The 144,179-nt window shown below is 32.5% G+C and overlaps 2 protein-coding genes and 1 long non-coding RNA gene across 3 annotated transcripts in view; 1 reads left to right on the top strand and 2 right to left on the bottom strand.

The window, feature by feature from the left end:
• Positions 1-1,711, top strand: part of LOC122148123 — a 5,524-nt gene extending 3,813 nt beyond the window's left edge. Inside the window, exon 3 of the long non-coding RNA XR_006162094.1 lies at positions 1,475-1,711. This is a non-coding gene — a long non-coding RNA (uncharacterized LOC122148123). The remainder of the gene's footprint in view (positions 1-1,474) is intronic.
• A 42,091-nt stretch (positions 1,712-43,802) lies between these two features.
• Positions 43,803-73,031, bottom strand: tpo (thyroid peroxidase). The gene is made up of 11 exons (XM_042773461.1): positions 72,959-73,031; positions 72,706-72,860; positions 71,181-71,304; positions 68,854-68,983; positions 65,728-65,934; positions 61,217-61,717; positions 54,482-54,740; positions 52,542-52,712; positions 50,870-51,107; positions 49,624-49,832; positions 43,803-44,258 (listed from the first exon to the last, which is right to left on the bottom strand). The coding sequence occupies exons 1-11, from the start codon at positions 72,991-72,993 to the stop codon at positions 44,161-44,163; spliced, it is 2,127 nt and encodes a 708-aa protein (XP_042629395.1). The 5' UTR covers positions 72,994-73,031; the 3' UTR covers positions 43,803-44,160.
• A 7,042-nt stretch (positions 73,032-80,073) lies between these two features.
• LOC109108303 (gamma-2-syntrophin-like) lies at positions 80,074-142,602 on the bottom strand. The gene is made up of 17 exons (XM_042773467.1): positions 142,164-142,602; positions 126,666-126,803; positions 123,759-123,815; positions 123,433-123,490; positions 121,700-121,743; positions 120,281-120,322; positions 118,186-118,273; positions 116,590-116,681; positions 105,877-106,004; positions 102,451-102,580; positions 99,773-99,811; positions 99,350-99,466; positions 95,828-95,899; positions 94,580-94,789; positions 83,751-83,843; positions 81,766-81,876; positions 80,074-80,855 (listed from the first exon to the last, which is right to left on the bottom strand). The coding sequence occupies exons 1-17, from the start codon at positions 142,230-142,232 to the stop codon at positions 80,733-80,735; spliced, it is 1,611 nt and encodes a 536-aa protein (XP_042629401.1). The 5' UTR covers positions 142,233-142,602; the 3' UTR covers positions 80,074-80,732.
• Positions 142,603-144,179: the final 1,577 nt, after the last annotated feature.

Genomic DNA, 144,179 nt, shown 5'->3' with positions numbered 1-144,179 from the left:
ACTGCATGCGATTGATCAAAAATATAGTAAAACCATAATCATGTGAAATGTTATTGCAACAGTTTTCAACGTACTGTATAATAATAATCAGAAATATTTCTTGAGCAGCAAATCAGCATATTAGAATGATTTCTGAAGATCATGTGACACTGAAGACTGGAGTAATGATGCTTAAAATACAGCTGCGCATCACCGAAATAAATTACTGTTTAACAGATATTTATATAGAAAACACTTTTTGAAATTGTAATAATATTTCACAATATTACTGTTTTAACTGTATTTTTGATCAAATAAATGCAGCCTTGATCAACAGAAGATGCTTCTTTCCAAAATATTTTAATATCTTAATATATTTAGAAGATTATATAAAGAATTATGCACAAGCTCACTTTTCAACTTGACATGAAGTAGTTTGTTCAGTTTGAAATGATAAAACAATAGATCTAATGAAGGGAATGGATCCTGCAGCGTTTGAGACACAGACACTTCTCTAATGAAGGAACTTCACATGTTTAAAAGAGTCATGTCCATCTTTAAAACCAGTCTGTGTGTCTGATTTTCTGCAGTATCACACAAACCTTTGGCTTATGCAAAATGTAGAAGGGTATTTAGTTTACCCTAGTTTACCCGGTGGAAAGGTAATTTTTAACAGCACTTAACTTTCTCTCAGATATCATCACATATATGAAGATCCAGGATGGAGAGATTAATAATGATAAAATTGTAATGCTACGTACTGTACACATACTGTATACCACACAAGCTGAATGTTGTTTCCGTTTGCTTTTAGTGATGACAGTGAACTAAATACTTCTGTTTTCTGCATGTTGTGTATAAAATATGGAAAATATTATTTGTTTAAAATTTACATTTTATATTTTATACATAAATATTTTATATTTTATATAATTATGTTTTATGTATAAATAATTTATGTTTAAATAAAATAAAAATTGGATAGATTATTTATATAAATAATTTAAATATGTAGAATATATATATATATATATATATATATATATATATATATATATATATATTATATATATATATATATATATATATATATATGTAAATTGATAATTATAAATGTATAAATATAAATGTATAAATATAATAAAATCTGTTATATATATATAATTTTAAAAATATATTTATATAAAAAGTTTTTAAAAAATATTTGAGATATTTATATTTTTTATATATAAAAACTGATTAAAAAAAAAAACATTAAATAAAATAGAAAATGCATAAATAGTTACTGCATTTACACACAAACTACCTATTTATCACGCACTCCTCTCCACCCCACACACAATACTACATACTACATACTGCAGCAGTAGTTTGAGTGGTGTGGTAGGGAAGATAACCACTTGTTGCAAATATTTGTTACTAATAAATTGCAATCCTTCCAGCTGGTTTGTTTCTGATTAAAGCACACTTGTTTCATATTCATGTCTTTTAACAGAACGATGAAATCGAGCATGAGATCTTCACCTTTGACAAGTTCTACAGCCTCTCGCAGAAAAGAATTGCCCCAGAACTGATATTGAAGAACTGTTCAAAAACAACTTTTATTATTTGTTTAAATGAATTATGAGCAACAAATAATAAAGCCTTATTTAAAATGTGTGAATTCAGCAAGATATTCTGTGCTGATTGCTGTCAGCAAACACATACATTTTAAGTAACAGTTTGTGTTATATTTATTACGAAGTCAAATTAACCCTATTTTTCTTAATACATGTTCCTAGTCTTATTATTGAAGATTCATCCATGCATGTTATTCCTAAAAATATTAGTATTATATGATATTTAAAATATTATACAATATCTTTCACTGAAATGTAATAACTTCCATCTCCATAAATAGGCCGTTTTCTTTGGAAATAGGTCACATTATGTAATTAAAATGGCTTTTGAGTGCCGTTTCATGCTGAGTTTTGCAAACACCTTCTCATCAATGAACAACAATAGTTTACTCTCATATTTGGCCCTTTGCATGAATAAATATTGTTTTGGAAACATTTTCTAAGGAGTTGCACAACACTAAACAGTGTCATATTTAATCTGGCATTGCCTGAAGAGCTTGAATATTAAACCGTTAATCTAACTAGACTCAATGAGAAACAAAATTCGCTGAGTAACCTCCAGTCAACATGAAACATGAATGGAATAACATCACAGATGAATCATTCACAATAACACCAGAAACATTAATTAAAGGAATATTTCACACTAAAAATGAAAAATTGCTGAACATTTACTCACCCTCAGGTCATCAGAGATGTAGATGAGTGTGTCTCTTCATCAGATTTGGAGAAAAGTAGCATTGCATCAGTGTCTCAACAATGGATGTTCTGCAGTGAATGGGTGCCGTCAGAATGAAAGTCCAAACAGCTGATAAAAACATCACAATAATCCACAAGTAATCCACACCACTCCAGTCCATCAGTTAACATCTTGTGAAATGAAAAGCTGCGTGTTTGTAAGAAATCAATGTATCATTAAGACTTTTTTTTTTTTTTTTTTTACTTCAAACCGTTGCTAAAATACAGTCCCTAAATAACGCTTCCTCCAATGAAAAAGTGCATCTTTTGTTGTCTCTCACATTAAAATCCATCCACATATTTGTTTAGAGCTATTTTGGCTTGTAAACGGTGCTTGATTTCTCTCTGATTCTGATTCTGATTCAGCCCTGACCACGTTTTCAATGCAGGAAGCGTTATTATGGATTATTTTAGTTAGAAATGTCTTAATGTTGGATTTGTTTCAGCTTTTGTCTTCTCTGATGGACAAAATGGACTGATGGACTGGAGTGCTGTGGATTATTGTGATGTTTTTATCAGCTGTTTGGACTCTCATTCTGACGGCACCCATTCACTACAGAGCATCCATTGCTGAGACACTGATGCAATGCTACATTTCTCCAAATCTGATGAAGAGACACACTCATCTACATCTTGGATGGCCTGAGGTCATTTTTGGGTGAACTAAAGCTTTAAGAAAGTATGATCATTTCTGAGTTTAGATTGGTTTTGTGTGTCGTCTTTCATGCGCTGCTTTTCTTTTCAGCAGGGGAGACAAAAGCAATTATTTACGTAAGCGTGGTCCAGTTGGTCCACTTTTTGAATGAAGTAAGCAATGTTTTCCTTTTGATAAGTTTCAACATCCTGCATGTGAGCTGCTTTTTGCACTTTTCTCCTTCTTGAACAGCATGTTTATTTAGCAGAAGCGTATCTGTAATGTTCCTTCACGTCTGCATGCAGTGAAAACCGAATGTTAGTCTGAATGACAGAATGTCCCAGTTTGAATCATTAGATCAAGTATTATGAAGACTTTAGTGTCTGTTTTGGGTCTTTTCTTCTTTGAAGTCTTTAGTCTTCACTCTTTATTGTTTTAATTAACATTTCTCTTCTCTTCTACTTCAAAGACGCAGCTTTATTTAATAAGAGCGTTCTTTTTGTGTAAATTTCTGCGGATGTTTATTAAACAAAGATGCTTTTAACAAATTACTTGTGCACCTTGAACTAGTTAATGTAACCTGCAGGTTTCGTTCTCTTGCGTAGAATCAGAGAGATCCACGTCTGAATTAAATACTCTTCCCGCTCTTTGACTCTAAATGTGCTTTCCAAATCATACAGCGATATGAACCTGATGAGAAACTCAAGAGGAAAGGTGTGTCGCACATCGTTGTAACATTATATTTGTAAATATACACATACATATATATTTTCTATTTTAGATTTATATTTCTATACATATATTTCTATTCTATTTATATATAAAAACACATACAGTACACATATAAAAAGTTTGGAAACATTACTATTTTTAATGTTTTTGAAAGAAATATATATATATATATAGACAGATACAGTACAGGTCAAAAGTTTGGAAACATTACTATTTTTAATGTTTTTGAAAGAAGTTTTCTTCTGCTCATCAAGCCTGCATTTATTTGATCAAAAAATACAGAAAAAAAAAATTTTAATATTGTGATATATTATTACAATTTAAAATAATTGTTTTAAAATTTACTATACTTTAAATTATCATTTATTTCTGTGATGCAAGCTGAATTTTTAGGAAAAGTCATCATCACATGATATTTAGAAATCATTCTAATATGATGATCATTATCAAAAGTTGGAAACAAATATTTTTTCAGAACATGTGATACTTTTTAGGGATACTTTGATGAAGTAAAAAAAAAAAAAATAATAATAAAAAAAGAAGCTATGTTTTTAAAATATAAATATTTTGTAATAACAATAAACACTACTGGTCAGTAATTTTGGGTCAGTAATTTTTTTTTCTTTCTTTTTTTTAAAATAAAATCAATACTTTTATTCAGCAAGGATGTGTTAAATTGATAAAAAAAGTGATAGTAAAGAAAATATATTATTAGAATACATGTATTATTAGAATTTTTTTTTTAATTATTATTTTGAATAAATGCAGTTCTTTTTAACCTTTTATTCATCAAATATATTAGACAGCAGAACTGTTTCCAACACTCATAATAAATCAGAATATTAGAATGATTTCTAAATGATCATGTGATAGACTGGATGTTACATGTGACACTGAAGGCTGGAGTAATGATGCTGAAAATTCAGCTTTGCATCACAGGAATATTTTTTTTTCTTTTTTTTTTTAAGTATATTCAAATAGAAAACTATTATTTTAAGTTGTAATAATATTTCACAATATTACTGTTTTTTTCTGTATTTTTGATCAAATAAATGCAGGCTTGATGAGCAGAAGAGACTTCTTTCAAAAACATTAAAAATAGTAACTGTTTCCAAACTTTTGACCTGTACTGTATATATATATCTCTATATATATATATATATAATATATATATATATATATATATATATATATATATATATATATATATAGTTTTTACTAGACAGTAAATGAAAAGTATTATTGTTATGATTTAACAGCTTATTCATAGTTTGTTCAAATCCTTCATGCCTTAAGCTCACATTCATATTTTATTATGTAAATACAGTTTTGTAATGTTGGAGCATCACCTAGTGTAGAAGTACAGTAACGTTCATTTCAGCAGACAGATTTGGAAGAATAAAAGGACTGTCTTTAACATCTGGTTAATAAATGCATGAGTAATGAATGGATGGATGTCATGTGATGGATTCTGTCAGTATCTGATGTCTGATGAAAACGCTTCATCAACTCGTCTCACAGCTCGTATCTGACCGGCAGACAGTTTGGAGGGAAGTAGTCAGTGGAGATGTACAGACAGGTGCTGCTGACCAGCTGCAGGTACGAGCAGATGCAGAATATCATCCTCATGGGATTCAAATGACTGCAAACGTAAAAAAAAAAAAAAAAAAAAAAAATCTTTTGTATTTCCAATAATTTTTATTTATTTATTAATTCTTTCCCCATTCATTTGTTTGTTTGTTTATTTATTGTGCAACACTTATCTTCCGTTAATAACTTTCTTTAAAAACAAACATTTAATTGTATTATGATATTATCTGTTAACTAACTTTTTTAAACAAATTCCATAAATTAAAATTTAATCAAACTTCAAATTCAAATGTAAATCTACAAATATTAAAATACAAATAAGTATAATATACTAAAAAAAAAAATATTGATTTATTTTATTTTATTCTGAGCAGTACGCAGATGGTGTACGCTCTTCTGTGTCAGCCGCGCTGCGCTGATGCGCTGTTTGCTTTCAAACCAACGCATTAATACACGTAAAAAACATATCCTTGTGACACAGAAGAGCATTCGCCGCCTACGTACTGCTCAGAATTGGCAAAATGGTGCTACACTGATTTTGAGAGACACAGAGGATTGGAATTGTTGAATAAAGTCGTTATTTTAGTTTTCTTCGTGTACAAAAAGTATTCTCGTCTCTTCATAACATTACAGTTGAATCACTGATGGCAGATGGAGTATTCTGACGATGCTTTTCATACTTTCCTGGACCTTGACACTGTTATTTATTTGGCAGTCTATGGGACAGTCTCAAGCCTCCCGGTTTTCATCCAAAATATCTTGAATTGTGTTCAGAAGATGAACGAAGCTTTTACGGGTTTGGAACCACATGGGGATAAGTCATTAATGACAACATTTTCATTTTGTGGTGGAGTAACCCTTTACATGCAGGACATCATTCAGGGAATAAAAGAAATGGCCTTCATGACATCAGAGTATCCTGTGATTCTGTCCTACAAAAACCACTGCACGTACATGTATATATGTGCTCAGGTCAGGGAGATTATTTCCGTATTTCAGTTTCAGCATTGGATGCTCTGCAGTGAATGGGTGCCGTCAGAATGAGAGTCCAAACAGCTGATAAAAACATCACAATAATCCACAAGTAATCCACAGCACTCCAGTCCATCAGTTAACATCTGGAGAAGACAAAAGCTGAAACAAACACATCATTAAGGCGCTTTTAACTTTAATCTGTGTAGACTTCTCTCCTGATTCAGACCAGACCACTTTTTTTACTACAGGAAGCGTTATTATGGATTATAGACTCATATTTTAGTTCGAAACATTTAATGCATGAGAGCCGAGCATCTCCACAAACATGTCTGAAGATGAGAATGAGGAGGAGTCGTACACCGGTGAGGAAGAGTCGTTAAAATGCAAAGCACATCTATTAATTATTTGCTTGGAGGCATTACGTTTTGCACCCTATTTAAAACTAATTGTCTTATCTGTTTTCTTGCATACTGAGAACAAATAACTGTTTACAATTACATTTGTGCATTTGGCAGATGCTTTTATCCACAGCGTCTTACATTGCATTCCAGCTATTACTTTTTCAATTCATGCATTCCCATTATCTGTTTATATATAATGCTTTATGCATTAAATTATTATAAATGCTTCTAGTTACAGGCTGTAAAAGGGTCGTATTTTGCACGTTTGTCATAATTTAGATGTTCATGGTCATTTTCCAATCTCTCACAAAGCTGTGTTGTTATTGTTAACTGAAACTATTAAAAACATTTTTAATCAGTTGAAATTGAATTGAAAATGTTAGGTAAAATTTTGCCTTGGCAATTAACTGAACTGAAATTAAATAAGTTTGAGTACTAAAATAAAAATGCATTTGAGCTAAGTAGAAATATAAAAAATTAATAAAGCACATAAATTTCATAAACCTAAACTAAAATCAAAATGATAACTAAAAATATAAAAATACTAAAACTGAAATAAAATAAACAAATAAAAATGGAAATAACTGAACTGAAATTAAATAAATTTGAGTACTAAAATGACTAAAACTGAAATAAAAATTAATTTAAGCTAAATACAAATATAAAAAATGACTAAGCACATTAAAAATGTCCTAAAATTAAACTAAAATTAAAATGTAAAAATCTAAAAATATAAAAATACTAAAACTGAAATTATATATATATATATATATATATATATATATATATATATATATATATTATATATATATATATATACTTAGTCAATATTTCTCATTTTAATTTAGTTTAACTTGAAGTTCTAATATATAAATAAATTAACAAATTATTAATAAATAAAGCTGAAATAATAATGTATAAAAATTATATAGACATTTAAAAAAATAATAATAAACTAATACAACTAATACAAAAACAACAAAAATAACAAAAAATAAAAAAATAAAATAAAAAATTCAAAACTCAAATAAAAATATAAAATCTAATAAAAAAAAAAAAAAAAAAAAAAAAAAAATACATTAAAATAACACACATAATAAAATAACAGTCTCAAATTCTACAGATCCTACATTTGAAAATAATTTTGCTGCAGAGTATTGTTACTGTATGCAAATTATTTCCATTATGATTGGCTAACCTTTGCATAATGGCATAGAGAAATCCTGTATTGTTTCTACACTATATTTTGAAGTATTGCATTAGTTTTGCACATTCAGTCTTTTTTTTTTTTTTTTTTTTTTTGAGTAATGAAATGTATGTTATCTTTAGCAGAGCTGCTAAATGAAGCTCATCTCGACCGGATTCACGGATGTCTGATCACTGAGGAAGAGGATCGTGAGGAAGAGGCACTCCCACCCAGAAAGGTCCTTACATCACTCTTATATAATCACCATTACAGCCATAATTCACCCAGAAATCAAAATGCACTCATGTCATTCCAAACATGTTTGCTGTTGTTTGTTTCTGTGGGAAAGCAAGAATCTTAGTGCAGGACTTTCACATACAGTGACATACAAGCACATACACTATATTTATTTATTTTATTTATAATATTTTTTTTTACTGTCATTGAGATACTATTATAGTTTAAAAATATTTTGATCCTAAAAATGGTTTGCACTGTAATTAAAACATAAAGTAATAATAATAATAATAAATAAATAATAATTATAATTATTTATAATAATTTATAATAAATGTAAAATTATAATAATACAAATTAGCTTTTATGCTGCTTTTATAATTAGTGTTATATTGTTTTTATTAATATTTAGAATTAGTTTATATTTCCCCTTTTCATTTAAATTTTTAAGTTTTAGTCATTTTTTTTATTGTTTTCATCTTTTTTATGAATATATATAGCTTTTTATATCTTTTTTAAGTTTTCTTTTGAGTTTAGTTAGTTTTAGTTACAAAGACAGTTCTATACATATTTGCTTTTATGCCAATAAAACACTATTATAGTTTTTATTAATATTTTCTGATATATTTCCAATCAACACCACGAGTTTTTACATACATTTTTACATAAATTTACATTTTATAAAAATGTCAAGTTTTTAGAATGAATAATTTTATTTTTACATTTTTCATTTTGAATTTAAAGAATGAGTGATTTTTAGTAAATTAGTAATCTTTTTTATAAGTTTAATATGTTTATATAGTTTTTAGAAATTGTATTTCAGTTACATTTTTAGTTATTTAATCTAAAGGAAAATTAGAAGTGCTGGCAACTAGCTTTTTGTATATTTTTATTTTATTTATTTTTTTATTTTTTAAAATATTTCATTTTATTCTTAAGTAACAAAAATATTTATATGGTTTTAGTTTTAGTTAATGATAACTAGGGTTTAAAAAAAATGTTGTTTTCCACAGAAGAGATTGCGAGTAAACAATTGCTTTTATCTTTTAAAAAAAATTATCATTTCTATATTTTAAATGCATTTTTAAAACTGGCCCCAGTTTGCTTTATTAAAGTAACTTCTGACAGTTTTTTCTTCTTCAAAGATCAGAGGAGAAATGGAGACAATCATGAGTTTATGTTATTTGGTGAGGAGTGTCGTGACTTCACTCAAAGCCTTTTATCATGATAATGAGCTGAAGAAGCTTTTATACTTCTGCCAGATTTACCCATTACTGTCTTTTTTTTCTGATGAGGGGAATCTCGTAGACGTTTGCTGTCATCCACATTCATAAAGAAACGCTGTAGTGCTGCAAAGTTCAGAGTCTTGTTAGCGAAGCAAACTCTGGGTTAGAGATTTGAGCAAACACTGTTGAGCTGATGAGATTTGCTCAGATTCTCTTAATATTTGTATTATTTTATCACAGGCTGGTGAAACGAATGTGGCTGATGAACAAGCACTGATTCAGTCGTACACGTACTGTATGTGGCGGCCACCACTAACATCCACCCGTATCTGTCCAGTATCGTTAACTACACCCAGTCTTTGATGAAGCCGAGGGCAAGTGGCCTGAAACATGCTGTGCACAAGTATTGGCTGTGAAAGAGATGTGACCCAGTAGAACCCATATATATCACTACTATTATTTCTATATTATATTTTATAATGTTCTTTATATAGATATACTATATAATATATCTATATATCTATATATATATATATTATATATCTATATATCTATAATATATAATACTGTAAATACTGTCACTCTACAATTTTTTACTTTTTAGATACTAAAACAAATAAAATTAAAAATAGTAAATAGTATTAAGAAAATAGTAATATAAAAAATAATAATGATACAAAAGTAATAAATAATATAAAATTACAGTATTTAAAAATAATTAAATGACAAAACTTCATAGCAAAATTACTTATAAAAAGCTGTGCTTTTGCTATATTTTTTTTAAATATTACTATTAACATATAATATTAAATATAGTAAAAATAATGCTAATTCGTCATTTTATTATTATTATTACTTTTTATGTTAATATTTTCATTTTTCATTTTATTTTTTTATTTTTTTAGTAATTGTGTTGCACTTTTGTCATGTTGTTCAATTCAATTTAATTTCAAGTTTATGTGTATAGTGCTTTTCACAGTACAAATTGTTGCAAAGCAAATTAAAGTACATAATTAAGTTTCTACAATACTAAGTAATATCTAAAACAGTCATAAAAAACATTACAATTATTTATAATAATATTATTTTAACTATTACAACTCTGAAACAGTGCTTATCAATACTGCTATTTGGTATTTATTTATTTTGATTTCAGTTTTAATATTTATTCACTTTGGATTAGTAATTTTAGTGCTTCAACTTGAACTTATTTAAATTATTTGCCAAGGCAACAATTTCTATTTTTTTTAAGTATTTAATTTAATTTTTTCCTTGTTTTAATTTTAATTTAATTTTATCTTTAATTTTTATTTAATTTTAATTTTATTTTATTTATTTTATTGTATTTAATTTATTCTTCCATTTTAGCTTTTAATAGTTTACTTTTTAAATTTAATAGTGAACGACCCGAGTGAACACAGATTCTTCTACTAGACCAAATCCTGTTTATATCATACAGTAAAACACGTTTCTGTTTCAAGACTATTAGATGATGTTTTTGTGTTTGTCCACAGAAACAAATATCCATCACAACATGTCTTCCTTCAACGAGTCTGTTGGTTTGGGATATTTAAGGACAAATGCCATTGAATTTGTGAAGTATCCTTTCTCTTGCATGCTAAGTCATTTCTCACACACTTGCTTCTGGCCCTTAAAGCTAAATGTCAGTTTTATGGTTCTCATGCAGAAAATATTTATCTTGTAAAAGTGGTCTTGGACTGTAAGGATGCAACATCATGCATAAGTGTTTGGCTAACTATTGTAGAAATGCCTGCCTGGTGCATATTGATCATTTATTCTGCACTAAAAGTGTCTCGTATAACAGCGATTATGTATTTAGCTGACCATGTGACCGGTTCTGCTATGTAGCATAAAACAGTTTCTCATGTATGCTCACTTTAAAACACATTTCTTTAGATATAAACATTTTATAATGGAAAAAGTTACTTGGTGCACCTTTAACTTTAGTTTTATTGTATTAACATTTTGCTGTTAAAGTTGTAGTTTACATTTCTGTTCCCGGGGGGCGTGTGAGCGCAAAAAAATAAGACGCATAGTTGGATACAGTTTTTTTGCAAGTACAGTCTAAAGCCTTTTATTCATCTATTCACCTATATTTAAAATGTTTGAATAAAATCTAGAGGTAGTATCAGGTTTTTTATTTTACTTTACACGTTTTTATTTAGTAGAAAAAATAAATATAATCTTTGGAGTAAAATATATATATATATATATATTATATATATATATATATATATATATATATATATATATACATATATATATATGTGTGTGTGTGTATTCACATACATAATACAATACATATTTATTGAATGTATTGAATATTCCTAACCTTTTATTAGTTAGTATAAAAATATGCATATTTATTCCATTTATTTTATTCGATTTTAATTTTATTTATTAGCAAATTAAATTAAACATTTAATACGGAAGCCTAATGTTCTGAAAAATGTAATTATTTAATTATTTATTTTTTTATTTATGATTTAATTTTTTATTTATTAAATGTATAGAATTTTTGAAGTCTACATTTTTATTAGTGAATATTAAATATATGCATATATTTATTACATCTATTACATCTATTTATTAGATTTTTATTTATTAATAAATCTAATGTCAGATATTTAATATTGAAACCTAATGTTTACTATTATTTCTTTTTGTTTTGTTATTACATTTATTGTTACATATATTATTACATTTATAATTACATTTATTTTCATAATACATTTTTATTGGTAAACATAAAAATATATGCATACATATATTAGATTTATTTTATTCTATTTTATATACATAAATAAAACTAATTAATTAATTTAATTAATCAATCTATATAAAATAAAAACAACCAAAAAAAACTTAAATAAAACAAAATAAAGTCTATTTATATCTAACTGATTTTTAGCGGAGTGTGTGTGTCTGTATCTCAAAAGCGTTCCTTCTAACTAAGATGAAATCTTCTGAAGCACATGAGAAGAAAAGCCTGTCTGACTGAGAGGTTTGCAGTTTAATGAGAGATCCGTCACATCTCTGTTCTTTTTCAAAGTGTGTTTGTAGTGTGAAAGCAGCAGACCTACAGCACGAGGATGCCTTCCAGGATGGAGCTGAGTTAAAAGTGTGCAGATCTTAAAATAAGACCCAGAACTCCCTGAAACCTTTCTGTTTTAGCTTCCTTCAATGAGATGCGCAGATGAGTCGCATCTACCCCAAAGGAGGCTGAGTGGACTCCAGTAATTATATGCCACAGATCTTCTGGAACGCTGGCTGCCAGATGGTAGCCCTGAACTTCCAGACCCCAGGTGATGCAGACCTCACACACACTCACACTCACACTCACACACACACACACACACACACACACACACACACACACACACCTCTCTCACACACACACACACACACACACACACATGGACACACTCACACACACACACACTCACTCTCTCTCTCTCTCACTCACACACTCTCACACACACACACACACTGCAGCATCTCTGGACTCCATCTGTGCATCAGTCACTTCAACTTTTGGAGTTTCTCACAAGAACAAGTCACATTGTGCAATCTTTCGTAATAATTAAATGCGTTTTCCATTCGATGCAGTTTCAGTGTTCCCACACATCTTGGAAAACCTGGAAATTTTACGACTAATTTTCCAGTCCTGGAAAATGACAGAAAATGTTAAATGTTTTGTAAAATCTTGTTGTTGGCCTGAAAAATTATTACTTAAAAAATTGATGTTCAATGTTAGTAACAAATAATGTTAGAGCGGCCAAAACAACAACCGGCTCTTTTGTCTTCAGGAAGTTTAGATTGTATTTTCGTTTCGTCTTGCCTCTGTATAATGCATATTACACTACAGGACTGTTGAATGCTTGAATCTGATTGGCTGACGAACGTTTAAAGGTGTGCAGTTATTTTCAGGGAAACGCACAGCTAAAGTAGTTCCAGGCAGGTCTTGACCGCATTGATCCTTACAGCCTACAACAGCAAAAGAACCTAAACCCACAACAACACTGACCAAGCTAATACTAATCTAGTGAACAACAAGATAAAAATGACTAATTATGTTACCTCGAGTGTGCATTATTTTCTAGTAATTATGTATTGAATGCGTACAACAATACTGGCTTTTCTGCAGCACTGGTAGTACAGACTCAATTCAGTATATACTGAACTGAATTGAAATTCAATTAAATTCAAACGCTTCTGTGCAGTTTTATATGTGCAATGGCCAATCAGAGGTGTTTAAGATGCAAGGTGTAAAATATGCAAATATTTAAAAATATTATTCTCTTTAATAATATTATTATTTGCATTAAAAATTAACTGACTTACAATATCTTTATATTGAAAGTAATTATAATACCTCTTTGTTATAATACCTCTAATTATGCTATAAATCAAACGACTCAACGAACTTAGAGAGTTTTGGCTGAAAATTATGCCTTGTACTTGCTGTTAACCGTGTTTGAAGCTTTAGAGTTTCTGTGCTGGAAGAAAAAGTTACAGGAAATTGAAAATGTTTTACATCAAATTAAAAATAGAGGACGTTAGACAAGCTGGATGCGCTGAGCTTCCATTCATTATTACTCAAGGTTTTTGACAGCTATTGCAATAATGAACCATCATCAGCTCAGAAACGAAATTATAATACCTCTTTGTGAGAGCATTAAAATGAAAAATCATGGAAATTAATTTGGTCAGAGGTGTGAGAACTGTGTCTTTAAGCAAAATGGACAGTAATACTTATTTCTGTGTCTTGATTTTGTGGTTAAAGTCTCTTCTTCAGCCGATCTGATTCACCTGATACTCTGCTCAAATATTGAACAGGAACCTGCTTTGAGGAGCTTTGTGTGCTGTGAACACATGTGGAGACTCTGACAGGCTGTGTTTGCGCTGCGATGGCTCTTTGGTTTGTTCTCTCGCTGTCTGCTGGAGAGAGTTTGATGTGTCAGTCCGGATGTCAGACGAGACACGAATCTGACTTAAAGAGGAACAAACCTAAAAAAAAACCCGAAGAAAATCCAAAAAAAAAATAAAAAACTCCACATTCACAAACATAAACTACAGTTTTAATCATAATAAGACTCACCAGGCCTTCTGAGTGTGCTGTGACAGTACTATGGTACAGTACTGTATGATTACCATGATATTATGATGGTTCATTAAGGTACTTCTATACTATGGTATGATATTACGATGTAAAAAAAAATGCATGGTAATGTCATGTTTAATGTTTTTATAATTAGTTAATTTATTTTATTTATTACATTTATTTTATTACAGCAAATTAAATGTTAAAATCATAGAAAATCATTCATTAAAATATATTTAAAAAGCACAGTAATATCATAGATTTATTTATATAAAATATATAAAATTTATTTTTTAAGATTTGCATCATTTAATTTTTTGTTCGTGAATAGATTTTTGTCACATTTATTTTATTATATTTAATTGTTTTATTTATTATTGAATTAAATCTCACTGAAATGAAAAATGTCAGAATCCCATAAATTCATTGATTCAAATATAAAAAAGCTTGGTAGTATCATAATTACAGGATTTATTTATTATTATTATTATTATTATTATTATTATTATTATTATTATTAGTCCATTTATTTTAAATTTATAGTTTTTTTTATTCTATTTTCAACTTTTACCATTTTTATTATATTTAACTGTTTTATTGATTAGCAAATTAAAGTGAAAACTGTCAAAATCCTAGAAATTAATGTGTTAAAATATAAAAAAATGCATGGTAATATAATTATTTTTTTATTATTTTATTTCTTATTTTATTCTTTGTTTATTGTTATTATTATTACTTTATTAGTGAATTTATTATCAGTTAATTTAATTTATTTTATTGGATTTATTGTTTCATTTTTTTATTAGTGAATTTATTTTTATTTATTACATTTATATTATCATATTGTATTTTTAGTCTGTTGTTTTCTGCAGATTTGGCGATGCAGCTCGAGCAAGGGAAATTTGAATATAATGGCTCATGTGGGTAAGTTTAAATCATGTAATGGTACTAATTATGCTATAAATCAAACGACTCAACGAACTTAGAGAGTTTTGCCTGAAAATGATGCCTTTTACGGGCTGTTAATCGTTTTTGAAGCTTTAGAGTTTCTGTGCTGGAAGAAAAAGTTACAGGAAATTAAAAATAGAGGATGTTAGACAAGCTGGATGCGCTGAGCTTCCATTCATTATTACTCAAGGTTTTTGACAGCTATTGCAATAATGAACCATCATCAGCTCAGAAACTAATCAGATACTCTGACACAATTATCACTTGACAATATATCATTATGAGTTTCACTTACAGAGAAAACAACGTTTTCATAAAGCCTCAAAGAGCTGATGTCATAGTTTCCTTCATCAAAACATATATTGTTCAGAACACTTCTCTAAAACTTCTTCTTCAATTGCAACTAAACTTTAAAAAAAACAAACTGAACATCAACAGGTGACCATCCACATTTAACCTGCAGAAACTTGTTCTGAGAAAAAATGTGTTACTCATTTAATATGCAATGTGCATTTGCATAGAAAATCTTAACTGCATAGAAAAATCTAAATAAATAAAAATAAATAAAACTTCTTTAACTGTAATGGGTCAAAAATAAATAATTAAATAGTGGAAAAATCCAACCCATGTTTTGTTAACTAATGAAGTCCGTGATTTTTCATGACCTTTTCCAATTGTTTGTGCTTACTGGATAAGGTTTTTAAAAATATTAAATAATTAATTAAATAAATTATTTAAATAAATGCATTAGTATTTAAATATATACAGTCTTTTTAAATAAGTACGTGTAGATAGGTAGATATAAATAAATGGTATTTAAAATAAACATAAATACAGAAAATTAGATGTAAATTAAATGCATTTGTTCAAATACATTAGTCTAAAAATAAATGTAAATATAAATAAAAAACATTTTAAATAGATTGCAAAAATAAACTTGTTTCAAAAAATAAATCACTTTAATAAAATAAATTCATTTATATTAAAAATATAAAATAGAAATAGAACAATTAATAAATAATTTAACACATTAAATAAAATGTAAATATATATAAATACATTTAAATAGAGTGTACACAAATACATTTGTTTCAAACAAATACTTTCATTGTAAATAAAAAAATAATTTTAAATAACTACATCCTATAGACATAGATGTAATATAAATATATAAATATGTAAATAAAATACATTTAATTTTAAATTAATACAAAATCTAAATACAGAAATGTTAATCTATAAAAAATACATTGGAATAAATAAATAAAAGTGGGGAAAAAAACTAAAAATACTAAACTATGGCTGTAATAATAACTTTTTTTTGTACATAATTGCATCATATAAAGGAATAATTTGCCCACATAAAATAGAATTATACATAAGTTTTTGCCTAATTTCTTCTTTAGCAGCAGCAGCAGCAGTTGTCAGTGTTAATTCGCTCTCATCAAGTGCTGATGTGTGATCCACGCTGTGAGACACTTTGAAAACTCCAAAAATATTAATCAAACACATTAATCACGGCAAAGCAGGCGCGCGATCCATTGCATTATGTTTAGCGGTGTAAACTGAATACGGGACCAGAGAGACTTCATTAAATGGAATCATTGCTTTTAAGGTGGACTGCTGATAGATAGCTCTTGTAATGAGCGGCTCCGCTCTGCCGTACTGGACACGGTTCCAGCTGACTCTCACAGGTGTCTGCTGAAGCCTGTCTTCAGCGGCGGCCCCGATCGGATGTCTGACCCGTTCTCAGAGACGCCACCTGCAGCGTCCAAGGTGTGATTTACAGCGTTCCTGCGCTCATGGACAATCTTGCACATATTTACAAAACAATTTTTCCAGGCTAAAACAAAAAAGACATTTCCACAGTGCAATATACTGTATGGGTTCTAGTAAAACCTGCTTGCAATTTATGAGGTGAGTTGAGTTTTGAGTCGGTTTTTCAAGGGGGAATTTCTTTTTTCATAGAATTTTTTTCTGAAATTTTGGTCAGTGGTCTGAATTAATTTAAAAGTGAATCTCTCCTTTGTTTGTGTATTTTACTTATTTATTCATTTTAATTAAAATCTATTTAAAAGTATTTCTATATTTTTTCTTTAAATCATTTATGTAAATCTATATAAAATGTATTTATTATATCTATTCAAAGTTAGTATTTTAGATCTCATTTATTTAAATCTATTTAAGAAGTATGTGTCTAAAATTGTTTCTTTAATTTCTTTAAACCTTTTTATTTTCTCTTTCTATTTTAATATATTTAAATTATCTATGTTAATCTATATTATAACTGTATTTATGTATATTTATTCAAAAGATTATTTGGCTTCTAATTTTGTTAAAATGATTATTTTCTTTTTTTTCTTTTAAATCTGTTTTTTTAAATCTTATTATTTTAAATGTTTACAAAGTGTCTTTGCCTTTTTTTTTTGTTTTTTTTATTTTTCTTTCTTTCACATGTATAATAATACTTAAAGTGTTATTAAATCTACTTCTTTAAATATACACATTTTAATATATTTAAAATCTATTTTAATTTAAATATATTATAAAGGTATTTCTTTCATTTTGTTCCTTTTTAAATATATTTCTTTAAATCTATTTAAAAGTATTTCTCAAATGTGTTTCTTTAATTTCTTTTTTTTAATCTATTTATGTTAATCTTTGTAAATGTTATTTATTTAAATAATTGTTTTTATTTAATGGATTGATTTTTGAATCCTTATTCCAGTTAGTCATAAACAATTAGAAAGATTGCAGAAAAATTATGTACCCTTCATTAATTAAAATTGTAGGATTCTTCCTTTTGAAAACCAAGTGAAAAAGGACCATGTTCTCTTTTAGTTAGTTCAACTTTATAACATATAACCTGAATAATAACACTTCTGGTTTAATAACTGGTTAAATGAATCTCTATCATCTCTTTGAAGGTTTGTTAGCGCCACAGTAAGACAATAAAGCATGTTAATTATGTAAAATGTGACTGTAATAGGTGTACTGTGGGCTCACTTTGCATAAAGCGCTGCTAATTGTCTGTTGTTTGGAAAATGCTCTGGTGATTTTCTGTCAGATAAGAAGATCCCTTATGCTCTTATAATAAGAGGTGGACATGCACGTTTCGCACGAGGATGGTGATGAACAACGGGTTGAATCCGTTCGGAGAAGTGTTTGTCTTCAGGAAGGTGAGCTTTACTCCGCGACGGTCCTGACACCTTATGCTCTTATAATAACTCCACGTCATTATCTAGAAAGTATAAGAATTGAAACTGTATAGTGCACTTTAATTATATCTACGTGAGCTAAATGAAGTTACTATAGAGATCTGCATTATGAAAGCACTGAAACGTCTAATTATCCTGCACACTACCTTTACAATAAAACCCAAAAAGTACAGTATAAGTCTGCACGTCTCGGAGAGACTCAGTTTCACCATGGAATGTAAATTTTTAACCTAGAGTACATATAGTGACCGTAAGCTCGCCAAATAGGACAATGCACTTGCACATTAGCTTGTAAGTCTCTAGTAAAGTCCTAAAATGGTTTTGTGTGAGGAACAGACCCAGTTTAATTGAAGTATTAATACTAAATTGAACCTTCGGAAAGTGATTTATGCAGTAATACAGTTTTAATTGCTGCTAAAATCTTTAGAGAGGTCTTAGCTGGGATCCACGCTCTTTTGAAGCTATTTGTTTTTGTGTAAATTTAGCAGCAAACAAGCCTTCACCACTCTGCTTTTTGTGAATTATCAAAAAACTATTTAATTATTTTTATCTTAATATCATTTCTATTATTATTATTATTATTAGGATATTATTATTATTTCATTGTTCATTCTTATGTATTTTTCAATTTTCATTTACTATTATATTATCTTATTATTATTATTATTATTATTATATTATATTATTATTATTATTCTTATTATTATTATTATTTTCATTTGTTCTCCAAGTCTTTGCCAATTCTGTATAGTTTGAGTTTCTTTTTTATGCAGACATTTTTGATGCATTAGATGTGCTTTTTTTTCTTTTTTTTTTTTTTTTTTTTTTTTTTTTTTTTTAAATCTGGAACAGATTAAGATTTCATGTTTTTGGAGAAAAATCTCAAAAAATATCCTTGTGTGGAACAAATAATGTATAAATCCTAAATAAATGAATATATAAATAATGATAAAATAATAAATAAGCCAACCCCTACATGTAAAAAATGCACACAAACATGTTTGAGATGACATGAAAAAAAAGTCTTCAACAAGTAAGACTTGTTTATTTATTAATTAAACCAAAATTGTGCCAGTTTTTGTCATCAATCAATCAATCAAATCTGACTCAGAAATCATACATTAATAATGTATCCTTCGGTAACAGATTGTACTGAACACAAAAGCCCAGTGTCTGAATAAGACACATTACAATATGACATCCTGCATTAACATATTTTTGTAATTATTTGTAAATTTTATAATCAATAGAAGCTCGACATAAATCGCTAAACAAACAACACACAACATCAAAAAAAAAAACCCAGTTATGAAAATAAAAGAAATAAAAAAAGCAGCCTACTATGTATTAAACCTAAAAAAAAAATAATAAAAAAAAACCGTAAAAAAAGGAAAAACAATACTTAATCTTTTTTGGACAAAATTATTATATGAGTATTATTATTATTACTAATAATAATAATAATAAATTATTTTTTTTTTAGAATTCTACACAATAAAATGATTTTTTTTTAATGAAAATAAAGATTATTGGAGCACGTTTTACAAGAAAAATACTATTTTATCTTCTACTTCAAAATATATAATTTTTGTATATATATATATATATATATATTTTTTTTTTGGTATCTATCTATTTTATTTTTTTAATTTTTTTTGTGTATAATTCAGTGTGTAACTTGCCATACTTTGTAACTATTTCTTGAATTTTACTAACGGTTTCTGAGTGTTTTTTTTTTTTTTTTCAGTTGTAAAAGTAAAAAACACAAGCAGAATAAATAAGAGGGCAGGATCTCACAGGTGATCCTCCCAGAACCTGGCTGTGCTCTGCATGGCTGTGTACGATGAGCAGAAAGCTGATAGGACAGCGCATTCTCCCGCTGGATGGACTGCAGGCACATCTGCTACGAAACGAGTACAACAAACCTCTGTCCCTGACCACCGTCTTCTGCAGCATCATCCTCAAAACATACGTGCCCGGCGGCTACAGATCCTACATAAAAACAAGCATAACAATCCATCATAATCCTCTTAAGTCTCAGTGTTTTCATGCTGTGAGGTCTTCTCGTTTCAGCGATTGCAGATGCCCTGTCTGATCCCAAGAAGTTCTTATCGTCTGTGAGAAGAGAGAACTGACCAAATGAGAGCCATGGGCATTGAGATGGTGAGCGTCTGTATCATTAATGCACACAACCTTGAGAGCTCTCCATTTACTTTAATCAGCACTCGCTGAACTGTGTGAATCCACTGCTTTCATTAAAGTTTCAGCATTGAAGCGATTGGTTGGAATAGCGTTGCAGCTGCACAAAGACATTCCTGCAGCTTCTGAGGTTTGATCTTTTCAGGCTGTTCGCTAAAGCGCAGGTCCTTCTCTCTTGAGCATTTATTCTGCACACATTGTGGCTGCTTCGTTAAAATAGAAAAATGTTCATAAAATATTGCAAAACCCAGTTGGTTGGTTGGATGGATGGATGGATGGATGGATGGATGGATGGATGGATGGATGGATGGATAGATGGATGCAAAGATGAACAGAGATGTATAGATGGAGGGTTGGATGGATAGACAGATGATGAATGGAAAGGAAAATATTGTATATTTTATAATATTTTAAATATGAGGGAAGAACAAAACACTAAACCTGGTTAAGGTATCTGACAATATTATTTGGCCAAACAACAACAACAACAACAACAACAACAACAACAACAATAATAATAATAATAATAATAATAATAATACCATAATGAAAAATATATTAAATAAAAAGTTGTATATCAAATGGAAATATGTAAAATATTATTATTAATTATTACTATACTACAAAATACAAATAAATACCAATTGGTGTGTTCAGTTTATTGTCTGTGTGAAGATTATTTTTTGTATTGTTGCTTGTCACATTGTGATATGACTCCAGTGGGATTCTGGGTAAAAGCTCAGGCAGAATAAAGACTTTGACACTGACATCAAAAAGCAATCCAAGACTGTCCTACGGCGAAAAAGACATCTTTCACAAACCCTGAAATTCCCAAAGGCATAGTCATGGCTAAAATCATATATTATGCTTGCACTCAACACAAAGCACACGTCATATTTCTGAACCAGACAGTTTGATGATTTATTCACATTCTAACATATTTTGTGAACTTTATACATTAGTGCTCGCACCTCAACTGACCATCGACGACCTAAAGCAAATGAAGGGAACAAATTAACGAGGATAAAAAATCCAATTTGCATACGATCTTAAGCTGAACCTCTCCACAGACGTACTTGAAGCTCGTCAAGAAGCGCACAAAAGGACCCTTGAAACGCTTTGAAGCAAGAGCAGGCGAAGGGTGACCGAAGGCTTTTGTTTGCCTTAATTCATTGAATTGATTATGAAACCACTGGGTGTGTGTCGCACACACTGAAGCCTGTAGGGCAGGAAAACTGACGACACGGATACAAAGACAGAGGAAAAAAAACAATCCTGCGGTCTTATTTTCAGGCCCATATCGCACTGCGAGCTCCCACTGTGCACTCACCGTGGACGGAAACTGTTGCGCAACATGATAAAGGATAAACAATGCGCTGGAGAAGCAGCTCGAGAAGAGCATTTCTCATTCATATAAAAACAGAATCTACTAAAGGTCTTTACAGCAACCGTCAAAATAAAAGTTTAGTTTAACTTGAAGAAACTGTGACAGAAATATTACTTAATGTAATGATAGTACTACTACAAATAAAATTATTATTAAAACACTATTAAAAATTTTTAGGAATATCTACCAGGAAAAATAAGTTACCAGAAAAAATAAAAAAAAAAAAAGGGTTTTCGCCAAATTTGTTTATTAAAATTCAACAAAACCATTAAAAAAAAATCAATAAAATGAATAGAAAACACAGAATTAAATAAAAAAAAATTCTTTATTACAATTAAAAAAAAAAACAAAAAAGAATTTGAGAAGATTCATAAAGCCTTTCAAAATTAATTTTTTATTATACTTTTAATAAATTGCTATTAAATTGTCTAAGTTTCGTGATTTCTATTAATTAGAAATTCATAGGGCCCTACTTTTTTCTATTCAACAGTAAGGTTTCAGGTTAAAATTTATACAGTGGCACCAAAAATGTGTTTATTTCAGGTACATGTATATGAACGTGCATTATATTTCATTTTCCTACGTGAAGCTGGATAAACAAATAACTAAATGTGATTTCATACATCAGGAGTTATTATGTTTTACAGTTACATTTTTATGTAATTTTGCATATTCCTGAGTAAAACAAGATAGATAGATGGATGGATGGATGGATGGATGGAAAAAAAAAAATATTACAACAAATAATAAGACACAAAAAACAAAATACATCAACAATACTAAAATAAAATAAATATAAATTTTTTTTTTTTTAAATATACATGTATAATTAGAGCATTGACAAGCTCAGTTAAACCCATTACATGTGACTCACTGTAGATCTACATGCTATGAGTTTTATAAAAACCTAAAGACAAAGCCAAAACATTATAAATGAAGACTCAAAATCAAAAGTACTGAGTGCTTCATTCACTCCCAGCTACTTGTTTTACTCCAGCAGGATCTGAGTATTGAAACAGACGCACTGTCTTTTGTCGCTGTACGCATGTGAAGGACATGGCCATGGTGAAGCCACTGGTGGCCGCTCACATGCTGGAATGGACAGAAATGATCAAATGGCACTCGGTTGAAGAGCAGACTGTGAGAAAGCAGTACAGTGCGAGACACTCCGGAAACTCCTGCTGATGGAGCAGGAGCAGCAAATACAGCAGAGAGTGAGAGAGACACGCACAGGTCTGGGCTGAACTTAGACTGAATTTAGTCCTAGAAGGTTTGCAGCTGAGTGTGTTCCTCTGATCTCATGCCCCAGCCTAAAGACAACCACCAGCACCACAGAAAAAGGATGTCTCTACAAAGACTTTCATGTCTTTAAAGCTTTGTACTTTAAATAAATCAAATCATACATATAACCATTATAAAAAATATATAAATACACACAAAATAAAATCAAAAAATTAATAATATATATTATATTATACTGATTTTATTTTGGATGATTTATAAGTGCATTCTAAAGAAAATGTATATATTCATAATCTTTCATCAGAAATGGAGGGTTTATTAAATAATTGCACATGATATGTTTGTGCATTAAATATTTTATATGTTTATATTTGTATTAAATAAGTATTATATATATTTATATTATATTATATTATATTATATTATATTATTATTATATTATATTATATATAGGAGAGTATTAATTATTTATGTTATATTATATATATTATATGACTATTTTTCCTGGTTTTTATTGTGGATGAGGTAGTGACAGTCTAAATGAAAATGGAATATATTCATAATCTCTCATCAGAAATCGGAGGGTTTATTAATAATTGCACATGATATGTTTGTGCATTAAATATTTTATATATTTATATTTGTATTAAAATAATTATTATATTATATTATATTATATTATATTATATTATATTATATTATATTATATTATATTATATTATATTATATTATATTATATTATATTATATTACAATTATATTTTCCTGGTTTTATTGTGTGGATGAATTTATCATGTGCATTCTAAAGAAAATGTATATATTCATAATCTTCCATCATAAATGGGGAGCATATTAAGTAATTGCACAATATATTTCATATATTATTTATACTATATAATATATATTATATTTATATATGTTTATATTTACTATTTTATAAAAATATTATATATATTAGCATATATTATGTTACATTATGTTTGGTTCCTGGTTATATTGTGAATGATCTATTAGTGCATTCTAAAGAAAAAAAAATTACATTCATAATCTTTTATTTTACAAAAAAAACAATATATAGCACTATAATCATAACTGCCAACTAATTTAACTAGGCATAACACAAACCCCCTTCGTCTGCAAATGCCACTCGCAACAATTTAACTAGGCATTATATACGCTGCTATAGGATTGTGTCATGTGCATTTAAATTAAATCAGTGTCAGTGTTTTCCTGGCAAACGTGCTTCCTTTCAGTGCAAACAGTGAGTGCTGGATTCACAGAGGCATCACTATGTGCCTGATAATTGCAATTAACGTCTGTGTACGTTTCCTATCGATCATGTGAGCAGTGATTCATCACATGACAGAGGTATCAAGGCACATGCAATCACTCCATGCAAATCGTGATCGGCGCTGATTTTGTTGGCATGTTTATGGCGTGACCTGAACCTGATTTGCACAATGCTGCGTTTATTGGAACTCAGGGTACTGAAACAATTGCAATGCTAAAGCAGGAGCGATTCATTCACACTGAATTCATTGCACCTCATGGGACTTTGTTTTCATATGAAGAGTGTGTGTGATGTGTGTGTGTGTGTGTGTGTGTGTGTGTGTGTGTGTGTGTGTGGGTGGTGTGTGTGTGTGTGTGTGTGTGTGTGTGTGTGTGTGTGTGTGTGTGTTCTCACAACAACTGTTGTGTTCTCTGTGTTCTTATTGAATATTTTACATTAACTCTATTGGACTTTAGGCAGCATATATACTGTCTACTCTTGTCATGCACAGTAGCAAACCCCTAGATATTATATCTCACAGTATGAGTCATTTTATATTGCAGTAACAGTCTGTATCATATTAGTTATTGTTGCTGGAGATAAAATAAAAATGGTTTATGTATTTAATAACCATGTGGTAGTGCCTACTGCATTATATACTAATAAAAAGTGCTTCCAAACATCAGATTGCAAATAACAGTGACACTTTGTAACAAGGTTTCACTTGTTAACAATCAGTTGTCTATATTAATTTTCGTAACATGAATTAAGATTGAAAAACACATCTGAAGCATTTATTAATCTTTTATTAATCTTAGTAAATGTTAAATTCAAAACATTTACTACTACATAATTAAAATCTAAATTAGTATTTGTTAATATTATTTAATGGACCTGAAATAACATCAGTGTTATTTTAGCATCATTGTTAATAATTTTTGTTAATATCTTAAATTAGATTTTAATTTTTATATTTTCTGCTTTAATTTAAATTGTAAAGTTTTAGTCATTTTTTTGTGTTTTGTGGTTTTTAAGTTTTTTATTACTTTTTATATTTTTAAATGTGTCTATAATATTTTAGTTTTAGTTTATTTACTTTTTTTTTTAGTACTTAAACTTAAAATAAATTAAAATGAGAAATGTTGCATTGGAAACTAGCTGAAATAAAATGTTATTTTTTTTATATTTTAATTTAATATACATTTTATTTCAAAATAATTATTTGTATTTTATTTATTTATTTATTTATTTATTTATTTATTATTATTAGTTAACAATAATAACCTTGTCTAAAGTGAACTAACAATTTTTAAAAAACATTTTTTATTATATTAACTTTAACAAAGATTAATAAATATTGAAACAAATGCATTACTCATTGTTTGTTAATGTTACTTAATGGCATTACACTAAATGGCCGACTTAGCATATTAAAATGTTACCAAATAACAATGAGGAAGATCAGACATCTGTGCGACAATGCAACTCACATCTGTGAAACACCTGAGTTCATAAGAAAAATACTTAAAACTGTCAATTATTGTCTGTGTGTGTGTGTGTGTGTGTGTGTGTGGTTTGCGCTGTATACACATGTACACTATAGTTACACATGACTATCTCAAAACACATCTCTATTAGCTGACATCGTAGTTGGTTATGTTGCCGAATTGAAGTATTTTCCTGCTCCTCTTACAGACAGAGTAAACATATTACACACAAACAAAAGAAGAATTATCAAACACCTCCAATCTAACAAACATACTAAACACACTTACACACAAACAAAAGAAGATGTTGCGAAACCCAACCAGCGAAGACCTCTCTGGAGCAGCAACAGCCATCATCAAGACAAAAGCGTAAAGAACAAGGCTGAGAGTGGAACAGAGCTATAATAATACTTCACTTTAAGCTCATACGTACGACCCAGCAGTTACTTTGTAGTGTTGCAATTTCCTCTTGTGTGCTTTGCTTGTATTTTGAGGAGGCATAATAAAGCATTGAACCTCTTGTGCAATTTCATCCATCATAAATTTTGGACTTTTATTAGGCACCTACGGCACCACTCTAAATCTATTTATATTCTATTTTTTTGTGATGAGTGAACTCAATGCACTGGGTTTCCCGCCATTTACCGTTTTGTTAAACTACCACATTTCTTTTGAACTCAATTGGGTCAGATAGTTTTTTAGACCATGCTGAAAAGTTTAATATTTTTGATAATCAACAACTGTTTTGTGTCCGTCATCACGTTTGACCCTGAGAGAATTAAAACGGGGCCATCTCCAAAATGCAATTAAAAAACTTAAAAAATGACTAACTACATGGATTTAACCTTCTTCCGTTTGTCATCTCTAGTCCTAATACACAGACCAATGTTTTTAATTACTTCTATAAATTTCGTAATTTAGCCGCATCCGACCACCAATCAACAAACAATAATGCATTATTTTTCATAACTTGTTCTGATTGTTAAAACCTTAAACACTAAAACAATAAATTGTTGATCGCCCAAAGAGGAACTGAAGGTGTGTTGTTGGGAATGCTTGTGGTAATATTGTACCTGAAACTCTAGTAAGTTTTCAGTGTGTCATCCATCTCCATTATGAACTGAAATTAATTTAAGTGTCAGCACCACCACCTACTGGCAAAGTTTACAAGCAATTTATCTGACTCCACAAATGTGTTTCTGCAGGAGAGTGCGAGATCCAACAGCACAAACAAAAGGACGTGTTCTTACAGAAGAAAGAGGGTAATGATTATAATCCTGTTTTTTTTTTTTTTTTTTTTTTTTTCATCAAATGCATGTTTCTAATTATAGTAAATGTAACATGGGCGTTTGATTGACAGCTCGTCATGAAACAGTCCGAAAGAGTGCGAGCAACTCCAGTGCGCACACAGTCGGGAACTACCGAAGAAGCTGGAGAAACACAATGAGCAGGTAGTGCACCATCTACGGTGACCTTTGAAATGTTGGTTTTGGGGTTTTTTCTGCGTAGTCATTACCTATGTAGAACCTCTGTGTTAACCTCTACTACTGTATGAACAACTACCATGAGTAAGGATGTATTTCTGTAAAACGGTACCAAAGCAGACGGTTCAGAAATACGCTCTGGTCAGGCGACTCAACATACGATGTTTGTAAAGAGCTAAAGTCTGTGCTCATGTCAGACTGACAGTTTGGCATACATCAGTGATGTTTGTGCTGGGTAATATTCCCACCAAATTGATGTCACTTCTGGAAGATGAGTGTCATTAACATTAGACACACTTTATGCAGTTCCGCCAGAAACACCTTGCTTGTACATCCAAATGCAACTTCCATGCCAATCCAAGTAGCTAAAAATGTCCTTATTTTGTCTTGTACCTAATGTGTTGTTCCCTGGGAATCGAACCCACAACCGTATTGAGGCTGCTAATAGTCAAAGCGCGCGACCCCGAGCCACAGGAACACTCAAAAAGGAACATTTTTTTTTTTAAACTAAAATACAGATTAAAAAGTGATGTGAGGACACAGCAGGGTTATTAACTAAAAAAAAAAACCCCCCCTAAACGACCATTAAAAAGCCTTTACAAGTAAATGAGGAAATACTAAAGTTTTGCTATAATAATAAATACTGAAAAAGTATGTTTAAACACACCAAAATATTGTGTAAAATTGTCTACTTGAAACCAGTCTAAATTATCATTGTTGACTAAAACTAAAACCGTGAAAAAGTTACTAGAAATTAACATTAACTGAAATAAAATAAAATTAAATGTAACTAATTAAAGCTACATTTCTCGTTTTCATTTAGTTTAATTTAACTTGAAGAACTAAAACTAAATAAACTAAAACATATATAAATGACTATTTTTTTTACAAAAAAATGACAAAATTAGACTCAACAGCAAAAACAAAACTGACTAAAGTTTGTTAATGGAAATTAAAGTGACAACAGAAAATTCTAAAAATTAAAATCTAACTCAAATAGTAACACAAAATATACTAGTAATATAAATGATACTAAATAACACGGGGACACAGAAAAACAGATAACATTGACTAATCAATATTAGATAATTTGGTTTGAAACTGAAAGAAAAAAATAGAAAGATACTCAAGAATATTTCTGTAATAATCAATACATGATAGATTCTGTTCTTAAAAATATTGGTTAAAATATTATATAGATATATATACACTCATTAATAATTCTATACATAGTTTTTTTTTTTTTTTGTGTATTTTTTTTATATTTTTTTTAAAAATATATGAGGGTGTGGCTATGTACAGTAAATCTCGTGCTCATGGCAGGAACGACCCGTTGTTTGAAGCATGAACCTGTCATTGGATTTTGCATCATCACTACTCACCATTGGTATTTTATTTTGCTGGCTTCTTATTTAGTCTGTTACAACTCACTCATGCTAAGCAAAATCACAATGCCACAAGGCAGACCGTTCTTCTCACAAAGCAATTTTTACAGCGCCTCCCCTTCCCGATGATTCTTTCATTCTCCCACGTATGGAAGTAAAAGGAAAGCGGAGAGTCAACGAAGAGTTACGTCCATCACGGCTGTGAATTATTTAGTTCCTCCTCCACACCTTCACTGACTACTTGATCGAGCAAGTCGCGTCCTTCCTCATGGGGCTTCTGTGTATTATTTTGCCCATCAGGAAGTTGCAAATCATCTGGAGATGTCGTGCAGTACAACATCTGTAAACAACCTGTGCAAAGCAATGGATTGAAATACTGATTTTTTGCCTTTGTAACACAAAAGTGAAACTTTTCTCCTCAGTTACTCACCGTCATGTCATTCAAAACCCTATGACTGACTTACTTTCTTGCTTGAGAATTATTTAAGAGTGTTTAAGAGTGCAAAACTGATGAAATAACCTAAAATTTCCCCTTTTGGCTTCCACTGAAGAAAGTCCCATAGGTTTGGCACAACAGGCAGCCCCACCAGGACTCAGCGATTTTCTTTGTGGTTTTCTGACATCAGAATGATGTAATTTGGCGGTAGATTTGCCAGAAATTTGTGGAAATTAGCGTTGTTTATTTTTAGAATTGGTGATATTGCATTTACCATATTACTGCTTGGCACTACAATGTACAATAGTCATACATGGGGACAAAAGCAAAAAGCTTGTTTTTTGTGTCAATTTTGACACTTTTGAGACATGGTTTTGTTGTTTGGTTAAAATAGAACAAGAGAAGCCACATTACAAACAGCAGGGACAAAGTCTACAAATGAAATAAAGAAGTGCTCTTGAAGTGTTTGGAGGTTAGGTTATCTTCGGGTATAAAGCACTACAGAAATTCATAATCAAATATAAATTAAAATCGTATACGACGGTTGTTTTTATGTGGGTAGGATTAAAAAAATTAAAAAGGTAATAACGACTTTTTAATCTCAAATTTTGACTTTATTTCTTAGAATTGTGAGAAAACTCTGAGAATTGCGAGATATAAAAAATTTTCATGTAAAGTCAATGTTAAAAAACATTGAGTGTAAACAAATGTTTTTCTGAGTTTACATCATCGCACAAATTTTTTATATTTTTATTTTTTTTTTGCCAAAGTATAAAATGTAATTGCGACATTATATCATAATTCTGAGTTTGCAATCTCTAAATTCTAGATTTTTTTTTTAAGTCGTGACCTGTTTTATTGTAATTTTTATTTTTTTTGGGCAGAAACTAGGCTTCCATAACATCTGCTCAGGCTATAAACGGTATGAATGAAACAGAATTTTTACTTTTTTTTTTTTCTGGATGGAGTTTACATCTCGCATTTTCTTCCACCACATAATTACAAGAAAAAACATCTAACAACAACTCATAATCTCAAAAAAAAAACTATTAAATACAACTCAATATCTCACAATTATGACTAAAAACTCTCAGATTTATGCAGTACCCCTCACTGCAGAACACAAGATCCAGGGGCCGTGTTTAATCCCCCATCTAGGGTGGAGATTGGTAGGTTTAGGGGTGGAGACGGGTGAGGTTTTAAAGTTGGCGGTGGGTGGGTTATAGGGATCAGGGGGTGGAGACGGTAGGTTTAGGTATATGTAGAGTGGGAGGAGTGTGGATCTGGATCCAACCACTCCCCCTGGATCTTGTGTTCTGCAGTGAGGACCATCTCGATTTATGAGTTTATATCTTGCAATTTCTCAGAATTGTGAGGAAGAAAGTTGCAATTACCTTTTTATTATTATTATTATTATTATTATTATTATTATTATTATTATTATTATTATTATTATTATTATTATTATTATTATCCCGTGGCGTAAACAAGCTTCCACAATCGCTGAATAACAAAAAACTCCAGGGACTGCACATGAATGCAAATGATGACAGAATTTGTAATATTTGCATGAACTATTCCAATATATTTCACATCTGAGCTGTTCTCCACTCAAGACTTGCGTTGTGAATCCTAACTGTTTTTGTCCGCTGGAGGATTGTTTCACTTGCTGTTGATTTAAATGCTGTGCATAAATTAGTTTATTGTTCCAGCCACTTCATCTATCTGTCGACACAATCAGCAGAGGAAACACTGTACGTCACTCGCTTTTCCAACTGACGGCTCTCGCACAGAGCAGCTTAACACACGACCGTGACTCACTTCAAAATGTAGTTTGTGAGCCTGCAATATCCTCGCTGCAGAAAGTTAGTTCCCCACGCACCTCATGTTGAGATGCTTTCAGTAAAACAGGGATTTTGGAATCCAGGCTTTTTTTAATCTCGACTCTCTCTGGATAGCATTACCTGCTGGAGGCCGGCGATGTGATTTCTGAATGCACACTACATACTGTACATAAAACATGTTTTTAGTGAAATCTGTTTAGTATCTAATTGTGTTTTATGAATGTTGAAAGTTTTATGAATATGAGCATGCAGATGTTTTATGATTTGTCAACAAAGAGAGAAACCGATTCTTATTTTACAAGCCCAGCTACTTTAAAGTCGGCATGAAATTAAAATTAACTATGTAATGTTTTTTAAACATGTATCTGATCTTATTGTGAATTACGCATAAGTGCATATTATTCTAAAGAATAAATGTTTGTCTTTTTAAAAATATAATAACTTGACAAACGGCTTTCTTTTTCCAGTTGTTAACCAAGAATCGCTATTCTGGTATGAAACACCAACTTTGAACCATCTAATCAATTTATTTTTGCATATTTACTTAGATATGGAAATATACTTTGTAAAATGGATTGTAAATTTAATTTTGTGTTGACTTTGAATATAGCAGTAAAATATAAACACCAAAATCCAAACTCTGCATTTTGGAGTCTTATGCATTAATACTGTTTTTAATACTGATATTTTATAAAGAAGATCATGCACAAAAAAAGCATGTACACGTAAATGTGTTGAATTGATATAAAATCCAATTTAGTAGCCATAGTGTCATTTTATTGACTTGGTTTTCATCCAAGTGTTCTTTCGTCCTTGGTTCAAATCATACACATTGTGGAAATGCTTGTGATGTTTCTTATTTTTAAAAAGCTTTGGATGAAATCCATCTGCTCAATAACTAAATGTAAATGAAAGGACTGTTCAGGGTTCATTACAGGTGAAGCAGAGATACAAAAAACACTGCTTCAGTTCAGAAAGCAGAGAAAACTTGCACAGACAAGGTTAGTATGGAATTTTATCATGCAAGTCTTATCTTGAAGGAATAGTTTACCCAAAAATGAAAATTAGCTAAAAATGCACTCAGGCCATCTGTGTTTTTATCAGCTGTTTGGACTCTCATTCTGACGGCACCCATTCACTGCAGAGCATCCATTGCTGAGCAAGTGATGCAATGCTACATTTCTCCAAATCTGATGAAGAACTCATCTTGGATGTGTTTATGTGTACTTTATCATATTGCAGTGACTTTCCTCATATTCTTCTGTCTATTTTTTTAAGTGCATTGCTGCAAACATGATTCTGGTTTGTTTCTCAGAGTGAGGAATGATTTGAAATGATTGTCTGTGGGAATCAACAGCATGTCAGAGATGCTGTTCGTAATATTAAACCCAGAACATTATGCTTTAATATTACTGTGCAACCACTTTCTTGACCGTCAACACTTAAAATTAAACATTTTCACACTAACAGATTTGATTCAAAATCACAAGCTGTTGGTAATTATGAACCGTATCATCGCGGTTTGTTTATATCCTTTGCATTCCACATTCTGAATTCAATTACAGACACCACTGAAGGAAATTAACAGTCAAGACACATTCTCTGACTACAACAATGACCATCTAATCATGATCAGGACTATTGCTTCTTTAAAAGCGTCTGATTGCGGGCGGTTTCATCATTCACACGGGTTCAGATGTCTGCCGACCTCTTCACATAAAACACACTGAGCCAAATGATCTGAATAAAACAATGAAACATCCCTCCACAAAGGAAATCACACTTGTGCTGTGATGAACAGTGGAAGCATGCAGTGCTGTAAGAGTTTCATCAATCTGACACTCAAACCATCTTTCTGGTTCACACTGATAACCTGGCTGTGTTTGGTCACACTTTATTTTAAGGTCCAGTTCTCGCTCTTAACGAAGCATTAACTCCGACTTTTGCTTCAGTAAACTTCTAATTTGCTGCTTATTAATAGTTAGGAAGGTAGTTGTTAAAGGAGCCGTATGTAGGATTGTGGCCTAAACTGGTATTGCAATCACTATAAAAATACTGTAGAGCGGTGTATCCCCTCCCCCTACCCCCTGACTCCAGGTTGCCAGATGAGCTGCATCCAATGGCAAGTGACGAACAGACGTACACAGTAAGTTTTTTTTTTTTTCTGTTAATTGTTTAGTATGCTTCATGAGAGATATTTTGATAAGTAATTATGTATTTAAAAAAATGTAATAATTGTCATTAGTTAAATATAATCGTAAAGATGTATGCTCGTATGTGACAGTATAATCGTAAAGATTTATGCTCGTACGTGACAGACAGAACGGTAATTGTTAGTCTAGGCTACTGTCTCAATTACGTTTCAAATTGCCAAAATGGGCGTGCTAATGTTGTTTTCCTCAGCGTCTCAGCATAATGACAGAGAAACGGGCTCCTGTAATGCATCGCTAATGTTAGCATACGTCAATGTGAGCTAACGTTATGTTACTTTGCACAAACATGCATAACTTTGTTCGACTGTCATGAATATATGAAATGTCCATTGACATCAAGTACAAGTTAGCCAAGCATAGATGAATTTTACCTGTCCAGGAGAAAATTAGCAACGTTGGCGTCTGTGTTCAAATTCTTCTCCGTTTTCAGCCGTCTCCATCTTTCAAAAGCATCTCCAATACAAATTCTTTTATTTCGGAACGACTTTGTCACGACGAATTTCTGAATTATAACGAGGTCTTTTTGATTTAGTAACATTAGACATTTTTATACGACTGGAGTTAGGGTAGGTTACAGCAAAGCTGGCAACACGGATCCCGAAACACTACTGACTTCGTGATTGGTAGATAGGTGGAGGGGGAGGCGCGTCAGTGCCAAAACACAAAATGACAACATCAACATCAGTTGAGGGCTGCAAGTCCACTTTTTAAATGACAATATCCTGGCCGGACTACTGTTGTCAGTGATATGAGTATTTGAAATGAATATGATTTCTTAATGTCTAGCGACACATCAGGGCCATTTTATGATTAATTGAAATAGATTTCTTACATACAGCTCCTTTAAGTTTAGGTATTAGGTAGAATTAGGGATGTAGAATTTGGTCATGCAGAATATAAGCACTGAGAATTGGTCCCTATACTAAAGTGTTACCAAATGTTTTCTAAGAAAGCCTTGCTAACCTTGAAATTAAGTTTTGAAAATGTTAAGGAATGTTCAAAACATCCAGTTTGAGAAACATTTTTCCTTGGTTATGTGAACATTCCATCATTTTGCAAACATGTGAATGTTACATTCACTGAACATTCCGAAATAAGTAGTAACATTGTTTTTTTTTAAAAAGTCAGTTGAACATCCAGCTGAAACGTTTCAGAACAAAAACATTCCATGAACGATGTATGTTTTTTGTGCTAACGTTTTGAGAATGTTTTGAATGAACATTCTATTAACATTACTGGAACATTAGTTCGTGACTCTGAGAGAATCTTTCCAGAACATTCTGAGAACGCTCTCTGTTAGCTGGGAAGAGATCGATCATCTGAATAACATGCACGCACACAGCTAACAAGATTAAGTTCTAAAAAACGTTGTGGGAAAATTCATTTGAAATGTTTATATACTGTTCAAATATCCAGCTTTCTTGTGATTAGGCAACATTTGTATAACATTCTCCAAAACCTATTTGTACTCAAAATATAACTTTCTCTGAACATTCATTTTTAACAGTCTAAAAACGTTAAAAAGTCCAGTCTTCTTGTCATTATTAGAATGTTATTTACAATAATGTTACAATAAATGTTACAATGTTGTAACGTTTGTACAACATTCTCCTAACCTTATTTGTGCTCAAAAGTAACCTTCTCTGAACGTTCATTTGTAATATTCTAAAAAGGTTAAAAAGACCAGTTTTCTTATCGTTATTAGAATGTCGTTAAAGAGTTACAATAACAAACATGAATAACATCATAAGGATGTTCTGAGAATGATGTTCTAAGAACGATTTATCTTAATGATACCGATCATAAAGTAGAAATAACATCATTGAACGTTGTTCTAGGAAAGTTTTCTCTCAACATTACTAGTTTCAAAAGAAAATTCTTAAAACTTTTTTTAAAATAATGTTTTGTTCTGCCATTTACACAACCTTTGTAAAACGTTAGTGAAAGTTGCAGGAGCGTTCCCTGTTAGCTGGGTAAAGTGACCATGCAACGTTTTGCTCTTCTCAAATTTTCTGTATATATCCACAGAGTGGTTATGATATCTCAGTGTTTGAACAGCTGCTTTTATGATTCAAGTATATGTTTTTCCCTCCCACTGAAATGTGCATAAATACATGCGGCTGAAGAATTAACAGCTGTACTGTGCATGAAGCAATATTTCAGGTTATTTGTGATCTAATGTCTATGTAAAACTTGTCATTTCTGGCCAGTGTTATCATAATTTGCGCACCCTGGTTACGGGCTTGGTTTGCTGTATCTGCTGCATTTGCTTGGCTCTGCTAATATGCGTTGTGGCACTAAAGCGTGTGTTTTAGTGTGGTGTGCGGTTTGTCATCAGGCACAGCTGGATGTCAGACATGTATTGTATGAAATTCAGAGTTGTTTGTCAGCATCTCTTGTTTGCTCACTGTAATCAGGTTACACGTGCCTTCGGAGCTTCACAGAGAGAGAGCGTCCTGTTTTGATTGTGATTCCCACAAACGCTGTTTTCTGTTCACGTCCAGCTCGGTTAGGTTTCATAACACATGTTTTAGCCCCGGGTCATGCTAATAAATAATAGAGACGAGGATTGTTTCGCATCCTGACTCCTCGCGCTGATGAAACGCTGGGTATTTTCCCAGGAAATCTGGCTCAGGGAGATTTCTCCAGACATTTCTCTTCAGAATATTCAACAATTTGGGTTAAATATGGAGAATTAAGTGCGCCGGAGGTTAAACATCCCTCCGACTGCGGGGAATATTTCATAAGTCTGAAACATAATCACAGGCCGTGATAAAGAGGTGAGGGGAGAGGAGACTGTGTGACCCCGTCATGTTCACGCACTCAGCTGATCGGCTCCACAGCATTTAAAACATTTTAAAGCACTTCCTAAAGGAGGAAAGCATTTAATAAAACACCTTCATCTGGCAGCAACAGTGTTATTTTAGTATCATTGAGATATTATTCTATTGTTTTTGTTCATATTTTGTTTTAGATTTTATTCTTATATTTTCTGTTTGCACTTTATTTTTACACAGAATTCCAAAGTCATTTAGTTGTTTTAGTCTTTTGTATTAGCCTTCTTTAAATGTCTGTATAATTTGTATTTTTAATTATTAGTTTTAGAGTATTTAGTTTGTAATGTTTCATTGGCATCCAGACAAATTAAATATATATAATATTTATATATAGGGTTATCATAGTTAACTGAAACCTATTGCAGGATCATGAATTACTTTGAATTAAAATCAATCTCTAGATGTAACATTATTTTCTTGTCTTTAATTGATTGGAATGCTGCATGCATACTGCCTTCTATTTTTTAAATTATGCTGCATGTTTAATTGAGAATATGATGTCTACTTATCATATTAGTAATAAGTAGTTATTGTGCATTTTTCTTTTTTTGCTAGGGTACTCTGGGTGGTAGCTAGGCAGTTGCTAGGGTGTTATGGGTGGTTGCTAGGGTATTCTAGGTGGTTGCTAGGCAGTTGCAAGGGTGTTATGGGTGGTTGCTAGGGTACTCTGGGTGGTAGCTAGGCAGTTGCTAGGGTGTTATGGGTGGTTGCTAGGGTATTCTAGGTGGTTGCTAGGCAGTTGCTAGGGTGTTATGGGTGGTTGCTAGGGTATTCTAGGTGGTTGCTAGGCAGTTGCAAGGGTGTTATGGGTGGTTGCTAGGGTATTCTAGGGGATTGCTAGGCAGTTGCAAGGGTGTTATGGGTGGTTGCTAGGGTACTCTGGGTGGTAGCTAGGCAGTTGCTAGGGTGTTATGGGTGGTTGCTAGGATATTCTAGGTGGTTGCTAGGCAGTTGCTAGGGTGTTGCTATGCAGTTGCATGGGTGTTATGGGTGGTTGCTAGGGTACTCTGGGTGGTAGCTAGGAAGTTGCTAGGGTGTTATGGGTAGTTGCTAGGGTACACTAGGGGGTTGCTAGTCAGTTGCTAGGGTGTTATGGGTGGTTGCTCTCAGTTGTTGCTAAGGTATTCTGGGTGGTTGCTAGGGTGTTACTGTGCATTTGCGAGGGGGTAATGATATTAAATATTACAAATTACTTTTGGATTATTTGTTCATTTGTAACACTGGAAGCAGAAGATCATGTCGAGTGCATTGCATTTTGGGATCCAGCATTTCATGCTTTGTGCACATTTTAGCAAATGCAGAAAAAGTGCAATTATTTAATGCAAACATGCTATGCACAGTATTCATCCCACTGAAGTAGTACGAGCAAGAAGCTCTTATCTCTCTCTCTCTCTCTCTCTCTCTCTCTCTCTCTCTCTCTCGTACTCCAGGCATGGATTTGGAGAAAAACAGCCAGCGCTCGCTCGTCAGGGCAGTGAGGGGGCCGCCACGTGCCTAAAAATACAGCCGCACGCCAGTCACGAGCTGAAATTTCAATTAAGAGACGAGCTCTTCATCATTATTCCACTCGGCTGATGATTACCATCTGACATTTTAACACACGCAAACACGCTGATATATATTCTGCCACTTTCTCGGCGAGAGGAAGAAGGCAATCGTGCAATTATCACTTCAAGCCGTCGATCATTTAACCTTTTCTTTGATAGATTGGCACACTTTTGATGAGAGCGGGTCAGAAATGATACGCCCGCAAACCAAACAACATCACCCATGTGCCACTTAAATGAGAGATGAGGACTGTAAAACGCAGAGCGTGTCAGAAAATGGCCTTTATGCTGGGTTTTTAAGAGGATGAAAGCCTAAGGATAATTTCGCTGCTTCTCCTTCAGGTTAGACTCGCTTTGAACAGTTCTGGATGTCTGTTCCTCGGATATCAGGAGTGTAATGGTTGACATACTGCCGCCAATGGAGGTGAACCTCCTCTGATAAGACTGTGTGTGTGTGTGTGTGTGTGTGTGTGTGTGTGTGTGTGTGTGTGTGCTGTAAGCGGAGTGTATCTCCTGCACTGCAGCTGTAATGGGTCAGATAGATGCTACAGAGCTTTGCTTTGTGATATTGCTCAAGATGATTTCTAATCTGCAGCATGCCGATTGTTGATCAGTTTTCTCCATCAGTTTGTAAAAACAAACAACACTTAAGATTAATGTTTTGAGTTTTAAAGCAGAAAAACTCTTATATTTGTCCTTAACTGAAAAATTAACTGAAAAAAAAAAATGAAATAAAATGTTTTTATATATATATATATATTTCAGTTGCCAAGGCAAAAATTTTCCATTTCATTTAGTTTAACTTACTAAGTACAAAAATAACTAAAACTAATACAAATAATAAAATAAAATAAAAAATAAATAAAAAAATGGACATAAAAAAAACAATAAAACACTGTGATGCAAGGTGTGAAGACAAGATTTCAGCTGATGACAGATTTACAGGTAATTTGGCTAAATGTAAATGTAACAATCAAAACCATCAGATCATATTTGATGTTTAAAATGCAGTTATGTGAAGTGGGTACTTGGAAACACATCACATTGATAAAAAGTAACTAGGTTTAGATTTGTTTTATTTTCAATACTGTACTATAGTTTTGTATTTTAAACATTTGCAGTGCTACACTTTTGCCTGCTGCCAATATTTCAAACATTTCCATTTGTTTTACAAACTGAAGGAAAAACTGTATTGCCATGCAGTAGATATTATATGATACACATGCGGAACTTTAAAATTAAAAAAAAGGTCTGTTTCCTGAAATGTGATGGATGTATAATTGATATTTCTGTAACACAAAAAAGAGAAAATGTGCTTTTTGATATGAACAAGGAAGCATCAAAAGCAGCTCTATTGTAGCACTGCGCTCACAGTCACAGAATATCAGTGCACAGCCTGACTAATTTTTGGTTGGGTTATAATAATAATAATAATTAATATAATAATAATACTAATAATAATAATAATAATAATAATAATATTATATTATTATTTATTATTATTATTATTGTACCTTAATTACTAGTCTGTTGCAGAACTGAATATAAACGGCACCCATTTTACCCTCACAAGGGTTTGAGAAACATATATATATTTATTTATTTTTTTATTCAATTCAATTTAAACTAAACTGAAATCAAATCACTGTGGGTCAGTTTGATTCCCAGATTTTTATCCCAGCAGGCGCAGGACTCTTAAACACACTGTACAATAGAAAAACTGCAGATGTGTTTGTGTGTTCAGCAGGATCCTGTATGGAAGACTGAACTTAACAAGCTCGAGCAGACCTGCTGCAATGAAGTTTAATCCAATATTTGTGTTTCTCACAGCGGTACACAAATGAATATCAGTAACACCGGTGGAGAATATTAAACAGCCCAAGTCTGATCAAACACACACAGGAGTCGCTTCTAGCTTCTAGACCTGATTCACTTCATACAGTCTGTACATACCTATATATATATATATATATATATATATATATATATATATATATATATATATATATATACTATATATAAAAAAACTACAAAAAAAAATACAGAAACCAACTAAAATTAAAATGAAAAACCAAACCAAAAAATATATAAATACATGTTTGATTACATATATAAAAACTAAAATAGTATCTCAAAATGTCTAAAATATATTTGTTTTAATTACACTTTACATCCATTTAAATACATGTTTGATTACACTTTAAATAAATCTAAACAATATATGCAATTTGGTGCAGATGATGATATTTATATGGACAAAAAGATGAATTTCTGTTGCTTGTAATGCACATCAATGAGAGCTTTATAGCAGTAGAGCAGACACTGATATAATATGATATAAATATCAGTCTTGACTCTATATCTTCAATAATATCTCTTAGTAAGATGAGATTGAAATGCTCCAAACATATAATGCAGTGTAATCCAGTGCTGATTGAGAGATGAAGAAATAAAGCTGAGATGTTCTGGAGGCTTGTGAAGATCATTCCTCCGCTGAGGAACAGTCAAAGTAAAGCTTCTGTAAACAAACTCTCCTCAAAAGATCCTGATGATCAGATTTGAGACTCTAAAATATGATTGATGGAGAATCAAGTAAAGCTGAGCTGCTCCAGTCCAGTAAGAGTTCATCTGGAGATATTACTGCAGTTATTCTGACCTTTACTTGATCAAAATCAGTCAAGATTTGACAGCTCGAGAATTACACTAAAAGAGGTTTTACTGGATAAAACACTCTAAACTATCGATCAGAGACAGAAGACATGGAGGAGATTGTGTCCTTAAACAAGGCTTTATAGGGTTAAAAAGTAGTGGGTTGATCTGATGAACGCTTGTGAAAAAGGAGTCAGAGTTTTGTTTGTTGTGGTTGAGCTGTGTGTTCTGGATTCTTTCTCCTTCTGTCTGTGTGGGTGTGTTCGGTCAGAGCGTGGCTCTTCTCTATAGCATCATCATCGAGTGTTGCTTTGTTGCGATGAGTCAGCGGCGATCTTGAGCCGCGTTTGCTGCTCTGCTCCTCTCTCAGAAATTGTTTGGGAGCGTGTGGGAACCTGAGGGCGGATTCACTGCAGAAAACAGCCCTGAATATCCGAACGCAAAGGTCTGCATGCATTGATCTTCTGAGATGCATATACTGTAGAATTCTTTTAGAGTTTGACTCTCTTTAGCCTTTTTTAAATTCATGTTCATGGCCTTGATGTGAATGATTCATCTGTGCATGTTAATCAAATCAAAATGTTACTTGCTCGACTTCTGAAACTACTTTTGTTGTTGGGAAAGTCATCAATTACATCGCTCACTTTTTACTGTCTGCTAAAAAAAATCAATAAAAACTTAAACTTACTTTCAACTAGTTGCCAAGGCAACTAAAACTAATAAATAAAAATTATATAGACATTTTAAAAATAACTAATAAAAATGACAAAAACACAACAAAATCAAAATATCTAAAATTAGAAAACTATAAAATTCAAATGAAAAAAAGTCCAATACAAAATATTAACAAAACTATAAAAGTATATAAAAGATGTTGCTGCTGTATATATTTGATTTTTAATATGCAGTTATGTGATTTTTGTATGTTACGGTGTGTGAGTTACGTAATTAATAAAATAGACAATTAAAAAAAATAAAATAAAAATAAAAGGACAATAAATTTAAGGTAAAATTAATCAAAAAAGAGAAATATAAAAATAAAAGTCAAAATATTAAGAAAATATATAATAGTATATCAATGATAATAAAATAACACTGTATATATTTGATTTTTATATGCATATATCTAATCCGACTAAACTAAACCTAATAAGACTAACTAAAAAAACTAATAAAAAGTTAATAAAAATGTCAAAAACACACAACAAATGAACACTATCTAAAATTAGAAATAAAAAAAAAAACTCAAAGTGAAAACAGAAAAAAAAAATATTTAAAAAGTCAACTTCAAAATATTAAAAATGAACAATACTACTTTTATATATTTGATGTTTAATATGCAATTATGTGAAGTGGCTTCTTTATATATACAGTATATATTTACGTTAGCAAGTTCACATATAGTTATATTGCCAAAAAGTACAGTAAAATGTAACTTGTTCAACCCATCACCACTCAACAGCCAATTAATGAAACTGATCTGTATTATTATTATTATTATTTTAAAATGAATATCCTGGAGTTTTTTTTATTTTTATCACTTTTTTCTAGGAAGCATGTCAGACTGTGTGTACTTGTGTCAGAATGCAGCTCATAATTCAACACGATGTGAAATCGTGCTTGTGAAGCTTTTGCGTTTATGTTCGAAGCTTAAAAAACTAGACTCCATCGGGTAACTGATAAATATACTAACGTTTTACTGCTCAGATCAGGTAGAAAGATCCTTGAAGTAACTGCACATGTCATGTTTATAGTATATCACAAATGCTTTTTCTAAAGGCAAACGCTGTGCTGTTTTTCTAGTGAATCAGTGCAGACCCATTCATGGTGAAAGGCAGATCTGCTGTAATGAAGAGTGTGGAAACACTGAGACTGCCGTAAGAGCCTCGCGCTTTGAGAGATGTCAGCACATCAGAAACGTTTTATTTCATTCCAGCTGTCTCGTTTTCCAGAACTGATTGCTTTTGTATTCCATTAGCTAAAACAAAACCGGGACGAGATATGGCCGAATGCAAAATACTATTTGTGTCAGCCTGTCCTCGTCAAAGAGTTTAAATTCAGAATTCAGGTTTAAAATGTAAATGTGGCCTACATCTGTTTGAAAAGAATTGTGTTCATTAATTACCACGGAAGGGTCACTGGAATAAACACCATTGCATTGAATGATCGGTTCAGCCACAGATCATATGGTTTGGTTTATACTGGGGAGCAAATTAATGCTTGGGTGTTAGTTAGTTTGTGACTAGCTAGTTGCCAACTTAATTTGGTTGCACCATTTGTTTGCAATGCAAAATGTCATAAACACTGTGTTCAACTAAAATTATTACTTATTTGCTTATAACTGTATTAATGCAATAATCAGCCTTCAAATAAAGGTTTGTTTGCCTGTTTGTCAAAAGAAATAATTAACATTTCCATTTAATTAGCATATCAGTTTTTTAGTATCATTAAAATACTAATATAGTTTTATTAATAGTCAGATTTTTTTTTCACATTTTAATTTTAAAGTTTCAGTAGTGTGTTCTTTTGCCACTTAGTTTTTTTTAATGTCTATATAGTTTTCATTACTTTTTATTTCAGTTTTACTTTTTTACTACATTTTTTTTGGTTAATTTTTATAATTATAATTTATTTATTTATTCTGTTAAAGTCAGGTTTATTATATTAGCAGGGTTATTATAGTTAAGTAAAGCTAAAACTATTAAAAATATACACGTTAACTGAAATAATATATATATATATATATATATATATATAATATATATATATATATATATATATATATATATATATATATATATATATATATATTGTTTCATTTAGTTTCCATGGCAACATGTATCATTTTAATGTAGTTTAGTGTGATGTACTAAAATAACAAACTAAAACTGAAATAAAAATTACTAAAAACTATATATATATATATACATACATATATAAAATAAATAATAAATATTAACATTACCAAACCATTATAATTACAATGAAAACATAAATTATAAAAATAAAAACTGATTCAAAATATTAATATCCAAACGTTAATATTTTAACACTGTTACAAGCAAAAAAAAAAAAAAAACTTTATTTTTAAATGGTTTTATTTTGAATTAACTACAATAACCCTGATACATATGGGACATGAAATGATTATATAATGCAATATGTATATAATGAGATTAAATAGTAAATATGCATGGACTACATGTACTGTAAAAGTAATCAGGAGAATTTAAACCAAAACTGGTAAATGGACATTTATTGCATTTATATTTCAGTTTTTACAAGCAGATGTGACAGTGAACTAGTAAACCTGCATTACTCAACATACAGTGTTTTAATACACCTTCTATCAGTAAATGCATTTTACATGAAGCCACATGCAGCACAACTTGCTCTTTGCTTCAGCACTGAGCACATATTCATAACTAGTTGCTCTCAGATGGTACAGTACACTGATCATTGCTTCTGTGTGGTTGGAGAATGAGGCAGGTCTGACTAAAGAATATTAATCCATCACTAATTAGGGCCTGCGGCACTGTATTATATTCAACATAATGAGCCGGTCATGATTCATCAGACCTGTACGGCGTCCTGTTGTTCCTGCACATTGTTCAGCAGCTCTTTATTCTCTAACGGCGCGTCATTGTGCACTAACACCGTCAGTCTCACATCTGCAGAGAGAGAAAAAAAAAGTCAATTCATCAAACCAAAATACTGGGGTTAGATCAGAACTGATATATGAAATAATAGTCAGAATTTTTTTTTTTTTTAAATGAAACAGTTGATTGAAATTTTAGACAGAATATACAAAAAAAAAAAAAAGAAAAAAAAAATTCTAAAAAGGAAACTTTTTGCATACTTGCCTTTTTTTTTTTTTTGTCAAATTTCACTGCTTGAATTTGAAGATTTAGTCATTTGCATGATTCATGTAATTGAATGTGACTAGACAATGGCATTTTTCCGTTGTGGGTTTTCCATATTAGGCATATGAATAAGATTAAAAAAAAAAAAAAAAACTTTTTTTTTTTTCAGAGCGTTTTTGAAACAATTCTCTTCTGCTCTGCTTAAGGCTGCATCTATTATAATTTAAAGAACAGTTCTTTGTTTTAATATATGTTAAATGTAATTTATTCCTGTCATGCAAAGCTGAATTTTTTTCTCACAATTCTGCATTTATATTTCGCAATTCTACTTATATCTTGTAAATCAGTTTATATATCGCATTTCAGATTTTTTCCTGCAATTCTGAATTAATATCTTGCCATTCTGTTTTTTTAGTTTCTACCATGAAATAGGTAAATAAGGTAAATGTTGCAGTCGTTGCCTAATGGTTAGAGTGTTAGACTTGTAACCCCATCCTCCCCATTATCAATCCATAGTGCTCATCAATCCTTAGTGCATTGTATATTGTAAGTATAGTAGTAGAATTAGTAGTAGTATTATCTTTTAATTATAATTACTATCTATTTTTTACAGAAACCCTGAATTACCAACAATATCTTAAGCATCACCTCCAGTCCGAAGTTTAGTGAAAATGACACATATGCATTCATACATGGTTACCAAGATTTAGTTCTAATCACTAAAGTTCTATCATTAAATAGTGCTAATTTAATGTTAATTTAATTAAAATAATATAATATCATAATGTAATGCTTGATTGATTAAGTCAAAATGTTTATATCTTAAAATTCTGCATTTATATATCTCACAATTCTGTTTATATCTCGCAATTCTGTGTTTATATATCTGACAATTCTGTTTATATCTCGCAATTCGGTTTAAATATCTTACAATTCTGTTTATATCTTGAAATTCTTTGTTTATATATCTCACAATTCTGTTTATAGCTCACAATTCTGCGTTTATATATCTCGTAATTCTGCATTTATATCTTGCAATTCTGAGTTTGTTGTGCAGTTCTACATTTATATATATTGCAAATCTGTTCTTATCTTACAATTCTGCATTTATGTTGTGCAATTCTGTGTTTATATATCTCACAATTCTGCTTATATCTTGCAATTCTGTTTATATCTCACAATTCTGTGTTTATATATCTCGTAATTCTGCATTTATATCTTGCAATTCTGACTTTATGTTGTGCAATTCTGCATTTATATATCTCGCAATTCTGTTTATTCCACACAATTCTGCGTTTATATATCTCACAATTCTGTGTTTATATATCTCACAGTTCTGTTTATTCCTCGCAATTCTGCGTTTATATATCTCGCAATTCTGTGTTTATATATCTCGCAGTTTTGTGTTTATATATTTCACAATTCTGTTTATTCCACACAATTCTGCGTTTATATAGCTCACAGTTCTGTTTTTTCCTCGCAATTCTGCATTTATATATCTCGCAATTCTGTGTTTATATATCTCGCAATTCTGTGTTTATATATCTCGCAATTCTGCGTTTATATATCTCGCAATTCTGTGTTTATATATCTCACAATTCTGTTTATTCCTCGCAATTCTGCATTTATATATCTCGCAATTCTGTGTTTATATATCTTGCAATTCTGCGTTTATATATCTCGCAGTTTTGTGTTTATATATTTCACAATTCTGTTTATTCCACACAATTCTGCGTTTATATATCTCGCAATTCTGTGTTTATATATCTCGCAGTTTTGTGTTTATATATTTCACAATTCTGTTTATTCCACACAATTCTGCGTTTATATAGCTCACAGTTCTGTTTTTTCCTCGCAATTCTGCATTTATATATCTCACAATTCTGCATTTATATATCTCGCAATTCTGTGTTTATATATCTCACAATTCTGCGTTTATATATCTCGCAATTCTGTGTTTATATATCTCACAATTCTGTTTATTCCTCGCAATTCTGCATTTATATATCTCGCAATTCTGTGTTTATATATCTTGCAATTCTGCGTTTATATATCTCGCAGTTTTGTGTTTATATATTTCACAATTCTGTTTATTCCACACAATTCTGTGTTTATATATCTCACAATTCTGTTTATTCCTCGCAATTCTGCATTTATATATCTCGCAATTCTGTGTTTGTATATCTCGCAATTTTGCGTTTATATATCTCGCAGTTTTGTGTTTATATATTTCACAATTCTGTTTATTCCACACAATTCTGTGTTTATATATCTCACAATTCCGTTTATTCCTCGCAATTCTGCGTTTATATATCTCGCAATTCTGTGTTTATATATCTTACAATTCCGTTTATTCCTCACAATTCTGCGCTTATATATCTCACAATTCTGTGTTTATATATCATCTCGCAATACTGCATTTATGTTGTGCAATTCTGTGTTTATGTATTTTGCAATTCTGCGGTTATGTATCTAGCAAGTCTGTGTTTATATATCTCACAATCCTGTTTATTCCTCGCAATTCTGCATTTATATATCTCGCAATTCTGCGCTTATATATATATATATATATATATATATATATATATATATATATATATATATATATATATATATTCTATAATTCCATTAAATAAAAAGACCATTATAACTGGGGTCTTTTCAATAAAAATGAAATAACTGGTCCTCCCCAGTGTTCAAGACATGGTTAAGGTCTTCTCTGGTGTTGCATTAAAGTAACCCGTCCCGTGGAGATCTTGTTGGTGAAAGGTGTTGCTGTTGTTGTTATGATGTGGGACTTGTGTGCCATTGATGCCCTGAGGACCAGCATCGTGTGACATCCGTTTACACACTCAATCTCCTCCAGAGGACATTATCTGAGCCGACAGCAGTCGATTTCAGAGGCAGCTCCAGTTTCAGGATTGAATAAACACCATAGATCGCTTGGAAAGGGGTCGGAACCCGTGATGTCAGGAGGCCAATCTAATGCAAACCTGTTTTCTATATCTGGCACGATGTGGAAACCCACTCGCTGCGGGAGCTTCTCTCGTACTCGCGCTCGCACAGTGGGATTCGCCTAATATTCATTAGAAAGATTAATTTCCCTGCACGTAACAGGTGCGACTGCTAACGTTAATTGTTTTGGCAGCATCGCAGCCTCATAATGGATCAATATTTGTCATTGGGCTGCATTCCAGCGCTGAGATTACAAGCGTCGGCGCTGGGAGAATTAGAAGCTCTGAGGAGCCACCAACACATTGAAAATGATTGTTAATACGCTGTGCAAGCGGCTGCCATCCAACAGCCTGTGGCCCAGTGATGTCTGTGTGAACAAACCCCAATTACTGAACGGGAAACAACATCCGCCTCAGTGCTGCCGGTCGCCAAAGCCGTTACTGAGGTTTATATGTGGTTTCTTACTGAAGATAATTTTTATTCTAAAGAAGTCACTTCTGCTCACCAAGCCTGCATTTATTCGATCGAAAATGCAGTATCATCATTACTCCAGTCTTCAGTGTCACATGATCCTTCAGAAATCATTTTAATATGCTGCTTTACTGCTCAAGAAACATTTCTGATTTTTATCAATGTTGAAAAAATATATATATATATTTTTTGAGGAAACCATGTTTTTTTTTTTCAGGATTTTTTGATGTATAAAAAGTATATACACACATATATACGTATATATATATATATATATATATATAGGTATATGAAAGCTGAAACTAAATATATTTCAAATGGATATTTCACTGACCTTCACTGTTTACAACATAAATGAGTTGCCTACATTTAGGCTAAATGCAAATGGGTGAATTAGCATACTAGAGATCAAACAAACATTCTAAAATATTCTTTTCATATATTGTAATTTTGGGAATGTTGTTAAGTACTTTTCTTGCTGATTTTTATTCAGATGTGTTATGTGTTCACATGTGTTAAAGACAACAAATGAAGTTCTTCAAATTGATGTATTTTCTTTTCTTGGATTGAAATATATGGATGGCAAAATATATTACATATATATATATATATATATATATATATTCTTTTTTTCATTTTGTCAAATATATAACTTTTTTTTTTTTTTTTTTTTGCTGTATGGGTTAGCAGAAACAACAGTTTCTCATTAAGATTCAAACAGTGATTTGTGTGTTTGAGAAGTTTGGATGACGCAAACTATTACCATAGAACCATCAGTTTGCCACACTGGGTTTAAAATCGCTTCTCCGCGTCTCACCTGGGACCGACTGAGGTTTGAGCGCCGCAGTTTAAACACAAGCCATTTCACTCAATCACTTACTGCGTGAATTTGCATTTTTTTTCCCTCATAGAGACTGTAATTCCTCACATTAGAGCCTCTTTGCTATTCATGAATCTCCACAGCAGAGTCTAGCTGCGTTCAGAAGGCAAACACACATGCTTTACATGCTTTGCTTCATTTAAAAATTATAAACTATTTCTAATTGCTAGATAGTTATTATGCATGCAGTGTTTATGAGTTAAAATTAACTGCGAGGCTATTGAATATTTGTAGTTTAAAAAATTCATGTTACACCTCAGGACTATTTAAAGTGAACTTGTGAAAGAAAAAAGAAAGTTCATTAAAAATATGAAAATTAACAAGTTACAAGACCTAAAATATATTTTTTTCTTTGCACATACAGTACTGTTCAAAAGACTGGGGTCAGGAAGAGTTTTATTTTTAGGAAATTAATACTTTTATTCAGCAAGGACACATTAAATTGATCAAAAGTGACAGCAAAGACATCTATAATGTTATACAAGATTTCTATTTCAAATAAACGCTGTTCTTTTGAACTTTATAATCATCAAAGTACCCTGAAAAATAAAATGTATCACATTCTCCATAAAAATATTGTGCAGCACAACTGTCTTCAACATTGATAATAATCAGAAATGTTTCTTGAGCAGCAAATCAGTATATTAGAATGATTTCTGAAGATCATGTGACACTGAAGACTGGAGTAATGATGCTGAAAATTCAGCTTTGATCACAGAAATAAATTACAGTTTAACAGATATTCAAATAGAAAACAGTTATTTTAAATTGTAATAATATTTCACATTTTTACTGTATTTTTATTAAATAAATACAGCCTTGGTAAGCAGAAGAGACTTCTTAAAAAAATAAAAATAAATAACGTACCATCATCCGGTTGTTCCCTCCACGCCTCCAGGTCCATTGATGGGACGTTCCCGCAGAACACAAAGTCCTCTGGGTAAGATCCCAGTCTGAACGGATCGAGAGGAACCTCTGTCACGCCGCTGTTGTCACAGATGACACGAGACAGAGAGTGGGTTTGTAGTTCCTGTCTTTGTTTTGGGGAAAACACACCAGGATGTTCCCACCAGAATCTAAACACACAACAGAAATATCAGCAGTTTGATTTGTGCAATGTCTTATTCTTGTCATTTTGACATGAACTCAGACTAAATTAATCATTTCACAAAAAAATTAAAAAAAAAAGCGAAATAAAACTGCGCTGCAAAAAGGATTTTCTTATGCAGTATTTTATCTTGTTTTCCAGTGTAAATATCTAAACACTGAAAGCAAAATTATAACCTAGTAAGTCTTGTTCTCTGAAAAATTAAGTTAAGTTTGAAATTGATTCATGAGTCTTTTTGACCGATTCACTCAGAAGAATCAGTTCATGAGAGTCACACTATTTAAACTACAACTGCAACTCTTAAGAACTGGTTCTTTTGAGGAAACTTAGTCATTTTAATTTTAATTCACACTAATGTTTAATATTTTTCATTAAAAAACCATTTATGATAACAAAACTATGATCTGAATGAGCCCTAAGCAAACCAATAACTCATAAGTTTGAGTTGAAGACTGTGAAGAGTCTTTATGACCGATTCATAAAAAAGAATCAGTTCATGAAAGTTGCTCTAATCAAAAGTAATTTTAAGAAAGTGATTTTACAAAACAAACACTTTTTTGTAACTTATCTTAATATTTAACTTTTTTATTAAAGCGCCATTTTTGATAACAAAACTGATTCAAATGAGCCCTAAGCAAACCAGTAACTCATTAGTTTGAAATGGATTCATGAGTCATTGACCGATTCACTCTAAAGAATCAGTTCATGAGAGTCACACTAATTGGACTACAACTACAACTCTTATGAACTGGTTCTTTTGAGGCACTCAGTCAAAAAGTGGGAACAAATTATCGTAATTTTAAATCTCTGATCCAAATGATCCCTAAGCAAAGCGATAACTCATTAGTTTGAATTCGACTTGTGAGTCTTTTTGACCGATTCACTCAAAAGATCCAATTCATGAGAGTCGCACAAACAAGACTTAATATCTTGTCATTTTGCGTCTCAAGGAAATGTAACTGCAGACGGGATTCAGACTGTGTTTAGCAGCATCAGCGAGCGCACCTGTCTCCGTCCCTTAGAGTCTTCATCTGTTTCCCGATCAAGCATGTGAACAGCGGGCCGGTCCTGCCGCCGGACACCGGACGCTCCAGCAGGCCTCCCAGCCACACGTCTATGTTGTTTGGATGGCCGTACATGTCCATTATTTTCTCCACCAGAGCACCACTGCCGACCAGCTCAGCAAGATCTGATCTGGTTTCAATTCTGTCAAATCCACAGAAAGCCCTCCAGTCATTATAACCTGTAATAGATCAACCAATCAGATTCAGGTTTTCAGATCACATGCTTATTAAATACCAAATAATAGTAACCATGAAGAATTAAACTCTGGTTCTGATTTAAGTTCTGTAGAAAACACATGAAAAATTATTCCAGTTCATAAGAGCTGCAGTTGTAGTTCAATTAATGTGACTCTAATGAACTGATTCTTTAGAGTGAATCGGTCAAAGTGACTCACGAATCAATTTCAAACTAATGAGTTATTAGTTTGCTCAAGGCTCATTGGGATCAGAGTTTTGTTATCATAAACAGTTCTCTAATGAAAAATTATTATTATTATTAAGTAAAATTAATATACTTTTTATTTTTTAACTGATTTCCTCAAAAGGCTCAGGTACATTAAATAATATTAACAGATGCAAAATTTGTCTTTAATAATGCAAATTAACACTAAATGTAGAAATATTTTTCATTGTTAGTTTATTAACTAATGTAGTTAACTATTGTTAACGAGTAGAACCTCATTGTAAAGTGTTACCAATTAATCAATAATAATTATACTGAACAAAAATAATACTTATAATTACTCATAATTAGCATTTTTCATTAAAGAACCAATAATGATTACAAAAGTCTGATCCAAATGAACCGTAAGCAAACCAAAAACTCAGTTTGAATTTGATTTGTGAGTCTTTTTGACTAATTTGCTCAAAAGAATCAATCGCTTAAATGAATCAGTTGCTCTAATTGGACTTCAAATGCATCTGAAAAACATTCAAAATTTAATTATAGTAATTGTACTAAACAACAATACTATTAAAATATTCTTAATTTTCTTTCTTCAGTTTTAGTTATTTTATTACATTAAGTAATTTTGAGGAAATCAGACCAGTGTTATTTTAGTATCAGCTAAATAATATTACAGTTTTTATAAATATCTTGAATCATTCTTTATTCCATATAATCTTATTTAATTTTAATTATATTTAATTATATATAAATATAAATAGGTTTCTTTATAATTTTTAATACATATACACATAGTTTTATTAATTTTTATTTCAGCTTTAGTTATTTTAATAAATCAACTTCATGAAAATGAGAAATGTTGCATTGGAAAGTAGCTGAAATAAATGTAAAATTAGTTTTATTTCAGTTAAGGTGTATTTAATTTAAAGCATATCTATAAACAGTAGTATAGAGTTATTAAATAAAAGTGAAAAATTTTGGGGAAATCAGACCCGTGTTATTTTAGGATCACAGTTTTGAATCAGTTTACATTGTTATATTTTGTGTTTAATTTTATTTAAAGTTTTAATTATAATTAAATTATAATAATAACCCTGCTGTAGTGAATTATAATTTTTTAAAAATACATTTTTATTTACTTCTTCTTTCAAGTTATTAATAATATATATATGTCTTAGTTTAACAATAATAACCCTGCTGTAGTGACCTGGTAAGCCGTGATCTCGTCCGCGCTGCAGGTTCAGAGCAGCCAGATCCAGAGTCTCTGGGATGTTGAGAACCAGCAGTCTTTCCTTCAGGTCTTCTGTCATGAGATGCTCCTGGTTCTGCAGAGCAGCCGGTCGACCCAGAAGCCCCCGCAGGACCGGATCCAGCCCCCCTGTAGAGCGCAGAACATGCTTTCAAACACCAGCCATCGGACAAACAGAACCTGACTAAAAGCTACTTCCCTGATTTCACCTGGTAAACAGCATAACAAGGTTTTATCAGTAAAGTGACCTCTAGATATGCAACTAATCTGAACTTTAAAACATAAATAATTCAGTTACCAACCAAATGAGAGAATTATTCAGTGCTTCATGAATGACTCTTCCAGTAGCAGCAGTAATAATTTAATATTGACATGTTCAATATTTCTGTCCCTTGCCTGGACATGTCTGCATCAATCAGCTCTATAATGGAGTCAGTCTTCTCTCAAAGGCTTTCACTTGTGCTTTCTCATCAACACGGGATGCATTTCAATATTTTGCATGAGTGAGAAGAATATCTGGCAGCAGAATTGTCTCTTCATGACAAGAGCTTTACAAACTCCACCCACCTAAGTTCAGGAATCACTTCACAAGGTTTTCATCGGTTTAGTAAGTAATTAACTTGTGTTTATTGGTCAAGTCAAATGTATTTGTATCACAATAAAAATTGTTTCAAAAGCAGCTTTACAGAAAATCATAATGTTGATGTTAATACATATATTTATGTAATGTATGTCATATAGTTTACATTATATTTTGTTACTTGAGATAATGTGAAATAAAATACATTAAAAAACTTTATTTTTCAATTTACATTTTTTATTTTAGTTTTAGTAATTTTGTCATTATTTGTATGTCATTATTATTTTTTTAAGTATTTACATTTAGCTTTTATTTATTTTTTATTTCAGTTTTATGTTTTAGTAATTTTAGTACTTAAACTTATTTCAGTTAGTTACCAAGGCAAGATTTTTTTAGGTATGTTTTATTTATTTATTTCATTGCATCATATCCTAACATGACAGATACAATTAAATATTTACATAGGTTATGGGATGAAAGAATTACTAATATGCTTTAATTTATTTTTGTTTCAGTTTTAGTTTTAGTAATTTTAGTACTTCAACATTTCAGTGTTTGAAATTTTCCATTAAAAAATTAGTCTATATAGTTAATTTTAGTATATCTAATCAATTCTATTAATTTTTATTAATAATGTTTAGTTTATTTAGTACATCAAGTAAATGAAAATGAGAAAAAGTTGCCTCAGAAAGTTTTTTATATTATATTTCATTTCACATTTATTTTATTTCAAGTAACAAAAAATCTGCCTGATTTCTTTTCATTTATATTTATATTTATATTTATATTTATATTTATATTTATATTTATATTTATATTTATATTTATATTTATATTTATATTTATATTTAAAGACCACTACTTTGAGCATTTACCACTGAGAACTGGTTACTGAATTTGGCTTGCAAACTCTACACTGCAAAAATAACTTTTTAATAAGTTTCTACATAGTCTTTTTGCCTTGTTTTCCAGTTAAAATATCTAAAAATTCTTTGAACAAGGTCCAATTATTTGTGCGTTGTCTTACTGCACTGCAGATTTTATATTGTTACACTGTAAGTATAAACAAGTTAAAAACAAATCAGCTAGTGCATTAAGACAAAATACACTCATAAGAACTACTTTATATTAGATACAATCTATGATTTTTAGATATATTAGAAATATTTAATAAATATTTAATATTTATATATAATATTTTAAAAGCAAGACAAAATAAATTAAGAGTTTTATCTCAAATGGGATCAGATTAAACAGTCTGAACTAGATTGGAATGAATCTCTGATAGTGTTTGGTTTGATTTAGAGCCCGAGCGCACCTTCTCTTACGAGTCTCCAGGGGCTGAAGAAGCTCTGCTGGAGCTTCAGGGAGGAGAAGTGCTGGTGTTCCTGGAAGCTCTCGTTGAGTCTCCAGAGCCGTGGTGAGATGGTCACGTGACCGAAGCGAAACGCAGCCGTGGCGAACACGTTTGACACCGACGGGTTCACAGAGTCGTTATAGCCCGCGTACGGCCCGAGATACTCGTCAAACGCTTCCCTTCCCAGGATCTTAGGAATGTAGTCTCTCATGGTTATGATCTGCAGAAACAACATCAAGAGTCAGTCAGTATCTCCTGTACAAAACCTAGTGAGCTGCCTTGTCCTCACTGAAATCGCTAGTAAATTTCACAAGGAATTACAAAGAAATGGCCAGTAATGCATTGAATTAAACCTGAAATTTTGAAGACTAAAAAACAAAAAAAGGATTTTCTTGTAATACATACTCAAATAATTCTTGTTTTATTCACAACTTCATAAAGACTCACAATAAAGTCCAACAGAGTTGCCAAGCTAATGACACAATGCTAAAAACATAATAAAGCATACACAGCACACACAAATACTGGCTAAAAAAAACCCAAAAAGAAACATTTTAACTAAATTTTAAATACTTACAATTAAATTTCACTATAATTTTTTTACTATATTTTATTTTATTATCCAATATCCATAAATACCAATAATCTATAATTTAATTTTATATTTAATAATATATATATATATATATATATATATATATATAATATATAGATATATATATATATATAATTTGAAGTACTTAAATATATATACTATATATATATATATATATATATATATATATGTAGCAATTGTAGTAACTTCAACTTTATATATTTATATTTTATTTATGTCATATTTATTTAATTTTAATTAACAAAAACAATAAGTATATCTATTTTATTGCATCCTAATAATCATAACATTACTTATGACCTTTAGTAATTAATTTTTTACAGCTTAAGGAAAACAAACAGATAATTTTAGTACTTCAACTTTAAACTCATTTCAGTTTTTATTTTAATATTAATATTTAATTTAATGTAATTTAATTACCCATTTAATATTTATTTAATATTTATATTTTATGTCAGCTTTATTTTAATTAACAAGTACACATTTAAGGTATGATTCATCTTTTTTTCTCCCCATTTCATTTTATTTATTTTATGGCTTCACAACATAATATGAATTAAATACATCATTATTTTGTAATTAATTTTACACAGACTGAGGAAAGAATGAATAAAACAACAACAACAACAACAACTGTTTAATTAATTTTTTATTTCAGTTTTAGTTTTAATAATTTTAGTACTTTTAGTACTTATTTCAGTTAGTTGCCAAGCCAACATATAGATATTTTATTTAATTTTTATTGTTCACGTTTTTCCTTTTAATATTTATTTAATGTCACCATTATTGCAATTAATAATGCATTTATTGTTTTTATTTTGTTTTGGTATGTTTAATATTATATATTTATTTAAAGAGCAGCATCTCTCACAAAACGTCAGACTGTGTGTGAGAAGCTGGTTCGGGACGTCCTGTGCCTGGAGATAAGATGAGATTGTGTGATGCGCCTCAAAAATTCATTCCGTCTTATCGCTGTCTCTGAAGATAGTCCAGCGTTTCACCTCGAGAAGCGCGTCGTCCCACACAGAGATGTTTCAAAAGCGTGTCTGACTGACGGCCGGCCCTCCACGGAGGGGACGTTTAAATCAAACCCGCTGTAGCACTGGAAACTGTTTTTACTGCTTGTGTGAAGTCGGCCCCTGAGGGACGTTGTTAAAACTCTGCGCTCTGTTTGATGTTTGCCACTTCCATGGCTTCTGTACTGCTTTAGAGTCACTTTAATTCAGGGAGCCGGTGCTTGTGCGAGCCATCAAATGTGTCTTTGATTTGGCGAGGGCCACTCGGAGAGGACGAGGGCTTTACTTCCACGCATCGAGGCTTTTAATCCCTGAATCTCTTCTCTGCCCAGTGCGGCGAATCTGGCTTTCTGTCTGTTTGACACAGAATGGATCTGATTCTGCTGGTCGAAGTGAAGTGATGCCGTAACATTCATCAGGTTAATTGTTTAAGTGCATTCAAAAACTCATATACAGTATAAACCATGCTGCATCATATTTGATGAATGAAATCCAGTTAATAATTAATAATTTTTTGGTTTTGATTTCAAAACTTAAGGCTGTTTTATATCGAGCATGTCACACTTTCTTACAAAATATGTGCATTTGTAGCATTTTTGCTTTTAAACAATCAAAAAATAAATATAACTACTGTGTATATATAACTAAATAAAAAATAGGAATGAATAAATACATAATTTATTTTTATTTCAGTTTTAGCAATTTTAGTAGTTCAACTTTAACTTAAGTTATCTGCCAAGCCAACATCTATTTTTTTATGCTTTCCATTTAAAATGTATATTTTATGTTAGCTTTATTTGCATACATTTTTTAATGATTTGCTAATTTTTTAAGTATGTATTATTTATTTTATTGCATCACAACATAACATGAATTATATATAACCTTATTTGGTGATGAAATGTACACAGGTTAAGGAAAGAAAGAATAAAAAACATTAATTACTTAAAATAAAATAGTTTTTTTTTCCATTAATAAAACGTATAAAAAATAAACTAACAAAAACAAAATATGAAATCTAGTTGGCAAGGCAACATTTCTCATTTAAATTTAGGTTACTTGATGTAGTAAATATAATTAAAACTGAAATAAAAATTTATAAAGACAACATAAAAACCAAAGAATAAAAATCTGTACATGATGAAAGTTTTTATTGACGTAAAAGAAACTCTAACAAAAATAAAATATATTTGAAAAAATTGTTTCCAATGCAATATTTCTTTTTTCATTTAGTTTAACCTGATGTACTAAAATAAATAAAAAATTATAAAAATTAATAAAAAGACAACTCATTTTCTAATTTTCATTTAGTTTAACTTCATGCATTAAGATAAAAATTTAATTTAAACAAATAAAAATTAATGACAAACTATAAAAAAAATCTTCCTTCTTATTTAATGAAGAAAAAAAAGTCTGTACGCAATGTTTTGTTAAAAAAAATGTAATGTAAAAAATTTATTTATTTATTTATTTATTTATTTATTTATTTTAAGAAAATAGTCTTTAGAAAATAGAGACAACATTTCTCATGTTCATTTACTTTCACTTACTAAAATAACTAAAAATGGAGGCGGGACTATGTAAATGTTACAAAATCACACAACAAAATGACAAACTTAAAAAAAAAATACAGTGGAAATAAAAAAAAATTATTTAAACATTAATAAAAACTATAAGAGTATCTCAGTAATAGCCTACTAAAATAACATTGCTCTGAATCAGACGCTGGTTAAAACTGCACCATACTATGTTTCCTCCTGCAGTGATCTGTGGTTTAACCAGCTGTCAGACAAACTGCTGCAACAGACTGCAGAACAAACAGAACAGAGCTTCAACGCCTAAAGCACGGAATGTTTCTGAAGCTGTAGATAAGGCTTTAATTGGACGCTTTCAGACAAGAGAAAAGCTCAGTACAGTATGTGTGTGAGAGCAGCGCAGCCGAGGGACTAACCGCTTTAACTAGTCTGTCACTAACCGGGTACATAAACACACTCAGATCCTGATCACTGGACGGTCCCACTTTAGAAAGTCCATTTTCATTTTGTGCAGCCCAAATGGTTGCTGCCTCAAGCACAGTTAACCAGATTTATGGTATATTTGAATTAAAATATTATTTCTAAATACTGATTAACCCAAAAGAGAGTCTGTGATGCATGAACAGATAATGCAGGAATAAATAACAACACTATAACTAGATGACAAGCGTTTGATGAAAAACTTTGATTTTGGCTTTTTTTTAATATACATTTGAAAAGCTCAAAAAAATGCTGCTAACATGATTTAACACATTGCTAGCATGTTTCTAGATAGATTTAACACATTGCTAGCATGTTTTAGCATGTTTTTTACATGTTTCTAGTATTATTTCACATATTGCAGGCATTATTTTGGATGTTTGAACATATTACTACTGTGATTTAACAAACTTAACACTTAACACACATTGTTTGCGTGTTTCTAACATGATTTACACATTGTTAGCATGTTTTAACATGTTAATAGCATAATTTAGCACATTGCTAGGATGTTTGAACATATTTAATGTTGCTACAGTAGCTTGTTTTAAAATGTTGCTAACATGATTTAGTACGTTGATATGTTTCTAGCATGATTTAACACATGGATAGCAAGATTTAACATGTTGATAGCATGTTTTAAGGATGATTTTGCACATTGATAACATGATGCTAGCATGCTTTAGCATGTTGTCCTATGTTATTCATTCACAATAACTCATGTTATTGTGCAAAAGTTTTGATCCCCTCAATTAAAAGTCTATGGGACTTTTTGTAATGTTGATCATCTGTTTAATGAAAACCGTAAGTCTGATCAGTTAGAAATGATACAGAAAAAGAAGAAGAAGAAAAAGCTGCTTAAAGGGATAGTTCACCCAAAAATGAAAATTCCCCCATAATTTCCTCACTCAATCCATCCTTGGTTTAAATGACTTTCTTCTTGCAGATGAATCCAATCAGAGTTATATTAAAAAATGTCCTAGCTCTTCTAAGCTTTATAATGGCAGTGAATGGGTGTTATTTTTCTATAGTCCAGAAGATGTCAAATAAAGCACATCCACCAACAAAAAAAATTCCCCAAAATGCCCCCGGGGGTTAATAAAGGCCCCCCTGAAACAAATCAATGCGTTTTTGTAAGAAACATATCCGTATTTAAAACTTCATAAACTGTAATCTCTAGCTTCTGCTAACTGTTATACACGCATTGACAATAACACCGTTCCAGTGGATGACATAAGACGTAGCATAAGGTCCAGTGAGAAGTGACGAATGTGGAAACGCAGCGGAGAGAGCAAAACAAAACAATGGTCACGAATTAGAAGTACAAAACGAGGATTTGTAAAGAAAAATGTCAGAGGATTTCGATATAAGTCATGAGGAGACAGGTTTTCCTCGTAAGGAAAGTAAGGAAACTTTGCTTCCTTAAAGAGGTGGTTCATTGCCATTTAACTTTTTTAACGTTAGTTAGTGTGTAATGTTGCTGTTTGAGCATAAACAATATCTGCCAAGTTACGAAGCTGAAAGTTCAATGTAAACTGAGATATCGTCTTTCAAAATTCTGGCAGTTTCAAAGTTCGTGACATAACATTCCCAGATAAACCCTCCCCCCGGGGAAAAGGCAGCAAAGGGGGCAAGGCCATGCTGTGCTGCTTTAGAGAAGAGGAAGAGAAAACTAGAGGTGCAAGTAAAAATCTGTTCATATATGAATCACAAGTCTTCTAATGGATTCTAATGGATTCACAAGTTTTAAAATCAATGTTCTAAAGCAGCGGTTCTTAATACCATTCCACACGCCCCCTGCTCTGCACATGCTCTGCAAAACTGCAAAAGCTAACATAAGCAGTAGCATTTACAAATAACAGCGTATCTAAAAGTATGAACATAGGCCTAACATTAAAAGCCGTGCTTGCACAGATTCTGCATGATCCTCTTCAATAATATCCTCTGCTTCTCAGTCGGACTCACATTGATAAGATATTCACGATGCTGTTGTTTACAATACAACCGGAGCACATGCCGCTGAGGTGAGGGGCGGGATGTTTAGATGTGCGCTAGAGGCGGTTTAGCCAATCACAACACACTGGACTAGTTAACCAATCAGAGCCCATGGCCTATTTCTGAGGGAGGGGCTTCATAAAAGAAGGAAATATTCAGCGTGTTTCTCATAGAAGGGTCAGAGCGGTGTGGAATAAGGGTAAATTATGTGAAAAATTATGCGTTTTTAAAAAAAACGAAGGATTAACATGTTAGACTGCACCCCATAAACACAATCAAGCCTACAAAAAAAAAAAAAACAGTGAACTAACCCTTTAAACAAACGTCGGTTCTTGTGAGACTAGCATATCCTCACTAAACCTTATGCTACGTCCTACATCATCCGCCGGAAAGAACGTTTATAAAGTTTTAAATACAGATATTTTTTTTTCCAAAAACTCATCGTTTCACTTCAGGAGGCCTTTATTCACCTCCCGGAGCCACGTGGAGCACTTTTTATGATAGATGGATGCGCTTTATTGGATTTCTTTTGGACTATTGAAAAATAACACCCATTCACTGCCATTATAAAACTCGGAAGAGCCAGGATATTTTTAAATATAACTCAGATTGTATTCGACTGAAAGAAGAAAGTCATATACACCTAAGATGGTTTGAGGGTGAGTAAATCATGGGGTAATTTTCATTTTTGGGTGACCTGTCCCTTTAAACATTATTTCAGTATGCTAGCTTTGTCAAGCCGACATAATTAGCTAAACGATAAAAGATAATTATTTTTATTTTATTTATATTTATTCATTGATTTTTATTTATTTATGACCAATGAATAAACAAATATTTTATTTTAAATTATAAATATAAATATACATTTTAATTAATTTAATTCTATTTATTTTTTTTATATTATATTTAAATTAAAATTAAAATTAAATTATAAATGAATATAAATAGTTTTTTTTATTATTATTATTTATCGCAAATGAATAAATATATGAAATTTTCCGAGCTGGCTGTTAAACTAGTTTTTCTCACAGTGTGACGGTGTGTCTGTTACCTGATGCAGTGCCCCGATGATCTTGCGTGTCTCCTGGTAGATGACCTCTGACCCCCAGTGAGGGTTGAGTCGTGTCAGGCGTTCGGCCAGCCGGTTGTGTTCTCTCACCCAGAGCGTGTGCAGGACAGATAGGGGCAGGATCTCGTTCACCCTGCTGTCACCGGCCGTGAAGCACTCGACCCGCGCCGCCGCCTCTGAGCCGGGCTCCTGGAGGCACGCCAAAGGCCGCACGGACACGAAGGGCAAAAACGGCCGACCGCCATCGCTGAATTCACTGTTGACGGACAGCAGACCTTCCGCGCTGGAAAGGTTTCGCAGGGTTTTCTCCAGATCTGCGGAATGGCCGTAGACGGTCGACGCGTCGATGAAGGACGTGACTGAATTCATCTGCTGTCTCTGTCCAGCGGGATGCACATCTGTCTGAACGTTAATACAGGCGGGTGAAGAACGGAAAAATGGAAGGCAGCTTTTATTGCTGGACAGTTTACCATCCTTGGGAGTCTGTGAAAGAGAGAGAAAGAGAGAGAGAGAGAGAGAGAAAGAGAGAGAGAGAGAGAAAGAGAGAGAGATTACTGTATATTTTTTTTTTTTCAGATTTTGTTAAAACCAAAAGCATTATTATATATTCTTGAAATGTAAATGAGAAGCCTGAAAAATAAGCAAAAACAAGTGATCAGAATACCCAATTATAAAAATAGTTCACCAAAAAACAAATCAGTGCTGTTTATTCTAATTGATGTTCAATTTTAGTGCACCAGTCAATATGTTATGATACTATTATAGGGCTGGACAATATATTCATGATAAGAACATGATAAGTAACATTGTGAATATTGCATTATTTTAAAGTGCTTTTTAGTTTGGCAATTTTTCCATAGATGCTTTAAAGCTGGTTCTGATATTTATGGAAGCCCATTTCCACCACAAAAAAAAAATAAAAAAAATAAATAAATTCTGACTTGTTATTTTGTTATTTTAGTAGATCATGAATTAAAATGAAAAATGTTTTTATATATAATATAATTCATATAAATATAAATATAGCAGATATTCATATAAATATTTATATATTTATATATATATATATTATATATATATATATATATATATATTATATATATATATATATATATATATATATATATATATATATATATATAGATATATATATATTTCAAGTCATGGATTTTTTTTTTTTTTTTTTAGGGTTTTCATTTCAGTTCCAGATTTAGTTATCTATAATAATAATAATCTTGATTCATCTTCCCCATCCAATTAATCTCAATGAATAAAATCAAGTTTTGCAATTTCACGTAGACTTCAATGAAACTCCATCAAGTCTCCTGAGTTTTGAGCAAAATCTTGCAAGACTGATCACAGATCTTTTTGTTTATTCCCCATCTTGTCATTCCGTGGATGCTGAGAGCGGCCGGTCCATCATGAAGCTCTCAGTATTAGTATTAGTATGCAGTATGTGGCTCAGGGTGGATAAGAATAGAATGCTATTTTGTATATCTATGGAAGTGGCCTCCTCGCCTCTGGCTAGACACAGAGAGATTACTTACAAACCAGCACATTTTTATGAGCATTTCGAGCCCCAAAGGATCCAGAACCACCAACAAAAAGGAGCTGCTGTGACCCTCATTTTCAACAGCGTTTGAGGTTCACCGGAGATAAAGAAGTAATCAATGAGATATATTTTATTTTTAATTATAGGGCTCAGCCACGTTCCCGGATTCATCTTCGTTGTTCCGAACCAGCAGTCATGAACTCTCCTCCGACTCGAATATATTCCCACGTCTGACTCATCGCAGGCCGTCAGGATCAGACAAAGAGAGCGCGAGACAATGACTCAGAGGAAACGCGTGGCATTTTATCTGTTTCAACTAAATGAACTTCTGTCAATGAAGTTGAAAAATGAGTGCTGTAACCTGCTCCTTGACACGGGATGTCAAAGCCAGAGATAATTCTAATGAAATGTCTGGAGGAATGTCTTATCCAGTCAATAGCAGAAAACTAGCTGCCAGTGACTCGCGTATGAAAATAGATGTTGCTTGTGATTAATAATACACAATACTAGAGACGGAGCCCTAGTAGAACAATGATTGAGACGCTCAAAACAGCGGCTGTAGAAATGGAAGCCCCGCCCTCAATTCAAAGAGCACAATTCACATTTAACTGACAAATAGAATAGAAAAGGTTAATTTAGAACCACTAAAAGGTTCCATTTAGAACATTTCATAAGGTTCTGTTAGTTGCACATCATCTGTACAGATTTGAGTTCTGTTTTAATGCTAAAACATTTCTTCACCACATCAATAAATTCAAGTATTAGCCTAAAATATTTAATTATTTACTTACTTTCAGCTTAAAGAACCCCGATATTATACTGTGGTATAATTATGTAAATATAATTGGAATAAAGCTGAAAAAAAAAAAAAAAAAAAATTATATGTTTCAATGAAAACCTAACAACTGAAATAAATAAGTACTAAAATAAAATAAAATAAAATAAAATAAAATAAAATAAAATAAAAGCTATAGAAAAAAATGACAAGCACATAACAAAATAAATTATTAAAACTTAAAATAAATTAAAATGCATAGAACTGTACGGATGGATATAAAGTACATTTTAATGCTGAAACATTTCTTTCAACATATTTGAAATATTTTACATTCAAGTATTAGTCTAAAATATAAAAATTTTTGACTTACTTTTTAGCCTAAAGAACCCTGTTATTATACTGTATGTTACTACATAAATATAAGTAAAATAAAATATTATTAGATGAAAATTTTAAAATTAAAAATGTTACCTTGGCAACCAACTGAAATAAATAAATACTAAAATTACTAAAACTGAAACCAAAATAAATAAATAAAAAATAACATTAAAACTGACAAAAGCTCATAAAATAAAAATAAGATGTTTAGAACCTTGCAGGGATGGATTTAAGTTTTATTTTTAACATCAAAACATTTCTTTAAACATTTTTGAATTATATACTTAACATCAATAAATTCAAGTACTAGCCTAGGAAATTTAAATATTTACTTACTTTTCAGTCTAAAGAACCATGTTATTATGCTGTAGGTTATAAAATAAAATAAAATATTAGATGAAAAAAAATTACTAAAAATAAATGACAAAGGCACATAACAAAATTGCTGATCTTAAGCTAAAGTTAAAATGTATGGATAAAAATAAATGAAAGCTATAGAAGAAAAAAAAAATAAATAATATATATATATATATATATATTATATATATATTTAAGCTAAAGTTAAAATGTATGGAACCTTGTGGATTTAATTTTTGTTTTAAAAAAATAAATGACAAAGGCACATAACAAAATTGCTGATCTTAAGCTAAAGTTAAAATGCATGGAACCTTGTGGATTTAATTTTTGTTTTAAAGTCAAAACATTTCTTTTAACATCTGACATACTACGGCTTAGGTTTGATTTTGCCATTTGTGAGGACAGAACAGCAGACAACAGACTGTTTGATCATGAACATTATGTTCAGCATCAAACCGAGGAAAGACTGAAGCCCAAGTGCGTGAAGAAGTCAGTGAACGGTGGAGGAAGAAGTGTGTTGGTTTGGGGGATGTTTTCTTCTGCAGAAATTGGGTCTCTTATACAGATACATGGCAGAGTGAATACAAATGTTTATCAGAACCTCCTTCAGCAAGCACGATTTTCATGCAAGCCAATGCCCCCGTCACACTGCGAAACGGTGTAAAGCAGTTCCTTGAAGCCAAGAACAAGAAATGGCCAGACAAGAGTCCTGATCTAAACCTTATTGAAAATCACTGGAAAATCCTTGGCGACAAAGTCATGGCTAATAAACCCACTACAGTCACCGAACTATGAAGAAGAGTGGACGAAGACCACACAAGCGCAGTGTGAGAAACTAGAGATGTGCTGAAGTCACTCAAAGCAGGAGCCTCTACACTTCCTACTCATTTGTGACAGCTGTAACCCTCCAGAATTGTAGTTTAACCTTCGTTTGTGCTACAGAGGTTACTGTTCTCTAATTTTGATCACTGTGTTTTCCACATTTGATGTTGTTTTGTTTAAATTCTCTGGTTGTTTCGTCAAACATCTAACCTACAGCTAATATTCCTTCAAATTTGGAGTGATGTTAAAGTTAAACGATATTTCAGAAAAAAATCAAGTATTTATAGATTGTTCTCTAATTTTGATCTCCACCGTGAATATAACTGAAATGAAATAAATAAATGAAAATGAGAAAATCACAAAATAAAATTGCTAAAACTTAAACTCAAATTAAATTAAACTGAAAATAAATGCCAATTCAAATATTAATACAAGAATAATAAAATAACATGTAGCCTGACTTGAGCTACAGAAGTTATATTTGTGAATTGGATCATTACTCGAGAGTTTGTCGCTTGGCTGTAGTTGAAATGATGAGTATCTTAAACCTTTCTCAGCGCTGTCTGACATGATAAAGGTGAAGTTACAGCATCACTGTAGGGTTACCTGCATTGGGAAGCAGGGGTGGGCGTTGCTGCAGGTGTGCAGACAGTCCCGTCCCTCTGCGAAGGCGCTTCGGCTGGAGCTCTGAGGAGTGAAGGAGATGTCGTGGTCGATGTACTGGCCCCAGTCCACCAGCATCTGGGAATAAGCGCTGTCCTCCAGGACGGCCATGCTGGAGCCGCACATGATTTTATTGCTCACTTCTCGAACCTTAGAAAGCAAACCAGAGAGACTTCAGTCGAGATGCATTTCTGCCATCATTCTGACCATCAGTTTTACACTCAAACATTTATGCTGAACATATATATAGGCATAACTACTATAATACTTAGTGTTTAGGGGTTTGTAAAGCTTGACATGAAATATTAGTCTGAAAAATCTATTTTAGTTAATTATTTTTTTAATGGGAAAGTTTATTACACCTTTGGACAAATAAGTTTGCATGTGTGTTGCATGTTTTTTGTTTAGTAACATATATGGTACATCAGACTTTTATGGCTCATATAATCTGGTATAGTGAGAATATGTAAGAAAAAACAGCTCAGAGGGTAAACCCTTAGATATTTAATTATTTAATTACTTTTTAGACTAAAGAACCTTGTGATTATACTGCAGATTATTATATATAATGATTATTACATATAATTTATGTAAAGCTAAAATAAAGCCAAAATATGTATTTATTATATTATTATTTATAATAATATTAATTAGTATGTTTTATATTATTATTTTAAATAATAAAAATAATAATAATAATAATAATAATAATAATAATAATAATAATAAAAACAATAACAATAATTTGCATTATTAGTATTATTAAATAACAATATTATATTAAATAAATATTAAATAAAATAAAACTTGGCAACTAACTGAAATGAATACTAAAAATACTAAAACTAAAACCAAAATAAAAATAAACTAAAGCCATAAATTTTAAATGACAAGAGCACATAAGAAAATTCAAACTTACACTAAAATTAAATTGTGTAGAACCTTTTAAGGATGGATTTAAGTTTTATTTTAACGCCAATATACTTCTCAACATATTTGAATTGAATACTTAACATCAGTAAATTCAAGCATTAGTCTAAAATATTTATTTATTTATTTTAACTTTTAACTTTAATTTATTAACTTTTTAGCTTAAAGAACCCCGTTGATATATTGTAAGTTATTATATAAATATAAGGGAAACTAAGCAAAAATATACAATTTGGTGCAGATGCTGATATTGACAGTATATGGACAGTATATAACAGTAGAGCAGATACCGACATAAAATGATATAAATATCAGTTGTCACTCTATATCTCCAATTATATTTCTTAGTAAGATGAGATTGAAATGATCCAAACATATAATGCAATGCAATCCAATTATGATTGAGAGATGAAGAAATAAAGGCTCCTCAGAAGATGTGAGATGTTCTGGAGGCTTGTGAAGATCATTCCTCCGCTGAGAAACAGTGAAAGTAAAGCTTCTGGAAACAAACACTCCTCAAAAGATCCTGATGATCAGATTTGAGACTCTAAAACATGACTGATGGAGAATCAAGTAAAGCTGAGCTGCTCCAGTCCAGTAAGAGTTCATCTGGAGATATTACTGCAGTTATTCTGAAGATTAATTGATAAAAATCAGTCAAGAATTGACAGCAGAAAGACTCGTGAAGTACAATTACACTAAAAGAGCTTTTACTGGATAAAACACTCTAAACTATCAATCAGACGACAGAAGACATGGAGGAGATTGTGTGTGACACGTTTAACAGCAACGTTTTATGTATCAGATATGATACAGCAGGCTTTGTGAACGTACCTTAACCCTGACCCTACAGTATCCACAGTAAATCATCATGACATAAAAACAAAGCCCTTTGCACTTAAAATCTATTCTTACTAGATAATTTGTACTTAAGCAAATAAAACATGAGGATTTGCTGTGGTGAATAAAATGAATGCATGAAAACGAGTCCAGATATGTTGTTGTTTTGTGTGTGTGGGCAGTTGGGGAAATCTCATTATACCCCTCCGCCAGTGTTTGCTTACCTGTTAAAATGTCATTAAAACCTCTAGCAATTAAACTGCAATGCACTGAAATTAGATGGAAGTGTTTTTGCACTCTTGCACAATGTGAGATGTGGCAATATGAACATCTTGCACTGAAGTGCTGCAGCCTTTGCCTCATTAAAAAATAGTTTCAGTGAGGCACGCTGGCAGCGATGCTCGTGTTTCTCTGTGTTTGTGAAGAAGAGGTTGTGCATATTTAAAACAGCGCATAACATTGCATTTTTGATGCGATAATAGAGCAGGGAAAGGCCAATGTGTCACAGTTAGAGCTCTTCTGAGGTGTTTAATATGCAACGTTTTCTCAAGCTTATTCAGCAGGTGTTCACAGATATATAATCTAATAATTTATCTAATAATCATGCAATGCAAACAAGTATGCCATTTGTGCTTACACAAAAATAGCTTGAATATCTTTGTTCCCAATGACCATTTTGTCTTGTTTTCCAGTGCAAACGTCTAAAGATTCTTAAATCAAGATACATTTACTTGAGAAGCAAAATGACTTGAGATAAGAAGTCTTGTTTTGTGTGGAAATGATCAAAATCAAGAGAGTTTATGATTAAATCAAGAAACAATATTTTCAATTGCGCTCAGAAAATTCTACTTAATTCAAAGGGAAACAAGTTGATTTTTTTTCTTATTTTAATCATAAACTCACTTGATTTTATTCAACTTCTCAGAAAACAAGACTTCATATGTTCAATTTGCATCTCAAGTACATGCATCTTGATTTTAAGACATTTATATCGAAAACAATACGAAAATCATGAGAATATATGTATTTTATTTTGCAGTGCATGCAACATTTAATGCCATGACTTAAAGAGTTTAAGACTTCCTGCTCTGATTTTAGGCCTCAATTTGTGGAAGGGTGAAATAAGACTTTTTACGACTGATAATGACATGAGCTCATTAGCATATGAGGGCACTCATTTGCATATAATTTCATTCCAGTTGCATTGAGTAACTCCTCCCCACAGTGACTCATTTTGTTTCGCATATCAGTTTCAGTCCTGTCTTTCATGAATTGTGAGGATATTCTCGTGCGGCTCACCAGAGGAAGTTGGAAGCCGCTGTATTGGCGTCCAGTGTTCCAGCCTTTGGGTTGGTTTTCTCCATCCTCGTACTCCGCCGGAAGCCATCTGGCCAAGCCGGTGTTGGCTGCTCCCCAAAGCGGGTTCTTCCTAAAAAAAAAAAAACAGTATGAATGCATGTGATCAGAAATGTCTCACATCACATTTTTAAAGAATATAAGGGAACAACTGCTGTACTAAAGTGTTTACAAAGAGCTCACAGTCAATGCATTATTGCAATCAATATTCTCGCATTACTTTCAACAATGCATTGTCCTTCATTGGCCGTTAATTCTACATTGCATGATCTCAAAAAATGACTGGACCTGACTAATAATGGCATTGCATACTGTACATTTTATTTTCCGGCTCAGTGCAATGCATAAAATCTCTCAGTAACCGAATATAAACAAATATGCTCATTCTTTAAATGTTTTTGTCAATGCATTTTGGGTTTGAACTCTAGAATAACAAGCACTTTCACTCTTAGCACTTAGTTGCCCTAACATTACTTGGCAAATCATAACATCACACCTGATATGTGCATTTCAGAGGCTTTTCAACAGATTTTTATGCACTTCGATTATTTAGTCACAAATGTAGTACAAATATTCCATTTGGTCTCTCATAAAAACTTTAACACTTTCTGAAGAAAATAGCGCTTTATACTATACAGATTGTTTCAAAGCACATCACACAAAGCACATCAAAATAAAACACTTAAACACTAAAAATGTGATAAATTCTGAAAATATTAAATTATAATAAATACTCTTTACATAAATCCAGTCAAAATACAACACTTTCTAAAAATAATTTAAATCATAAGAATTAAATATTTTAATAAATAATTCCCAAATAAAAGCAAATTTGATAAAAAAAAGATTTAAACCTTAAAAATGCAAATTATAATAAATATTTTATAAATAAAAACAGTCAAAATATAACACTTACTAAAAATTACTGAAATCATAATGTAAAATTTAAAAAGAAAGGTTTTTAGGATAATTGGGTGTTTTCTTATTGTCTAAAGTCACAAAAACAAACAAACAAACAAACAAAAAAAAAACCCATGCTTACATTGATATTTGAATCTCTACATCTGAGAATGATCAGAACAAACACTCTCGTATGAAGAGCAGTGATAGTGTTTGTCGAGCCCAGTAATGATTTGGAGAAATGTTTTAAATAGTATTAGATGCATGTAACACCGCACTCAACTACTCATAGAAGATAGATTTAATCAGAACTAATGATGTTTTTGCATTAAAAATATATAATTCGATGCATCAGAACTGGACGGATATGGTACATTTCCTCCCACAAATGTAAAATAATGCTATAAATCTTGCTAGACGAGTCAGCGTGGAGATGGAGAACTGAGATTAATTTCCCCAAAGTCAAATCAATCAAATGCATCATAAAGGAAAAGATAAGGAAAAACCATATATTGAGTTTATTCTGATTTAAATTTGTTTATATGATTGCAGACAGCTCTATCAGCACAATGCAAATGAATCCACACTGCAAAATAGATGGTCTTTCTTAGTATTTTTGTCTTGTTTTGCAGTACAAATATCTTTACATTCTTAAATCAAGATACACTTACCTGAGATGCAAAATTACGTAAGGTATTAAGTCTTGTTTCATGGAAGAAAAAAACTTCAAAATTAAGTGACTTTATACTTAAAACAAGAAAAAATATCTGCTAATTGGGTTAGAAAATATAAACAATCCAAATGGGGAAAAAAAAAAAATTTATTTAAGCTTTTATGACCCCGTTGGCAGATATTTGTTCTTGTTTTAAGCATAAACACCTAATTTTATTTTTATTTTATTTTTAAAACTATTCTTTATATCATATGCAATTTATTTTTTGACACTATTCAAAAACATTTTATTCTTGTTATGCCTAAACACTTTTCATTTTCAGAAAACAAGACTTAATGTAATTTTACTTCTCTATCTATAGATATAGATATAAATTGATTTAAGTTTTATGTTTATACATGTGTAATGGAAGACAAGACAGTTGTTGCAGATGAAAGCAAGCACAGGTTTGGGAGTTCTTTCATGACCCGGGTGAGCAGGCATGAATATTTAAGGTTTAGACATTATTTTTATACTGTTTAGTGATATTCTCATCTGGATGAAGCTCTGACCTGCAGGTCATCTTATCATATCATCCTGATCTTTTCCACAAAAGGCCGCGGAGCTGTTAACCGAGGGTCTGATTTCTGTGCTCTCAAACTGCGAGAGGTGCCTCCCGCTGCATTATGGATGAATTATTAAGACGGGAGTCAGATACCTGTTATTGCAGACTCCAGAGATGCTGCGGTATTTTCCGTCTGTGGCGCAGGTGGTGGAATGGAGAGTGTGAGGGCATCCAGACAGGTTTGCTATCCGCTCCACTGCCTTCACGGAAAGGAGTTCTTGAAAAGGAGTTAATGTGTTTACGAATGCAACTCAAACACTGAAGGGTAAACAGTCCGCCGAGGTTCCCGTAGATGCGACACTAATTAAAAAATCCATCAAAAGCTAAACCTATACCAAGATGATTCTGCATTATTCAACACTCCACAACAAAACAGAATAACTATCAAATACATCTCAAGAATAAAATAACACACTACTACCCCGCAGCGGCCCCATGAAGTGTTTAGACACTTAAAAAATGTCAAAGCTTTAGATCAAGTGTCATCGGTGCTCAGGAGCTTTTATTAAAGGGATAGTTCATGCAAAAATGACATTTTGCTGTTAATTTACTCCCCGTCAGGTCATCCAAGATGTAGGTGAATTTTTTCTTCAGTAGAACATTTAAGAAGCTTTTTAGCTGAAACCGTGCTCCTTGGTGATTCATGAAATGCAAATGAGCAGCTTCTGGCACTTTGAGAGTCAAACAAGCATATCAGGAAACACAAAATTAATACCTGTGACTATCGGCAATATATTGAGATCTTAAGAAGCGAAATGATCAGTCTGTGCAAGAAACTGAACATTATTTACAACATTATTAGCTGTAATCCAGAGCCTCAGACAAACGGTTCAGTTTGTGAACAAATCATTGTTTTGAACCGGTTCTTTTTAGTGAATCGGTTCACCAAATCGGATTGACCCTGGACCACTAAACCAGTCTTAAGTCTCTGGGGTATATTTGTAGCAATAGCCAAAAAAACATTGTATGGGTCAAAATTATTGATTTTCTCTTTATGCCAAAAATCATTAGGATATTAAGTAAAAATCATGTACCATGAAAATATTTTGTAAATTTCCTACTGTAAATATATCAAAATGTATTTTTTGATTAGTGATATGCATTGCTAAGAACTTCATTTGAACAACTTTAAAGATGATTTTCTCAATATTTAGATTTTTGTTGCTCTCTCAGATTCCAGATTTTCAAATAGTTGTATCTCAGACAAATATTGTCCTCCTAACAAACCATACATCAATGGAGAGATTATTTATTCAGCTTTGAAATGTATATATCTTAATTTAAAAAAACCTGACCCTTATGACTTGTTTTGTGGTCCAGGGTCACATATAAAGGTGAGCTAATGAAGACTAGTTTATTCAGCTTTAGACATGTAAAACATCAACGTTTCACATCATTATTAGATCATTATTAGGTGCTTTAATAATATAATTATGTATAAGTGAGGTCATTATGTTATTATGTAAACAAACTGTCTGAAAGAATCAGTTCGTGGACAAGTTACATCTTGGATGACCTGAGGCTGAGTCAATTAACAGCAGATTTTCAATTTGGGTGAACTATTCATTTTAAATACACTCAATAATCTGATGCAATAATGTACGTATAAGAGCCTCACCTGACACAGACAGTGATCTTTTATGTCTCCTGCTCGCCTTCTCCTTTAAAAGCTCTAAAGTCATGTGAAAGATCTCTGCTGATCTGGAGATGTGCTGTGTTTCTGATGCCGGCCGTCTGGAGAGCGTGTACATGTGTAAAGGCTGAGAATCAAACCTACAACTCAGAGAAAAAGAGGGAAATACTGTCTCTACTGTCTTTATTAGGAGATAAAATGATTATAGATGATAAAACATGATCAGACTGTTGTTCACCTTTGTGAAGTTTGATTCAGCGCAGCATTGATCATCTGAAGACTCTCTTGAAAGGATGATATGATCAAGCTCTCAAAAAACAATATTTCCACAAAAAAAAAAACCAAACGATAAGAAAAAAAATAAAAAACAAAAGTCATACAGTACAAAAAAAAAAAACTAATTAACAAACAAAAAAAAATATTAATATAAAAAACATTAATATAATATAAAAAGATGAATATTTGAATATATAAATAATATTATTTAATATTAATAATTGTAATATACTATCATATATATATATATATATTAAATAATTATATAATCATAAATATCTATATTATATAATATATATATAATATATATATATATATATGTATCAGTATATTTAAATAATAAGTAATATAATAATAATTATTATAATTGATATAATAATTATTAATAGTATAATAATAATTATTGTTACATTTCAAACATTTATATTATTATTACATATACATTACTACAACAACTACTACTACTAATGTGTGTGTGTGTGTGTGTATACAGTATATCTCGGTGTTAATGTTAATATAATGTCTAATTAATTAATGTTAATGTTGTTAATGTTAATGTTAATGTTAAAAAAAAAAAAAAAAAAAAAAAAAAAAAAATTATTATGAAACAATTAATTAATTAATGTTAATGTTGTTAATGTTAATGTTAATGTTAATATAATGTCCCTAGAGTGGGCTTACAAATATAGACTATAATTTGACATCTTGCCATTCGTGCCTAGTTAAAAAACATGGGGTTTACGAGAAACATCCCCATTTCTCCTCTGACTGTGTGGCATGAAAGCCAGCATGATTTTCCGGTGGAGCTGACAGCACAAACAAACCAGAGCTGAAACTCAGGACGACATTCCCACTGGGAATCTTCTGTCGTTACATAACACGCATCCTAATACAATCCAACAACACATCTACTCTTTACATGAAGACAGCAGATTAACAATGCTGTCCCGCTCACTATCTAACCTTCCTATTACATGCCGAGACCTGCAATTTCTTGGGAAATATCCCAAGGGCCTCCGCAGGAGATGTCATTACAGAAATTTGGCACCAGATGTCAGGGAACAGATGTGGTTGGAACATTGGCTCTAAAAATCCAAAAAAAACTAAAAGAAAGAACAAAAAAAACATCCTTTAATCCGAATCTGCCAGCTGCCAGCACGAATAACTAACAACTCAGGAGTTGAGTTCTGGTAATTTCTGCCAAAACCCACTCGGAGGTCTTTGCTTATTTCTTACAAGGAATGGCAATTAACCACAAATCATCGATCTTAAGAACATCTTACTATGTCTAGATCAGTGTTGGGTGTAACACATTACAAGTAACGGTGATCAATCATAACACTTTTCAAAAAAAACACAAATCACTTTAAAATACAAAAAAAAATACAAAATACACTTTCAAAAAATGAGTAACGCCGGTTACTTTGTTTTCGCATTTATTGACTAACAGCGCTCCTGTCCCCATGTTGAGAGAAATCTGCAATAATTAAATGTTAACACAAAAATCCTTTGCATATTTAATCCCAAACAAACAAGCAACCCCAATGCCAGACGCGAAAGAGTAATGCAAAAGTAATGTACGTAATGGATTACTTTCCATAAAAAGTAACTAAGTAACACAATACTTTTTTAGAGAGTAACGCAATATTTTAATGCATTACTTTTAAAAGTAACTTTCCACAACACTGGTCTAGACGTCTCAGCATCACATATGAGCTGAAATGCATGTGAAAGACGCCACATACGCTGAGATGAATCAGATGAATCTGTGCTCAGAACGCAGCATATCATGACTGAGGTTAAACGCATCAGAACGCCAGCCATGTCTCCGCTGACCTGCAGTGAAAGAGAAATGCTTTTAATTCACTAAAAATAAGTGCAATAAATGTCAAATGACAGAAAAATAAACTTTGAGCACAGATGTGATATTTACTTTCACTGTAGAATAATTACCACTATTTATTCTGTACTGTATGTGATCTACTGCACACACAAACAAAAAAACTTAAAAATAAATAAAAAATAAAAACATAAAATTAAAAATATGATTTTAGAGAAGAAAAACAAATATCCAATAAATTAAACATAAGAAATAAAAAATCAAAAGAATACAATTTCTCTAATATTCAATAACATTGTATATTATTTGTATATCAGCATTGGTATCAGCTGATATTCATTTTATATTATTTGTATATCAGCATTGGTATCAGCTGATATTTCAACAACAATTAAATTTAGCTTAACAAATATTACCATCTACATTCACAATTGTACATTACAGAAATAAAATCCTTATTTGTGTTACAGTATACTGTAATCTGTATCCTATAGGATACTGTTAATTTGGACTTATTTAATTATATTTATGCAAAATATATTCTGTTGATATTGGAGTGAACTATGATGCAGAAATCTCTTGACAGCTAAAAAATTAATACATTTAATCTAAAATAATATATATAAGGATATATAATATATATATATATATATATATATATATATATATATATATATATATATTAATATATATATATATGGAGGCATTCAATTGTTCAAAAGTGACAGTAAAGACATTTATAATGTTACAAAATATTTATATTTCAAATAAATGCTGTTCTTTTGAACTTAATGTACATCAGACGGTCCTGTATGATGGTTTCCACAAAATGTTTTCAACATTGATAATAATCAGAAATGTTTCTTGTGCATCAAATCAGCATATTAGAATGATTTCTGAAGATCACGTGACACTAAAGACTGGAGTAATGATGCTGAAAATTCAGATTTGATCACAGAAATAAATTACATTTTAAAGTATATTCGATTAGAAAACACTTATTTTAAACTGTAAAAATATTTCTGAATATTATTGCTATATTTCATACCTCTAGTCTCGGCGGTGTTGTGTTGTGGGGTGTCTGTGTGTCTCCCGTCTGCTGTGTTCTCGTCTCTGCTGGGTTTTGCTCACTGACTGTGAACAGTCAAACTCTGCTGATTCCACCAAAACCCTTGATTTTTCAAGGCTGCAGCTTCATGAAGCGTGTCGTTCGAGTGGCCCTCTTTAAACACAACACAAGCTCATGTCAAGCATCTGTCAGGCCTCTGAAATCATGATTATCTGCTCGCAGCAGATTTCAAACATGACATTTCACAACCTTATTGGAATAGTTCACCTACCACATACCATTTTGTCATCATTTACCATCTATATTTTCATTTTTGCCTGGTATATTCCTATAAATGACACACGTTTATTTCTTGACATCATCTCATTTTCAGGAAAAGATCCATCTGTGAGCTCTTAAACATAACTCAATTCACTCAACTAATTATTTTAGCTGTTTGTCTGCGGTAGATGAGGAATGGCCTGATGCTTTTGGCATAACTCATCTTAATAGTCAGATCTTTGGCTGGACAATGATCCATAATTAAAGTCAAGTAATTAATCTGGATTAATAACAAAGCATGTTAAGGATTAATTGCACTTGATCTGATGTCTTTGTACAAGTAATCATCTAAAAGCTTGTAAATCAATCATTCATTTATAAGAGTTCATGTCGTTAGAAAACATAATGACTAGATTACATTTACATTACATTGTCTGAGGAAGGTGCACAAAAAACACTCTAAACACAATTCCATGCAACACTGCCACACACACAATTCCAGGGTGTTGCTACGCAGTTGCTAGGGTGTTTAGAGTGGTTGTTTGGTGGCTTCTTCCTGTCCTTTTGTTGAAATCAATAGCGGTCACATTAGCGATGTTTCAATGAAATTTCACCAGGAAAAAAATGTCCGACTTTGTCAATAGCGCAACAATGTTTCATGCATGTTTCCACCACTGAAGAAATAAATAAATAAATAAATAAATAAATAAATATATATATATATATATTTGTGTCTCAGAATTGCAATTCCGAGAAATAGAGTCAGAATTGCGAGATTTAAGCTCGCAATTATGAGAAAAAAGGTCAGAATTGCCAGATACTGTATAAATTTGCAATTCTGAGAAATAATGCCAGTATTGCTAGATTTATACTCGCAATTCTGAGAAATAAAGTCAGACTTGCGAGAACTCAATTGCGAGAAAATAGTCAGAATAGCAAAATAAAGAGTCACAATTACTTTTTATATTTTTTATTCAGTGGCGGAAACGATCTTCCATAATATACTGTAGCGCAGCTCACACAGAAGTCACATTAAAAAAAAAAATAAATAAATAAATAAATAAAATAAAATAAAACAATTTGAAAATGAGCAAAATTTACATGGGGAACTTTTTCACCCTCGTGCGAAACTCGATTGTCCGATCACGTGGATTACTTTTGAAGGGACTCCGTTTCGGTTGCAAATTTCGCTGAGCAACAATGCAAAATTATTTTGACATTATTTTACTGTGTTACATTGATCCTTTCAAAAGCACAGTCTTAAATAAATAAATGTAATAAATGAGATAAATTTGACTGAGGAAATCTTTCGCCCTCACGTGAAACCCCTAATTTCGCAGATTCATTCCTATTGCAATAATTTAATTTTGCCGAGCAATGGTAAATATGTAAAATTATAATAGTAATTCTGAAATTAACCATTTTCATTTTCCAAATAAATTATATCTACCACCCACTCCGTTATCAAACAAACAAACTAAAAAAAAACAATAAATAATAAATAAATAGGAAAAGGATACAATAAAATAAACATAGCAAAATCTGCATGGGGAAGTCATTGGCCCTCACGCCCACATGCGAAATCCAATTGCAATCACTCATATTCATTTCTGATTTTTTTTTTTTTTACACTTGGGATCAACTTAACACTGGCAAAACATGTTAAATAAATTAAATACATCTTTGAAATAAAATATCCAAATGAAACGAATCCAACTCAACAAACAAAATTAAATAAAATAAAAAAATAATATAAAATGAAACAAACCACTTCCTCCCAAAAAATTTTAATTTAATATTACTCTGTTTTGGGTCAGACCTGGCAACACTGATTCCTATAGAAATGAGTCAGTTTTGCAATGTGACCACATCTTAAGAGCAATATTAACACTGATGCTTGCCTTAGTAAACACCACTAATTAGTGCCCAGAAAACACCTTAATGATGTGTAAATATTGCCATCTCACAGGTCTGATGTTCCTGCACTTCAGAGTGAAACTGTAAGCGACTGGCGTCAATGATACTTGACAGAAACAGAAGCAACAGCTCATCTGACGCAAGGCCGCGGCTCCTGAAGCTCTTCCCCCTATATCAAGCACCAATTGAGCAATGACGTGTTTCTCCCACAATACACCACCGCAGCCCAGAAACCTTCAAGACTAACACACCAAGAATGTTTCACCCTAAATGTTCCCTGTACCTCAACCTCAGCGATCTAAACCCCACCCTTGATCCGCCTCTCTGGTGCCCAGCGGAGCGCAGAGATGTTGCTTTAGTATTCGAGTCCAGTGCTTCAAATGGGCCTGAACATCACAATATGAGTGCATCTCTGCAGCAACACAGAGCTGTGTTTCCTTACTGAATGAATTTGCATTTTGAACAAATCGGGTGAGTCAATGATTCACTGATCCATTCATAAAACCAATTTCTTCCTTCCTGAATGAATCAGTCGTTTAGAAAGAATAAACTGAATAAATGACTCGACGACTCACTTGACGCCACCTACTGGTCATTTTAATTTCATATTAGGTAGTATGATTCTATTTTTTTTTCTGTCATTTCAAATATCTATATTCTAGTTTTTGTATTTAAATCTCATAAAATTATTTATCAAATTAAAATCATCAACAAAAACTAAAAAAAAAAAAATAAAAAAAAAAAAAAATAAAAAAATAAAAAAACCAAGCATATATAATCATGCTGTGTATGTTTAATTAGTCTTATACTTGGATTAAATAAATACATAAATAAATAAAAATAAAGCCACTTAGCCAATGTAACTTTTAAACTTTCTGTATATGTATATATATATATATGTGTGTGTGTGTGTGTGTGTGTGTGTGTGTGTGTGAATAAGAACCGCCCCTGAGCAGTGCTGTAAAACTGATTAATCATGATTAATTGCATCCAAAATAATAGTTTTTTTACATAATATATGTGTGTGTACTGTGTGTGTGTGTGTGTATATACTGTATATGTGAATATATTTAAGGATAAGAGAATATTTACATTTATTATTTATTTGTTTGTATTTACACATACATTAAATAAAAACAAACATTTATTATGTAATTAATAACCACAACCGATAACATATTTGATATATTTAACATATGCATACTCTTTCTAATAAAATAATATCTAATCAAATTACATCATACATTTTAAAGCATTTAAATACTTTTCAAGGCCACTGTTTTCAACATTGTAACTACTGCATTCACTACATAAACAATAGGGTTGAACTGACTACGTGATTCAAAAAATTTAAACCGCAAATACAATTAAGGCTACAATAAATATATATTTTTTTTTTTTTGCATACTTGAAAACATAACAATAATGTCATTTTGAAAATAACATTTCAATTTTAAAAAAAATAATATTAATATGTTACTCAGTTTAGGATTAATTTGACCCTTGCAGAAACACACTATTGTTCTCCGTTAGGTTAATTTGACCCTTGCAGAAACACACTGTAAAAAAATAAACAAATATATAAAATAAAATAAATGTGATAATTGAGGGATTATATAAAATTAGGAATATAAAACATTCTGATTTATTTGACTGGTTTAGGGCTTATTAATTATTAATGTATTAATTATTAAAGGGTTTATTACCGGTTTAGGGTAAATTAATATTGTTTTTCAAATAATAGTAATAATAATAACAAATAAAAAAAAAAATAAATATGTAAATAATATAAAAAAAAATAATAAAAAAAAAAAAAACATAAATAAATGATTATTTAAAATTAATTATTCAAATAAATAAATGCTTAAATAAATAAATAAACTATACAAAATATATAGGATAAATGAACCATAAACATACACATACACACATTTACAATATAATATTCTCTTTCATCCAAACCAACACAAAAAAACAACCACTCCCATCACCATCAGAACTGAACTAATCATTCCTTTATTTAGAAAAAGAGCTGGAATAACATCAAACTAAATAGAACAATAGTTTAGGGACCTTGATTTTTTAGAAAATATCAGTTTTTGAGGACAGTAGCTGGCATGACTGTCTATTTACTGTTAATGAAACGACTACTTCATAATAACACGTATCAAATCAGTGTAGGTAGCACTTTAATTCAAGAGGAGAAAACCATCAGAACTGACTTTAAAAATCCTATATATGACTTGCTGTTAATACTCTTTGATCTAAATGAAGAGGTTTGAGTCGCTGGAGAGAAAACAAAGGGCAAAAGAACACAAAGTCATCTAGTTTGGTTGATTTTACAGCTGGAAGTCTCCGTTTCACCCGTTTTGCCCTGTAAATTGTCAAATGCAGTTCATGCATCAACTCATAATGTCGTATGTCAACATCTGCTCTGCTACATGATCAGTTTAGGTACATGATTGATCGTGTTAGTAGGTAAGAAAGAAATCATAACTCAAAGCATGTCAAAATATCATCTACTCAAAGTGCTCCTTAAACGTCGCTCTGAATTTAGAAGATTCGTACAAAAATAACAAGAACTAGATATATTGTGCATAAAATCAGAGAACCAGGCGAGACTGTACATGTTGGTCACACACGGATGTTTCACATGTACTTCTGCGTGAGACTTTGATTGTTGACAAAGACGGGATCCACCGTGGCCACTTTAGCAGCGATGAACGAGTGAATGCAATGAAGCACAGCCGTCAGATTAGCAAACTCCAGCTCCTGGAAGAAAAGAAGCCATCAGAAAGATGTTTCTCACTTGTACAGTATTTGAACATCAAACTGCCTCGCATCTTTACTGATTTATATAAAGACTTTGATATGGTCAGTAATATCTCCAGATGAACTCTTACTGGAGTGAAGCAGCTCAGCTTTACTTGATTCTCCATCAATCATGTTTTAGAGTCTCAAATCTGATCATCAGATCTTTTGAGGCGTTTGTTTCCAGAAGCTTTACTTTCACTGTTCCTCAGCGTAGGACATGGCAGATATGATTTCTCACAAGCCTCCAGAACATCTCAGCATTATTTCTTCATCTCTCAATCAGCACTGGATTACACTGCATTGTATGTTTGGATCATTTCTGTCTCATCTTACTGAGAGATATTATTGGAGATATAGAGTATCTGCTCTACTGTTATAAAGATCTCATTGATTTACATTAAAAACTATCAGATGTATTTCATCTCCCCCCCCCCCCCCCCCCCCCCCCACCCCCCCCACCCCCCCCCCCCCCCCCCCCCCCCGTATAAAGCATCAGCACCAAATTTCATATTTGCCTCAGTTTGGGCCTCTGAATGAAATTAAGCTATTTTTCCTCAATATTCTCACTATATCAGAATATATGAGCCATAAACACCCAATGCACCAAATATACTCAGCAGAAAACACACAAGCAAACATTTAGTTTGTTTGTTTTTGATTATATTTTGACTAAATGTTTAAGAAACTATCCTATTTTTTTCTGACTATTATTTCATATGTCTTCTTAATATCTTATTTCACTATTTTATTAAATGCACGATAAATCTGACATCAAAACATTAAAACTAATATTGTAAACCCGGAAATACAGCACAAATGCTGACTGACGACATTTCATCCCAATATTCTCGTGTAAACACATTCTGACCTTCATTTCGATCTGTTTATTCTCTGAATTCTGGAACAGGAGCTTCACTCGTGTCTTGCCGTCATCCGATGAACCCTTCAGCTGGGAGAATTTGTATTTCCAGATGGTTTTCTGTGGAAAAGCAGGTGAAACAAATGTAAGCAGAGCAGACAGGCATGCAACATCTGTGCACCTGAGAAATGAAGTGGTCATTCACTGATAAACTTCACATGAAAGCCCATTCACATCTCTGTTTTACGGAGACCCTAAAGGGACACGGTGTGTTACTTGTGGATTATTGTGATGTTTTTATCAGCTGTTTGGACTCTCATTCTGACGGCACCCATTCACTGCAGAGCATCCATTGCTGAGACACTGATGCAATGCTACATTTCTACAAACCTGATGAAGAAACAAACTCATCCTAATTTTGGATGGCCTGAGGGTGAGGAAATTTTCAGCAGATTTTCATTTTTGGCTGAACTATTCCTTTAAATTAGTCAATAAAGCGCTTTATTTTCACGAGGACTGTAATAAAGCACTTTGTGTGTTAAACACACAGACCTGATCAGCACATCGTAAGAGGAGACTGAAGACAATCACGTTTCACACACTTCTCACTGATGTGCAAATCACCGCCTGCTATTCGAACCAAGAACAATGCACAAAAAACCCCATTAACCAACAACCAAATAACTCCACAAACCAAAAACAACTTAACAACACAAACAAAAAATAATCAATGAAAACAAACTGTAAAAATTTAGGAACACAAACATACCAGATTCACTGATAATACACTGTAAATAAATGAAAAAAAAAGAAGTAATATTTGCTGATGTTTTCCCTCCAAAATGCCACTTCCTGGATGAGGATGATGTCATTGAGGAACTGGCTTTTGAAATTTAAATGGATTTTTCAGACTAAAGGAATGTAAAGAGATTTTCAAAACACTGGAAAAACCTATTAATTGATAACCAAATAAAACAATATTCAGAGGAATCATGTTTTGTGCAAACATTTTAATATGATAATATTTTGACAGAATAAAATTAAGAAAAAATTAATAAAAATAAAAGAAATTAATAAGAAAACATGTATAGAAAAACATTAATGACTTCCAGTTAAAACAATATGCACAAAGAAAATATGTTTTATAAATGAATAAAAAACAAAAATAAACATGTATAGAAAAACATTAATGACTTCCAGTTAAAACAATATGCACAAGAAAATATGTTTTGTTTGAAATGTTTTGATTCTGATAACATTCTGATATTTTAATAGAGAATAAAATAAATAAATAAATAAATAAACAAACAAACCAGCATGGATGGAAAAAAACCTATCAATTGATCAATTAAAACAATATTCATAAGAAAATATTTTTTTTATTTTAAACATTTTGATATTGATAACATTTCAATAGAAAAAAATAAAATAAAATAAAAATAAAAATTAATGAATATAAATACAAAAAAATAAAATAAAAAAAAAATAAACTTGGATGGATTGGTACATAAAAATAAATAAATAAATAAAACAAAACAAAATGGAAAGACTTCTGCATATTTTGATAAAAGTAAAAAAAATAAAAAAATAACATGGATGTGTGGATAAACAAAAACAAACAAAACAGAAAACAAACAAAGAAAAAAATAAATAAAATGGGGATACTTCTTAATAAACTGGATATTTAAAAAAAAATGAAAATATGTAAATACAAATGAAAATGATGAATGGATAAATAAAATCAAAACATAAAACAATAAATAAATAAATAATTTAAAACAAGATGGGAAGCTTTTTTCTTAAACTGGCAGTACTGGTAGCAGGAATAAGAGCAGTTCAGCTTAGAAACGAGCAGAAGCGTAATCAGCTGAAATATTGAGCACAATATAAAGGCGGTTTATTCTGAGTTCAGTGCTGTCATGATTCAGCTGCGAGTTTCTGCTCACAAGGCCAATAAGCAGCAAAAAAACAGAGGCCCAGTTTGATTTTCTTACCTTTGAGATGCTGTCGGAGCAGGAGAAGCCCGACTCAAAGTCGAGTGTGAAGCACGATATCCCCCCCACACCTCCACACATGTAGCTCTTCGACTGCAGAGGAAGAACAACGGGAATATTTACACTGAAAGCTCACCAGAACACTGCTTGCTGTAAACACTTTAAAAACAACAGACCAACATTCATATTTAAATCGCTGAACATGCAGCACTCCTGATCTCACATGCTTTGTATTCCCGGGAACAGGACAGGTACGGCACTGTTGCCATGGAAACGGACGGCCAACGCTGTGCTTAGACAGAGAAACTATGTTTAACAATCCAGTTTCTGAAGGAAAATCAATATCCAGTCCAGTAATCCTCCAGCACCATCTGATACTATGGTACTCTGATACTAACAGTACCATGTTATATTTGTATGTATGTATGGTTTCCGGGCCCTATTAATAATAATAATAATAATAATAATAATAATAATAATAATAATAATAATAATAATAATAATAATAAACACCCTAATTATACAAAAAATAAACCAAAACAACTAATAAAAATACCCAAATTAAAAAAAACATAACCAAGCCATGCCTATTTTTTAGATAAATAAATATATATATACATACAAATATATAAAATAAATAAATATATATATACATACAAATATATAGACAAAAAAAATATATATATACATACAAATATATAGACAAATAAATTAAAACTAAAAGTAAAAAATGAAATACAAAAATTTTAAATAATGTAAATTTAATTAGCAATTAATTGCTTAAATATTTACATTAAAGTAATAAATAAACAAATAAATAAATAATGTAAAAAACATACATATAACCATTATGAGGATCATAAAATAACTGAAATATTTTTATTGCAAATTAAATTAATGTAAGCAAATATTGTCAAATGCAAGTACAATACTTAACAATACTGATTATTATTGATAATTACAGAACACATTTATGCTGAAACTGACAACTTAATTAATACTAATTTATAAAAATCCACACCCCAAATTAAAATGCAAAGGCAGTTAAAAGCATAACCGGATCTCAGAAACGCAGCCGTCTGCTTTGCTTTTCCAAATCAAATCCTCAAAAGAGGAAACATTTGTAGTTAATATGCATGAAATGCAACAGTAATGTTCACAGTATTACAGTTAGAGGCTCTTGAAATCAATTAGGCACGAGGAGGAGAGCGAGTTTTCGCAAACGCCCGCCGGTGACATCTGGATTCTGCAACATCATCAAGCAATCTGTCGATTCAGAATAGAAACGATTAAAGTTCGTCAACACAGCTCTGACTAATATAGATGGAGCAGGGGAATTATTCACAGCTGTCCTGCCAGCGTTTCTCTGGGGTCCTTGTTATTTTCTGCATACAGCTCACAGACTTAGAAACACTGAGATACTAATTTTATTTAACAGTTTAATTTAACAGTTTTGATTTATATTTTGAATCAATTTTCATATTTTCCATTTTAACTTTAGTTAAAGTTTTCGTAATTTTGTTGTGCATTGTTATATTTTTTTTGTTTTGTATATATATACTATATAGTTGTTGAAAATTTAAAACCACATTTATATCTTTTATAACAACACATATAACAAAAAACACAGGGAAAAAAAAAACCATAACATATCTCTATATATTTTATTATTTTATTTTAATAAAATTTTATTATCAATAATCAAAAATATAAAAAAATGTAAAATGCACTAAAATTTTAATAATTGATTTTAGTTAAGGTTTTAGTCATTTTGTTGTGTTTTAATCATGTTGTTTTTATAATTTTAGTAGTTTTTTTTATATAATTATATTATAGTTTTTCTTTTTTAGTAACATTTTAGTATCAAGTAAAAAAAAAAATAAACAAAACATAAAAAAAATTCAAAGAAAACAAATTTTAAAACAAAACACCAGAAAAAAATGTAAAATGCCGACTAAATTTTCAATAATTGATTTTAGTTAAGGTTTTAGTCATTTTGTTGTGTTTTAATCATTTTCAGAAGTTTTTGTTTTTTTACATCTATATAGTTTTTTTTTTCCTTTTTTCAGTTTTAGTTTTTTTAAGTACCATTTTAGTACCAAGTAAAAAAAAAAAAAAAGAGTAAACAGAAAAAATAAAAAGGACTAACATGTAAAATTATTATTTCAAAACCATTTAATTTTCAAAATACATAATAATACATATGATACTTCGAAAATACTATATAGTTTTTTATTCAATACCATATTACATTAAAATAAAAAAAAAAAACATGAAAAAAAAAAAATAAAAAAAAAAAAAAAAAAAAAAATGTTTATATATATATATATATATATATATATATATATATCATTTCAGCATTTTTAAATGGTTTTAATTTTAATTTCAGCTTTAGTTGGGACTTTTGTCGAACCCAGCATTGAGTTGCTGTATGAACTTAATAACCACAGACGGTCTCTCTCTCATGAAGGTCTCACACTGCTGCTCTTCATCACAGGAAGCATGCAGTGTTTACTCTCAGCACAGACGTGCCGTCGCATTATAAGCAGCACATGAAATCCAGCTGCCAGAGGAAGCTAATGCTAGTGAAGCTGATTTGCCGTGCTTACTGTCTCCTCGTGTAAGCGGCGCCTGTCACATGTAAAGCACTGAATACACACTGCTAATTGGAGAGCTTCTCCTGAGGGATGGGAAAAACACAGAGCGAGGTTTGTCGAGGATTTCCTTGTCATGCTGAGTGAAGAGAAAGTCCCAGCACGCTGCAAATGTGCCTCATTTCTGCTCTGCAGTCTGTGAGAACACATACAGACGCTACATGAACGGTCAAACATGCAATGCTACACTGTTCTTCATACAAAACCCCTCCTAATCTAAAAACACAAGGCTATTTCCCACACAAAATAAAATACATGTGTAGTTGTTTTAGTCAATTTAATTCATTGCAAAAGATTTTTTATAAGATATTTTATTATTAAACGTACTCTATGCAAGTGTGAACCCGAACACTTCTATCTAAGCTAGCTTGATTTTAAAATGCATTAGACTGTAATTCATAATTAACACAAGTACATTGCTGTAAGGTTTGACATGCATTAACAGTTTCAGGTGAACTACTGTCATGCAGTTTGAAGAGAATCTTGCAGAGCAATGGAATTAAAGCTGAAGTCAACCTGAATACATGAATTTATTCATATTTTTAATTATTTTTAATTCTATTTCTTTATTTTAGATAAAAATGTTGCTTTTGTTGTTTTGACATTGTAGTTTTTATTCATTTTTATTTCAGTTTTTATTACATTACCATTTTAGTATCCAGTCAATAAATAAACAAATTAACAAATGCATACAACATACATACAAATATCCTGATCATAAAATATATCAGACAAAAAGATACATTAAAAATTTTAAACTAAAACTACATAAAATGTACTAAATTTAATTATTAAAAATCATAAATAAGAAATACATCAAATATAACTTGTGTCATAAAATATATTTTAGAAAAGATTAACTAAAAATAAATAAATCGATAAATACACAAAACGTACATACAAATATAATGTATGCTGATTATAAAATATCAAAAGATATCAGATATCAGACAAAAAGATACATTAAAAATTAAAAAATTTAAAATAAATAAAATGTACTAAAATGTAAACATTAAAAATCATGAATAAATAATAAATAAAATATAACTTATGTATATCATAAAATATATCAGAAAAAAATAAAACTTAAAATAAATAAATAAAACCTTACATACATGCATACAAATATAACTTTTGTGTATCATGAAATATGTGAAGCATTATTTTTATTTAATTGCAACAAATTAATCTCCAAAACATCTGGACAAATATTTTTACAATGTTTTATTTAGGAGTTTATGTTCAAGTTATGCTGCATTTTATGGAAATATAAATGTATTGTGAACTCTATCTGTGCTAGCTATATTATACACATCTACACATTTTTTTATTATATTACCACCATTATAATAATATAAATTAAAAAAAAAAAAATAATACTTTAAAATATTATATCCACAAAAACACACATTATTTCAAGTTCTTTTATGGTTTCAGTTTAAGTTAACTATAATAATCCTCATATCAACTCATCTGGTTAAATGGCACAGATATTCCTGCAGAGCTGCTTATCGCTGAATTAAACTTGTTTTATAATTGATGAACTACAGATGTTGAACTACATCAACACTGAACTGATAAATCTGAAAATAGTCAAGACCTTTTCTGTCTGTAAATAAAATCATGTTAAGGCCTTGTTGTGTTTGCTGATCTTAATGAATTGCAACAGATGCATGACTACAACATCTGGACAAACAAAGGCTCATTCATTTTTATGGGTTGCTGTTTTCCGTTTTACTGAATCTCTACCAAAATACCCAAAAACACTAAAATTTCAAAAAAACATACATGCAAAAACAAACACTCATGCAAAAAAAAAACAAACATGCACGCAAATCAAAAACATTCAACAAATTTAATGCATTGCACATGCCTTTTAGATGAATGCAACAATGCATGCAATGCAACTGCATAAAATACACACATCATGTGTTTTTCTGCCATAGTAACACAATAAGACCCAAAATCTAGCTGCCTAGAGAACAAACTACTTATCAAGCACTAATTGAAATTCTCTGTCCCCTTTAGTTGCATCCCTAAGGACAACGTCTCATTTCAGCAGATATTTGTTCATTCTTGATGTGGTGAAGAAGCCTACAACCTGTCTGCGATCATGCCTACAAACGCAGAATGAACCTATGTGATTTTGAAGTTCACGTTAGCGTTACGCCGCTCTTTAAAACACTCATGCATCTCTCAGCGTCGTCAATCAGTGCGTCCTAAACCAGAGCTGGACAATCACAGACTGACTGATGAAGGATAATAGCATCACCAGCGGAGTGACGCGGACACAAATCACTGAGTCTGCAACTGTCCTTAGTGAATGTGACTTTCATCTTAATTAGTTGTGTTTGTTCAGAGAAGCAGCACTTGGGTCAGATATCTGAACAAACGCACAACATTAAGTATGTAACTCACCTTCCATACCAAATTTAATATAAAAATTAAATATAATATAATAGCCTTTACATGTGTGTGCATGTGTGTATGCACATGTGTGTGTGTGTGTGTGTGTGTGTGTGTGTATATATGTGTGACCCTGGAGCACAAAAGCAGTCTTAAGTCTCTGGGGTATATCTGTAGCCATAGCCAAAAATCATTGTATGGGGCAAAATTATAGATTTCTCTTTTATGCCAAAAATCATAATAATAAAAAATAAAGATCATTTAAAATAAATATAAAATTTAAAACCCCAAACATAAAAAAACAAAAACATAATTTAATATGCATTGCAATATGCAATAACAACAACTTCACAAATTTAAAATATGATTTTCTCAATATTTAGATTTTTTTGCTCCCTCAGATTCCAGATTTTCAAATAGTTGTATTTTGGCCAAATACTGTCCTCCTAACAAACCATACATCAATGGAAAGCTTATTTATTCAGCTTTCAAATGATGTATAAATCTCAATTTCGAAAAATTGACCCTTATGACTGGTTTTGTGGTCCAGGGTCACATATATAATGTAAAAATACAAATAAGAAATTTTATTAATTTATTTATGTGCACACACATGCACGCACGCACGCGCACACACACACACACACACACACACACACACACACACACACACACACACACACACACACACACACACACACACACACACACACACTCTTTCAGAGCACTACAGTCTTCATTCACATCAGAAGTGTATATTTTCAGTTGGTTTGGTTCAGATCTGACTGTCCATTCATCTAAACCAGATCTCGGCGTCCTGAGCCCAGAGGAGTCGTGATCCTGAACTCCCGCAGACTTCCTCACATGAACCCGCCGTATAAAACCATTACACAATCCTTCACGCTGCCTCATAAAACTGTCACGCTGTGGTGTTCCAGTCCGTGCTGCGCACAGAGCAGAGCTTAAGGGCGTGTGAGGCGTGCGGGGAGCGTTCTGGACAGACGGTGGCAGATAATCAGTGCCGCATTTCCTGCGTGTTTCAGACTGAATCTGGGAGCTTTGGAAGTTGCCCTTTCTGTATGGGAGCGTTGCAGTGATTTAAATCGCCTCTGACAGCTTCGTTCCTTTGTATTATTTATAAATGTCTGGTTAAGGCTAGTCAGTAATACAGCTCATGGGCTCAGAGCTGCTTTCTGACCCTCCGCCTTTCAGCAAACTGGGGGAAAATGCACCAAAGTCCTTGAACAGACATGTGCTACAGCCCAGAGATAAAATCCAATATACATGATGAGAAGAGATTCGTGGAAAAAGTTTCAGATGGCCTTAATAAGTCTGGATTCATATCCTCTATTACAACTATTAGCTATAAAAATGGAACAAATTCATAAAATTCTTCTTTTAAAACTATTTCATAAGCTGTTGCATTCAATGCAATGAAAGAGCTTATACATAAGGATGGATTCGTGCACAATTTACCCAGAATTGCAATCAGCCAGTGTTTCATGAATAAGAGTCATTCTGTGCAATTTGCTTGAAAAATATTTGCAATTGCCAAGGAAATGGCAATGAATCAGGTTTTTAAAAATCTGCTTTCAAAGAGTCTGAACCAATCGTTAAACTTCTGAAAGCACTGGCGCAATCACTTCACAAGAAACCTATCATCTTCATTTAGCTAGTTATGTGGTGGAAATAAAAGTCATAAAATGATACATTTACACGATAAGACCTACAGCAGACATGCAGACAATATATTTCCAGTGCATATGAAAAAAATAATGCATGGCACAGCGCGAGATATGCTACCATTCCCACAGAAGTCTTTTCACTTCATTTTAGATTAATATAAGATGTTTAATGTGTGAAAGTGGCTATTTAAATAATTTGCTACTGTATCACGCTAAATTAGGGTGAATAACACCAACGTCCTGTTAGCACACTCTTTTAACAGATTTAATTAGAACAATCAGCCCTCAAAATAACTACAAAGTAGGGCTGCATGATAGATGGAAATTCAATTATTATTGCAATATGGCAATGTGCATGATCTGGTGTTTGTTTCGACATCTCAGTTCATTTACTGTGAATCGAGACGCTCTGAGACGCTGAAAAAAAAAAAAACATATCAAGAGCTGTAGTGTGTAAATGAACACAATGCAGCGACACAGTACATTGTTTACAAAAATCATTTATATTTATCAAACCGCCGAAATAAAAGCTTGATCCAGGGTTATTGTAGTAAACTAAAATTAAAACTAAAAAATTAAAAAAACATTTTCAGTACTTGAAATGAAATAAATGTGGTCACTAAAATAGAATAAAATGTAAAAAATAATATATATATATATATATATATATATATATATATATATATATATATATATATATATATATATATATATATATATATATAATATATTTTTTCTTATTTTAGTTTAGTTTAACATGATGTAATAACATAAATAAAACTAAAATAAAAAATAATAACAGATATATAGACGTTAAAAAAACTACTAAAAATATCAAAAACACATTAAAAACTTTAAAATGAAAAAGAAAATGGAAAATATACAAAAAAAAAAATAATAGTGACGCAATTAAAACTAACAAAATAACAATACCTTAATGTTTGAAAATGGAAAAATTTTAGTACTGTAATTTTCAGTTGTACTATAAAACATTTTAGTACTGTAATTTTCAGTTGTACTATAAATTTAAATACTTTTTTATAAATACTTGATTTTTACAGCGCAATAATATTATTACAAGTATATTTCCTATTATGAATATTTTTATTTTAAATAATATTTTTATTTAAAATCACAATACAAATCATTATTATTATTAAATTATACAAAAACAGAAATAATACTCAAAAAAATAAAAAATAAATCATCAAGGTTTTTTTTTTTTTTTTTTTTTTTAAAATTTTTTAAACCTTCAAACCCTCAAAGCAAATTTCACACTCAGAAAGTAAAAAGTCACTTTATATGCCTTTTTAAAAACTATTTTTAATTTCTGTGCACACGCACACCTCAACAAAATCACCCCGATCATTCTAGAATGATAAATTCAATATACTGTATATTGCAGAAAAAATATCACAATGCCAGTTTTTTTTTTTTTTTTTTTTATATTGTTCCACCATCCTACAAAGGTCAAACTCATCACATCCCATCACGAGCTGTAATTCTGCAGCGAATTTCATTTGAAAGCGAGCGTCATGTTGATCTGCTCACTATAAAGTGAGCACTGCACACAAAGAAATCCATCAGAGACTGTCTCATTCACGACGTGCCCTTCAAGGACACAGAAATGCCTTCCGGAAATCGCCCTTGAGATAAAGACCAAACGGACACATGTAGTAAATTTCGCTGTCATGACTTGGCAGCATGTCACGATGGTCTATTAGTCCTTTTTGTGGCCTTTACACACTCAATTAGCCTCGAATAAAACATCAGTGCTGTGTTAGATGAGGATTTTGATTTATTGCATGGAATATGATACGCAGTTTATCCAGAGAGCCATTAATCTGCTCCTCTAAGCCAAAGTATGAGTGAATCAACGCCGAAGAGCCGCCGGCAGAGCGCTAAACCTACATAATGCTCATGAGCCGTAAATAAATATGCCGTAGCAATGCACACTTGGAGAAACGAGCAATGTGACGCTCTCCGTTTGACCCCGGGTGGTATTTAAGACGACTTAAATGTGAGTAACGCGAGTCTCCGGAGCCGCTCAGACTTAAATCCCCTTCATCCCGCGAACTTATGTTAGCATATACTTCATAATAGACGCCCTGCAGGAGTTCACGGGGACACCGGAGATGCGCTAGACCTTTGTGTGCTGGAGGTAATTTAACGGCTCAGCGAGGAGAGGTCTCTTCAGAGGAATTTAATTAAAGCAGTAATAACATTTGAAATGCACGAATCAGACACAGATGCGCTCCTGCTCTCTGCAGTGCTGACAGATGCAGAAATCAATGCTTCACTTGTCATATACCGCTTTCTCTGTGCTTCATCTCTTGAAGTGGCCTTTTAATGCTGATTGACAGATGTATATTTTAAATTAAAGGCCTCATTCGTGTTGCCGAAATGCAAAAAGTGCACAGCATCGCTTTATTATTATTATTACTGTAATGCATTACTGAAAAACAGACGATAATTCTTTTAAATACTGAATATACTGCTACTTGATATTGTCAGAACAAGATTATTTTCATTATTGTGTCATAGTAATAAGAATAAAGCAATACAACTCCTTAAATGGCATTTTATTGATTTCTATTGAAGCTTGTTTCTGGAAAGAAAATACAATTTAAAAAGTAATTGTGACTGTTCCTCACAGTTCTGACTTTTTTCTCTCAGTTGCGAGTTTACATCTCACAATTCAGTAAAAAGTTAGAACTGTGTGATAGAATTAGAAGAGATAAACTCGTAATTCTGAGAAATAAATAAAAAATCAAATACAAAAAAAAAAAATAAAATATAAAAAAAAAACTCTGAGAATTTTTTAAAAAAAGATAAAAATATTACAATTACAAAAAACTAAAAATTAAAAATTTCATATTAAAAATATATTCTCAAAAAAATGAGAAAAAATATAAGATATAAACTTGTAATTATAAGAAAAAAAAAATCTAAAATTTGATATATAAAATTGCAATTCTGAGAAAAAAAAATCACAAATTTAAGACATGAACTAACAATTCTGAGAATTATTATAATTTTTTTTTTTAATTTGATATATAATCTCACAATTCTGAAAAAAGTCTAAAATGTAAGATATAAACATGCAATTCAGAGAAAAAAATCCAATCCAAACTGAGAAATAAACTCGCAATTCTGAGAAAGAAGTTCAAAGTATAAGATTTAAAAATGCAATTATGAGAAAAAAAGTTAAAAATATAAGATATAAAGTCACAATTCTGAAAAAAAAAAAATAAAAAACACAAAAATCCAAGAAAAAAAAATTCAAAAAAGATAAAAAAGTAAAAAAAAAAATATATATATATATAACCATGCAATTCTGAGAAAAAAAAAAATCACAAATTTAAGACATGAACTCACAATTCGGAGAATTATTATATATATATATATATTTTGATATATAAACTCACAATTCTGAAAAGAATAAAAAAATAATATGATATATAGATGCAATTCTGAGAAAAAAAGTTCAAAATATAAGATATAAATTCACAATTCTGAGGAAAAAAAATTAAAAAAGATTTAAAAATGCAATTATTAGAAAAAAAGTTCAAAATATAAGATATAAAGTCACAATTCTGAATGCAAGACATAAACATGCAATTCTGAGAAAAAAGATATATAACCATGCAATTCTGAAAAAAAAAAAAAAAATTAGACATAAACTCGCAATTCTGAAAAAAAAAAAAAAAAAAAAACAAATTCCAAAAGGGGAGACATAAATGTGCAATTCTGAGAAAAAAGTTCCAAAATTTAAGACAAACTCACAATTCTGAGAAAAAAAAAATCAAAAATTTGAGATTCAAACTCAATTCTAAAAAAAGTCCAAAATGACAAATACAAACATGCAATTCAGAGAAGAAAAGTAAAAAAACACAATACATAAATAAAAAAAAAAAAAAAAAAAAAAAAAAAAAAAAAAAAATACAACATAACAAAAAAGTCAGAATTGTGAGGAAAACGTCACAATTAAATCTTTAAAGCTAATAAAATTATCAAATAAACATAACATAAAAACAAATGCAAAACTGTTAAAAACCCTTTAAAACACATGGTTTGCACTCACCCGGACTCTCTGCACCTCCATGAAGACGGCTCTCTGGAAGGCTTTCTCCCACAGCACCAGCTCTGAGCCCAGCTCCACGCTGTAGCAGAAGCTCTGGCCGTGACCCACCAGCACACTGAAGCAGAAGGGTTCACTGTCCCGCAGCTCACCGTCCTGCTGGAGCCCCAGATAAAACCTGCTCTGTATCCAGCAGTCTTCAGCTATCCACAGCTAGACCGCAGCAAGAGAGACACAGTGAGCCAAACACATTTTGGGTTTCTATTTAACTATAAACATGAATACAGTGTCGGTAAGATTTTTGTAAGACTTCTGTTCAACAAGCCTGCATTTATTGGATCAAAATACAGTAAAAACAGTAATATTCTGAAATATTACTACAATTTAAAATCACTAATTAAATAAATTTTAAGAAGCAATTTATTCCTTTGATGTGAAGCTGTATTTTCAGCATCATTACTCCAGTCTTCAGTGTCACATGATCTTCAGAAATCATTCTAATATGATGATTTGCTGCTCAAAAAACATTTCTGATTAATATCAGTGTTGAACACAGTTGTGCCTCTTCATATTTTTATGGAAACCGTGATACGTTTTATTTTTCAGGATTCTTTGATGAATAGAAAGTTCATAAGAACAGCGTTTATGTGAAATAAAATCTTCTGTAACATTATAAATGTCTTTACTGTCTCTTTTGATCAATTTAATGCATCCTTGCTGAATAAAAGTATTAACTTCTTCAAAAAGAAATCCAAGTCCAGACTGAATGCTTGTGACACACACACACACACACACACACACACACACACACACACACACACACACACACCATATATATATATAAATATATATATATATATATATATATATATATATATATATATATATATATATATATTCAATTTTGTATTACTTTTTGTGGTGAGGCAGAGTAAATACAAATCAATGGCCATAAAAAAAAAAAAAAAAAAAAAAAAAAAAAAAAAGTATTGTTAGGCTAAAAACATTATCAAATATACATATATTTTTTCATTAAAACAAACAAATAAATACATTTTAATATTTATTTATTTTTAACAAATAAATTATTAAATATATTTATTTCTTTAGAATAACGTGCACTGATGCATCATGCACAGTAAAACCCGGGGATATGATTTCTGATTTCATGTTGACTTTAAATAACAAACAAAATAAATCCAGAGTAATAATGAGCATCTACTGATAAAAGCCATACATGTGCGTTTGTACCTTATGAACCTTAAAAAGAACCTCACAGAGGTGAAAACTAGCCTCTGCTTGAACCCAGTCTGATGCCAAGATCTGATACAAAAACACAGAAAGAAATCATATTGTTACACATCCATGCAGTAACCTGAGGTTGAAGGAATAGTTCACCCAAAAAGGAAAATGTGCTCACCCTCAGATCATCTGAGATGTAGATGAGTTTGTTCTTCATCAGATTTGGAGAAAGGTAGCATTGCATCAGTGTCTCAGCGATGGAGGCTCTGCAGTGAATGGGTGCCGTCAGAATGAGAGTCCAAAATCCATAATAACTCTTCCTCCAGTGAAAAAGTGCATCTCCTGTTGTCTCTCACATCACAAACACTCACATATTTGTTTAGAGCTGTTTTGACTTGTAAACAATGCTTGATCTGTGCAGATTTCTCTCCTGATTCACACCAGAACACTTTTTCACTGGAGGAAGTGTTATTATGGGTTATAGACTCATATTTTAGTTAAAAACACCTTAATGCTGGATTTGTTTCAGCTTTTGTCTTCTCCAGATGTTAACTGATGGACTGGAGTGCTGTGGATTATTGTGATGTTTTTTATCAGCTGTTTGGACTCTTATTCTGACGGCACCCATTCACTGCAGAGCATCCATCGCTGAGACACTGATGCAATGCAAAAACTCCCCAAATATGAACAAAAAAAAAAATAATCCTGTATTTGGATGGCACAGACAGTGAGGACATTTTCAGCAAATGTTCATTTTCAGGTGAATTACTCCATGAAGAAAACAAGTGCACAATGGTGAGGTTTGTGGATCAATCCTACAATCTATCAACACAAGTCTGTAAACCAATAAGTAATGCAATGTAATGCAGACACTACTCAGATTCTACTGATTCATGAATTCACTCCTCTGTTTTGGAAAACTAATTGCACTGGTCATTTGTTTTATTTCTTGCCTTCAGATATAGATTTGACGCTGCCATTTCCATTAAAATTCATGCGTATGAAAAAGTTTGCAGTAATTACCTCGTCATGACCTACAGAGACATAAAGCTTATTTAATAGTCTGTTCTCTCTAAAGCGGCACAGACGTAAATCTGAAACATAATGAGATGCTAATGAATTTGCTGAATGTCTCTCTAGGCTTTAAGGCATGTTAAATGCTATGTTTCCTAAGATTTCTCCCTTTATTAATTCAGTAATGCACATTTAATGAAATGGCAAGAAATGTCAGCACAGCATTATTTTGGTCACAAAATTTATCAAAACCACTTAAAATAACATTAATGCAGTCGTAACGGAGTCACGTAGAGGACGACGCTGGAGTCAAGCTAAATACTGCATTGAATTAGGAAGTGCAGACGCTAAAATAGCACACACAACAGTGCCAACACAAAGTGCAGGGTTGTATTTCATAACTGATGAAACTTGTGTCTTCAGCCTTAATGGCAAAGATAAAACATTTGTCACCAGTAACGTATGTGTGCGAGGCCACCGCGGTAATGGCTTCTCCTCGCCACAGTCCATTAGAAAGTAATAGATTGATTATATATAATTAGAATGGATGTCCTGAGTCTCAGAGCAGCAGAGAACAGGTGAGGTTTGTCACAGTCCACAATGCTTTGGGAGGGAAGACACTGGCTGTGTTCAGAATAGCATACTGCCATACTATGTGTACTATTTCTGCAGTATGTACTATAGTTTCCAGTGGAATGTAGTACACTAGTGATTGAAGTGTTTCACATGCTAATTAGGGTTCCCACATTGACCAAAGGGGAAAATATATATATATATATATATATATATATATATATATATATATATATATATATATATATATATTGAGGTTAGTCAGATTTCTATGGAAGTTTGAAGAAAACAAAATGAAATTGAGATTTTTCAATTTCTATTCTCATTTTTGTTTTTTGGAAAATTGCGAGATAAAATGTCACAATTATTAAATATAAACTCAATAAATATACATATAAATAATTCTGAGAAGAACAGTCCAGTTTGTGAGATATAAAATCACAATTGCGAGAGAATAACTGTACAGTTCGCAATTCTGAAGTAAAAAGTCTCAATTAATTTTATTTTTTATTCCATGGTAGAAAAAGGGCTTTCACAGATTTTCTATTTATTTCAGGTGAAATTAATTAAATTAATTATAATAATAATAATAATAATAATAGTTATAATAATATATAATATAATATATCATTTAATGTGTATGCTTATTTTTAAAAATTATTTTAATTATATGTGTGCTTGTGTATAATTATTAAAATTACTTATTTAATATAATGTAATTTACTTATTTAATATAATAATATTACTTAAATAAAATAAAATAATATAATATAATATAGGGCTGTGCAAAACATCAAATGCGATTTTCATGCACATCTCATCAGTAAAGGCGCTCCTGTGATTAGTAGTATATCTCCAGCACGTGCGTTAAGATCAGGGTTGCCAGGTTTTCACAACAAATCCTGCCCAGTTGCTTCTCAAAACTAGTCCAAAACTAGCCCAATCGCGTTTCCAGGAGGTTCCCCGATAAAAATTGCATCCCGGGGTTAAAATATACGTTTTTTTGGCAAGGTTCACTTGGTAATATTCACATTTTAGGGGCTAAATATCACGTTATTGGTATTGGGGTCGCTTCAACCCGCGGACATGAAAAACAACCGCAGACTTGGCAACACTGGTTGGCACTTACTACACAGAGCCGTAGTCCACCGACAAGCTACACAAAATTGCTTTCAAAATCGACAAAGAATCACCTGCAATTTTCGATTTTGTGTGGATTGTTGAATTACGGCTCTGTGTAGTAAATGCCGCTCCACCTGAACCAGTGTTGCCAAGTCTGCGGTTGTTTTTCATGTCCGCGGGTTGAAGCGACCCCAATACCAATAATGTGATATTTAGACCCTAAAATGTGAATATTACCAAGGGAACCCAGAAACGTGTATTTTTATCGCCCGGAACGAAACGCGATTGGACTAGTTTTGAGAAGCAATTGGGTAGGTTTTGTTTTGAAAACCTGGCAACCCTGATCTGAACACACGTGCTGGAGATATACTACTAATCACAGGAGCGCCTTTACTGAAGAGATGCGCATGAAAATCACATTCGATTTTTTTGCACAGCCCTAATATAATATAATATAATATAATATAATATAATATAATATAATATAATATAATATAATATAATATAATATAATATAATATAATATAATATAATATAATATAATACTCACAGGAACCATTAATAGCATGACACAGCAATATCATATCATATCATATCATATCATATCATATCATATCATATCATATCATATCATATCATATCATATCATATCATATCATATCATATCATATCATGACACAGCAACATTAGCTTGAATAAAGGCTTGGTTTTGTGGCAGTTGTTTGTCCAAACATTAGTGCAAGTGTCCATCAAAAGTGCTGCCTGCATCACGTCACGTCTCTCAAGACTGTTCGAGTGCTTGTAAAGCATGCATGAGCTTACAGGAGGACTCCTGAAGACGAGGAGAGAAGATCCTCTCAGCGCCAGGAACCTGCAGCTGTGAACGAGCTCGACGTCGCCGCCCTGCAGGTGTTCACACACCCAACCCATGTGGACAATCTGAGGAGAAAACATCCAACACAAGAAACCCATCTGTGTGTGTTCAGCTCACATCCACAGCCCTTCCTCTGCCGTTACTGGATTTCTGCTAAAGTAAATACGATTGAATTACTTTCTGCTGCTTCTGAATTACTAATCATAATGCAACAGAGAGCCAGAAATGACAAGATTGCTCTGAGATGTGTTATTTTCTCGATTATGACATCTCTCTCATACTGTAATGATAAAATATGATGAGGCTGCACAATAGGGATAATTACTTTCTGTCCTATGATTTAGGTGAATGTCACTGTACAAATGGCCTACCTGATCATCAGGAGAACAGTATTTATTTGCCATTTTTATCTGAAACGAACAAAAACATTTACAAATCAGTAACTGTATCAAACATTTAGTTATATATTAATTAATTAACTAATTTATTTATTTTTTAATTAATTGTATACCTTTCTACATTTCACAGATGTACTTTATAATTAAAAATAAAAAACAATGATTATTATGATTCTTAATAACATTATTATTTATTTTTTAGCTTAAAATTATACACTTTTGTACACCTCAGAGATTCACTTTACATAAAAAACAATTATTATATTATGACTATTAGTATCAAAATTATTTATTTATTTATTATTTTATACTTGTACACTTTCTTCACAGATGTTCTTCACAATAAAAAATATATAATAATAATAATTATTATTATTACTATTTTATTGAGAAGTATTAATTAATTTTGCATTACATAATGCTATTAAAAATTAGAGGGAAGGTTTAAATTTGCTTCATTGTCATGAAAGCAATAACAAAAAAGTATTAAAAAATGCTTTAATGCAACTATTTATTTACATTTTGTTTTGTTGTTAAATATTATTATTGTGATTATAATAGCAACAAATAATAATAATAATAATAATAATAACAGAATAATTTATTTATTTATTTTACATTACATTATGCTATTAAGTATTAGAGGGAAGGTTTAAATTTGCTTCATTGTTGTGAAAGTAATAACACAAAGTATTAAAAATATTTACTTATTTATTTTATTTTGTTGTTAAATATTGCCAGCACAATTCCAGATATTTTTTTTGTGCGATTCACCCTTATGAAGGAGAGTTTCACTCTGAAAACTCTTACTAATAATGCATTGCTTTTTGTAAAAATGCAGCATAAAGGTCTATTGAGTTTCTCTAGATTCATGCTCTTTGGCCTCGATTCATAAGTCTGCTGCGCTCGAGCCCAACGCTTGCAAAGAATATTGCCTAACGATCTAATTTCCTGTGTGTTGTTTTAATTAGTGCATGCGTTGATGATCCAATGGTCTTTTTCTGAGGCTGTCACACAGCTGCCTGTTTTACGTGCAATTACTGCGCTGACGTCAGCTAATGATGGAGACAGACGCTGATTGCTAAATGTCCAATTACCAGCTGATTGTATGTGCGAGTGGAAGCGGATCTGTTATTGTGCTGACCTATAACCTATAAATAGAGCGAGTGACATGCTCGAGCAGCGAGGATGATGGGAGATGAGTGTCGTTTGGCGTATTATCGGCTGATAAGTCGAGTTTGGGTGCAATTCTCTGTCAATCACTGCTGACAAACAGACTGATTTAGAAACATTAATACAGCCTCCAAAGAGTTCAAAATACAGGCCTGCATTACAAAACTTATTATATATGTTTCAATGTGACTTATTTAATGACTTCATTATAGTTGTAGGTTATTATCCTAATTAATAATAACCTTTAATAATAATACGTTTTATTTATAACATGCCTTTCCCAAGCTCAAGGTTATTGTACAAGGAGAAAATAAATTAGAATAATTAAAATAGAATTAAAATAGAATAATAACCTAGAAATAAATGCCATATTATATCAGTTTATTAATAATAATAATAATAATAATAATAATAATAATAATAATAATAATAATATTGATTATAATAAAAATATGATATAACCCAACACAGCAATATTATTATAGTTCTAAAATAATAATCTAAAATTTATTATTTTAAATTGTGTTTTAAATTGTAAACTACATCTGTGTAATGTACAAAAGTGTAAAATTTAAGTAAAATAATAATAATAAATAAATTATGTTAATAATAACTTTTTAACATTTAAGTACATCTGTGAAGTGTCCAATTTCAAGTAAAATTATAATAAATAAATTTCCATTAATAATAATCTTCATATAATAAATGTAAGTTTAAGTAAAAAAAAAAAAAAAAGTTATAATAAACATATTATAATAATTTGTATTTTTTAAATTGTGAAGTACATCTGTGAAGTGTACAAAAGTCTATTTTAAGAATATACATTACTCAATGAATTAATCAAACAATCAATCAATCAATCAATCAACAATATTTAATAATTAAAAAAAGACAGGATGGTTTTCACTTAAGATGGAAACTTAAGTTTATCTTGAGACGACTCCAAAAAAAAAAAATTGTGAAGAGCATAAACAAATACATGAAATTGTTTTGCTCTTTGACAAGGTTCATAAAACTAGCCTGTGGTTACAGAAAACTAGCACCAAAAGTAGATATGAGACGTGACTTAAACTCTACATCAGAAACATCTGCATCTATGCCACTTCCTAATGTCTATATTTTCTCTATACATTTGTGAGAAAAAAGCCTAGATGCATCACCAAGAGTAACTATATAAAAATATGTTGAACTGTATCTCATACCATGCCGCAGAAGGTCTGAACACAGCAAAATTCCAGTTGCATATTCATATTTCATCTTGAAAACGGTCATAAGACCTCACCGGCATCCAGTCCAGTGTGTTTGCTGCAGTACTGTACATCAGTGCATGACAAGCGGCATCGGGTTTAATTGTCTTCTTTCGCATCACGTTCCTGCGGTTCTCTATATACGGTCTGGTGCTCAGACGGCCGGATCTGCTCTGATCTCTCATGGTTTCACTTACACTGATGCCGCAGCAGATAATGCAGGTTACTTACGCTCTCCTGGGTCAAATCGTTGATATTGGTTGATATTGCTTGAAGCCAGTCTGTGCTTTCAGTTGCAGTGCAAAACTGAAGAACGTGCGTGCAAACTCCATCTAAGGCAATGACTTCAAAACTGTTCGATCTGGATGAAGAAAAAACAAATCAAATTCACTTGATGACAGCATAATTCTAGAACACCACACTGTTTGTTACAGTATGCAAATTTTCTGTATGCATAAATTACCTGGTTTAAAATTATTATCATTAAATGTGTAAATGATAATAATAATAATAATATATTAAAAATTATAACAAATATTTTTATTATATTATGATTATTATTATTATTATTAACTAATAATAATACTAATAATGATGCATTAATAGTAATACATTCAAATACATTAGCAATAATAATTGTTATTATTATTTATATTTTCATTATCATCATTCAATTAAATATAAAAATAATAATGATGCTATAATAAATATAATGAATAATAATACAAATGCATATAATGAACTGAATAATTACATAAAATTTATTTATTATTCATTTATTTATTTAATTGATTATATATATACTGATTTATTATTATTATTATTATTATTAAAATGAATATACACTAATAATAATAATGGTAATACTAATGATATATTAAAAATAATAAATGAATAAACGTGTTATTAGAAAAATGTGAAATACACAAATTTTAAATTTTAAATAATTAAAATATGAATATAAAATAATAATAATAATAGTAATAATAATTTAAACATTATAAATAAACATAAAGGCATTAATCATTTTCATCATCATCATTATTGTCAATCTGACAACAATAGCACACTTCTAGCTGAAACACTTATTATTGTATATTGTGTACTGCTTGACAAATTATTTTTAAAAACCAGCACACAGATGAGTAAAGTTCATATTTCCTAGTATGGTCACACTCGTACACTAGAGCTCTATTGTGAACGGAGCCATTGTTGTTGGAGTGACTCACTGTGATAAAATAAACTCTGGCAGTTAGTAGTTCATGATGCAAGATTCGTGTCAGGAACCAAAAGATTCCTGATCAAATCTTCAGGGCCACAGAGATTTATTCTATTGTTGATGAAGAAATGAAAAATACATAAGAGACATATTGTAGAACAGAGATAAATCAATAAGTGTGGTCATGATTTGGGAAGCATTGAATCATTGCTTTCGGTCACAGGTGGTTTACAGTACAAAATCACAGATGATTCACATGAATTAAAAAAAAATAATAATAATAGCCAAGTACATAGATGATAGAAAATCTGCATAAAGAAAATTAAACTGCGAAGTGTACAATTGTAAATATACACTGATTTTCAATACTTTTTTGTTTTTTGCATTACAGCAATATATTCCAGTAGGAGTTTCAAGGTGCTCCATATGAAAACTAAATAAATAATAATGCCATAAAACCAAATAGTATAAATTGTATATGATTGTATTATTACATTTTATTACTTTACTAACAATTAAGCAAATTTACACTTTCCCTCCAATTCTTAATAACACAATTTAGTGCACAAATACATAAAAAATAAATAATAGACTACTAATTATATTACAAACACTAATAATAATAATATTATTATAAAATACAATTACTTTTAAAAATGTACAGTACATCTGTGAAGTGTACATTACTTTTTTAAAGGGTTTTTTTTTTTCATTACATTAATGTATTCCCAGTAGAAATTCCCAGATGATGATCCATATGAATTGTACATAAATGCATAGGTAATAAAACCAGACTGTATATCATGGATGGATGGATGGACATACAAATTTCATAGCAATATCAAAACTAATAAATAAATAAATAGGTCATAAAAACAAACAGTATGGACGGACAGACGCTAAAAATTCCATCTTTATTCAAATCGTACACTTCACAGATGTGTTTAAAATAGTAAAGTACATTTGTGAAGTGTATTGTATTGTGAATTTGAATAAAGATGGAATTTTTAGTAATGAATTCCCATTAGAAATTCCCAAATGATGATCCAATCAATCAATCAATCAATCAATCAATCAGATTGAATTCAGAACTCCCAGCATTATCAAAAGACTGACCTCAAACATGTTTGTCAGTTTAAATTTTGCTACCTGTTTATTTCCATTCGTTTTAAATGTTCAAAGCTATCAATTCAGATTCTGCGGGATGAGATGCGTTCATTGAGAGACAGGGCTGTCACACTCACTCCACCATCAATTGTCTGTAATGGGCAGCTTTGACATTTAATTTCAGTGTGTGTTCAGAGCGTGCTGCAGATGAATTACACTCTGATTTGCCGGACTGACTATTTAATGATAGCTGTCAGAAACATATTCAGTGGGACACTTCAGCACTCCTTTCCATCGTGCCCTCTCAGTGCAGGTGATTATGTTTATGAAGGGCTACAGAGGGCAAAAGGCCGTGAGATGAACATTTCTAATGCATTCTCAAGCATTGCTCTCAAAACACGACATCTTTAGCAACTTTTCCAATAAAGCAATTCAATAAATGGCATGATTTCAATTAATGCCAACCATGTGTGAGATGCGTCCATTCAGCGCTTGGCCTTTTTCAGATAGAAATTGCCTGGAGACTGTAATGTTCTGCTTGAACTAGCAGCAGACTGAAGCCCAGCGCTTTGAGTGACTGACAGAACACAATAAAAAATCTATTAGTCTGGAGAGCGTGCGTCTTCATCGGCCATCGCATACATACAGAGAGACGCTCATAACGAAGAGGAAAGAGCAGTGAGAGGAATTCGATGGGAATGGGGTACTGGGATGTGAAAACTGAGTATTAATATGATAAAAAAGCTGAAAATCCTTGATGAAAGATGGACTCTTAGATGTTAAAAGTTTAAAAATGCATTCAGTCGCTCCAAAAATATCACTCGAGGGGTCTGCTTGAAGTTCTACTTGATAGAAAAAGTAAAGTTGATGGACGGAAAAACGAATCAATAACTACTTAGAGATCAAAAGCACAACATACTTAACCCTGTAAAGCCTGCCATAAGAAATTATAGTCCAAAATACATATATTTTTGGAAACGGAACAGTTTATTGAAACTTTAAACCGGAAGTGCACAAACTTTTTAACACGAAAGGCTAAACATCAAATTTGTAAGAAGTAACTGTTGCATTATATCCAATTATGTTATATTAAAATGCACGACAGACGGCATGTACAGTAGGTTTTACAGGGTTAAAACCAAAGGTGTCAGACCTGAAACTCGAGCCCGAAACTCTTGACCTGCGGCTGCCGCATCGCTGACCTTTCCAGACACGGCATGTCACTGCATAGATATTGGATTTAACATACTCTCACCTAAATGAAAAAGGCTTGCAAAACCAACACTGGGCAAACCTTGCAGCTCGTGCGGCATCACGGCGGATTACCGTACCTTAATTTGTCAGTTCCAGCTTTGCGTCGAGAGATTCGAGCCATGAACAGAGGGAGGCTGACGGCATCCAGCCAGCGCTTCTCATACTTTGGTTCATTAGCCGAAGGTGAGGAGGGCGACGACGGGGCCTGGACAGAATAAATGAGAGGGAGAGAGTCAGAGGCCGGAGCAGAAACATCTCGTTTTAGTGCCCTTTGATCACGGCGGCCCCACAACAGCCGCAGGTCACGATCCAAAAGCATCCGCAGCGCTCGGACCCGACTGATAATAACTCCAGCTCAATGTGATCCTGCAGTATTTTACAAATGATTGAGGATTACAGTTGCATGACATAAATGCATGACATTTTTTATGCATATTCACATGCGCACCAGGAGAACTTGGCAGAGAGATGATGAAAGTCTAAAGCAGATGAACGTTTCTGTGGCTGTATACACATAGTTAGACTTTGAAAGCTATGGAAGTGCATCTCAGCCACAGAATTAAAATAAATAAATAAATAATAGCAAATTTTTATCTCGGAAATATTAGGAAATAAATATATAGACTTTTTCCTCACAATTATGAGTTTATACAGTACATTGCCATTCTGAATTGTTCTCAGAATTGTAAGAAACTAAGTACAAATTGTGAGATAAAAACTTGCAATTACCTTTTTTTAATTTTTCTTTGTTTCTGTGGCAGAAACAAAGAAAAACAGAATTGTGAGATATAAACACAGATGATTTTTTTTCTCCTCAAAATTTATTTATTTTTTATTCTGAGTTTATATCTCACAATTCAGAATTGCAAGACATAAACTCAGAATTTTTACTTTTTTGTCGCAATATTTAGTATTTTTCCCCTCAGAATTCTAAGTTTACATCTTGCAATATATATATATATATATATATATATATATATATATATATATATATATATATATATATATATATATATATTCACAACAGATTAAAACTTATTTCACAATTTGGATTTTTTTTTTTATAGAATTCAGAGTTTCCATCTCGCAATTCACATTTTGTATTGCCACCTTGGAATAAAAAATAAAAAAGGTAACAGTGACAATTCTGACTTTTTTTCTTGCAAATGCAAGTTTATATGTCAAAAATTTAACTTTTCTTCTCAGAATTATTATATCACAGTTTATGTCAGAATTGCAAGAAAAAAAAAAATCAAAATACAAACTCAGAATTACAAGGCGAAAAAAAAAAATCAGTAAAAAGTCACAATTACCTTTAATATTTTTTATTTTCTGTGGCAAGTCCATAACCATTTCTTAAGCAGACACACACACACACACACACACACACACACACACACACACACACATATATATATATATATATATATATATATATATATATATATATATATATATAGTTTGGAAGTAATAATTTTGAATTATTAGCAAATAATATTTTTAAGGGGTCATGAACTGCCTTTTTTATTATTATTTTGTACTGTTCTCTGAGGTCCACTAATAACATCATCAATATCTTTACATCAAAAAACATCATAATTCAGAAGTAATAGGCTATTTTCTGTCCTGTTTTGACCCCCTCATCAGAGCACTCTTTTTGAACAGGATATTGTCGACTCAATTAAGTAAACTACCACCGCTGTGATTGGCTAACAGTTGTGTTTGTTTGACAGCTGAATCCTTCACAGATATACGCTGCTGTGATTTAGGTTAAAAACACATAATACTCGGTACATATCAAACGATCTGTAATAACAGACAAAGCAATAGTGAGCATGTATTAAAAACAGTTCTTCACACTTGTGTGGTGTAACAATACTGTCAGATCCAATATAGTCGCACAGCATCGTCTTTCTGAAAATCCTGCATCGAATTAATCACCCATTCCTAATGATGGGATCAGAAGGAAGGCAATGCAAAGACTCTGGACAGTCTTTATTGTTTGGTTTCTGTGTAGACCTGCGTTTGCCTCTCGTTATTTACACTACATGCTAAATCGGTGGGCGGGGCTAAACAGGCAGTGATGTTGAAGCAGGCATTGATCTTCTTCTGTGGAGGCGGAGTTTAGCCACACTATTAAATCATAAAGTGGCACATTCCACAAGCTGTCGTTTTGGCAGATTGGCTTTAATATAAACTGATTTTAGATTAACGATAAAGTTTTGAGTTCTGAAACTTACAGAATGCTTTTACAATGACCTCTTATATGTCAAAAGATCAAAGGTTTTTTGATTTCGCAGTTGAAACTGACACTTCGTGACACTTATTTATTTGATTGGCCATCTCAACCATTCTGACATTGATGAGCGCTGTTAGACTTTTGAGGCAGACCTGCCTAAAAATGTAGCTTTTAAATCTTTTTGTCATCCTATTAGCAAGCAGAGTGCAGTGTAAAGGAGTGCAGCAGATCAGTGCAAGATTTTCAAACATTGGAGGGACAATTTGGCCATTTCTAATGATTGGGGAAAACTTCCCCCCAGTGTCTATGATGGTTACGGCGTGGCAGAAACGGCTTCCACAGACTGCTGCAAATGCTGCTGGGAACCCATAAAATTCAGCCTGTCAAGTCCACAGTTTATAGTCTTCAAAATGTGCAGCCCTAGTGTGCATCATATTTGTGCAATGCTCACTTCAACTGCAAAATCCCAAGTCATATCAGTAATATTATGCATGACATGCATGAATCTTTTGGATGCAAATACTCAAAGTCGGTAAGCTTATAAATCTCTTCATATCAAATCAAAATCATATTTTTCTGCAAAAAACATCAGTACAGGTGCTTCACAGCAGCTGCAGGATGCTTAAGATGGGGATATAGATTTTTTGAGTCGTTTCTGACCTTGCTTCTAGATGTAATGTGCACATTTTAGGTTTGTTTTAAAAAGTCAGAAACTAAACTTGAAGAGGTAAAAATGCAACTTGAAGACTTTTGATTTCTGACAGTTTGCATCAAACTACAGCAACACAACTGTTATTAGTTAACTAAAACTATTAAAAAAAAATTATAAAAAAAAAAAATACTTAACATGAACTTAATAAAATAAAATAAACATATTATAACATATTAAATATATACAAACATAAAAAAAGACAAAAACACTATATGTATGTACTGTATAATAAAAATACAAAATAAAAATAAATAATAAAACATAATATAGTAAGTCATAACAACACTAGCAGGGTTATTAAAGTTTTCCATTAAACAGTCCATTAAAAAAAAAAAAAAAAAAAAAAATCATTACTTAAATAAACGGTAACTGGAATAAATTTTTTTATTTAAAATAATAATAATAATTTAAGAAAGCTGCCAAGGCAATACTTTTGAGTTTCATAGTTTAACTTGCTGTACTAAAATAACTGATGGAATAAAAAATTAATAAATCTATGTACAAATATATAAAAAATAATAAAAATGACAAAACACAATTGCTAAAATTTTAACTAAATTTAAAATGGAAAATATAACAAATACTACAATATATTCAAATAAATTCAGAATACTAATAGCTAAACTATAGCAGTGAGATAACATAATTCACATGGCAGATGGGGAAAAAAGATTTAGAGTTTTTCATTTTCTCCTATAAGAAACCTCTTAGCATAATTACCTTCCCATTTAATCTCTGACTGGACTCTTTCACTTGTGGTTGAATTTTCAAGCCATCACCAATTACACATGAAGGCCCTTCTCCAGTTATATTCTCCACTCTGCTGTTTATTCGGACTGAGGCTGGATAATTAAACTTGATTTGACTTTCATGTTGAGCTACTCTAGAAAGAGCCCAGAGATGACACTGAATGAAACATCGCCGGCACGTCAAGACGGATCAGACTGACAGAGCGTCTCTCATGAGGAGCCAAACACCAGCTCTTCATTACGGTTTCTCTTCCATAAGTCCAGAGTGGTTCATCACAATACAGCAGTGACATTTCAATATCCCTCTATTAAAAACAGTTCAAATGAGTCAAAAGAGTATATATTAAATATATTTCAGAGTTGTGACATTATATATATATATATATATATATATATATATATATATATATATATATATATATATATAAAATAATAGTTAAAAATAATTGCATTTAGCCTTCAAATAAATTAAATTCAGAGTAATGTACTGATATTAAAAAAATCAAAAAATTTATAAGATTAAATATAAATTAAGTGAGTGTTTATTTTAATATATATTCTTAATAATCAGTATTTTGTCCATTCTCAATATGTAGAGACAGAACAAACAAACTACTAGTAAAGCTTTTAGTGAAACATTTTTAATTATTTTAGTATTAAGTATGCACCAAAATACCAGTTTTATTTGGTATCCCTACCTCCAGATTTGGCAAAAAGAGCTGCTATGCTAATTATTGGCAAGTATGTAAATTAATAAATGCTAAAACACCAGCCCGTCGGCCGATGAAAGCAAAACGCTGTCAATCAGCTCAATGTCAATCAGCTTGGGAGTACAAGCTCAGAGAATTATAATCACCTGCGGGCAACAAGTTCAAGTACTACAAGAGGATTTAAAAAAAAAAATATATATCTTATTTGAAGAACACAAGAAAAAGCACAAATATTGTTGAGTCAGCAGTCAGGAGAGTGCCATGTGTGATTTTGCACATTTCCATGCCTGTCAAAGGCAGAGAGTGTCAATAGAAGAAAATAATTTCTCTGCTCACGCTAATTGGACACAGTAGCTGCCATTCAATGTTTAATAGTGAAGCATCTGTGTACAGTGTGTCTGGAAGCTTTTACATTCTTCCCTTTTTTTACTTTACTTTTCTTTTCTTTTTTTGTGAGCATACGATGCGTCTAGAGGAACTTCATAAAAAGAAACAGTTCTGCTCCTGGAGATGCTCTCATTTACACATAACTGACAAATGACACATCAACATTAGTGTTGCTTATACTCAAGGCTAGAGGTGTGTTTAGAATATGGAAGAAACATTTTATATTCTTACACTGAAGGAGGAAACTAAGCTATATATGGAGAGCAGAATATCACAGAGAGATAAGGAGGGACTTATTTCACTTGAGATGCTAAGAAACCATTCAAAACAACCTAGCAACCACATACCAATGCCTTAGCAAGCATCCATTACATTCAAGCAACCTTATAGCAACACCATTGCTAATATCCAGAGCACCCTAGCAACCCCATAGCAAGTCTCTGGTGAACATCCATAACAATCTAGCAACTCCATTAAAAAAAAAAAAAATAAATAAAAAAATAACACTGGGAAAAACCCAGAACAACCTAGCAACCCTATAGCAACACTCTGGCATAGACCCAGAACATCCTAGGAACCCCATAGCAATTTACCGGCAAACAACTAGAATGACCTAGAAATACCCTGGCAAACACCTCAGAACACCCTAGCAACACCCTAACAAACACCTCAGAAAAGCCCAGAGACCCTATAGCAACACACCTAGAAAACACCCCAGAAAGGCCCAACAACCCCTTGGCAATTCCCTGACAAACAGCCCAGCAACCCCATAGCAACACCCTGGCAAACACCCAGAACAGCCCAGCAACCCCATAGCAATGCCCTGACAAACACCCCAGAAAAGCCCATCAACCCCATAGCAACACCCTGGCAAACACCCCAGAAAAGCCCATCAACCCCATAGCAACGCCCTGGCAAACATCCCAGAAAAGCCCATCAACCCCATAGCAATGCCCTGACAAACACCCCAGAAAAGCCCATCAACCCCATAGCAACACCCTGGCAAACACCCCAGAAAAGCCCATCAACCCCATAGCAATGCCCTGACAAACACCCCAGAAAAGCCCAGCAACCCCATAGCAACACCCTGGCAAACACCCCAGAAAAGCCCCATCAACCCCATAGCAATGCCCTGACAAACACCCCAGAAAAGCCCATCAACCCCATAGCAACACCCTGGCAAACACCCCAGAAAAGCCCATCAACCCCATAGCAACACCCTGGCAAACACCCCAGAAAAGCCCAGCAACCCCATTGCAACGCACTGGCAAACACCCCAGAAAAGCCCAGCAACCCCATAGCAACACCCTGGCAAACACCCCAGAAAAGCCTAGCAACCCCATTGCAATGCCCTGGCAAACACCCCAGAAAAGCCCAGCAACCCCATTGCAACGCACTGGCAAACACCCCAGAAAAGCCCAGCAACCCCATAGCAACGCCCTGGCAAACACCCCAGAAAAGCCCAGCAACCCCATAGCAACACCCTGGCAAACACCCCAGAAAAGCCCAGCAACCCCATAGCAACACCCTGGCAAACACCCCAGAAAAGCCCATCAACCCCATAGCAACGCCCTGGCAAACACCCCAGAAAAGCCCAGCAACCCCATAGCAACACCCTGGCAAACACCCCAGAAAAGCCCAGCAACCCCATAGCAACGCCCTGGCAAACACCCCAGAAAAGCCCAACAACACCCTGGCAAATACCCCAGAAAAGCACAGCAACCCCATAGCAATGCCCTGGCAAAAAACCCAGAACTGTCCAGCAACCCTATAGCAATGGCCTGGCAAACACCCAGAAAAGCCCAGCAACCCCATAGCAACACCCTGGCAAACACCCCAGAAAAGTACAGCAACCCCATAGCAATGCTAAAAAATTGTAATGCTAAAAATGTGAAACAGTAAAACTAACAGTGGATCATTTTATTGTGAAACTAGTAATAGTTTCATTCTGTACAGTGTTACCGATAATCATATGATGCTTCCATTGACAGACTACCATAGAATATTATGTACTTTCCACACGATTCCCTCACTAACTCTTCACTGAATAGTAAGATATTATCTTGTTTGTTCTCTTTCTTAGCCTCATGTCTTGATTTAAATGTCAGTGAGTTATTCATAACAATTATATGGCCTACATGTATTGTCAACCAAATATTTCACACACCTCTATGTGACGTGAGGGTCTTATCTTAATTTCCTTTTAAACAAAACTGTACAGTTTTTCTATCTGTCAAAGATGATTCAGAAAGAAAATGCACCTGAAACTTAATGTTGCTATAGTAACAGACACAACTTCCATGCGCGTCTGACTGGAAGATAAACTGCACACTCTTGTTTTAGCAGAAAGTTTCAATGATGTGACCCACTTCAGGAGTGCCCAAAATCACAATTTTAAATCAGTCATTAGACAAGTTTACAAGTAAAGCTTTGTATTAAGATGTGGTAGAAAGAACCGGTTACACTGCTTTACACTAACTGGCACCAGTGCTTTTACACAGATCAGCAATGAGTCACAGGACAGGGGCATTTCACTTTCCACTTTCAGCTGGGGCCAGTACCCCTCTGGCCCCACCCTTAAATCTTCCAACACCCAGCAACCCTATAGCAACGCCCTGTCAAACACCCCAGCAACCCTATAGCAACGCCCTGTCAAACACCCCAGCAACCCCATAGCAACGCCCTGTCAAACACCCCAGCAACCCCATAGCAAAGCCCTGATAAACACCCCAGCAACCCCATAGCAACACTATGCAAACACCCCAACAACCCCATAGCAGAGCACTGGCAAACACCCCAGCAACCCCATAGCAAAGCCCTGTCAAACACCCCAGCACTGTCAAACACCCCAGCAACCCCATAGCAAAGCCCTGGCAAACATCCCAGTAACCCCATAGCAATGCCCTGTCAAACACCCCAGCAACCCCATAGCAAAGCCCTGGCAAACATCCCAGCAACCCCATAGCAAAGCCCTGGCAAACACCCCAGCAACCCCATAGCAAAGCCCTGGCAAACACCCCAGCAACCCCATAGCAAAGCCCTGGCAAACACCCCAGCAACCCCATAGCAAAGCCCTGATAAACACCCCATTAACCCCATAGCAACACTCTGCAAGCACCCCAACAACCCCATAGCAGAGCACTGGCAAACACCCCAGCAACCCCACAGCAACGCCCTGTCAAACACCCCAGCACTGGCAAACACCCCAGCAACCCCATAGCAAAGCCCTGGCAAACACCCCAGCAACCCCATAGTAGAGCACTGGCAAACACCCCAGCAACCCCATAGCAACGCCCTGGCAAACACCCCAGCAACCCCATAGCAACGCCCTGTCAAACACCCCAGCAACCCCATAGCAACGCCCTGTCAAACACCCCAGCAACCCCATAGTAGAGCACTGGCAAACACCCCAGCAACCCCATAGCAACGCCCTGGCAAACACCCCAGCAACCCCATAGCAACACTATACAAACACCCAGAACACCCCATACCTAAGCCTGGCAAACACCACAGCAACCCCATAGGAATGCCCTGTCAAAAACCCCAACAACCCCATAGCAACGCCCTGGTAAACACCCCAGCAACCCCATAGCAAAGCCCTGGCAAACATCCCAGCAACCCCATATCAACACTCTGCAAACACCCCAGCAACCCCATAGAAACGCCCTGTCAAACACCCCAGCAACCCCATAGCAAAGCCCTGATAAACACCCCATTAACCCCATAGCAACACTCTGCAAACACCCCAACAACCCCATAGCAGAGCACTGGCAAACACCCCAGCAACCCCATAGCAACGCCCTGTCAAACACCCCAGCACTGGCAAACACCCCAGCAACCCCATAGCAAAGCCCTGGCAAACACCCCAGCAACCCCATAGCAAAGCCCTGGCAAACACCCCAGCAACCCCATAGCAAAGCCCTGGCAAACACCCCAGCAACCCCATAGCAAAGCCCTGGCAAACACCCCAGCAACCCCATAGCAAAGCCCTGGCAAACACCCCAGCAACCCCATAGCAAAGCCCTGGCAAACACCCCCAGCAACCCCATAGCAAAGCCCTGATAAACACCCCATTAACCCCATAGCAACACTCTGCAAGCACCCCCAACAACCCCATAGCAGAGCACTGGCAAACACCCCAGCAACCCCACAGCAACGCCCTGTCAAATAGTAAAAGCTCTGGCAAACACCCCAGTACGGCCCAAAAAAACCACAGCAAAACACCCCAGCAACCCCAAACAACACCACAGCCAAACACCCCAGAAACCCCATAGCAAAGCCCTGGCAAACAACCCAGCAACCCCATAGCAACGCCCTGTCAAACACCCCAGCAACCCCATAGCAATGCCTTGTCAAACACCCCAGAAACCCCATAGCAGAGCACTGGCAAACACCCCAGCAACCCCATAGCAACGCCCTGGCAAACACCCCAGCAACCCCATAGCAACACTATGCAAACACCCAGAACACCCCATACCAAAGCCTGGCAAACACCCCAGCAACCCCATAGGAATGCCCTGTCAAAAACCCCAACAACCCCATAGCAACGCCCTGGTAAACACCCCAGCAACCCCATAGCAAAGCCCTGGCAAACATCCCAGCAACCCCATAGCAACACTCTGCAAACACACCCAGCAACCCCATAAACGCCCTGGCAAAAAACCCAACAACCCCCCAGCAACCCCCTAGCAAAACACCCAGTACACTTGAGCATCATTCCAGCAACAAAAACTCTACTAACCGAGCTCTGGGCTCTGTTCTATTTATAGACTTTAGGGTCGCATCCAACACAGAAATCTTGATTTGTTGGCACTCTGAGATTGAGTTTCACATTTTCAACTCTCTCTCTAAGGCGTGAATGGATTTTCAGAGGCTCAATGCAGATCTCAGATCTCAGAGCTTCACCTGCTGACACGCAGCGCGGCCGCCGCTTCCCCAGAGTCTCAGTGTCAAGCGTGTCGTCACATTAATGCGCTGCATGTAAATCTCTGCGTGTTCATGTGAGCTGTGAGCAGATCGAGTCAGACGTCTGCCTTACCCTTTGCTCTCTGACTTGAATGAGAAAGTGACCGGTGGCTTAACGAGACACAGCGTGTTCGTTCAGATGATGGCAGGATATTCTCAGTCTGTCAGGTTGTGTGGCTGCTGCACTCTATTAACTAGCAGCGAGGAGCCTTGTCAATGATATTTCAAGGTCAGAATGAAATACATAACCTCTATATCCTGCTTGAATGGGCCGTTGGTGTAGTTGAGGCTTCTTTTTAGGACAGCTGTGTTATGAATGGTAACTAGCAGTATTTAATTTTTGTAATGATTTTTTTTAATGATGGTTGCACCAGCTGTGCATAAATCACAATTTAGCCTAATTTTGATGTAATTTACAACTTACACACTACTAATTATTGTTGTGTTGCACCACTAAACTTAGTTAAAACCTAACACCATGTATAAACTAAATATTTACAGAAGCAGATTGACTGAATTGCATCAATATGCTTTTGTTTTACCTGACAGACTTTAATAGTTTAGATATATAGTATATGTTAACGTTGACATTTACTCTTATTAACATTATAATTTTTGCTAGTGGCTCTTCAACGCAAACCCAACCAGCAAGCAGTTAAGCTTCTAGTACAGACTTTATGTTCCAAATTAAACTTACTAATTAAACTTACTAATGGCTGAAAACTGTAAGCTCACTTTTCTTTAAAAACCTGCACAATTTAATCTTAGTATCACAATCGGTGTGGAATGAGTTACATAAGTTTAATACTAATTATTAGAGGTTTGTTAAAAACTACTGACCCTAATTATGAGCAAAAATAATAGTGATGTTCCACTTAACCAACAGCGCTCAAACTAGAGCCAGTTCCACCTTTCTATCTGACAAAGAGGCATTTTCAACCTGATTCTGTCATCTGTCTCACTTTCGAGGCTTATGAATAAGCTCCTTAACAGAGCTGATGCTCACAACGATACAAAAGGTGACTTACCGTGTTGTTCGAGTTCCCATTTAAATGCAAACCACTGTCGAAAAGCGGCGAGGACGCCCTGCTGCTCTGATCACTGGATGGTCCGGGTGAACCTGAGGGAATACAGCAGATTATTACATATTCTATATACATCAGAGGTCATACTGTGTGCAAATCTACTCTGCTGACTCTCCACACTTCTAAATCTGCGTGAAAAGACACGTATTAGCTTGGCAAGCCGCTTTCTGGGTTGTCATGATTCCATGGACACCAGTGTCACAGGAGATTATGGGTATAAGGTGAATGTGAAATGCACGAGACGCAGGAGTTCTGACACGGACGTCACTGGAAAATTGCAGAGTGCAAAAAGTAGATTTCATGCAGGGGAATCTACAACATGCCTTTCTGAAAGTTGTCTTTCTGTCTGATGCAGCACACAGCTGCTCGCTTCAGTCCCGAGAGATTCACCCTCCTGCTGCCTTCAGATTCGTCTGTGAAGTTCCTACTTTCTACTAGATGAAATGTGACGTGCATTCAAGTAATTTTAGTCTGAAGAAAAAGGGATGACTTGGAAAATCTATTTTTCTCTTCATGACAAATACCCAGAATGCTTTCAAGCGATGACATAACAAAAAGGAGTTATCTATAAACACACACACACACACACACACACACACACACACACACACACACTTAGGTGAATAACTGACAGTTATGTTATTGTCAACTAAAAATAAAATCATTAAAAATCTTTAACCATTTAAAAGAAATCTTCATCTATTAAAATTTATTTTGCTATTTGAAATAAACCTGAAATATTACGCATACACACACACACACACACACACACACACTGGTATATTTAAAAATATAAATATTAGATGAAAAACCTAAACCTTAAAATATTAAATGAAAAAATAAATAAATGTTGCTTTGGCAAATAAATGAAAAAAAAAAAGTTTACATTTAAAAATGCTCAACTACTAAAATAAAATATATCTTTAAAAATTACTTAAACTGAAAGACAGTATATATATATATATATATATATATATATATATATATATATATATATATATATATATATATATATATACTGTCTTTCATATTTTTTCATCATATTTTTTATAAATATTTTGAATGAGCATATATATATATATATAATATATATATATATATATATATATGCTCATTCAAAATATTTATAAAAAATATGATTTCATTATTGTGTTGCTACAGAGAATGATAAGATAAAATTTAGTTGCCTAATAACCCATTGCTGTTCTTCATCAACAGAGCACAAAATGCATTCAAACTAAATTGCATAAGCAACATTTACAATTAAAACATAATTATGAGAAATACAACCATAATTCATTACTTTACAAAGGCAACATCACATGTATACTTTGCAGAGAAAACTATCCCAGAATGCACTGCAACAGTTTCCCATGCGTTTGCCATGCAATTTGTGTTAAATGCAACATTTCTGATTACGGAGAGCATCCCAATCACTCACTAATGAGGTTGCATTTCAGTTAGGAATCTTACTTTGAAGGCAGCTTCCTATCCAGATAGTGAGGTTTATAACAGAACTCAGATGTGAAGCAAACCTACCTAATGGGAGTTTTAAGAAGGCCGGCGCTTCCCTGAGGTAGCGTACAGTGATGGTGACTTCATCCCCTGCCGTCCGCAAAAGATGAACCTTCAAAGAGATATTTAATCATTTAAATATTTACTTAAGTTAATGTTTCAGTGATTTACCCAATTATGGTCCTCTGATGTCAGCTAATGATCAAGAACAAGTAAAATCCCATAATCCCATACGTTTTTGTTTCTAGAATATATATATATTCTAGAAACAAGAATATATATATATATATATATATATATATATATATGATATATATATATATATTCTAGAAACAAGATCAATTCTGATTACATGCTGACTTTTAGACTTCATTTGATCATAATCACAGCAAGAAAAGTGACTTAATTTGACAAATCTGAGCTTTCCTCTCTGATGAAAACATGACACACTTGTACAACATTTCCACAGAGAGCTGATGCTAAAATAAACCACGCTTTCACCAAGAAACCCACGTGTGTGTGTTTGTGCTTCAAAACTCAAGATGCCTTCAATCTAAAGCCTGTTTACACTCACAGACATTCATCGCTGGAGAGCAAACCACGGTCGTTCCTTTAAATAAGCAATCTTATTGAAAACCAAACATGTTTGAGCTCATATAGAGATATCTTGATTTTTAAACTAGATTATACAATGTAGAATTATGAGTGTTGGGTAACTCAGTGATAATGAGCATGCAGCGAGTGAATATCCATCATTATAATCTGGCTCTGATCGCTTAATCATATTTAAAAGACTGCTTTAAGAAACCATTCCCATTTTCCCGAATGATCTCATGAGGCTGGTCTCGCATCTCAAACATGAGACACCTACAGTATGTAAAACCCCAGATGAAAAATGTGTATTATTGCTTTATTATTGCCAAGGAGACTTTTAACTATGCTTCAATGAAGCATCAACTTTGTCTCAGGCGTTTCTCCTTTGTTTCTCCTCAGACTGTGAACTAACATGAACCAGAGCTATAAAAGCTAACTCAAAAAAACAAAAAAAAAACAAAACCTTGATATAAAATAACCTTTAACTGAAATACTACATATAAAAATTATATATACAATTTTAATAAACTATCTATTTAAAAAACAAACAAGATACCAAGGCAACATTTCTCATTTTCATTTAGTTTAAATTAATGTAGTAAAATAACTAAAACTGAATTAAAAACTATTCATTATTATTAATAATTTCATTATTATTACAAAATTAATAATAATAATAATAACACTCAATATAATTATTATATATTTAACTAAAATTAAAATGAAAACAGAAAATATAAAATTATATAAATTCAAAATACAAATTCAAAATATTTATAAAAAACTATAAACAGTATCTCAATGATACTAAAACAACACTGACATGAACAAACTGATTGTATGATTGTATTTTTAGAAACCAACATTAACAAAGAATGCTAAATAAATATATTAAAAACATATCCAATATTGAAAAATATATCTGTTGTAAAGGAATACTAGAAAAATATATTGCTCATTTTTAGCTTTTGCATTAATAATGCATTAATAATGTTAACAAATGAGTTCGTATTGTAAAGTGTTACCGAAAACGAGTATGTCGACCTATAAATTGAATGTTAAAAGAATCTCAGATCATCGATGTTGGAGGAACTCGAAATGTTTGAGTTCTTTTGATTGCAGACACTGGGATCAGAATAAAGTCAGAAACATCTAAGCAGAAGCTCCACTTGATCTCATTACAGATCTCATTTGTGCTGTTTCTGTCCTACAGGATGATTTCTGTCATCTTCTCTCATGAGTCACTGGTCAGCCTGTCTTAGTTAATCACGTCCTCTGACGCCCGGATGGAGATGTGAGGAACAGCTGTCAGGATCACAGCGAGTGTGTCTCTCTCTCTCTCTCTCTCTCGAGATCTGCGTGTGATGAATCTACTCGTTATCGATCAGTTACAGCTGAGGCCGTACAGGGAGAAACGAATCACTCGCTGCTGATATAAATGGATCGAACGCTTCAGTGGAATCTGATTAATTCTGTATCAATGTCATTTCAAGATCACAAACGAAAGAGCTGATCAGATACTCACGACTTCCTCGTGTGTACACTTCTCCACGTTAATGCCATTGACCTGCATAGAAAGAAAAAAGAACATATTAAGATAAACATACTGAGATCACAATTCACCCCAAAATCAGATGATTTTTTTTTTTTGTAAATGTATATACACTGCCATACAAAAGTTAGTCTCTTTGCTCACCAGAGCTGCATTTATTTGTTTAAAAATACAGGAAAAACACTATTATTATAATTTAAAATAGCTGAATATCTGTTAAAATGTAATTTATTTCTGTGATGCGCAGCTGTATTTTAAGCATCATTACTCCAGTCTTCAGTGTCACATGATCTTCAGAAATCATTCTAATATGCTGATTTGCTGCTCAAGAAACATTTCTGATTATTATCAATGTTGAAAACTAATTAACAAATTCATACATCATTGTGGAAACGGTGATACATTTTATTTTTCAGGATTCTTCGATGAAAAGAAAGTTCAAAAGAACAGCATTTATTTGAAATAGAAATCTTTTGTAAGATTAAAAATGTAATTGTTAATTTTAAATTTAAATGTAAACATTTAAACCCATCTGTGCTGAATAAAAGCATGCACACACACACACACACACACACACACACACACACACACACACACACACACACACACACACACACACACACACACAATATTCATGGGTACAAAATCATTTTAATTATATGTTTATTCCATTATAAAAATTAAAAAAAAACAAAAAAAAAAAATTTTGAGATCTGTAATTATAATTATTATTATTACAGTATATACAGCTGTATATAAATATATGAATTATTATATATACACAGCCATTCAAAAGGTTGAGATCTGTAAGCAATATTTTTTTTTTTTTTTTTTTTAAGAAATTATAAAATAAGAGCCATAATTTTGTGGCATAAAAACTCTGATTAAACTCTCAGTTAGCAGTAAATTTACAGCAAATACAGCTTAACAAGAATATACCTCTAACTGGAAACATAGTACAGCAGCATTTACCCACATCCAGTTTTTTTACTGATTAAATATAAACTGTCCAAATTAACAGAAATTAATCAGACTTGGTGATCCTAAAGAGGAGAGTTTGAATTTTTACTTCACCTTGTGGCCTCAGACTTGTATTGTATGTGTATTTATAGAGCCTATTTATAAAGAGCTTCAATGACATTCAAAATTGAATAAAAGCATTTGTTTCAGTCGCACCACAGGAACTATTACTCTATGTCTTGCTCTCTCTCTCTCTGCTGCTGTTCCTCTAATTCATACAAAGAGATAAAGGTTAAACCTCCAGTCAAGCCGGAGAAAATGAATCAGAGGGAAGCGTCATTAAAATGCAGAGGGAATGCTGCTCTAACATGGACCCTTGGCCCCCGAGGGCCGCGTCAGGAACGAGAGCGTGCAAAAACCCGAAACACTGACCTGCAACACGGCGTCGCCGATAAACAGCATCCCCGTCTGATCGGCTGCGGCCCCGGACGGTCCGGCCAGAGGTTAATGGAAAGATTGGGACATAATTACTCATTTGATAGTGCTTTAATGCAATGACATGAAAATCAGGATTTGAGTTTGATGAGCCTTTCGATCTAGTGGAGCGCTTTGGGATGAATTTCACACAGATCTGGGTTTTAGTTCAATGCGTTTTGACAAATATGATGAAACTTCATAAGCTTTCTGATTATCAAGAGCGGATATATTTCTACGCTAAGCATCTCAGAGGTAAGAAAGAACAGCGGGAAGCTAATAAAAACTAATAAAACTGAAAATGCAATGCAGCCTGACATGCAAAAAGTCTTGAATTAGCTGTGATTAAAATACATTTGAACTGTATAACATGCAACGAAGATAAACTGTTCTCAAATACTGTTCAGCAAGTGCTAATTATAGGGATATCAAAAGTACTACATTTAAGCTGTGCAGTGCATTTATTTTAAAAAATAATACAAAAGTAGAAAGAACTGTACTGTACAAGATTGTACATCATATATTACAGGAATAGTTCACCCTCAGGCCATCCAAGATGATGAGTTTGTTCTTCATCAGATTTGGAGAAATGTAGCATTGCATCAGTGTCTCATCAGTGGATGCTCTGCAGTGAATGGGTGCCGTCAGAATGAGAGTCCAAACAGCTGATAAAAACATCACAATAATCCACAGCACTCCAGTCCATCAGTTAACATCTTGTTAAAGTTGCGTGTTTGTAAGTTTGTGTGTTAGTTAGCATTCTGCTGCAACCTTGATGCAATGGGAGTTGTTGTAATTATAAAGCTAATCAACACTTTTCACAATAACATCATCAAAAATGCAGAGTTTTAAGAGAGTTCCACATGTAATGCTCATTCCATATGCAAATATGTTGTCCAATCACACCAGTGGGCGTTTTCACTGAAGTCTCACAGGAGACATGCCCCTTCCTAAAAAATAACAATCAAAACATAAACAATTGATGTTAAAAAAAAAAATAAAAAATAAACAAATTTGGGCCGCTTTTGATGTAAAAAAAAAAAATAATAATAATAATAATAACCTCAAAACAATAATTCCAACCAAAAAAAAAACATAAAATAAAACATCAAAAAAATTCATAAAAGTATTTCATAATCCCTTTAAGATGATTTTAACTTCAAAACAATGCTTCTGGCTAAAATATGAGTCCACAATTCATAATAACGCTTCCTCCGGTGAAATAGTGCATCTCCTGCTGTCACTCACATAAACGGTGCTTGATCTGTGCAGATTTCTCTCCTGATTCAGACCACTTTTTCACTGCAGGAAGAGTTATTATGGATTATGGACTCATATTTTAGTTAAAAACATCTTAATGCTGGATTTGTTTCAGCTTTTGTCTTCTCCAGATGATAACTGATGGACTGGAGTGCTGTGGATTACTTGTGGATTATTGTGATGTTTATATCAGCTGTTTGGACTCTCATTCTGACGGCACCCATTCACTGCAGAGCATCAGTTGCTGAGCAAGTGATGCAAAGCTACATTTCTCCAAATCAAACAGAAACAAACTCATCTACATCTCGGATGGCCTGAGGGTGAGAACATTTCCAACACATTTTCATTTTGGGGTGAACTACTCCTTTAACAGTTATCACTAGCGCTGTGCTTTGCTTTACAGCGGATGGGAGGAACGCTTGTCATCTTACCTACTTGATCTTTGAAAATCTTTGAGATGACCACAGGCACTTTATGTTCTGCTCCCCCCTGAAATGCATGAAGAGCCGTCAAGGAAATTCACTTCTACATCTTACATCCAGCACTGTTCAGAAATACAAGTCTATTGCCTCTTCAAAGATTATTGTGAATAAAACTAATGAGACTTGATCCTTATATCAAGATTCTCTTTGATCTTTAAAAGACTTATATTGTGCAATAATTATCTGGCCGGTGGAGATACACATGCACTACCTGAGCATGTTTAATTAAGCTCTTTAAAGTGAATGAACATTATTAAAAGAAGCAAAAGACCTACTTTGATACTCAGACCGAGACCTCCAGTCACCTGTCTTCGAAGTACAACAGTTCTGTGCTTTAAAAAATGGGAATTTAATTGGTAAAATATTCATAGCATCATCTACATAACACATAATTAAAGAAGTGGTCGTAAGGCGACACTTAAATCATAAAATGTTTATATATACAGGGGATACATAAATTAATTGTACTGTTGATGTTTATTTTTTTTTTTTTAGCATTAAAAACTACTTTTAAAATCAGTCAATTTTTTTTAAAAAAATTTTTTTTTTTTTTTTGAAGATAACATTAAAAAGACAAAAAGCATCAACTTTCAAATATAGGTAATATCAGGCAAAAATAAATAAATAAACACATAAATAGATAAATAAAAAAGAAAGATCCAGGAAATATCAGGGGAAAATTTATAAGTTCATGTATTTTACTGTTTGTGTCTAATGTATTTTAAATGAGATTTAAAAAAAGACAAAAAGCCTCATATCAGGGGAAGGTGATATAAATGTAAAATCAGGAGAAAAAATAAACAGAAAAAGAAAAATAAATAATTTATATTTTGCTTATGTGTTTAATATTTAATAATTTTTTTTTTTTTTTAAAGACCTTTAACTTTCAAATACAGGTAATAACTAAATAAATAAATTAATTAATTAAATAATTATTTAATTAATTAATTTGCAGGTGGTCATAATAAATACACTGCTCAAAAAATTAAAGGAGCACTTTTTAATCAGAGTATAGCATCAAGTAAATTAAACCTCTGGGATATTGATCTGGTTAGTTATGTAGCAGAGGGGGTTGTTAATTAATTTCAGCTGCTTTGGTGTTAATAAAATTAACAACAGGTGCACTAGATGGGCAACCATTAGAAAACCCCCAAAACAGGAATGGTTTTACAGGTGGAGGCCACTGACATTTTTTTTCCCTACTCATCTTTTCTGATTGTTTTTCACTTGTTTTGCATTTGGCTAGGGTCAGTGTCACTACTGGTAGCATGAGGCGATACCTGGACCCTACAAAGGTTGCACAGGCAATCCAACTCCTCCAGGATGGCGCATCAATATGTGCCATTGCCAGGAGGTTTGCTGTGTCTCCCAGCACAGTCTCAAGAGCATGGAGGAGATTCCAGGAGACAGGCAGATACTCTAGGAGAGCTGGACTGGGCCGTAAAAGGTCCTTAACCCATCAGCAGGACCAGTATCTGCTACTTAGTGAAATGAGGAATAGGATGAGCGCTGCCAGAGCCCTACAAAATGACCTCCAGCGGGCCACTGGTGTGAATGCCTCTGAGGAAACAATCAGAAACAGACTTCATGAGGGTGGCCTGAGGGCCTGACGTCCTCTAGTGGGCTCTGTGCTCACTGCCTGGCACCGTGTAGCTTGATTGGCATTTGCCATTGGACACCAGAATTGGCAGGTCCGCCTCTGGCGCTCTGTGCTTTTCACAGATGAGAGCAGGTTCACCCTGAGCACGTGTGACAGATGTAAAATGGTCTGGAAAAGCGGTGGAGAATGTTATGCTGCCTGTAACATTGTTCAGCATGACCGGTTTGGTGGTGGGTCAGTGATGGTCTGGGAAGGCATATCCATGGAGGAACACAGAGACCTCTACAGGCTAGACAATGGCACACTTACTGCCATTAGGTATCAGGATAAGATCCTTGGACCCGTTGTCAGACCCTACGCTGGTGCATTGGGTCCTTGTTCCTCCTGGTGCACGACAATGCCCAGCCTCATGTGGCGAGAGTATGCAGTCAGTTCCAGGAGGATGAAGGAATTGATACTAATGAATGTCCCCGACGCTCACCTGGCCTAAATCCAATAGAACACCTCTGGGACATTATGTTTCGGTCCATCTGACGTCGCCAGACTGTCCAGGAGCTCAGTGATGCCCTGGTCCAGATCTGGGAGGGAATACCCCAGGACACCATCCTTCGTCTCATTAGGAGCGTGCCCTGATGTTGTCAGGCATGCATACAAGCACGTGGGGGCCATACAAACTACTGAGTACCAATCTGAGTTGCTGCAATGAAATTTCAGCTTAATGGACTAGCCTGCTGCATTATTTTTTCACTTTAATTTTGAGTGTCTTTGAATTCAGCCCTCTGTAGGTTGATAATTTTCATTCCATTAAACAATGTGGCATCTTTTCATTCCTAACAAATTACCCAGTCCATATCAGTATAGATATCCTGCATGATATTTTTCCCCATTGAGATCTGATGTGTTTTCAAAGTGTTCCTTTAATTTTTTTGAGCAGTGTATAAACATTTATTTTACTGTTTTTAAATAGCAATGAAAAAGACAACAAGTGTCAAATTCAAAATTTCAAATTGGAACACTTTATAAAACTATGTCAAATAACATCGAAAGGGTTGCAAACAATTTCTCAGTAACAAAGCTTTATGACGGCCGTAACTTAGACAACCTCATTTCACAGCGGAAACGTCACTAATTACACCAGTTGAGACTTTCCTCTTTACTTTAGTGCATAAAACTCAAAAGTGACTCTAAATGATGGATCAGGTCACGTGTAGTTATAAAACAAATTATAAATATGCTTTAAAACTCACTAAAGATGTTGATTAGGACTATATTGGGTTCTCTAGCGTGCATTGTACACATGTAATGACTTTCATTGTGTTCTGACAGTATCAGCGTGAAGCAATCAGAGCATGAAGCCACTGACGTCATTCATGAATGATGATGATGATGATGATGATGCATCTCATGCCAACAAACAATAAAGTGGCGTATGCGTCATGACAAGGATGTTAAATGTAATCTGTCACGAACAAACACACTCGTCTGCTGCCGATTGTGATTCACAATGATGAGCACATGAGAAATTTGTGTATGAATCGTGTCTGAATCGTGATCGAATCGAAGGTAAAGACTCAGTACTTACATTTAGATGGGAGTCGCCACCGCTCACGCAAACCACATCCTGTTTCTGGATGATTAACAGCTCTTTCGTTAACTTTAAACGAACGTCGTAGGAGTTACTTGTGAGTTCGTCGTGCAAAAGGGCAAGTCCGGTTTTCATCTGTCGAAAAAGTCAAAAACAAACGTGTTAGAAGACATTATGAGATTTAGATTGGTCAATAAATGGTTAAAAAATGTTGTAATATCTTAAAAAACTGAAGGGATTTCAAAATGAAAGATAACTGTCATTAAAAAACAATGCAAAAACGTAATTCATGCATAACCCAACATTCAAACAGCAGTTTGTCTTAAAGGAAAAGTTCGCTCCAAAATAAACACTTCATCATAAAAATCACATTTTTTTTATGTATTTTAATTGCACATAAATTTCCTTCCAGTTGAATTACACAGTTTTAACACAAACTAATGTGATGCTGATTTGTCAGTCTTACATAAATTAAATATTTCTGAATGTTTTAAATACACAATAACCAGGTTTATATATTCATTAAATCACATACTTTTTTTAACTGAATTAATAAAAAAAAAAAAAAAGTTAAATCACAATTAACAGATTTATGCTGATTCTAAACAATTTGAAGAAATGCATTTTGAAAATATAATTATTTAAACAAAATCAAACAGTTTAGTTAATTATGTGCATCTATTTATTTATTTATATATTTATTTATTTATATATCATTAAGATTATTAGTTTATATTAAATCTGTATAATCCATGAAATTTTTATTACATTTTATAAGCAGTTCAAATATATAAATATATATTTAGGCCTAAATATTTCTTCTACAGGTGAGTTGATAAAAAGCCAATAATTAATTACTTTAACAATTTAATTTTACATTTTAACTGGAATTACATTTTAGTTTTAAATTTAAATTAAGAATAAATCATTTTACAATACGAACAAGTTAAAATAATACACTTACAAAAAAAAAAAGTTATTAAAAATAATTTATTTGTTTATCTACATGTCATGTGAACAGTAACCAACATCAGTGAATATGCAACGTGTTGTTAAATTATTGAAATAATGATTCATGGGGACTTCAAGTAAATATTGAAGCATGAATATTGAATATTAAAAATAAATATATTGAAAACGGTTCAAAAAAAGTTTGGGAATCCCTGCAACAAATCATATAAAACATCAATAAAAATATCATAAAAGTACTAGACTTGACTCTTGCACGATATAAATATTGTTCGCTCTTGAATTACTTTGTTCTTCTTTAATAAGTCGCTTTGGACATGTAAAAATGTAAGTCATATGAGAGCTTTGTGCAAGTTTTCAGAAGAACTGTTCCTGAAAAGCACACAAGACTGAGATTGATGTAAAAACACAGGGCTTTTCTTTTTCTGTCATCATCTAACTTAACTTTGTGAAGTTGTCTCTGTCTCCTCTGGAAGATGAACTGAATAAATGCAACAGAAAAGTCGCCTGTGGATCTTTCAATTACTGTCGAGTAAATTCATTTAACCCACAAAATCGTCCCGGAGGAGCTTCCCGTGGCTGAAAAAATACTCCTCACAATGGAATCAATTACAATCTTTATTTATCACACTTTCTGTGGATTCTGAGGATCGCTTTCTATCTGAAGGGTTCCTGATGCTTTTAAACCTGCAACCTGAGCAGAACCAACAGAGGAGCTCAAAAAATCACAGCAATGGAGGAACAACGTCTTCATGATAGTAAAAACTATGTAGACATATATAAAAAAATAATTAAATTAATTAAAAAATTATTAAAATTTAAAAAAAAATTAAAATTCAAAACCTTAATAAAAATCATAATAGTTTTTAAATTATACTAAAATAACACTAATGTGAAATAAATGTTGACTGAAAATAAAATAAAATTTAGCTTGATGTAATAAAATAAATAAAACAAAAACTTTGAAATTAAGTTTACTAAAATTAAAAGTAATAAGAATAACAGAAAATAACAAAATTAAAAACTAATTAAAATATTAACAAAAACAATAGTAATTAAATGATGCTAAAATAACACTGATGTACTAAAATACATAATAATGAAAAAAATTATAGACAATTAAAAAACACACAAAAAAAATTACTAATAAAACAGAAAATGTTAAAATAAAAACTAATTCAAAACATTTATAAACCTATAACAATATCTCAATTGTATTAAAATAACACTGGTTCAAAGCATCACTAATAGTTTCAGTATGTGAACGATCACAGGCTCAAGAGTGACTTGTATTTATTAACATCATATTTTAATGCAACTGTCACTTGATAAACTTTGCAGGATGTGCTTCGGCTAGATCAACACACTCTTATGAGAAAACATCACTGTAGCATGCATTTATATGTGCAAACATCAGCTTCTGTGTCATTCAGACGTGTTCTAACAGCAGAAGATCGCCTGACAGAAATCTCCAAAGACAAATAACAAGCTGCGGGACGTTTGGTCACGCACAGATGAGCACAGCACAGCAAACCCCCCACTCCCTCATGAGACAGAGATGAGAAGAACATCCTCATATTTGCTTCAGAATAACTGACTGTAAGTCAAGTTATCACAGAAATACAGCAGATGAAGCTGATTAAATGACTGGGTGATTTTGCAAGAAGAGAGAAATTATATTTAGCATAAAATGAAGAGCGTTGAGGATGTTGTTCAACATTCACTGCATGCTAAAACATCACACTCTTCACAAAAAAACCAAAAAAAAAACAACAACACAAAAAATTAATACTAGACTGCAGCTTTGATATTTGACCACTGTTTATGATAAAACTCAGTTACAGTGACAATAATTTCTTAATTTATGCCAGAAGTGCAAAATCAACATGAAAAATCAAGCAGAATTTTTGATATTTTGAATAGAAAAGCAACATGCATTCAGTCACATCTGCTGCGGTTTATTTGTGTTCACAATGATGCTCTTAACAGCGTCCTTTAGGACTTTTAGGACAAAAGTGTGCATTTTTGAAGATATATTGACATATTTATACATTTTTTTTTTAGACCAAACAATAATTTATATTAATTTTCCACTGAATCATGCAATATTGTAATGCAAAAAAAAAAAGACAAAAAGAAATATAAATCATACCTGGGGTTATTATCGTTAATTAAAACTAAATATTACTTGAAATAAAATAAACATCAACTGAAATAAATTTGGATTTAAAAAAAAAAAAAGTACAAAAAATTACTAAAACTAAAATAGAAACTACCGTATATAGACATGATAAAAAAAGACAAAAACACCCAACAAAATTATTAAAACTTTAAATGAAATGAAGCAGATAAACTAAAAATGAAAACAGAAAATATGAAAATTAAATCTAATTCAGAATATGAACAAAAACTATAATAGTATATCAATGACACTAAAATAATATGGATATTACCAAAGTATTTCTAAAGATATGTAAGTATATGTAAATAAAATGTATTATTTGAAGTAAAATGTTTTATATGTTGGTTAGTGCGCTCTAAAAATGTATATCAATAATTTATAAAAAAAAAAAAAAAAAAAATGTCACAATGAAAAAAAATATACTACTACTATACTAAAAAATATATACACACACACATAATGTCATTATTATTATTAAATATTATGTAGATTATGTGCCTTATTTTTTCCTTTTAATTTTGAGGTGAAATCCCGTATATATTAGTGTGCGAGCTGCAGAAGGGTCATGTATTTTGTGCAGTGCATGTGTTTGTCCGTCCTGTGATGATGATGATGATGATGATGATGATGATGATGATGAGTCTGGTTCTGACAGACCCACAGTCTCTCTGTTCCGTCCTAGTTCTCTCTCTGGCACCTAAACCAGTTCTCCCCGGAGACACTGTGATGTAGGTCAAGTGAGTCTCCCGTTAGAGAGAGGATAATTAATCAAAGTTTGGAGTTACAGAGAGTGCAGCTCACGCTCAACATGCAGGAAAGGTGAGCTTCTGTTATATTTATACAGCGTTTGCAAAGATAGACGGGAAAGCCTTCATTCTGCGGCAGAGTCTCTGGAGAAATCTGGGCTTAGACGCTTCGCTCAAGGCCACAACTGGGGCTGTCACGGCCTGATGGTTTGGTCAGGACTGAAAAGCAGGTTTGGCTGAAAGATCTGGCTAAGGGCACCTCTGCATGATGGCCCTCGGGCGCCAGCTGTGAGCAAAAATGAAAAAAAAAGACAGCCAGACATCATGAAATGTCCAACAGGATCACCTCAGACAAGAAATCAGCTTCACATCTCCTTAAGCAAATGCGAACAGCTGGTTTCTATAGTACTTTTATATAGTATTCATATACTTTTATATAGCAGACATACTCAAGACATATATATAGGATATATATATACATAATATATATATATACACACACACACACACACACAATTAAATCAAATACATTTATGAAAAGTTTAAGTACTAGAACATAAAAAAAAATACAACTTAAAAAATTAAAGACAATTAAAAAACCTATGGCATATGTTGCTTTTGTTCATATTGGTCTTCATGTTTCCTACAGTGAAGGCTGAATCAGAATAACCCAGGAGAAATGCATCGGCGTTTCAAATCAAGCATTGACTTGCTTTTGTGCATTCTAGAATAAATCCCATAGAAAGCCACACTTGGGACCGGCTGGAATAAGACTATATAGAATGAGATTCTGTGCTGCAGTATACTGGATATATATTCAAGTGGTTTGTGTGAGCGACCAAAAAACAGAGTGGGACGCATCCCAAACAAGACGAGGACGAACTTTAAAGAGGTGCAGATTCTGTCCGATTTTTAAAAGAACCAACTCAAGAGTAAAAAAACTCCACAAACTGTGTCCAAACATCTGAAGATGTTCTGCACGTCCAGTGGAGCATCTAAGAAGAAAGCAAGTTTATTGAACCATTTGAAGGTTTACATATGTATTTTGATTAATCATTTTCGATATATCAGGCTTTTATGGCTCATATAATGTGATATACTGAGAATATAGAGAGAAAAAAAATTCAGAGGCCCAAACTGAGCAAAATTAGGCAATTTGGTGCAGATGCTGATATTTACATGTACAAAATGTTATGAAATTCTGATATTTGTAATGTAAATCAATGAGATCTTTATAGCAGATACTGATGATAAATATCAGATTCGTTAGATCTGATTTTAAATGCCTTTAAGGTCAATTATCTGCTTATAACTTATCTTATTATGATTACTTTTAAGTGCCATTGTAATTGTGAAATATTGCCTCTAATCTGAATTCACTACAAAGGCGGAAGAGAGAGCGCCACTGGACAGCTTCAATCAAGACAATAATTAGTAGAAGAAAGAAGGTCAACTGCTGTCTGGAGATCAGATCACAGATGATAATGTGGCACCGCTGCAGGCCTGGAACACCTCTGAGATCGTCTTTCTCCTCTGTCTTTTGAGGACAGACGTAATAGTCAATATAGATGTTTTTGCATGTCTGTAACTTATGCAATCCTCATGCATTAGAAAGGGCAAATGTCTGAACAACTAAACAGGCCGTGTGTGTCCTCCTGAGTGCTCAGATATCAAAGACGTGCCAATCACAGAGTTCAAGTGTGCAGCCATTCTGATAAACTATGTAGAAAGTGGCAGCGGATGACACACGGATCAATCAGATTACCCTGATGGCCAGCCAGAAGCGGCAGGCTGGAATAAATTCAATGCATTTTCACCGGACGCTCAGGCAGGGAATCTCAGCCACGTCGCAGTAGACAGTAGTTACCGTATCTCAGCCAGAAATGGCTCAAGCAGGTGGAAGCTGAGCAGAAGAGCCGAGTGAGACATAAACATTATTTACTCTTCTGAACATGAACTACAGCCGAGCAGCGAGCTGAAACAGCATTTGCAACTAACAAAAATATGTTCTAAGAACATTTCTCTAACATTCCCATTAAGCTATGAGAACATTATTTCTGAATGCTCTCTAAGTGCTCAAAACACTCAGTTTTTTAAATGTTTAAAAATGTTGTGAACGAAAAAGGCAACATTTAATGTGACCCTGGACCACAAAACCAGTCTTTAGTGTCAATTTTTCTAAATTGAGATTTCTACATCATCTGAAAGCTGAATAAATAATCTCTCCATTGATGTGTGGTTTGTTAGGAGGACAATATTTGGCAGAGATACAACTATTTGAAAATCTGGGATCTGATGGTGCAAAAAAATCTAAATATTGAGAAAATCATCTTTAAAGTTGTCCAAATGAAGTTCTTAGAAATGCATATTACTAATCAAAAATTAAGTTTTGATATATTTATGGTAGGAAATTTACAAAATATCTTCATGGTACATGATTTTTACTTAATATCCTAACGATTTTTGGCAAAAAAGAAAAATCAATAATTTTGACCCATACAATGTATTTTTGGCTATTGCTACAAATATACCCCAGAGACTTAAGACTGCTTTTGTGCTGCAGGGTCACAAATGGAATGTCACATTTTATTATTTTGCTCACATCTTGGGAATGTTACTTTAGAACCATCTTAAATGAACTTCCAAATAAATGTTTAATTCTTTTTCATTTATTTTATTTTTATTATTATTATTATTGTTATTATTATTATTACAGACCAGATAACCTTGAATGAACATTTTATCTTGATGAATGTTTGTTAGCTAGGTTTAACCCTATAAAGCCTACTGTATCATATTTGATATAAAAGGCCTCTAAAGGCACTTAAAACAAAAGGTCTTCAAGTCTTATTGTCCAAATCCCACAACAACACTTACTTTACTTAATCATCTCAATCTGCTGTTAAATCTTGACTGATTTTTATCAAGAAAAGTCAGAATAACTGCAGTAATATCTCCAGATGAACACTTACTGGACTGAAGCAGCTCAGCTTTACTTGATTCTCCATCAATCATGTTTTTAGAGTCACAAATCTGATCATCAGGATCTTTTGAGGAGCGGTTTGTTTCCAGAAGCTTTACTTTCACTGTTCCTCAGCGGAGGAATGATCTTCACAAGCCTCCAGAACATCTCACCTTTATTTCTTCATTATATGCATTATATGTTTGGATCATTTCAATCTCATCATACTAAGAGATATACTTGGAGATATAAAGCAACAACTGATATTTATAGCATTTTACGTCAGTATCTGCTCTACTGTTATAAAGCTCTCATTGATTTACATTACATCAGAATTTCATCACTTTTCGTCCATATAAATATCAGCTTCTGCACAAAATTGCATAATTTGTGCCTCTGAATAAATTAAGCTGATTTTTCTTCTATATTCTCACTCTATCATAACACAAGACACAAAAAACCCATATAAAAACAAAAAAAATTAATTAAAAAAATTTATATTTTTTAGATTCTTTTACATTTTGTCTAAAGGTTCAATAAACTTCCATTAAAAAAAAAAAGACTCTTCTGAATATTTTCTTTCACATATCAGGTTTTTTGAATAATGACCACCAAACTAACAAGGCAACTGAAATAATGCATGCTTTACTAGTAAAAAGTTTGACCAGAATCACTTATTTTTGACTTTTTTTCTACATTTATAGAGCCAGCAACGGCAAAGTCATGGGTTCAAATCTCAGGAAACAAATGTACTGTGTAAAATGTCACTTAATATATATATTCATCTATCAACTATATGAATTATTCAGAGGATTTTCTTTACTTTACTCAAGTACCATTGAAACTGAATCCCTGTACTTTTACTCAGCTACATTTCCAAGTCAAAAATGATGCTTTTTATTCCCTACAATTTCATTTAGGCCTCCAAAGTGCAAGCACAGTTTTTGCAGGTCATCATGATTTCTTTCATCTTTTTGTCCATTAAACTGAGCTTACAAAGCCCATCAAATTACACTCCCGGCTGAACTCATACAGCCAATGACATCCGTTTCATTGCATTTAGACACAACTATGGTCACTCGTCCTTGTGAAGAGACGTCTCTTCAGTCAGCACAACACAGTCACTGACCTAAAGCAAAAGGCTTTAATTAAAAGATGCAGATGACGATGGATTTGAGTGCAACAGCTATAAAATTAACTGAAGTTTAACAATTTCAAGTAACATGTTTGAGTTTAATGAGAAAGTCTAGTCAATCAATTCCAAAAAGATGGCAAGAAAACATTTACTTTTAAATACTTACGCTAGAATTTTCTAAAGTGTTTTATGCTCACCAAGGCTGCATTTGTTGAATTAAAAACACAGTAAAAATAGTACCTTTGTAAAATATATTTTTCCCATTTAAAATAACTGTTTTCTGTTTTAATATATATTAAAATGTAATTTATTTCTGTGATCAAACAATGAATTTTCAGCATCATTACTCCAGTCTACAGCGTCACATGATCCTTTCAGAAATTTTTGTAATATGCAGATATTTCTTATTATTAATGTTGAAATTTTTTATTTTTCTATATACAACATACTACAGGTATATATATATGTGTGTGTGTGTGTGTGTGTGTGTGTGTGTGTGTGTGTTGATTATAGTTTTTGTTAATATTTTTAATTAAATTTTATTTTATATTTTCTGTTTTCATTTTAATTTAGTTGAGTTTTAATAATTTACTAAAAATTTATTAACCAAGGTTTAATAATTTTTTATTTTTGTTATGTGTTTTTATCATTTTGTAGTTTTAGTTTTATTATTTATATAATATTTTATTACGCTTTAGTTTTTAGTTCTAATTTATTTTGTTTTAGTTACTTCAGCATAAACTTAACAAAAATGAGAAATGTTTATGGTTTTATTTAATTTTATTTGTTAATATTTTTTTCAGTAGTAATGAAAAATGATAAAAATAATAAAAAAATACCACTAAACCAAACCAAATCATTCTAATATGCAGATTTGCTGCATTTCTTATTAGTTTCAAAGTTGAAAACAGTTAATATTTTTTGTTGAAACTGTTTTTTTTTTTTTTTTCACAAAACTTTGATTTATAGAAAGTTCAAAAGAACAGCATTTATTTGAAATACAATTTATTTGCAACAAATATTACCAAAACTTTTGAACTCAAGTATGTTCTTGGCCACACAGTTTGACACAGTTTGACTTTTAATGAAGCAAAATCGACAGCAACTCAAGCCTAAAATCTCCGTACTTTTTCCACTCCTGGGAATAAAGGCTGTGTCTTTGAACTCGAACCCTTTGTGTTCATTTAGAAATCCTCGCTGCCCACATAGTGTGGAGAAACACATGATTCTGTTCACCCGATGCTTCAGCACACCAAGTCTCATCAGTAAAGGTCAAAGCCGCTTCCAGCATGCAACTCAATATTAAATTACAATATTTCATATGGCCAATTCTGCATCAATAACCAACTAATGAAACCCTATTAATAAAACACGCATCCTTGATTAACTCACACGGCATGCTCCCGGCATCCTCATTTTCTCTAAAAACATTGCAATCATCAAACTCTGCATTATGAAGTAACATTTAGGCGAGGTAAGTTTCCAAATGTGAAATGGAGCTCATTAAAATTCATACCTGTCGTGGATCACATTGGAAATGAGACGGCAAGGCTGGGCTCAGTGACAAAGATGCAGCGGAAAAGAGCCATCTTTTTTCAGGCTGAGTAAACATATCGGGACAGTATTAATAGAGTTTCGAGAATAATAGGCAGTCGTTTAAGAGCTGAGCATGTATTATGACAAGAGAGAGAGAGCGAGAGAGAGAGAGAGAGAGAGAGAGAGAGATATTAAACACCACAGTGGGCATTCACAGACAAAGACGACACCCAACAGGTCACATGCACTTTTATATTAAGGTTGACTAATTGCCCGGCTGTGACTCTATTACAATCTGTCACGTCACGCTGGAAGTAAATCACCGCGGCCCCGGGGACGAATCACAATAGATCTGTGTTGCAGCGGAGCTGAAAATGGCAAAACGCTGTGCATCAGATTCATTTTGTTCATAATGCAATTATTAGTGGTGCTAGATGAAACCTCTAACACTAAGCTTTAACCCATAAAACCTGACATAAGAAATAATGGTCAGAAAATCTTTTTTTTATTGAACCATTTGGAAGTTTGTGTTGTTTTTTGTCGAGTATCATATTTGATACATCAGCTTTTGTGGGTAATAGAATATGGAAGAAAAAACAGCTTAATGTTAATCAGAGACTCAAATTCTCTGTAACAATCTTTATAACAGTAGTACAACAGAGATAAAATCATAAAATGATAATAAATATCACTGTAATAATGATAACAAATATGTCATCACTCTATATTCTCCCAATAATATGCCATATAGCACAAAAAAATAGTTTCTTACTTAGTACTTTTGTCTTGTTTTCTATTGCAAATGTCGAAACATTCTTAAATCAAGAGATAAGTAAAATGTCATAAAAAGTCGTTTTCTGAAAAAAATGCATCAAAATGCATTTTTTGCTTAAAATGATAAAAAACATCTGCCAATGGGGTCAGAAAAATATAGTTTTCCCTTTGAATTAAGTTTATTTTTTCTTGCCTCATTGACTTTTTTTTTTTTAAGCAAAAACATACTAAATTGTAATACATTTTTTCTTATCTTTTATATCTTGTCATTTCGCTTCAAGTAAATGTTTCTTGACTTAATGTTTAGATAAAAACAAGACAAAAATAGTATTTATTTATTTATTTATTTATTAGTATTTATTTATTTATTTTTTTCAGTGCAGTAAGATGACATTTAAATGCTTAGTTTGATGATCCAAACATATAATGCAGTGTAATCCAGTGCTGACTGAGAGATGAAGAAATAAAGGTGAGATGTTCTGGAGGCTTGTGAAGATCATTCCTCCGCTGAGGAACAGTGAAAGTAAAGCTTCTGGAAACAAACACTCATCAAAAGATCCTGATGATCAGATTTGAGACTCTAAAACATGATTGATGGAGAATTAAGCAAAGCTGAGCTGCTTCAGTCCAGTAAGAGTTCATCTGGAGATATTACTGCAGTTATTCTGAAGATTACTTGATCAAAATCACTCAAGCTTTGACAGCAGAAAGACACGAGAAGCTCCAGCTGAAGCTGGACTTTTGTACAATTACACTAAAAAAGCTTTTACTAGATAAAAAAAGTCTAAACTATCAATCAGACGACAGAAGACGTGGAGGAGATTGTGTGCGACACGTTTAACAGCAACATTTGGATCATGTTGATCATTTAGAGGCCTTTTGTATCAAGTAGACTTTACAGGGTTAAACTTTAATGCCTAATTCATCCTGCCGATTCCTCAAATCATGTGTTGTTGCTTTACTAAGTGATCAGACACACCATTTTCTCCCGAATCATATCTGAAAACCAGAAGATCACAGGAGAGTCAGTCAGTAAAAACATAAAACACCCTAGCAACCACATAGCAACTAACTACCCTTGCTAACAACCCTTACTGTTGCAATACTCCCACAACACATCAGCACATGGCAGCATGTTTTGCACAGACAAACATCACTCTTATTTTCTTAAAAAAGACACAATTTTCTTACCAGGATTATAAATCCCAATTATGGCCTGCTGGTTGACAGTAAACCATTGCTTTCCCATCACTAAACCTGCTAGAAATACAGCTGCAACTATCAGCTAAAAACCTTCTGTCCAGTCCTGTCCTGCAGAACATGAATAAAAGATTTGTGACTTTTAAGGTTATCACATTCATGTGCCAATCACAGTCTCCGTAGGGCGTATTTAGCAGAGTCTCCAAATCCCAAAGACAAGCATATAACAACTTTCCAGCAGTGTTGGATCTGAGTTGGATCTGAATCAAATTTCACAAATATAAATACGAGCTGATTAGATTACATGACAGATTTACAAAGCCAATCTGCACAAGTACACATGTAAAGACACATAATTTGTTCTGGCAGCAGATATGCAAGTTCATCTGACACGTACATCTGCTGCAAGACTAATAACCTAATGTAAATGATCTTCATTCATTCTGACACAGAGATGAAATAAATAAATCAAATACACCGATTATACACAAGATCGCTTGCAGATTTGCAAGTCTGCAGCTTTTCCATGGATTTGCACTCATTTAAAATTGTTTTTAGAGCACAAATCGATGATTTGACAAAGCATACTATTACTTATATTGCATATTATATACATAAATGACCTTAAAATATGCATACATAATTATGCATTGACAAACAATACTATTACTTATATTGCATATTATATAAGTAAATAAAAGTAAAAATATGCACACATACTGTATTGCAAGGTTTAACAAAGCATATTATTATTTAAAATATATTATATAATATGTAACATAAGTAGAAATATGCATTCATACTGCAAAGTTTGATGGTTTGACAAAGCATGCTAATACTATTGCATATTATATAAGTTAATATAAGTAAACATATGCATGCATGCTGAATTGCAAGGTGTGATGCTTGAGAATGCATACTATTAATTATGCTGCGTATTATACAAGTAAAAATATTCATGCACTTTGCAAAGGTTTGATGGTTTGTCATAACATTTCAGGTTTTATGAGTAAATACAAGGAAAAGTATGCACACATATTGCAAGGTTTGATGTCCTGAAAAACAATTTTGATAAATAACTTATAAGTAAATAAGTTAAAAAAAAATGCATGCATGCTGTATTGTCAGATTAAATTTTTTAAAAATGCATACTTTTTATTACATGCATCTTACATTTTATATAAGTAAAAAATATTCATGCAAGGTTTGATGTTTGTATGTTTCATAAGCAAGTAAAAATATAGATACATATTGCAAGGTTTGATGGTTTGACATTATATTGCATAACATGGATTGCATACCATATTGCATATATTTAAACAAATAAAAATGTGCATACATTTTGCAGAGATTGGTTTGACAAAGCATACTCTTACTTATTCCACATATAATAAGTCAAATAAAAGAAAAAAAAAATATGCATACATGACTGTTTTTTAGTATTTTTAAGTATTATTTTTTACAAACAATCTTTGTTTGAAATAATTACACTTACATCACTTCTATTCAAAAAAAAAAAAAAAAAAAAAACAAAAAACAACAACAACAACAAAAAACAAGCACAGTAGCTACTGTATGCATTTGCATCATCCAAGCAATCCTCTACTGCTCCCTAAATATTACAAGGCATCATAGAGATGATGATGATGTTGGGTTTTGTTTGAATGTTTTGTTTGAACATTTTAATAATGCTATCTAGCTCTGCAAAAGAAAGAAAGCTGAAATGCATAATAAAGACTCTTAAATCTGTACATCTTAATCCCAATACAAAGTTAACCCTCACTAAAAGTTGTACTAAAAGCATCCAATCATACAAAAGGCAAACTATCCAGTACCCTCAGTTAAAGTTGTATTAATAGCATTTTATTGCAGAATTGGCAAACTATCCAGTGCGTTATGGGTTGTGCTTTGGAGATCAATTTCTGTTTCAATGTGTTTTTGCAGCGTTGAGCAATGTAGCCAATCACAGACATATCTGTTGATTTCTTAAATCAGCGCTCCATGGCTCGTAAAATCTGTGTGTGTGTCAGGGCTCGTAAAATCATCATGTAATCTGTATTTTGGGCTACCAAAACCTGAAGAATGCCTGCCCAAAGGGCTACCAGGGATTTTGACATTTTGCGAGCCCTGTATAATATATATATATATATATATATATATATATATATATATATATATATATATATATATATATATATATATGTATATATATATAATGTATATATATATATATATATATATATATATATATAATATATATATGTATATATATATATATATAATCGAGCCTGGGTATGGTTTGAGTTTTGGGTGAGTCTTTGTCATGCAGACCTGGCAACCCTCATCATTCACTCAGCTAAGCAGGGTTTACACCCAGAACTAAGCGGGTTTATCACACGACCACAGTTCATCTAAAAAAGATCAGCAGAAAACCAGATCAAAGGTGAAGCCTCCAAATCATATCTGCACACCTCTGGGATACAAAAACCAGATGAGAATAACTGCTATATGATGTGTTTCTCAATGAAATGACAACACTCTGCTCTCTTAATAACTGTATGTTCTCTGAGCCGGTATCAATAGAAAGATATCAGTAACTGGATGCAGCTCAGGAACAAATTATGAGGAAAAAAAATTAAAACTCATTATTGATTTGTGCTCTGACAGACGTCCAGTCTCTTGATGGTTTCCCAGTGGTTCTGTTTTTGGACAAAAACTGCAAGTTCTTTTCAAATCCAAAAGCAGTGAGCCAGCATTTATCGATACCTCGGGAAACCCTTCAAACCCTCCAATCTGATAAAGGTACCGCAGTGCAACTGGCAAGACTCCATTTACCAATTAGGAAAAACCACAAACGGGCACCAGAAATATAGGACAGAACGTGTTAAAACAAATAAAGCAAGCAAGCAGCAATCTCTAACAGCAGTTTCAGTGCATTTGCCGAGAAATCCTTTGAGAGGACATCTCCGAACACCTCGAGAATAGTGTGAATGAAGCTACTCCACACTGTCACACATCATTATCTCCACAAAGAGGAACACAGCAAATGAGAACAATAGCACAAAAAAAAAAAAAAAAACTCATTTTGCATTGAGATTACACTGTCACCTCAAATCTTCTAGGATTTGTTCTGTCAGTCATGCAACATTTCCTGCATGGTTTTATCGTTGTTTTCTTAATCACCAATGCTGTGGTAAATTTTTTTTTAATAAAATGTGCAGTATATCCCATTCATTTTACGTTAATAGCTCATTATCTGACCCTTTTTCTCCCACACCTCATTTACATTAAAAAACCTAATCATTATACTCTGCCATGGACTGACTTTGCACCTTATTTAAGTGCAAAAATGTCAATATATTCCATAAATATACTGTATAAACCAAAAATGTCTAAAAGTCCACATATACTTTAAACCCAGTGCTCAGAAATGTCAAGTGTGTCATTCACATACAAAATAATTGCCTGACTTCATTTTAAATTGCATACAGTATATGACAAAAAAGGTGAAAATTATAAAACCTAGCTGCCTAAAAAAAAAAAAACCTAAAATAAAAAAAAATAGGTGCAAAAAGCTATCCTTTCAAATCATGTCAATAATTACTCACTTTATATGCAATGCAACTGAGTATATTAAATTTCACCATTTAAGATCTGTAACTACAAATGTCAATCCTAACCATCTTTTCCAATGCACAAAATGACAAAAAGTGCACTCAAAAGGCAATGCAATAATTATTTAATAATTCTGCAATAAAGCTTTTAAACAAGGAACAGTTGAATAAATAATGAGTATAATCTTTTCTGTATAATTCATACAAATTAGCCAGTTCCCCAAAACAGCACCTCGGTGATCTCGCACAACAAAGTTAGTTAAGCAAGTTACTCTAGTAATATAAACTCTGCATTTATATGACATTTCCCCTGTATGTACACTAGCAGACTGTGCTGTGATCAGCGCATGAAGTTGAGCTGGATCTGCTTGTCTTACCCATGTTGGCACCAGGAGGCTGGCAGGTCTCTCTAGCAGATCAGGCTGATGTTTGGCGGCTGCGTTCATCTCCCATGCAGCCTCTGGTTGTCACACACACTTTGATCTGTCATTTATATCCAGTGGTGGCCGGGCATCGTGCTCAGCCTGTTGGGAAGGACGCGGCTCCGAGGTCCAGCATCCAAATGGACCTTCAGGAGACCAGCGGCTCTTTGCTAATCTGTGCGGAGGTGTTTAAAGATGCATCCGCGCAGAGCTGAAGCGATGAGAGTGCTGTGGTTATTCCCGCGAGTTGGAAAGAGAACACGCGTCGCGTCGCGCTGGAGGACCGGAGCGCAAATGTTGAGCGCGTTTCCTTCTGCTGCCTCAGATATGATGAGCCCTTCAGCTCGAGCTCATTTAACCCATCCCTGACTGAACTCTACAAACTCAACTAGGGCTGGGCGATATGTCGGGATATTCACGGCGTGTTTGTGATGCATAAAGCAACATCGTGATGATTGCGTTTGCATTTTGCAATGCTATTTTAATTTGGTTAAGTTTCCAAAACACCGCGTCATTTGTTCTGGTTTCTTCAGTGCAATGCTCCCCTTTCATGGTGTTTTAGCAGCATCTCATTTAAACTTGATTTGAGTAGCGAAAGAACTTGGGTTGGTAAGTTTGATTCATTTCTGCAAATAAATTCAAATTTCAATGAATCGGTTCACTCAAAAGTCACTCAAGATTCGAGTCGAAAGTGATTTTCATGTCAAAATATCTTCATTGCACATGAAATGTACTTTTGTGCATTGGCTTTTGTTTAAAATAACTACAAATCAAAATAAATCGTTTTCAGCATTTTGGTGGTATTGAAATATATATAACGGTTTATTTATTTAACATCAACAACATTATTTAGACACCATAGAGCAGGGTAAGTTAACTGAAAGTAGAACAACAAAACAATTTAACACTTCAGCTTATTTCAGCTAGATGCCAAGTCAACATTTTTTCGTTTTATTTCTTGATGTACTAAAATAATAAACTAAAAATTAATTTAAAAAAACTATATAGACTATTTAGACATACGAAAACTAAGAAAAATGACAATAACACAAAATTACTAAATCATTAACTAAAATTAAATTGAAAACAAAATATAAAAAGGAATTCAAAATACTACTTCAGTGACACTGAAATAACCCTGTCTTTTCGTGTTTACATATATAAATAACCTAATATTAATGTGTTAATTTTGGCTATTGCAAACACAACATACATAAAAAATAACAAATCTATGCAATATGATGTGCCTGCATGAATTTAATGACTAACACAATGGCAGTATGTTTGAGATAAGCATATAATTAAAAACTAAACGATTTCAGAAGAAATTTGTGAGCACATGAAACAAATGCAAAACTATGTCATGTAACATGTATCTTGAGTGCATATTCATTAATCTTTGTGTAGTAATCGGCCTAAACATTAAATCTCTTATAAAGCCATAGCATTTATTCTCGCTCTTAATAATGGTATTGATTTCTTGCATGCAATTGTGAAATGCACGGAGAACCAGACTCACTGCCAGAGGACATATTTAAGAGACTTCCCTTTCGATTTTAATGTTCACTGGCCAAAATAATGTGCCATGGACTTAATTATTGTTTGCACTGTACTGTTAAAGTCAGCAGCCTCAGGTTCAGCCCAATTACTAGAGATGAGTAATTAAGCACTACAGTTTAATGCAGAGTGCCAATAAAAATGAAATTAACAGCACAGCTTTAGTGCTCAAACTATTGGAGCATCTTTAAGCTCTTCTAACTCAAGATTAATTTGTGCAGTGTTCATTTGTGATTTCTTGCTAGTAATTCCGGAACGGACGACTCCTTTCAACAAAATGCTTTGCTCTTCTTATTAGCCTGATCTGTAGAGAAACAGTTCAGAAATTAAATAAAGATACATAATAGAATTATCAACAAACAACAATAGGCTACGTGCCAAGAGACAATGTCAAAGGCAATGTTTTTAACGTTC

Source organism: Cyprinus carpio, chromosome A17 (assembly GCF_018340385.1).
Source record: "Cyprinus carpio isolate SPL01 chromosome A17, ASM1834038v1, whole genome shotgun sequence".
NCBI classification, from domain to species: Eukaryota; Metazoa; Chordata; class Actinopteri; order Cypriniformes; family Cyprinidae; genus Cyprinus; species Cyprinus carpio.
The sequence above is the reverse complement of the archived record's forward strand: the minus strand, read 5'-3'. Positions and strand labels throughout refer to the sequence as shown.

Coding starts and splice junctions, on each gene's coding strand:
- tpo (XM_042773461.1), bottom strand. CDS start 72,993: ATGATCAATGCTGCGCTGAATCAAACTTCACAAAG. Junction 72,861..72,958: donor CTGAATCAAACTTCACAAAG/GTGAACAACAGT, acceptor TCTGAGTTGTAG/GTTTGATTCTCAGCCTTTAC. Junction 65,935..68,853: donor GCGGCTTCCAACTTCCTCTG/GTGAGCCGCACG, acceptor TTGCTTTCTAAG/GTTCGAGAAGTGAGCAATAA.
- LOC109108303 (XM_042773467.1), bottom strand. CDS start 142,232: ATGAACGCAGCCGCCAAACATCAGCCTGATCTGCTAGAGAGACCTGCC. Junction 120,323..121,699: donor TCGGCGACGCCGTGTTGCAG/GTCAGTGTTTCG, acceptor CTTTCTATGCAG/GTCAATGGCATTAACGTGGA. Junction 102,581..105,876: donor GCTGGAACTGACAAATTAAG/GTACGGTAATCC, acceptor TTCTTCATCCAG/ATCGAACAGTTTTGAAGTCA.